The 140,277-nt window shown below is 38.0% G+C and overlaps 4 protein-coding genes across 5 annotated transcripts; 2 read left to right on the plus strand and 2 right to left on the minus strand.

Moving 5' to 3' along the window:
- Positions 1-39,541: 39,541 nt before the first annotated feature.
- Positions 39,542-45,276, minus strand: LOC140946833 (basement membrane-specific heparan sulfate proteoglycan core protein-like). Its single transcript, XM_073395943.1, has 10 exons — positions 45,122-45,276; positions 43,689-44,421; positions 43,207-43,253; positions 42,439-42,517; positions 42,169-42,244; positions 41,819-41,868; positions 41,116-41,199; positions 40,742-40,851; positions 40,194-40,340; positions 39,542-39,618 (listed from the first exon to the last, which is right to left on the minus strand). The coding sequence occupies exons 2-10, from the start codon at positions 44,399-44,401 to the stop codon at positions 39,587-39,589; spliced, it is 1,338 nt and encodes a 445-aa protein (XP_073252044.1). The 5' UTR covers positions 44,402-44,421; positions 45,122-45,276; the 3' UTR covers positions 39,542-39,586.
- An 8,453-nt stretch (positions 45,277-53,729) lies between these two features.
- Positions 53,730-105,402, minus strand: LOC140926598 (uncharacterized). Its single transcript, XM_073376326.1, has 6 exons — positions 105,307-105,402; positions 102,976-103,234; positions 101,408-101,509; positions 55,215-55,345; positions 54,682-54,718; positions 53,730-53,771 (listed from the first exon to the last, which is right to left on the minus strand). The coding sequence occupies exons 1-6, from the start codon at positions 105,400-105,402 to the stop codon at positions 53,740-53,742; spliced, it is 657 nt and encodes a 218-aa protein (XP_073232427.1). The 3' UTR covers positions 53,730-53,739.
- Positions 105,403-106,548: 1,146 nt separating this feature from the next.
- LOC140936418 (uncharacterized) lies at positions 106,549-121,329 on the plus strand. The gene is made up of 6 exons (XM_073385888.1): positions 106,549-106,678; positions 109,702-109,764; positions 112,499-112,578; positions 116,320-116,450; positions 117,993-118,059; positions 121,047-121,329. The coding sequence occupies exons 1-6, from the start codon at positions 106,605-106,607 to the stop codon at positions 121,304-121,306; spliced, it is 675 nt and encodes a 224-aa protein (XP_073241989.1). The 5' UTR covers positions 106,549-106,604; the 3' UTR covers positions 121,307-121,329.
- A 14,306-nt stretch (positions 121,330-135,635) lies between these two features.
- LOC140936426 (uncharacterized) lies at positions 135,636-139,482 on the plus strand. Of its 2 annotated transcripts, XM_073385908.1 has the most exons (4): positions 135,636-136,101; positions 137,079-137,232; positions 138,601-138,677; positions 139,385-139,482. In XM_073385908.1, the coding sequence occupies exons 1-3, from the start codon at positions 135,704-135,706 to the stop codon at positions 138,643-138,645; spliced, it is 597 nt and encodes a 198-aa protein (XP_073242009.1). In that variant the 5' UTR covers positions 135,636-135,703; the 3' UTR covers positions 138,646-138,677; positions 139,385-139,482. The 2 variants fall into 2 exon arrangements, with proteins under 2 accessions (XP_073242009.1, XP_073242002.1); XM_073385901.1 differs by lacking the exon at positions 139,385-139,482 and having other exon boundaries at positions 138,601-138,755.
- Positions 139,483-140,277: the final 795 nt, after the last annotated feature.

Here is a 140,277-nt window from a genome sequence, read left to right on the forward strand (position 1 = left end):
ACATACGTTTTATACGCGAGTTCATCAGACGTCCGCTATTTAAATCTATTTAGCAATTGATAACATTGCCAATTTCCTTTAATTTGAGATAGCGTGACACCGTCACTACCTCTTTTCACCAGTTTTCTCCCTTTCACAACATTACCATATTTCAGAAAGATTTTGGAGAGCAACCAAGAGCGGTAAATTCAAGCCAATTTTCAGGTATAATTACTAGTGTTTTATAAAACTGGTCCAGATTCATCCACTTCATTCCTGCATTGGTTTATTTCTCATATTTCAAGAGATAATAAGCTAAGAGAGCGAATCGCCCATACATGGCCCTGTTCCTATGAAATATGCGTGGCTGTTTTAATGACGCCACCTTATTGGTCGGTTAGAACTGCGTCGTGTAATTCTATGCTTGACGGTTAATTCATTTCACTAACCATCACGTAGTAAGTAACGTAACGAGCGAACTTTTTGATAAAACTTAAATTGTCCATCGTCAATTCAATATATTTTTAGAGTTGAGGCATTTAATCCCAGTAAGTTTTCTGATGTATCACATCTACCTATTATTTTCCTTTGCTAGTGATCTTTTTTGATCCTTTATTCTTTCAGGAGGTTTCTATTCGGACACGAAGGCTTTTGTAAATGACGGCTGCCGAAAATGCACCATTGGAACTTTTGTACCTTACAATAAAGCACCCGGGAAAAGACCATTAGACTGCAAGCTATGTCCAGAAGGTAATTCTCTTAAACTCCCACTCTTACCGCACTATGGAGCATAATATTAGTTATCATTTGATCTAAATTCAGCTTCCTTCTCATTAGCCGAGACCCTATCACGTGACCTGCAATTAACTGCCTACAAATAATTGTCTGCTCATGCGCAACGTCGTCCAACTTTCTTTTCCTGCAAATAATATTCTCCTTATGGATCGCTCTTGCGAGAGTTATAGTTATATGTATGTCCATATTGTATTTAGCTGTAATTAAAACTAGAGGTTACAAATATGTGTGTAATGCTGCACGCAGATACTGGGTGTCTGACAAACGGTGAACTGATATACGCATGCAATTAACATATGTGGAATAAAGGATGATTTTAAGTGTCTACGTGCGCCAAAATGAGTAAAAGGTAGCGCAAATTGAAATAACACAGAATAAATAAATGAATAAATAATGCGAAGATTTGATTTCTATAGTCTCTACAAATTAGCATAATAACAAAGGATCACAAGTTCTTCAAGTGAATACCTTTTGCGCGAATCGAGCTTAAAAATCAAGACCACTTTTCAGCCCGTGTTCATCAGCAGAAAACTCAACGAAGACCTTAAATTTCGAGAAGTCAAGCCAGCCATTGTTAACCAACAATGTGCGATGTAGGATATGTTGGTTATACTCGCGGCCACCTCCACGAACGCGTTGATGGACACAAACAGAAATCGTCGTCAATTTGTAAACATTATCTTAGCGAACATAACTCGGACGTACCACCTTTTCTTTCAGAACAATTTCACCTGCTCACTAAAGGTTCCAACAAATTTGATTGCCTAATTAAGATGTTCTTTATAAGAAAACTCAAACCATCCCTAAACGTGCAGGCGGACTCGATTCGCGCAAAGGTATTCAATTGAGGAACTTGTGATCCTTTGTTATTATGCTAATTTGTAGAGACTATAGAAATCAAATCTTCGCATTATTTATTCATTTTGCCTTGAGAATGGTGTCATGATGATACCGAAACGTCGGCTTTTAACGTTAATATTCGCTTGCAGATGTATTTAAAGTTCAAATAAAACAGCATTTTTGCGGGTCTTTTTGGAAAAACTAAGTTTTAGATATCTGACATTGTAAATTTAGCTGAAAAGCCTTTTTGATGAGATTAATAAAGTTATTATTGCCCCCGCAAAGATTCGCCCAGAGGGCGAAATCCCGAGAAGGCACTCTTGTAACTCGCGCGTATATTAAGGAGAGTACTTACAGTTGAAATATACAGTCATAAAGTCAATATGGAAAAAATCTCGATTTGCTTGAACAGGGGCCGCGAGGAATCGGTAGGTAATGATGACGTTTTCATTGTTTGCGTCCGCAAGTACGAAATGACGTAAAGAAAGAACTTCCCCAAGGGACCGCTTAGGTAGATTTTGTGACATTTATTGTGCAGTCATACTTCGACACTCTTTTGCGTTACGCGGTTATCAGTGACATTCTGTGGAGCAGTTGTTTCAGTGAAAATAATGGACCAAAATTTTAACGACACTCGTTAAGCGCAGAAGAAGTTATAAGGTGCGTATAAATGTGTATATATAAACACTTGGAGAGTTTGTTAGGCACGATTTCACAAATCTTTCATTGGAAACCTTGCCAGACACTCTTTCTCTCTCTTTTACCGGAATAAGACTCAGCTCCAAACAAGCAAGACGAGTGAGCAACAGCTAGCTTCTCTCTAGCAGAACGATGTACGATTACAGAAATTCGCCAACAATCAAATTCTGTGCTGACTTATTCCCTGCTCACAGATGTCCTTCCGCTATAAAGTTTAAAATGAGACTAGAATGCGCGAGTGTGAATTAATCAAACGTCCTTTTATTAAATTTCTAAGGCTTCCTTTCCGGCAAATAAAATGAACTGAATGTAAAAAGTGAAAGAAAAATAGCGAAAAATTCAACTTCTTATTAAATCTTTTCTTATGGTTTAGAATAAATTATTCTCGAAACTTCCAGTCCAGTCCAGTCACTGGCAATATTTTTAGGTCAGGTGCATGTTCTTTGCATAAGGAACTTTGTCACTTGGGTCTGATTAATACAAACGGGTAAGTGACGTTTACTGAAAATTCGAGGACTTTGAGAAGTGAGATTCTCTGATATCTCAAGTCACCGGAGTATTCGGATCTGTATCGTACGCCAGTGTTTGTTTACAATTGGTGATAACAGAGATTACGAGTAAATGAACTTTCCAAAGTTTGGCTCAGAAAGTTTAGTCAAACTTATTTTCTTGTCAAGAGCTGCTGCAGTCTAAATTCGAATAATATGTCGCAATAGAAACCAAACACTGAGTTTTCCTGGTTGAAAAAGTGTCAATCAACCAAGTAAGACAACAGCGAGCAAAAGGAGGTAAAATGGAGAAACCCCTCAAATCACACGTATACGTTTTCGTCTAGCGCGCTCGCTTTTGGTGGGCCAAAAAGGCTTTTAGGGACTGGTCAAAAAGTATAGCGGGGGGGGGAGGGGTGGGCCGGAGCAAATGGAAATGTGGTTGATAAAAAACGCATAACCCACCCCCTCCCTTTGGCACAAAAATGACTGACCCACCCCTGAAGCAAGGTTAGAAATTGCATGACCCACCCCCTAGCTAAAACATGGATGTTTGGTTTCCTCTTAATAATCCAATAAAACCTTGTTCTGTGCTTGACAAAATTTGTTGATACACTGCTACAACCAATATCAAAATCACAGAAATCATACCTTTCAATGAAAAGACAAATGTGAAAAACCGAACGTTTCTTGTTTCGATGGACGTTATGAGTCTTGACACAAATATACAGCAAAACGAGGGTGTATTGAAATTGTCTGTCCCAAAGCATATGAAAATTTCTACACAGAAAACCCATTCCTACACATTACTTGCCGGAAATGCTTAGATTAATCCTCAAAGAAAATTTCTTCCACTTCAATGGAAAGCACTACCTACAAAACCATGGAACTGCAATGGGCACAAAGACAGCAGTTTAGATTCCTTTGCCAATATTTTTCATCACATATATTGAAACAACAACTCTAAGCAAAACTGTCTTTGGGAAGACAGTTTGGAAATGCTGCAAACACGATATCTTTTCCCTATGGGAAATGAGTAAACCTGACATCAAAGCCTTCATTGAACAAGCAAACTTACATCACCCAACTGTTGAACTCACGGCCGAAACATTTGACACTAAGACTGCGTTTTTAGACACGGTTGTATACAAAGGCACAAGATTCAAGGAAAGATCTATCCTTGATGCAAAGACACATTATAAACAAACGGAAACCTTCTTGCACACACATTTCACCTCGTGTCACCCTCCAAATGTTAAAAAAGGATTTGTCAAAGGAGAAGCCTTGAGAATCCTACGAATAAACTCCTCAGAAACAACCTTTGACGAAAATAATTCAAATTTAAAAAAAGAAAAACGCTTGATGGACGGAGGCTATCCACAATCTTTGATAGAAAACCTACTATCAGAACTCATAAACTCATCTAAACTAAACTATCTAAACTATCTAAACTCATAAAACAAAACAACAAGGAGGAAAAAGAAATATTGCCTTTCCTGACACAATACCAGCCCTCAGTGTCTACTATAAAGGAAGCTTGAATGAAAAAATGGAATCTTATACAAAACCAACTGTAACTTCAATAAATTTTTAAAGAACCACCAATCATTTCCTTACAAAAAAGGAAAATCATTTAATAAAGGACATGCTCGTTAGAACCAAAAAAAAAAAGGTTAACAGAGGGTTCCACGCCCGTATAGATGTGCGGCCTGTCACCCTGTGTATTTTCTCGCACAACAGGTTTGTGAGTATTTTAGCAATAATTCCAGCTGGCTATGTTTTATATAACAAGTGTAGTCAACTGTCTCGTTAGTAATTAGTGCCTATCTATGTAATAAAATAGGGTGACCCACCCCCTAAGGGTAGCTGAAAATTGCCCGAACCACCCCTTGCACAAGGCCCAAAACCTCATGACCCACCCACTCTCTGCTCCGGCCCACCCTCCCTATACTTTTTGACCAGTCCCTTAGTATGACATACAGGAAGAATGGTTTCTTCAAAAGGACCCTTTCACACCGGCTAAATATATATACCCTTGATGCTATAACATTCTGAAATATGGTAAAATTCACTGTATCAACAAAGCACGAAAAACATTACTTTCTTTGCGCGGGTGTTAAAAATAGAAAGAAAGCCTAGATCAAGAAAAAGTATAGCTTGAAAGTAACTTTAAGAAATGTGCAACAAACTTTGTAAAGATGAACTATAGATTAGCTTTCGTTTTCTCGTACGAGGGTTTTGAAAATGCCGTAATTTGCATAATTTCCTTCGGGCCTTCGACCAGGTTTAGGCCGATTTTAAACATTCCTGTTTTAAAAAAAACGGAGCTTCGCTGGATCTTTTGAATACTGTTTTTGAAAATAGTTTACCAAAAGGGTTTTTTTGGTGAAATTAAAAAAATCGAATTTTTTGATCTGGCGCCGGATTCTCGATATTTACTGAGAACGATTCTTAAATTTCTGCGTTCGCGTGTTATTGAAAAGTGCTAACTGTTTCCGAGAAACTTAACCTTATTAATTTATGCAAATATATCTCACAGATCACGACAATTCGTTTGAACAATTTTGTTTCATTTCTTTTGTTTGACAGGAACTGACATAACTGCATTTGCAGGATTTCGCGCCTGCAAATGTTTGAAAGATCATTACCGTACGAATCTGTTTGGGGCTTGTAAGCCATGCGAGCTAGGATTAGAATGTCAAGATGATTGCGCAAATCTTAAAGATGGCTTTTGGTGGAAATGGAAGAATAAGACACACCGTGAGCTGTACAGAAACTTCACCAAAACCGCAAAGGACTCCTCATTTACTCCTGAATTACACAACGCGAATGATTCCCGTATCGTATACCCGTACACCATTCCTCATCCGTACAGATGCCCCATGACAGAAGCTTGTAAGGGAGGTTTGAATTCTTCATGTAATTCTGGTTATGAAGGACCATTATGTGCAGTTTGCAGTGATGGATATTATAAACAACTGAAGAAATGCAAACTGTGCCCAACTAAAGGAGAGATGATCAGACAGCTTGCAATTATGGGAGCAATAGTTATGTTACTGGTTATTATCGTGGTGTGGAGAAGCAAGAAAAAGAGCAAAAAGAATGCTGGACGATCTTTTCTTGACAAGGCCCTTGGAAGTATTAAAGTTACAATTGGCTTTTATCAAGTGACTTTTGGTATCATGGAAGCGTTTTCATACATTAAGTGGCCTGAAAGTCTCTCAGTTATTGGAGGATATTCCGAGATTGTTCAGGTTAACATTGTTCAGATAGCCCCCCTCCACTGCATCATTCCCAGCTTGAAATTTGACGCATTCGCAAGTCTTTTTGCAGTTATGGGATTGAATTTTGTAGCGGTGATTGTGGCCCTTGCAAGCTTCGCCTTTGCCACTTGGAAATCAACACGACATATTTTGAATGAAGAAGAAAAAATAAGGAAAAAGGAACAAATTAAAACGGTCGTAAAGAGAAATCTGTTTTTCTTTCTTTACGTGACCTACCTGAACACTTGCCTAAAAACAGCTCAAGTTTTGCCCCTTACCTGCCACAGGATCTGCGTTGACCAGGAGAAAGATGAAGGATGCGAGCAATATTTGAAAGCCGACTACAGCATTAACTGTAAAGGGGAGAGATACAACCGATTAGTCTTCGTGGGATACTGTTCCACTGTGTATGTGATTGTTCTGCCTGTTGCTGCTTTTATAGCAATTTGGAAACAGCAAAGAGCAGAAAGGAAAGCTAAGGAGGAAGCAACAAACGACACAAATGTTCTTGAAGACCAAAGCACGGTGCAAACGGCATTACGGTTCTTACACGAGAACTACCACTCTCGTTGTTGGTATTGGGAAGCGGTGGAGACAGCTCGAAAGGTTATTTTGACCTCTGGATTGATCATTCTTGGTGGCGAGAGCAGAGCGTACATTGGATTGGCTTTGGTTTCGTCTGGACTGTTTAGTATGTATTTCGGGCTAAAAAATCCAATAAGTGATCCATTCGAAAACAAGCTTATGTTGTCTTCACTTGCCGTTACCTTCGTAAACCTTGCAATAGGAGCCGTCAGCTCAATCCCAGATGAAAGTTTTCCGTCATCAGTCGACCCAATCATGGATACCCTACTGTTCAATGGCTTGATTTATGTTGTCAACTCCTTGCTGATTGGACTCCTTCTTGGTAAGTCAAAAGCAAAAATTGTTTGTCTGTCGCAGTACTGCTCATACCTTAACTGATACCTTATTCATGTGATGTTTCTTATCCGGCTTGACGTATTTATCTTCTTTTTATAACTATTAGCACCGGCGTTTCTTATTTGTTTAAAAGGGAAATTGTTTTCTGTGGATGGCTTATAGAACGAGAAACATTCGGAGGAACTGGAGGTGAATGAGCGAATAGCACTGGATATTCACTGATTGAGTAGTCAATCAGAATGCGTGAAAAACGCTATCCACTGTTTTAGTATATACTAAAAAGTATAAAAGGCTGGTTTACACGTCACCAGATTTGTCGGCAAGATTTTGTAAAGTAAACTTGTCGAACACAAATAATTCCAGCCTGATTTTGTTTTTATTTTGGCCTGCCTTTTGACAAAGAAATGCAACCTAGAAACTGCAACATGTAAATTGACTGTCACCGAGGACTATGGTGTCCTATAATCGGCCCTATCGCGTAAAATTATATTTCGGGCTGTCCAATTAACCTTACAAAATACCAAGGTGGTGTATAGGTGGGCAACTGAGTTTTTTTGTTTAGGAATAATTTGCTTTTTAGGCCTAATCTACTGTGATCGAAGATGATTGCTATTTTTTGGGTGCACGTTTAGACTATTAACTCGATGTAAAATTTGTTTAACCCTTCATTGTACTGTTTGCAAACTCTTTTTTCACTAAAATCACTTAGCTTTCCCTTAAAATTCACATGAATGTGACCTAAAGTTAACCGATCTGTGGATTACAAGTTTATTGTTTGATTTAAATTATCAATTTATTAAAGGGAGCTTTGCTTTTAGCCTGCGAACTGGAAAGGTATTTTCTGTGGTCGCTTCTCTCCCTCCGAAAAATAACGTCTGCGATCTCGAGCTGCAACACGATTTCCATGAGGTCAGTGTTTATTAACCAATCATCATTCGGCTCTTATATTTGTGGAGCTAACACGCGAGAAAAGATAGGCTCGGAGTTCACTAGAAGACGCGTTTGCTAAAGTATGCGATATTTTCGGGTTTGAGAAGCTTAAACAAGCACCAAGAAGAAGCAATTCGACAAGTAGTTGAATTAAAAAGTGATGTTTATGAACGTTGATGCGGATTGCCGACTGGTTATGAATAGTCTGTCGCGTTCCAAGATTTGTTTCAATAGATAAATGTGAGAATAACATGTAATTGTTATTTTCCCGCTATTCAGTCTTATGGAAGTTCAAGCTAAGTGAGGCGTTTATCTTTGCTTGCAGTACAACGCGATATCGCTTAGTGATATCAGCTCGGCGGCGGACATAAAAAGATAAAAAGCTGGATAAAATTCTATCCTTTACGGATCACCAGGATCTTGGCTTGGTAACGTACGAAGGCGAAGAATGGCAAGCGAATCGTACAAATAGTTGATGAAGCTATATTTTAGGCTGCAATTCATTCTTCTAAATTTAAATCTGTTCATCGCTATCCGTGAGAATTAAACATCCTGAAACAAGACGAAAAGAGCTGGGCCCAGCGTGATTCAACATTGCAGGAAAACATCACACTCACGGACTAAAGAAAATCGCTCAGTTATTCAGATCCAGAAGGCACTCTGGAGAAAATTAAAGAACCTAAAACCCTTATTTAGCCGCAATAAAGAGCTTTTCCCCTCAAAAGCGGTCACAGAAAATGATCTTGCATCATAGGACAAATCATCTTCCCGACCAGAAACAAAAACCACATAAAATCAATAAGCGGGTCATGACCTCTCAGTGTGAAACAAAGGGCTAAAATAACATTTGCTCAGTCGAAACGTAAAACCCTCCAGAATAATCTGCCCGTCAGAGGAAAAAACCCATTGGAACAAGCAGCTTTTGGCATGAGGTAAAAGTCGTCCCTCAGGGGCGATGAGCAAGGAGAAACATCTGCCGTTTGCAGGCTATTGCAACCGACGTAAACAGAAAAATGGACACTGAAATCGACTCCAACTGAGGCCGATAAATTAACGCACAAATCTCCGATTCACTCTCGCTAATGATCTTCACTTTCTCCTTCAGACTGGAAATTTTACACTTAATCGAAAAAAGAAAAAAACAATATCCTTTGACCGAGGAAACTTTTTTCGGCGTTTCCCCTCTTATAGCTACATCAACAGTTGGCGGTCCTCGCGAATTTCGCGCGTGCAATCAACGGCATCTTTCTATCACTCAATTTAATTGGTCGACGACAAAAGAATAGAAACGACGTCCCGGAAAGAGTGCGTTCGATATGCATATGTTTGTTAGGCGTATAGGTAACAGTTCAGGCGGAAGGGTAGATGGTTCTTGCGATAAATAACTATGATTATACCAGGAGTAGTCAATCGATAAAAATCAGTATCGATAAAAATCGATAGCAATCAAGTGGTTTTTATCGACTGACAACGAAAATCGGTGAAAATCGATAAATCAAATTGCTGTGTCAAATCGGTATTATCGATTTTTCATGATTTCAACGATTTATAACGGTAACTCCGACATTGTTGTTTTTTGGCATAAGTTAAATAGTACAGCTGAGAAAACACGTGACGAGCAACAACTGATCAACAAATAGGAAATAAGAAATGTGGAAACTATTACAGACAAAAAATTATCTCTAAAACCGTGATCCTTTGGTACATAATAACAGAAACGGTTCGGTTCAATTACATTCGCAGTTCTCGCAGTCAAGTACGACGAGAAATACAACCTTAGATAAAAGATTTCCCAACCTGAATTTCAGACATCCTCTAGAGTCAAAGGAATGCCCGAAATTCAGACTAAAAGATTTCTCTGGATAGCTTTTCACCATTTTCCGTTATCAATCGAAAAAATCACTTGATCGCTAACGACTTTATCGATTTCGATTTTTATCTATTGGCTACTCCGGGAAGTTACTACACGCGGAACTTTTTGAAAGGGCGGCAGATCTAAATCTTGAAAAACTAAGAAAAATATAAAACCTGGCCAACCTAGCAAACCTGACCAATATCGGTCATCCGAAGAAGACTTTATTTAGTTTAAAGCGGGTTTTAAAGAAAAGATAATATTTGTTTTAACTTTTTTCAAAAAAAAGTGATAGTAAATTGTTTGACCCCTTGACTCTCAATTGCGGCTCAGTTGTCAAAAAATTCACTGTTTTCATGAAATCAGTTTTCATTTTTGGATGAACAGAAGAACAGATGTATCTTCCGATAAAAATCGGTGGAATCGGTAAAATCTAGATAAATCGATAAACGAAACGAGTGTGTCATCGATTTCTACCGATTGGTCGATACAATCGACGTCAATTAAATCAGATTTCCCGATTTCTATGGATTTATCGATTGATAAATCGATACCGATTTTTATCGATTGACTACTCCGGGGATTATTATAGCGTATTTTGAACTTAAGGGTTGCGTACAGCGAAGTTTCTATTTAAACTGTGTATCATTATGAAAAGGTTTTGAAGGCTAGTGATCAAAGTGATATCGTATGGTTCGTCTCAAGTGGTTGTAATTTGAGGAGAAACTGGCAAGAGTGCGTCGGGCGTGTAGAAAGAACGTGTTGTTTTGATTGGTGTAATAGATGTTCTGCAGGGCGCAGTTGTTCGAAGGCCGATTAGCGCCTAACCCGGGTTTCTTTTTCTTTTGTTCAAAAACTCTCTGCTATTTTCAAGAGCATCAAATCATCAACTTTTTGACAAAATGAAGCTTTCACATCGGAGTTCAAATTTCGATGTAGTCATTAATTCTATTTACTGGGAATCCCACTTGCAGACAATACTGAAATTTACTATGAAATGAAACCGTTACTAGCTGGCAAGTCTTCTTAACTTGTGATGATTTTAACGATCGACCCAAGGCGGACCACATTTTTTTCTAGTGTATTGACTTCAGTGACTTGAGTGGCGCTACTGTGGGCTGGTCATGTTTTTCCGAATTAATAACATAGAGCTAAAATGTTCGTTTGTCCGGTGCCGAAAATATCACAAGTCATGATGAAATGGCGCCCCCGAACTTCACATCTCGGTTGATTTACTTTGTGGAACAACGGCCGCCAAGCTACACAACTTGGTAGATTTACTTTGCGGAACTACGGCCGCCAAGCTACACAACTCAGTACATTTACTTTGTGGCACAACGGCCGCCAAGCTAAACAGCCTGGTTTAACCAGGAGTCGCACGCATTTTCCAAAGAAAAATATGAAGGCTTAATCCAAAGTAAAATTTTACTCAGGGTGTAAACTTTCAGCAAACTTTTAAAAGATGAACGCTTTGGAAGGTTCATTAAACATAGATCGATAGTAGACCTTCAGCAAACTCTTAAATATGTACGCTTTACGAAGATTCAGCAAACTTTTAAAAGATGAACGCTTTATTCAGGGAGCATATGTCGCTGAAAAAATTTCAGTGGGATTTTTGTGATGATTTCAAGCGACTAGTGTAAAAGTGTTGAGGGGGACCTAAGGAACATGTTGAATGTTGTCGGCACTTCTGTAATTAGTGCAGGATGTTTTTAAGGGGCACTGAAAAATTCCCTATTGAGATTTACATGAAAACGAGGCTAAGGTATAGAAATGCTTAAACCACTGTTGCATGTTCAATCACACTCTTTTCTGTAAATCTCCTAAAGTAATATTTCATAAGATATGTAGGAATGTTATATGACCTCGACATTGGTGAAAATCAAAAGTCAAAATCCAAATTTTTAGTAATGAAAGAATTTTGCCTTGGAATATCAATGGTGGAAAACAACTAATTTGTCCTGCAACAAATGTACATATTTACTCTTTTTCCCCAGCACTTAAAAAGTGAAGTTTAAACTAGATTCCCTTTATAATAAAATAAGAAATTCTATTTTATTATAGTTATATAGGCTATTTTTTCTTCATTGCACGCGCTAATACATATTCCAGTTTTCTGGTTTCGAGTTGTGTGTTGACGCAAGAACATCTGGGATACATATTGCCGTTTTACGTCACTTATCCGGTATAAATGTCGAGTTCTAATACAGACTGGAGAGACCAAAGACCTCAATTTAAGTTTTTGCATTGTTTGTGGCCAAATGAAAGACTTGTGGGGGAACCCAACTTCTCATGAGAGAGTTTTGAGATGCATACAAGAATGGGCGTCTTACGGCCATTTAGAATATGTCTAAAGTTGGTGAAAAAAAATAAACGTTTACAGCTCAAAAGCTTAGGGATAAAGAGGTATCGTAGCACAGACGGTCCTCAAATGGTATAAGGACGCTATCCATACAAACATATCTCGCAATCGCTCACACATTGTCGAGCAAGAAAAGCTAGGGAGACTGTTTGCAGTCTATACGGGAATGTTCATGCAAGCAATAGAACGGTACGAGAAAGAGTTGGTTGGACCTGTAGTGAAACAAGACGAAATATTTCAAAAGTGGCACCAGAGGAGATACCACTGCGGCTTACAAGGTCTAATACATTACCTTTTAATTAGCAGAGATAAGTGTTTCTTTTGTGACGTCAGTGAGTCTCGCAGGAAAGTCCTTCTACTGTTTTCAGTCCATTACCCAGTCCTTACGTACGGCAAATGAAATTCTGGAAACGACCGTCTCCGAGCAAAACTGGGTACATTTAACAATTATTCCTTCAGCCCGAATGGGCTCTGAGTCAATAGCCCATGAGGCTGAATGCCGAATGGGATAGTGACTCAGAGCCCATTCGGGCTCGAGGAATAATTGTTTTATTAAAATCCAACTAGCTGGTCAAACATATCGAGACAAAACAACTTTAACTAGTTAAAGCTCGACTTTAATCCTTTTTTGCCGCCGAAAAGCCGGCGCTTTTCGCTACTAGTGGGCTATAACATATATAGCCTAGTAGTAGCTCAACCAATCAGAACGCAGCATTGATAATAGATCACTAGTTGGATTTACTAATATTAATTAGACATCAGTGATAAACAAGATTTCTTGAATTAGGTATCATAAGGTCTGTTGGGTGAATAATGTCACAAATTTACTACTCCGAACAATTATGCAACGACGCTCCAACAGAGATTTTAGCAATGACAGAGATTAACTTAAGAGAAGGCAAGATATAGACTATGTCCGATTTACAAGCAGCATATTCATGCGAGTATTTTTGAAGCAAAAAATGTCCATGAAACGGTGTGCAAATGAAAAACACTTCAACAGGTAATTCAAATTATGATACCTGAAGTGGAAGTTCATCGAACAACAAATGCTAACGAATCAGACCGATTAAGCATTAAGAAGACAGGGGATGCCGCGAGTCAATTATTAGAAAAGAGAAGTACTGACGATCCAAAACAAATAAAAGTACTAAAGCTGCACTCAACTTGTTACGGAAGGCAATCAATAGCTCCACGAAATGAGTGTTTTCAATGATTGGCCAGTACGAGTTTTTTGTCAGTTCCGAGATCGTTGTTTGCACCCAATGGTAAAACAGGGTAAAACGCTTCTTCTGCAAAGAACGCTTTGATTAAAATTCTTGGAAAGTTTAGCTCTTCGTGGCAAATCAGAGCAAAGAACGACCACTCGTCCACAGATTAGTGAGATTGAAATAGTAAATATGGAGCCCTACTCTCATCCGCCTCAACTGCGAGTTGCTGTTGTTGACGCCAAAAGTTGGAAGAACGTTAATCTCTTGGCAAGCCGGAAACTATCAAAGACTGTTCGCAATTAGCTGAGCGCTTTACTGTCAGCATCAACAATATATAAGTACAAGTCCAATTATGAGGTCCGTCTGGTTTTCGATAGATATGACTTGCCGATGTCTCTAAAAACAGCTACTTGAGTAAACAGGCAGGTTGATCAAGATCCCGTATATTAACGTATTAGTAATGCCACGCACATCGACCAGGAATTCGACCAGGTACCAGTAAGAAGACTCCTTTCTCATAGTAAGACCAAGAACGAGCTATCTAGCTACCTAGATTATGCTATGGAGACAATTCTACGAGCTGTTGTGGCCTGGGGATGCCAGTGTCGTGCAACACATCAAAATGTGAACCATCTTCAAAGTGAGCAAGAAGAAGCACACACCAACATGTTGCTACATGCTCTGGACGCAACTGCCAATGGTGCAACGTAGCTTTATATCCATTCTCCAGACACAGCCACTTTACTTCTGCTTCTAAGGTGCTATCTGGAGTTGTGTGTGAATATATCGTTTGTCGCTTGTACGGGGGATAACCATCGTGCGATTGGCCTTGGTCAAAAGGCTAGCGACCAATAACATCGCGACGTAATTGACCAATCAGATCAATAACCAAGAGTATAATACCATCAACTGACGTGATACAACTCACTTTGACGCTGAAGATGACTACCGTACAGGTTGTCGAAACGCCAGTCACTGTCAACAACAACAGTCCTATTCAGGATTAAGTTCTCCCGGACGATCAAACTCAGCCTAGGCCTACTTTTAAAATGAATCCTGGGTTAAAACCTTTCACAGTATAACTATTAGAGCAACGTGCTGTGAGTTCATTTTCTGCAGTATATAATTCATTACTTTTAAAAAGGGCAGTTTCTGTGTTGTGCTGTTTTCTGTACGCAGACTGAAAATAGCCAATAGACAACGATAAATTGATGGTCTTGGTGATAATAGGCAGAAGTGAGTCAATGCAGTTGACAACTAACGGTGTTGGCATCGGATCAAGTTAGCAGGGCTTTTTCGAGGAGCTTTCGATCAAATTGCTCACATCATTTTCAGACGGCTGTGAAAACTGTCCATTATGCTGCATGGGCGTAAGCAGCTGTTGTTGGATGGTGGAAGAGAAGACAATCCAGAAGCCATGTTGTCAAGTTTAGCTTGAATGTTGACGGTCTTCTCTTTAAAGTAGCTACCCATCTCATCTGTAAATGTTAGCTTGTCTTTAAATGGCGGATAAGGTGCTTCATGGGTGCGACAGATTTCAAGTGATTTTAAACTCGTCCGATGAACAGCGATGAGATTCTTAGCATTTGACCCACGATTGCAGCGTTTGTTTACATTGTGATAATATGGTAATTTCTGATCAGAATAATAAAATTGGGTCGTTCTCTCTCTTTCTCTGCCAAATAAAACTGGTATACGACGCAGTCGCTGTTTTGGTATTACCTCAGCGCGCACAAGTCGAGTCCTAAGAATGTAAAGGTCCTTCAAGGACAGAAAAAAATATCTTAAAACAGGAGTCCGTGCACGAAGTTCCAATAGTTGTTATCTTGAGAATCTATAATCAGTGTGCTTGGCGGGGGAATTTAAATTCGCAGTCGATCTTATGGTTGCCTGTATCGGTTGACTTTTGCTGTAGACTTTGACTTAATCCAGTACATTTAGGAATCTGACTGCATGGACCAGGTTGAATCTGAATATCCAAAGCGATTGTGGTGTCTTGGTGGGAGAACGAAAGAAATAAACAGATCTCGCCATGTTTTTGCCAGACACAGATCGGGCGAGCTGGAAGGGGCAAGCAATGTAATATAACTTTCCTCTGTTGGCGATTACCAGAGTTCCACGCATTCAGACGGGCTGGACGTCACCGGGTGTTTTCCTGGTAAAGGGAAACGAACTTCCATGCTGGAAAACGTTCATGTGGACGCTTTGGGAAACCTTGGAACCACAGTGCACCCCCCAGACGACGTATTGGCTTTTGTGGAGAAGTTTATATGCGAGCATTATCAGCCTGGAACCGGCGGTCACTCACATGTCAAGGAACTAAGATGGTATATGTGCGGAAAAAATCAGTGGAAATCGGATAGGCTTCCACCAATACAAGAGACAATTCTCTTAGCCCCTTATCAAATGAGGGTCTGGAACAATGATAAAGTGTGCTGTCCTAGCTGGCCACAGCCATATGGATTTGGGTGGGAGAATCCGGGAAGAAAAATGGATCCACGTTTCGACTAAAGAAGCACCACAGGGTGCCCACACAATCTGTTTGTGTAGCCGATTGTTATTTTATAGTAAATGTACTGGATTTACCGTTTGCTTCACCTATAGCGATATATCGCTAACTATGTATATAAATCAATGATAAATAAACGTTGAATTACCTTACCTGTGGTGTATGGTCGTCCTTTTGTCTCAAAAGCCGTTTTTTGAGCGATTTTGAATGAATTTGAGTTCGCCGTTGACTGTTCCATATAACAGAAGGACAAGGGAGGAATCCTTGTTTCGAAAGGGTTCCAGCGCCGGAGCGATTTTTCCCCCCAAAATCGCATCGCTCCGCTTTCAAACTTCGCAGCATAAAGGTCAAAAGATTCACGATTCTTCTCGTACCTTCCAATCGAAAATCCATCCAAGCGGCCCGGAGCTAGCCCTCGAAGAAAATCAAAATCCCACAGTATTCGAGCGACTGGAATGCGTAGCAAGATTCGTACGTGCCAGACAGAAACCGTCCCGCTATTGTCTTTTTTTTTTATTGGATGTCGTTAAACAAATGGTTAAATAATAACTGATGAAGAACACTTGGTAAGCGTTTGTTGTTTAACGACATCCAATCAAAGAGAGGCAATCAGCGGGACGGTTTCTGTCTGGCACGTACGAATCTTGCTACGCATTCCAGTCGCTCGAATACTGTGGGATTTTGATTTTCTTCGAGGGCAAGCTCCGGGCCGCTTGGATGGATTTTCGATTGGAAGGTACGAGAAGAATCGTGAATCTTTTGACCTTTATGCTGCGAAGATTGAAAGCGGAGCGATGCGATTTTGGGGGGAAAAATCGCTCCGGCGCTGGAACCCTTTCAAAACAAGGATTCCTCCCTTGTCCTTCTGTTATATGGAACAGTCAACGGCGAACTCAAATTCATTCAAAATCGCCCAAAAAACCGCTTTTGAGGCAAAAGGACGACCATACACCACAGGCAAGGTAATTCAACGTTTATTTATCATTGATTTATATACATAGTTAGCGATATATCGCTATAGGTGAAGCAAACGGTAAATCCAGTACATTTACTATAAAATAACAATCGGCTACACAAACAGATTGTGTGGGCCCCCTGTGGAAGCACTTGCTCCTAAAGCAATCGTTCAATTGGTCAAGTGCGGCTGTCATAAGAACCGATGCTCAAACAAAAGATGCCTGCTTGAAATCAGGGTTGAACCTGCACTTAACCCTGTTCTTGCTGTGACAGTGATGATCCCCGAAAAATTCATGTGAAGATACTAATACACTAAAAGTTGAGTACGAGGACACTTACAGCGAGGAATAATATATAGATTTAGCCATGGCTAAAAGCGAGGCTCCCATTAATAAATTTATAATTTAAATCAAACAATAAACTTGTATTCCACAATTAAGTTTACTTTAAACCGTGCGCAAACGGATGCAACAGTGTTGGTCAACAACTCCAACATTGTTGGGAGTTGTTGCGTCCGTTTGTGCGTAGCTAAGAGTTTGACAGGTTTCAAAAGTTGCGCAACAACATGCAACAGGGTGCACAAACAGACGCAACATGTAACATCCAGCAAAGTTGGGAGTTGTTGGCCAACGATGTTGCGTCCGTTTGCATGGGGCTTTAGAGCACATTCATGTGACTTTTGAAGGAAAGGCTAAGTGATTTTAGAGAAAAATAATTTGCAAACAGCCCGAGAGTGAACCAAATCTAACACCGAGTTGATGGCCTCATATGTACACCTAAAAACTGGCAATCATGTTCGATCACATTTAAAAGCCATAATGGCTCTTGATCACCATAGATTAATTAGGTCTGGAAAAAAATCAGGCCGAATTTTTTGTATTCTACAGGTTTACTTTACAAAATCTTGCTAACAAATCTAGGTGCGTGTAAACCAACCCTTTATACCATTTATACATCACATCTGAGGTGAATCAGTACTACGAGGCACTGTTTTTAATATATAGATTTAGCCAGGGCTAAAAGCGAAGCTCCCGTTAATAAATTCATAATTTAAATCAAACAATAAACTTGTAATCCACAGATAGGGCACATTCATGTGACTTTTGAGGCAAATTAAGGCTAAGTGATTTTAGAGAAAAATAATTTGACAGTCCAAGAGTGAAACAAATTTTACATCCAGTTAATAGTCTTATTTGTACACCCAAAAATAGCAATCATGTTCGATCACACAGTAGATTAGGCCTGGAAAACAAGTAGACCTATTCGTGTATTGTATTTGCATCAGCTGTTGCATCATAATGTGGCATTCACCAGTCTCTCCAACAATGCTCTGTTAGAGAGACTATGGATAATTGGACAACCCCGAAATATAATTTTAAGAAACACATGAGCCACGATAGTCCTTGGTGGCAGCCAATTGACACGTTGCACTCCTCTGTCTAAAAGGGAGGCCAAAATAAAAAATCAGGCCGGATTTTTTGTGTTCAACAAGTTTAGTTTACAAGTAAATCTTGGCGACGAATCTGGTGGCGTGTAAACCAGCCTTTTAAACATACTTTTTCTCAACACGTCTCAGGTAAACAGTACTATGAGGCCCTTTTTTTATCATACAGACCTCGGACAGAATTTTTCTTTTTTTTGCCCTATAATTCTGCAGTTTTTCACAATTTTGCAAGACAAGTTGCACTCATTCAATATCCACGACGTCAAAGCACGCGCTTCCTTTGCACAACAAATTATAGCATTGAATTATAAAACGTTTTCATGAAAAGAATTCCATAATGCGGGACTTTTCCGTTAGAAAAATATGGTCCTATGTGATATGCAGGGCAATAATTATGGGCTTTTAGTGAAAACGATAAAAAAAATTCCCAAAATCACCTTTTCGGCCAGCCAGCCGGATAGCCTGCGAGCAAGCTCTCCTATTTGGGCAAGCGAAGCAAGCCTCGCGAGAACGCGCGAGCGAGGGGCCGAGGAAAGGAGTCCTCTGCCCCTCGCGGCTTCGCCGCTAGCTCACGCGTTCTCGCGAGACTCGTTTAACTCGCCCAAATAGGAGAGCTTCACTTCGCAGGCTACCAGCCGGACGGGTTCTCACTTTTGACAGGCAAATTTGCAGTGCGATTAATAGAGTTACCATTTACGCCTCAACATGATAGAGAAATTGTTATGTTTAGGTTTTATTTCCCTTTATTTGTTAAACTGTGTATGGTTTTGTTATGTGTAATCTTTAAAAGCGAGTGATATTTACGCGCGGCGTTTTGAGTATTCCTGCATGCAACGTTTATGTTCGACTGGAACAACCAGTGCAGCGATAAAAACTGCGTGAGGGACTACTAACAATCAATAAAATAAATATAATTCGGTGAAACATGTACAGAGACAATAATTTTCATTCACGAAGAGAAGTATTGAGAGTAAAGTGTCTCTGAAAACCATGATTCAGGTAAGCATAAACTTGTTTATGTTTTAAGCCGGCTTCCCGGTGTTTGCTCTTTTTCAAGATGAACTCGAGGCAAGAAAATCGCTCAGAGCTTTCTGTTTATAGCCAAAATCATAACTAAACAATCTTCGGAACCTTTTCTTTGAATTTGCGGTCAGAAACTGTCTAAAGGCTTTTTAACCTGATATGTAGGTCAGATCATTGCTCGTGTATAAACTTAAGCCGCATAAACCATACGCTCGACTTCAGGAAACCGAACAAAAAACACATCAAAGACAATAATTGCTCAGGCTTACCAGTCGAGATGCTGCTTCTGAAGGTCATCAAGTGTTTCAGAATCGCTGGAGACTTTTCAACCCTCTTACGCCTCGAGCAAGGGCGAGTGAGTAAGCTCATTTTTTTCATTTGTCGTCAAAAAGCGCAATAAACAAACCAGCCATGAATTATAGAACAATCTTGATAGCAGCTGTATTTCATTTTGTACACCAAGAAGAAAAACAAAGTTTAAAACATGACAAGATGACACAAAACTCTGTCCGCTCCAGCCATCAGTAAGCAAGTTTCCGGACGCCGCACAAATTTTCCGCATGAACTCACCTGTCAAATTTTGACCAATCACAATATAAAAATTGTACGTAGAGCGTGATCAACGCGTGACAGTGAGAAAAGTCAAAAGCGGTCAGGAGATACTGGTCAGCAGAAACACTATTTTGACAACTGTCAGTTAATCAAAACATGGATGTGCAATATCAGGTTGCGGGCTCCCAAACTAGCTGGAAAGTGTGAGATTAAACATTAGTATGCCCTGTGGTGCGGACGGACGGAAGGTCGGGTGGTTGGTGTACGGTCACGTGATTGCCGAATTTTCTGGGATGGATAGATTTTCTAAGCTATGGGGCTTCGAATTGAGCCAGTGATCAAATAAAATATCAGCGCAAAACTTTAAACACTACGTGACCTCAATGGATAGAAAAATAAGCACGTGATACACTCAAGTGATGATGGTCAGCGTATACTCTAGTTTGACAGCTGTCAATTAACCTTCATTAGAGTGGCGAATATCGCATTAACAGACTACGAGTGGGAGTAAGACATATCCGTCCGGCATGTAGTGGAAAATGTCAGTTCGTATACCTGAGCGAACCTGAGCCCACGTTATTAGTTTTCTGATAGTGGTCTGCACACGTCCCATTTTGACAGCTGTCAATTGACCTTAATTGGGCTTGCCAATATAACTTTAAACGACTGCCAGGCGTAGTGTCGTTTTTTTGTTGATTTGTAAGTGTGACATATTATATCAGCTTATATGTAGGGGCAAAGCAACTGGTCTTTCATCTGAGCCCGCGAGATGGTCATGTGATAATTGTCAGAGGATGTCTGATTTTGACAGCTGTCAATCTAATTGTACTCATACGGAAGGCTTACATAACTGAAAGGCTAGTCAAGTTGTGCAAGATCTATTTGACATTTGACATCGGCTTGCATGAAGTGTGTGTACGGGTGGGCGGGCGTACGCTACGTCATAACCAAATTTTCTCGGATGGATAGTTTACCAAATTTTCTTACCCATAGTGCTCCGCTGCACGCGCGCGAGAGCTCCGCTATCATACAGACCTCGGAAAGAATGAACTATTTCACAATTTTGCAATACAAATTGCACTCATTCAATATTCAGGACGATCGACGCATGCGTGGGCTTTTAGCTAAACCGTTCAAAAAGTTTCCAAAATCACCTATACGGCCAGCCGGTTATCACTTTTGCAGTGCGAGATGTGGTCGAGTGTTTGAATGAATATTAATAGAGTTACGCTCCAACATAACAAGAATTTATTACGTTTTTTTAATTTAAAAATATATATTCGATTGTGATTGGCTAAGAGAAATGCGGTTTTTAGGTAACACGGTGCAGAAAAAAATGTAATCTAGTGCAAGAAAAGGGTAACAAACGAGACATTCTGATTGGTTAATAAACAAAAGAACCCGCTGAGAGCCAATCAAATGCGCCATTTAAATGGCGCAATATTTGGATCCGCTCTGGACCAGTTTGGAGCAAAAACCGCAATGGTTTGCGTTTGTAGAACATTTGCTTTTGCAACCGAAACAACCATAGAGTAGCTGAAAAACTGCTCTAATACGAAAACATTGCGAAAAGCACTGGTTTCTGGCTCTCTCTTTGGAAGAATTGGTGCGTAGAGGAGAAAATTACTGATGAAATAGAATATTAGTTGGCTAGCCACAATTCTATACAAAAAAAGACTATAAAGTGAGCAAAAAACTGCTAATATAGAAGAAAGGCAAAGAAAAAAAGAGAGCAATAGAGAAAGATCAAAACAGATTCGCAAATAAAGTCAAAATTTTGGCTTGTGCGCATGCATGAAAAGCAAAAAAGCTGTTTAATTACGCGATTAGTCGGAAAATATGCCTTTGTTTGATGAAAAATTAATTTTTAGCCATTCTTTTAGCCATGCTAATTGGTCGAAAACCAGTCCAAGAAGAGAAATTGGTGAAAAATGCGGTTATTTCTCTACTCGCCGGCCGTAACCAAAGGGTTGAAGAAAGTTACCAATTTGTTTCAAATTGGCCTTTTTCCTCATAAAAATTTGCCCATTTCAGCACAAAACAGGTTTGTAATGTGCAAAAGAAGAACTTCCAACGTTTAATTAATGTTAATAGCAATTTTCTTATTTAGATGATTGAGATATTACCGTAAAGTTCCGATAGTAACGACCCCCCCCGAAAGTAACGATCCCCCGAAAAAAGCGACCCCCAAAGGCTGCTAATTCCGAAAGTAACGAGGGTCGCTACTATCGGAACTCTACGGTAGTTGAATAGGCTAATTTCAAAAGCAAAATGGCGGTCACTGTGACGTCATACATGACGTCATCATATCTTGACTAACCTTAACAATGCTAAAATAATATCTCAGATACCTAGTAGTTCAAATCTTCTTTTAAAAAATCGTGTGTTTAAATTAAGAGGGAATCAAAGGTTTGTTTGTAAATCCAAGGTGGCTACCAAAATAAAAGTTTAAGTGACAAATTTAAAATTCGATTTACAAAGTGAAAGCTACCGTTCTATCCTTGCTATCATGCATTTTTGTGACGCTTTTTACTCGAAGATTTAGATTATACAAGTTTTGTTTGTTCCCCTTAAGTGAGCCATACAACCCCCCTAGCTGATGGACTATTAGCATCTACAGTTGACTCCCGATACCTTGAACCTTCAAGGGAAATCGAAAAAGGTTCGAGTTATCGGGAGGTCGAAAAAAATAGCCGGGAGTGAGGGAAAAAACAGTTTTTACTGTATAGTGAACATTTTAGTGGCAATGAATCGTAGAAATGTCAAGGGAAAATTAAAAGATACCTCTAGATTATAAATCAGAACGTAACATAACAAAACCTTGCTTAAATAGAGCATGCGTTTTACTGTTTTGAGAAGTAAAGCTGTTTCACGTTAGATTTGTGACAAACAACATCAGCCTCCAATAGTAAATTATAAGCCTACAACACGTCAATGAGAAATTCAAAATTCAATGTTTGGGACGCCAGTAGACTGTTTTTCCCCACTTTTAAGGGCTCAAAACATGGTTCGAGTTATTGAAGGTAACATTATATAGAAATGATCTGAGGGGAAACAAAAACTACTTTGGGTTAGTGGGAGGTTCGAGTTACCGAGGGTAAAATTACAGTAAATGTATGACGGAAATCCAGGGGAAATAGATTTTGGTTCGAGTCAGCGCGAGGTTCGAGTTATCGGGAGTCAACTGTATTGTGATTTAACCCCATACTCATCCTACTCTCCCGCTATCTTTGCTTCTTTTTTTTTGTGAAGAATCAGTTTATCATTACGGACAATCCGTTAACTTACAAGAATTTACGGCGGCCATCCTGGTTACAAATGTACGCAGTCTTTAAACCTCAGGATGCCTCGCAGTTTCTTATGGGCCTGGGAAAATTGAAACTAAATTTTAAACTAATTGCCGCACGCAACAGTAGCCTCAGGTTCCGTAATGAAAACTATGTGGTCTTTTCACTCAAACAAGCATATTCTCGACCAGCTACCGATTGTGGCTTAATGGAAGGAAAGCTTTCTACAGGCGATACCATTCGTTTGATTTAATGACTTTACCAATCGTAAGAATTCAAGTTTCTATTCTAAGAAATGCCACCTTTAATGTAAATCAAAGAAGCTCTCTAAGGATCTTCCGCCAAGTACCATATGATAACTTTTCATTATAGAGACGTTCTAGAACAGTAGTCAAGTTTATCCTTTCTGATTGCAGCGTAACTGCACATTCAACAAACCAAAATTAGTATTACTGATCATTTTCACTCGTTTTAAGCTGCGAAAGTTTTTAATCTTGCAAACATAGATGCTGAGGACTTAATCACAACTTTAAAAGCTTTGAAAGTAAGGAAAGTTGTTCAATTTTTACGACAATAATTGTGATGATGATGATGATGAAAATGATCATGATGATGATGATAATGAGAATGGAAACAATCAGTGACGTTATTAACAAAAACAGGATAAAATAAAAAAAGGTAATATGATAATGTATTTAGAGTTGGACAAAGTCAAGGACAAAAAAATATCCTTCACTGAACTAGAAGTGGTTTATCAATAATGTTACAAATACTTATTCTTTCAATGCCATCTAAAAATTGGCATGTGGCCTCTTCCTGTCTTCAGGAATTTCTACCATACCCCCTTTTTCGCTTCAAAAAATTCAACCTCCCAAAAAAATCTTCTCCCCTCTCCGTGGTATAATAACTAATGCAGCCTTACATCTCTAAAATATACTCTTAGGGAAGTAGAAAACGAAATAAACAGCTTTTTTTATAAAAATTATTGATTTACGAGTAGTGTAGTGATCTATTCTTGCACTCCTCTTATACATGTACATGTGTTAAAATCCCCAATGAAAAACATCGCGACTGAGTACAAGACTGACTGCTTGTTGTTGGAACAAATCATTCGAATCTGAAAAGATAATACGGCAAAAATACCGAAATCCATAGTTTACGCTCCTTTGGCCTGTCCCTTACTGCGAACAGTAGTTACCACCTCGACGTATATAAGGCGCAAAGATTACTATAGATGTAAATTTGAATATATGAAGGTCAAGAAGTTTTAATTTGAATGAGTTTGTTACTTTTTTCAGTGCAATATCTGTCGTATATTTACCACTACGTAAAAGAATGGCGAAAGAATCCAGAGTGGTCATTATCCTGCTGCCTGGCGTTGCTACTACCACTTAGAAATTTACAAGGAGAGATAGGTGGACTAGCTGGGAGGGACATACCGAGGCAGCAACTGCAAACTGACCGAATAGACATCCCACCGACTGCTTATACGGAAAGGGACAATGCGGCAGTTATTATTATGCTTCAAGATTATTACGATGCGGAACGCAAGGAAGAAGAAGAAGAAGAAGAAGAAGAAGAAGAAGAAGAAGAAGAAGAACAACAACAACAACAACAACAACAACAAGAAAGAGAAGATAAAGAAAAAGAAGAAAAAGAAGAAGAAGAAGAAGAAGAAGAAGAAGAAGAAGAAGAAGAAGAAGAAGAAGAAGAAGAAGAAGAAGAAGAAAGAGAGGAAAAAGAAAAAGAAGAAAAAGAAGAAGGAGACGAAGAAGACGAAGACGAAGACGAGGACACTGCAAACCAGATAACCGTTGAACAAGGTGTTGTTACCCTGGTAGAAGTCATTATCCATCCCCCGCCAAGTGGGATACAAGACACTAAACTCTAGGTAAATAAATGGTTTTCATTTTAAGTTTAAGAACCGTTTAGGCGATGTGGGGTGTACTACTACTAGCGTGTTCGTTAAAATGAAAAATGACAGTTTTTAATTTTCACTTCATGTGTCTTTTTTTTTTTGCTCCGGTTAAGGATGATAAGAAATTAACTGATATTATGTTGAGTAAAGTAGGGTGCAGTGATTATGTATCTATGTTAAATAAAAGAGGTATTGGTAATTGCTCATATTAGCTCAGATTTGGCGTCATGCTTAGGGAATCAAGTGGTCATCATCCACAGGAAAGCACTCTAAACACCTGAAAGACTTTCTAATTTCATGTTTGAAATTTTTAAGTACTGCTTAGGCTTGCACAGTGCCGCAGTGACAACGGTTGTCCGCATCACACCAGTTTGTGGCATTTTATCATCATGCAGCGGAATTTAAAGTTCAAGTTCAAGTTAGTTTCTGTTAATTCTCTCTTAACTTAACCTCACCAAGGTCAAACGTCCGAAGCGTTTCTCGTCTTTCTTGTGAAAACATGGGCAAAGATCCAAAGGTAAAAAATATATATATAGTCAATACAACCATTTTTTTGTCGAAATCATGATTTTTCTTTTGATCAAAATGCTTTGCGTTCGCACAAAGTCATGTTGCATAGCGACATTCTGCAGTCGAGTTTTCTCTGAAAGAGACCCTTTCAAATAGTTAGAAGGTTAACAGCGAACAGAAGAGAAAACGACAACCTGATACCTTTGAAGTACTTCTCCTGTTTGACCTCGGGAATGGCTTAACAAGAATGTTAGACTTAGCTTTGGAACAGTAAATATTGAGCCCGTTTTGTATTTATAATATAACTAGATCATCGGACTTTATTTACAATATTTCAATTAATTTAATACGCGCATTACATTTTAATACTACTGGCTAGCATGAAATCTAATGTGAGTCCTGTAGCACATACCACAGGATATAACAGGGATGTATTACATTATTTGCAATAATTAACGTTTTTACAACAGAGTCAGCGGTCTCAAATGCATAAGTTAATTCAATTATAACTCTTGCTTAAAGATATTTAATCGGGGCCTTTTGTTCAGGAGTTCTCAAACCAAATATAATTATTGTATCCAACGTTCTTTGGAACATCAATGTACTCCTGATGACTTCCGTCCATTTGCCATTTTTCTTTTCACTAGTAAGGACTGACATCATTTAAACTGGTATTTAACCCAAAGAATTTTCCTGATCTCAGAGGAAAACGAGAAAGCTTTTCATGACGTATCCACTGGAACGTGATTGGGACTAGCGAAAGTGTGATACAGTACGTATCACACTTTTTTTTTTCACTTTTTTTTTTGTTACAAACGTCTTGGGAACATTTCGGACAAAAAGGAAAGAGAATAGAAAACCCTCTCGGAGGAGGAGAAAGGTTACAAGACTGAACTAATGATGTACGTTAAAAGACGTATTTATGACCTAAAACTATGAATTGTGTATACATGTTAATCCCAAACACCCGTAATAGCGTTGTAGCCTTGAGTGCTTTAATTAAGTTTATGGTTCTCGAAGTTTTTAATGACGAAGGACCCCCAGATAATCGAGTTTGCAAGGAAACGCAGTTAAGTTAAAAAAACGGGTAAACCAAATGTTACTTATTCTTTTTCACGCCAGGACGGATTTAATAATTACTTAATCTGCAATATTATACATTTCATTGCATCATTAATTCAAGTGCTTAGTTGGATTAGGATACGGTTATGATTTATAGAAACATTTAACTGGCTTTGCATGGGTCTGGGAAAAAACTGAAAATACTGTGGTACTGTTTCGAGGCATTTTACTACCAGCAGTTCTTCTTAAACTATATATTGCTGCCTGTTGGGATCCTCAGGCCTCAGAAGAAAACATGGCCTTTAAGTTCATGGAAATATAATTCAAACCTGATTCACACTGGTGAATAACTCAGGGCCTGAGTGGTGTCACAGTAAAGTCGGTTTAACCTGAGCCATTTTGCTCTTATATTTTACCTTTGCATATTTTCAGTTTTGGACTGGAAAAAAAAACAAACAAAAAAGTTTTAAAAATATATAAAATGCTTTGGTCAAGAAACGTCATTTACATTAGAACAATATTGATTGCATAATTATTTTGTAGAGTTGTACCCTTGAGATAAACAATTTAATTTCATTGTAGTTTAAATGACGTTCAAATCTCAGGTAATCATGTTTGACAAGGAAGCTCAGTTCGGATTATAGAGAGAAAAATGCTTACAGGTTTGTCATTTGGGTTTAAACAAGTACTTTCGTTTGCTTTGACTACCTCAAGCCCAGACCAAAAGATTTCGGTTAGTCTCTTTTAAAAAGCAAGCAGGGTCATAAGACTTTGCCGAGGCCCATTTCGGATGATCAAAAGGACAGCCACCTGCACATGATTTATCACAAGTATTTTTTTTTGGTATTGGGTGAAACTGGGTTAAAAAAAGTGAACGAAATCGGTTAATAACCATCTTTTCCGTTATTTGGTCCATCCACAACAAGAAATCGCAAAGTTGCTTTATGTTCCCTTGCCACAGGAACACCAACATAAAAGCTTCCTATCTGCCACAATCATGGTTACCAGAGAAGGCTTTTTCACAGGCAAAAAAGCTTTTGGTTTTTAGCCGTTATAAAGATGGAACTATGCAACCAAAGGCTAGGTACGGACAGCAGTGTTATATGTGAGCTGGTTTCTATTTGCTGTGAATATAAAATCAATAAAGCCTGCACTTGACCTTCACTTGATGTCTTCTAGTTGTACAGTATGCATGGATTCAACGAACAAGACAATCGTTATTATTATTATTATTATTATTATTATTATGATGATTATTATTATTATTATTATTATTACCATCATAATCGCTGTTATTAGCGAGAGGGACTAGTGGGAACGAGTTTGACTACGGAGGAACAGCGTACGAACATGAGATCAAAGGAATGTGTTTTGTTTAGACATTGAGAGCGTACATTATAGTCACAAATTTTGGGTCGCAATTTCTTTGTATGCTAATATATTGTGTACTACCTTATATTGAAAAATTATCCGTTTTAATGTCTTTTTAATTTGATAATATAGTAATTCGTACACTTTATGAACGGCGAGAGAAACATATCTTAAGATCTTATTATTATCTGCGGGTGGTACAAAGGCTTGCTTCAACAAAATATTATACGCAATTTCTGTGCAGATACGTTCTCCTGACTCACAGAGCATCGCGAAGGTGGCCGATTTTTTTTTGCAAGCCTTTAGTAGGATGGGCCTCTAAAGAAGGTTATCACTGCTCGTTACCCTGGGGGATTATCACCCCCTATAGAGATGATTATCACCTTCCACTACCCTGGGGCTACCTTGGGAGGATTATCACCTTTCATTACCCTGGAGGATTATCACCCCCTATAGAGAGGATAAACACTTCTGACTACCCCGGGGGATCATCACCCTCTTAATAGGATTATTATCTCTCATTAACCTAAAGGATTATTATCCCCGAAAAAGGGTTATCACTTCTCATTACCCAGATGGAGTAGCTCCCCAGGGAGGATTATCACCACTCCCCTTGCGAATTTTGGATTATTTCACCCATACACGATCATGTATGTAGCAAAAATGACTTGCTCTCCATATTTTCAGTGCTTTATCGCTTACTCCCTTTTCCTAGAGTAATCCCGGTTTATTTCTTTGCTTTGAGTCTATCTTTATGTCGAGGGTCGAGGGTTCCATGTCGAGGGTCGAGGGTACCATATCGAGGGTCGAGGGTTATAATTTTTTTAATGTTTTTTTTGAAACATGGAAAACAAATAAGAAGAATTTAAAAAACAAATGGCGCGTGGACATCTCCATTCTTATTAGTTCTACTTGTTGGGTGGGGAGGAGGGGGGGGGGGGGGGGGGGGGACAGAACACGTTACTTGATAACAGGTTTCTCAACATGAGTGACTGCCTAAGAACGTCTTCTGCTCTGTTGACGAGCCACCATATAGTAAGAAATGTCGTTAAAAAAAGTTTTAAAAACTGATTTAACTGATATATTACTGTCAAAATGAGCTTGGCTGCCTGTGGAAGCAGGAATTTACAAAATAACAAATAAAGGATATGCAGCTAAATTAGCTATAAAGGCTAGGAGCTAACCTAACCCTTCCAACTTTTCCCAGTTTTTGGCTAGGCGGACCGACCCATCTTCATGAGAGGGAGGCGATGAAAAGCGAAACATATTATTTTATTGAAAGTTAGCATAATCGTCTGCTTCGATCTGATCGCTGTTCGTGAATAAAAGCTCCCCTTTTCGTGCAAAATAGGAAATAATCGCTGAAGCCGTTGTGAAGAAAGTTTTTTTGCGTAGAAACCTCTGATTTCTGTTTGAAATGCACACTAGGGATAAAGATGTGTACAAAATTCGTTTCGGCACATGACTTCCGATTATCCCACTGCCGCCATCAACTGCGCCGATAAGTGTTGGTTTTGCGTTCCTTTTGTGTTTCAGGGTGATTCAAATTTCTGCAGTGATGTACTTTTTAAGCTGCACAACATTGACGTTGGTAAATGAAGGAGTTTATTATTGCGGCGCGACTCGGGATATAGCATCAACCATCTAAATTATCACTCTAGCTACGTAGGTTACGATTTCCGGTGTCGGTGATTATCGATGACTTGTATTTTAAAATTTCATGGCGCTTTTCTACTTCATTGAAAGCACGACAATTCCGTCGCATACACAGGGATAGCTTAAAAAACAAGAATCGGTGAAATATCCATATTCAAAATACCCCACTGAACAGCCAAGCAAGGCAGAAAAAAGGCAGACGTGACTGAAATATAAGCCTAAGCAGAGGCACCCAACGACGGTTTCCTCCTAAATGCTTTGAAAACACTTTTTCGCTTATCCAGAGTACTTTCAAATCTCTATAAATGCATTCTAAGCTGCGCTATACATAAAACTTGTATCTGTTCGGTCATCCTAGGGCAACTTGAATCTTTTCGAAATTACTCAAGGCCTCAGTATTATTTTCCCGAAAATTTTAGATGCAATTTTAGGTTCTACGAAAGTGAGAATTTTTCTGATTCCCCTCTCCATCGCATTTTCGAATCCGAAAATTTTAGGTTTCCTTTTTCTACGAAAAACAGGCTAACTTGGGGACTGAAATGAGAAAAAGTAAACTTTAAAAATTCGTAGGGAATTTATAAGATAAGCTACGAAAACTGTACTTGAATAGAGCGGCCATCTAGAAACTTTTAGCCTTCCTCAAGTAATAGAAAATTGTAGGCAATTTTTGCTTCTCCGAACAGATATTTTTCAGAAAACAGTCGTTGGGTGCCCCTGCCTAAGCTATATGATATTTTTTTTAGGCACAACCTGTCTACCTTCACAGGAAGGGAGAAGGTTCTTTGCTTTTAAGCGAATTCGAATGTCCACGTACTATTTTAATTAAACAACAACACCAAAACGTTTTTTTAATTAAAAAAAATTGAAAAAATATTACCCTCGACCCTCGACATGGAACCCTCGACCCTCGACCCTCGACCCTCGACAAAAAGATAGACCCCTTTGCTTTTAGAGTAAAGGATATGGGTCAGGGGAGTATCCGGCAACCAAATCTCGTCCTTTACTGATCTGCAGTTTATGCCGCCGCGCCCTCAGAGGAGGATATGCGACCATCTGTTTATTCATTGTCATACCTATGTCCTCTTTACCAAGAAAAAATTAATTTCTACAAACATTTCCGCTTTTAAAAGTCCTTATTTGGTATGTTCAGTTGCTGAAAAGTAGAATAAATGATACACATTTCTTGTAAGAAAAATGACGAGAAGTTTTTAGCGGTTTCTTCTTTATTTAAATGTGATGATTATATGTATTTCAATGCTCAAAATAATTCCACGTCTTAATTCCATAGCCTTAAAGGTTATCCACTCATTGAGAATTTCCTTAAGCTGTTGGCCCTAAAAATGTTAAATTAAACAAATTATGATAACAAAAGAAAAACAAATTAAAATTGACCTTAAGGCATTTTTTTACAAAAGCACCAACCAAAGGCGTAGGTCGCATGACATGAAAGTGTTCTCGTGAGTGGAATCCTGAGGAAGAGCTCCCATAAATTTCGAATAATGGTGTGTGCCGCCCAGGGTCTTAAACCCCGATCCTGATTAAGGATGAAACCAACGAAAATCACCCATTTTAGTGTATAGGGAGCAAGCACGCATTCCCTACTGTTGGTGGAAGGTGAGAGGCCTTTTGGGGGCTAACTTGCCTTTATTAGAGAACGGTACCCAACGCGTATTCTTGTATTCTTGGAGAGGAAATTCTGTCCCCTTGCGAACGTTTACGAGATTTTGCTTGCGAACCCACTTTTAAGTTGAAGAAAGTTCCTGGCATGTGGCATTGGAATATCTGTTTCTAATTATAAGCTTGAAAAGACGCGTGAGAATACACAACGACAATGAAATTTGTCTAGCAATCCAAGATGGTAAGAGAATAACAGGTAAACGAGAGCGTCTACTAATTGAATTTTTAAACTAGCGGAACTGAAGGACTGACGTCATAAGAATGATGTCACCTTGGTGTTGGTATCGGGACGTTGTTTTTGGATAGAACAAAAAAAGAAGTCGATGGTAGGGCTCCAACCACTGAAGGGTCAGATTCATAGCGCAGGTGACTTAACCCCTTTCTTGTGTCTCACCTTGAAGCAACATTTTCCTTTAAGAGCAATTTACTTCGTAGCAAATTCCTTCCCAATCGTATTCATCATCAGGCCCAGGGTAGTCTTCCATACATTGCTTGTAACCATCTGGAAATGTACATCCTTCGGGAATGTCTAAGGATCTCTAGTTTTGAATTCTCTATAAGCGACGTCATCTATTTTGATGAAAGGACCAAAAGGAAGTTTGTCAAAGTACTCAAAACCGTACATTGATTTTGTGTTAACAAATGTAAAGAGGAAATTGTCGCAGTGAATTTCAAAATTAGAGAAAAAAACGTCCACAAATCTTTTACACCTGGAAAATTTTCCCTGGCCATGATTTGAGTTTTTTATTTGCCTGCTGCCATCGTTATAATTTATTCTATAGCGGAACTTGACAGCTTCTTCGCTCATTTTGGTAGGTTTGTTTCCTCTGGCAGCGGACCATTTATACCCACACTGCCGCGACATTCGTTTTCATTTATAGTCATTATGTTTTCATAATAATAATGCCAATCATTGATTTTCTTTTAAAGAGACAAGCATTAGAGCCAGAAAGCCATCAAGGGTTATAGGGTTGTTGTAATGACCTAAAAACAACCATGTGAAATGTATTGAACGCAAAGTTCTGTATCGATAGACTTTGCCTGTTTAGATATTAGAGAGTCCGTTTACTGGTTGATGCTGTTCCAAGTTCACATTTCTGTTGTTATAGAGACTAACTTTGAAATGACAAGACTCCCCAGATAAAAATGGTTGCCGAAATACAGGTGCCCTGCCCTCATTTCATCACCGAGAAGATTCTCTCCTTATTTTTGTCTCGGCCTGCAACCCATCGCCAAAAAACGAACAGTCGATAATCTTCCTTAACCTCTAAATGAAGCATTGTTATTACACACCGCAAAGCACTTTTAGTCATAAAGTCAACCAAATTCTTACACTTACCTTTTATGACAGAACACAAATTTCCTGGCAACAGCAAAATTAAGGCCACCAAAAAGCAAACAGAAGTCCTCATAATTCAAACAATGTGCAGGCAAAAAACGTCTTTGTAAAACAAACAATCAACAACAACAAATAAACGTCAGGGCAAACGAATTATTTCATAAATCCTAATTAACCTTGTTTTTTTTCCTACGTGCTGTACATTACGTTTACCGTGATTTATTTTCCGCTCGTAGGATTAGGTGGAAGAAATTAAGTGGAGGTAGTTAGCGGAACAAGATCTTCGTGGGGAATTTTCCTGTCAGCGTTACATGTTTTTTTTTTTTGCCCTCCTTTTCGGCCTCCTTGACTGAATGGTGTTCATTCGTCACCCTGCACACGTTAGATGACAAGGTTTTCCCTGGCCGCAGGGTAAGAGGCAGCCAATAGTAAAAGTCAAACCTGCTGAGTTATTTTTAAACGCAAAACCCCTAAATTTTGCTTCCTGTACATGTCCGAACTACTGAAGCGGATATTTTGCACTGGAACAGCAAGGCCTCGAAGTGTCCAACCGACGGAAAAATGGGTCGATAAGCTTCAAAAAGCCTTTTTGCAATAAAGTCCCCAGAGGCAAATGGGCTAACTTTCTTTGTTATATGTGAAGCTTATTGACATTGTTTTAAAAAATGTTTGCCAGTGAAGAGGAAACTAGAAAGCGTAACCGTAAGTGGCGGTAGTGGCTCCTAAAAAAAGGTTGATTAAACTCAAACCTCCCATACTTGCAGTCTATCTATTTTTCTTTCAGTCCTTTTGTCACTAACTTAAAAGTTTAAACGGCTAATCTGTTTGTGGAGTTTAGCCTGAATTTTGTTAATGGTTTCCTGAAAATCGCGCTTACATTCAGTCAACTTCAATGCAAAAAAATGCCTGTTCTTTTTTTTTTTTTTGGCAATTTCTTTTGTGTATATATTTCCAATGTTCCGTCCCTGGATTTATCATTTTGGAGTGAATGAAGTCGTGTGAATGAGTTTTATCAACGCTGGTGGGCCAAATGAGGCCTTTTGATCTCTTATTCGGAGCTTGTTCAAAGCGTGTGTCAAAGCGTAATGTGTTTAAATTTTCTGCTTCGGCGGTTATGAGGACTATTTGTCATAAAATGATGTCCAAATCATTCTGCAAGGTGTAACTCAAGCCCTAAATATCTTAAACTCCCTAAAATTGAACCTTTTTCTAACGGGGGTCAACTGTATCTATCGTTAAGAAAAGTGACACTAAAAAGATAAGCTATATTGAAAAAAAAATTTTGTACGAACTTACCACTCTGCGGCTGGCCACCTTAGTTAGAGTTAGTCTTCTAGCTCTTCAAAGGCAACTTTGGCTTGTAAGGCCTTAATTATCTCACATATCAGGCAATCTATTTTGGCCGGAAATTTATCCTTAAAGTTATGTTATAATGCAAGTCTAATGAAAAGAAAAAGCTAGGTAATATCAATTACTTGAATGCTAACACAGTGCAGTAAAATATGAATTTTACAATGAAAGTTTTAATTGATATATCAGCATCAGTTTCTTGACTTGAAAGGTTGCGTTATTGCTATGCCTGGCATATTATTACATATATATCCAGGTAATCAATTTTTGTTGTTGGGCGTGAAGAAAACGTCTTTCTTTAATTCAGAACTTTTTCTGTAAGTTTGGTTCGGTAAGATTCACATGCACGTTAATCAATATACGGTTCAGGAATGTTGGAAATATTCAAGTGGAATAGTAACTCTCAGTTGGGCCTAAGATTACATACTTTCAGCGCAATAATACTAAAAACATATTGAGGAAATGAAAAGTCCCTTTTAAGTTACAGTAATAACTGCATGCTTACCGAGGAGACTCTTTTAAGAACTGTAATAACTTTCAAGAGGTACGTTTCCTACTTCATTTGTTTTCTTGTCTTTCTTGGACTTACAGTAGCGATCATGTGACATTAAATCTTATTTTTTTCTAAATGTCTAAACGGTCTCGATTCCGCAATCTGATTGGTTACAGGCGCGGTCTTTCAAACACTTTAGCAAATGACCTTCAGCTTTAATGCAACCTTAACATAGCTACGACCCAGAGGACCCACGATCCTAGAAAACCATCTCTCAATCATGTAACGTTTCACGAAATGTGTCTGTCCATCTTCGTTGCTGTTTTTAATCGTCACATCTACAATCCTGGACAAAAGTCCTTGGGACAGTACTGCAATTTTCAATTTTTTTCTGTCATTTCTCGGTTTCCTCTTAAAACAGTGCATCCTTCTCGAAATTTTCTTGCAGTTCTCCCTTCCCCCACACTATACAAAGTTGAAACTCAGAAAAAAAAAACTCTGGATACACGCGTCCAACATTGTTTGTGGGGTGAGGGGAGGGGTTGGACTTGTGTGAATTGGAAAACGCCCCAGAAACGCAAAAGTGTCCCAAGACTTTTGTCCATGATTGTAGCTTTACTGGTTTCTTTTTTTTAATTTTTTAAGCTCCGGGACCACTGTAATTGGATTACCGCTGTCGTGGTATCCCTGCCTAATTAAGCATTTATTTTACTTTGTTTCAGTACAAATTTAATATCCTTTAATCTTTTCCCTTTTTCTCTGTATCATGTAATAGGCGAAGCTAATGAATAAAATAAAATAGAAGAAGCAGTCAATGACAACACGGTCTAAGACAATACCAGATCACGTGCTCTAATCAAGTGAAATGAAAACAATTATTCACGTTTATAGAAAAAAAACATGCTTTTTTATTATTTCAACCCCCCTTTCAGTGTTCAATAAGTGACATCGTAACCAGAAACTGTACACAATTTGTGGAGAGCCAATAATCTGGAACTGTCACTTATCTTCAATGTTTAATACATGTAAGTAAAAGTCGCTATGATCTGACAATTTAATGAGTCGAACCCACTACAAAAGTACTATAAATTCTAAAAATTTTTTGTTCACTCTGACTGCCAAATTTAACCCCTGGGCCACACTTCCAAATACCGAATCTGACCGCCTCCAGCTTTTAGTCGTTGCTAGTTCAAAAAATAGATAAATTGCCAGTTTGCTTTTCAATTCATGACAGCTCAAACGGGCAGATCCTTGAGCGATGTCAATAGTTATTTCCATTATTCTGGCCCACTTCGCTTACACCCGTTGTAAAAAAAAAAAAAAAAAAAATGAGGGCTTTTTTTTTTTACCTTACCTTAATACTCCTTTCCTGAGGAGACAACAGTTAAACCTAATAATCCTATCGAGGTGGGAAAAGGATAAGGCTTACAAAGCATGCTGGGAATTATCTCTCAACTCAACCACTACGATTAACGAAGCCTACGTAGTTGGCGGAATTGTTTTTGCACGAATGAGAGTTTTGGTGGAAAGCCGCCATTCTGGAAGAGACCGCCGATTTGGGTTTTTAAAGCGTCACCTGCCCATTCTCCGCACGGATTGACAGCTTCTCTGCTAAAACTCTCCCGCGTGAGATTGGATTGTGAAAATTGCATTGGTAAGGAAACAATATGTGTTCAAGACAGTGCCATAGTTGCCTTTTTATTCAATATATTGCCGTGAGTTATTTCACAGCTGAAATGCACAGCCAGGACATAATGGAATTAACCCCTGTTTATTCTTTCGAGCAATCTCGAGGCGATAGCTTCTGAAAAGCCAAAAAAAAGTTATAAATGCCACTGAATGTTCAATATCACAAAAATCCTACTCTACATTTTGCAATGGAAAGGACCTGGTTTATGTTACAGGTTTCGGAATCACGAACTCCTCCAAGAAATTTACTTCTCTCACTCTCAACGAACAGCAGTGCGGATCAAAGTCCCACGAAAAAAAACCGAAAAGTGAACGAGCTGTGAAGAGGGGATGACGGTTTTGGTTCCTTTTTAGGGAAGACATGATCATTTGCAGATGTCAGAACAACAGCCGCACCTTCTTCTCAGCTATTTTAAGAGTGTTAATAATGCGGCCAGGATTTGAACCCGTGACTTTCCGCAGATGGCCCCTTTTAAAATTTAACTGATATATTTAACCGGGTGGCGCCTGTGCTCTGAAGAAGGGCTAGCAATGGAATCGTCATTTTAATTATACAGTTTTAGGGTTGGAATTTGACAAAATTCACTCGTTTGTTGAAAGTAGAGACATGTATTTCACAATTTCCTTTGAAGCTAAGCTCTCCGTCCTTAAACAGTGGTCTAAATGTATTCAGCAGGTACATTGTAAATTGAAATTCATACCTCAGGCACCGGTCTCTATGTACAGGCAAGTTCGTGACAGATGCCTTCAAGATCATAAAAATCAGTTGATCTTTTTTTCTTCTCCTCCATCATACATTCAATATAATGAGAAGGCCAATGACATCCCTCTGGCACTTGTATATCTGCATTTCTTCTGACTTCAGCCGGCTTGGTTCTCTATCGACCAAACATACAGAAACGAAAGAACACAGTATTCGATATTCTTTGTGGACACAAAATTTGTTCTTTGTAGGATAAACACGGCCCTTAAAAGATTACTAAAAAAAAGTTATGTAGGTACATGATCAAGTATGATTTCTCATAGAAAACATAAACAGAAACCCCCTACGGCCTCTCATTTGAAAATGATGTCGCCTCGCTTATAACTAAAAGTTGCAGATTTTTTTTGGAGGAAACGGAGGGTCGAACGCCTATATTTTTGCCAGTGAAGGTCTTTCTTGGGGTTGTGTTACGAAATAAGGAGGCATTATTGGAAACGAACATGATGACAAAGCCATTTTGTGTGTTCTCAGTGTGTTTTTGTCATAGTCACCAAAATTAAAATACTGACATGCTTTTTACTTATCGATTTGTTTGGTTTAAATATTGAAGATACCTTAAAAATTTCTCTTTTAATGGAAATAGGGAAGTTCTCTTTTAGTTTTTGTTCCACTTCATTTGACATGTTAGCATCTAGAAACATCCTGCTTCAATAACTCAGAAAAAGGGCTACTGATTGCAATGGATGGAATTAACAACTTTAGATGGAACCCGTATTTACATAGGTAATCTTGAACTCATGTTCAGCTTAATTAAAGTGTGGGACTGTACCAGTTTGCGATTTACCTTTTTTTTTTTAATATCAACCCTTATTAATCCAATTTTTTGAGTAGGTCACTTCAAAATTTTACCTTAAAGCTCAGTAATTTGTTTTTTAATCTGCTTTAACTATTAGGTATAGCTCTGTCATTGAAAAAATCTCTTGAGCTATCATAAGAAAATCTTCCGTCTCCAACTCATATTCAGATTAATTGGTTTCAAAAGTTCAGTTTTTAAGGTAAAATATTCTTCTTCAAATATAGCCACCCTCCTTCTCCAGAAAAAAAAGCCTTTTCTTTATACGATAATGTTCCTGTGTCGCCAAATAGAATCATGTTAAAATTCAACCTATGAGAAAAAGTTAGGAACAACAACGCTGACAGGGTATACCAAAGAATTGAATAAAGTTCATTTTCCAGGTAACCGTAGAACTGAACAAGAGCAAATTTGTCTCAAAGTTTGACCGTGCCAATCAATTTCTGCTGATGGAAATTTGGTGCCTGAGAACTAGTGCCTGAGTAGTGAAAAAAAAATGGTGTTTTGTTCACACCTCGGGTATGTAAAATGTGTACATTATTTACTCCTTTTTGCCCTGTGAGACGCCATTTTGAAACGCGAGGTTAGCAGCGAGTAGATAGCAGTAGATTAACCCAGAAAAACCAAAAACCGTGTACAACCAGCAGGTGACCAAATCCCTTTTTAGTGCCAATGTATAAGGTCTCGACCTTGTCCTCGGGCACCGACCACACGAATTAATTCGGGCGTGGATACTTGATAAAAGCGTGTGTTCATATTAGTGTCCAACGAGTACCGCACTTGGCGTTGTACACATGCACAAAGTGTGAACACTGCCTTAGTCTCGCCAAATGTTTCAAACCTCACCAGTCCGTCTATGTGTACGTCAACAGTTAGTACGCGCATGCGTTAGTATTCAGGATTTTTCAAGGTATATTCAAACCTTGTTTTATGAACACCCACTTAATTGGGACACCCCGTTAATAAGGACACTTTCTAAGGCCCCCTCCGTGTCCTTATTTTCGGGGTTTGAATTTCCTATCAATTCAGTTTGCAGTGCTTATTTCAAAGAAATAAAGACATTCAGCACGCTATCTCCTGGTGATTTGAGCGAATAAAGCTGTAAATATGAGCAATTTTCGTGTATTCCGTGGGATTGTTTTAACTCCTTAAGATGGCTGGCATTTCGCTACCGGTACACTAAAGAAACGGTTACGAAGGTGTAGGGACTATACGACTACGGTTTAGCAATTTTTTTCAAATCAACCATTACAATTTTGTAGGCATTACAACACCCATAAAATCTCAGCTTTTTGTGCCAGTCACCTCACCCAGAAACAATTGCGGGTTCTGTTTTGATCCTAGTTCCATTCGCATTTCTAAAGTAGCGAGTGGAAGTGATAACATTGTTGTGACACGTCTCGTTGGTAAACGTAGCATAATTATAACATTGGAGGAAAGTAACACTATGCAACGCAACTAGTTTTGCCAGTTTTATTTTTATTTTTTTCGATATATTAACTTACTAGCTAATTAACTTAAGTTATCTTCAACAAGTTCTTGAAAGGCGACGTTTCTTTTTTTGTCAAACTTACACATATATGCCAAGAAAAAAAAGACGAAAAAAAATATATGTACAAAAGGTGTAAATATAATAAACAATTGAGGTAAAATAAATTTTTGACAACAAAGAGCCAATATAAATATCAAAAGCGAAAATCCCTATGTGGATCATTATACGTTTCTGGTAAACTGCCCACCTACCCCTCCCCTAAGCCAGTGATAACCATATTTTATCTCTGTACAGTCTAAAACAGAGCTCTAGAATGGCAGGTAATATTTTTTCGGCCTCGGTGTTTGGAGACAGACGTTATCTACCCTTCAATCATGAATTCACCAGACGTCCCTATAGATGAAATCAGTGAAAATTGTTAATAAATGCTACATGTACATGAGGGTGTGCTGAAGCAGAAACAGTTTCTATTTTTGTCCATAGACTCGATGAACTCTAAAAATGGAAGGTTTAAGCGCAGGTCCAGTATAACAAGATGTATTTTAGGACAACAGTATTTGATATCAAGAAACGCTTTTTAAACAGTCGAGGCCTAGAGGAAAACAATAGTAGCTGATTTCAACAGATCAGATGCAAAGCCAGACTGGTTATCTAATTGATTTCTTTTGGTAAAAAAGGACAATAACTGTCCAGGATATTCTTTACTTTTGTGGGCAGGAATAACTCCTTTTTTAACTGACTCTTCTTCGTACAGTTCCATATTTCTCTTCTCTTTCTTTCCGTCAACAGTTGCTTAACTTTAATTTAAAGTGTAACCACGCAACAAAAATGCGCTAGTTATTAAGTATTCCAATGTGAAAGTACGATAAACGATTGTTTGCTTAAGAGCTGTGTGGTGTCTGGAGCTTAATTCTCATTTCTCACGGCAACTAGCCTATCTTGAATGTCTTTTCATGGCTCTTCCTCACCGCTGTCGCACGGTAGGACATTCCAGCCGCGAATAGCGTCACCCTGGAGGTCAATGCCTCTGTCCTTGAAAAATATATTCTTTATACAACCACTAAAACCAGTAATAAACTTCCCATGCGTCATTTTTGCGATATTTTCACCGCCTCCTGTTGGAAATAAAAGGAAAAAACATAAAGATAATACAGGCTATAAATCGAATCTAGCTCATTCTCTCCTGTTCGAATGGAAAATAAAAACTTCTACATTATTAAACATCCTGAACACTGACAAGGGAGGTAGACTTTTAGATAATTTTCTAAAGGACTATCCACAACCCAGTTTGCTTGCTAAGTATGAGCACTGGTACGAGCACTACACCACTATCGCAGGGGTCAGGGGTCGAATACGGGAATTCAGGCTTTCTTTTTGCAACTGAGTTGTGTATTGATGATCTTGTCTGCATTTGTTTCCTCGTCCCGCAGTTCAAATATATGAAATCCAGATATTTCGGACTACCCATTCTGATCGCAGGGATGACTGATAAGATAAGGATATACAATGCACTTACCCATAAATATGTTATAACCTTGGTTAATATTCAGCCCTTTGCTTCCCTCAGCCGAGGTGCCATTTACGTGATCATAATTATCAACTTTAAGGGAACCCTCACTGAAACTCCTACAAAATTAAAACGACAAAAGTCACTAATCTAATAATTAAAATAACTTATAAATGACGTCACGCAGTCAGTGCTGCCTTATATTATATAGAAGCCGAAATCAATAATTGATTAAAATTTTATTCATGGTTGACGGTCGGGGGGTTATTCTCGGGCCCTTCCTTGTTCCTCAATGTAACGCATCTAGAATACGGAGATCTAGGAACTATTATTTCAAGATGGTAGTTGAAAAAGTTTGTTACATAGTTGAAAAAGTTTGTTACCTGTAAACCTTGATGGAGTGCCATTGGCTATCGTTGACTGGAGAGAGGGATTGTAGTACAGCGGGCCCAGAACCGAGTTCAAATCTACGAAAGACATAACTGATTTGTTAACATGATTGTAAAGTATCCTTGGGGTAGGGGCCGATATATTTAGCTCCTGATTATTTGCAGTGGCGGATCCGGGGAGGGGCCCGCGGGCCCGTCCCCTTATTTTTTTTATGTAGATCAGTGATCAAGGATTAATGTGTAATAAATTTAACAGAGGAAGCGCTTCATTCAATTTCGTAGTTAACTACTTTTAAGCAGTGTTTTTGCCCAAATTCTCAGCAAAATCATCAATATGAGAAAAAAGACGCGAAGACGCAAAGCAATACAATTTTTTTAGCCTCGGTTGACGTGCGTCACTCAAAAACGCTTTTGCTTAATCTCCCTATTATTTTATCGCCCCCGGATGTTAAGTGGGTTATGTGATCCATCAGTATTGTCTACGCTTTTTTTAGTGCATTACATATTTCAGAGTCAATTCTAGTGACATTCAGACGCGTCAGAGTCTTATATGCGACAAGCTCCCATTAGCAACCCTTAACTTTTGGCATTTTTGGTGGTCACGCACATGTATGGGTGTTTTTACTCTGAAAGCAAAGAATACCAAATTTTAGAAAGAGACCAGTTGATGGGCCGTCAAGAGTTCTAAAATAATTACCTGAACTCCAGAAATCCGTCTCTTAATCCGATTGCAAAGTGGTCTCTTCTCTGGAAGGAACAAGAAGAAAAATTTTTTATACGGACACCTAATTGATCCAGGTGAGAACATGGGGTATCTTTTTATGTTGCTTGATCCCTTACAGGTCAAGGGAACTGTTCGTAGTGCAAGGGGCCTGTGAGTGTGAAATAGGCAAAGAGATACGGAAGTGTTTTGGAAAAAGGTAACTAAGAAAAAGCTCAGAACTGAATGTGGCAAAGTAGATGGATGTCTTTTCTGGTCATCTGATTATCAGGCATGAGTTATAAACAATCTCCGCTGGCTGAACTCATTACAACACTCTAATTTACCTCTCCTTGCCATAGGATTACACCATTTTGAGCTTCAGTTTTCATCTGAAGTGACATATAGTCAGGTGTTGTCGATCTGTAAAAAAAATGGACGCATGCATGCTCAAAGCCGTAAACATTGCACTGTGGATTATAAGGTATCTCGGCTATTAAATACAAGGATTGAAATAAATTGGGCGCTCATTTTCTATTATAGCAGTCGTAAAACTCTCCTGATGGTGAGAAATGTTCTCTCAGAAGGTTCACTGAACACGAAAGAAAAAAGCTCACCTCGGTCCTCGCATGGTCGATGATGGGAATTCCAAGAAACCGTCACCACTGAACAAGGCATTTTTTCCAAACTGGACAGCTACAACGAAACAGCCAATCAGCAAGAGTCACTGGAGTGGACTCAACTGTACGTTGCCTCATGCAAGCTATTTTAAACACCTTTGCACCGAGAAAGTTAAAGTAAACCCAACTAAACTAAGGTTCCTTTAGTATTTAAAATCTATTGCCAGTGTGTGTGTGTGTGTTTTTTTTTTGCAGGGGTTGTCGTGAAAGAATTCTTCTGCAACTATGAAAACTTGCACTTATGTAGTTTAGAGAGTGTGACACCCGATAGAATTCACTGTTCTATACGTGTGGCCTCTTAAACGTCCCCAATTAATTAGAGACAACTTTTCAGCCCGAAGTAGACTCGAGAAGAGAACCAACAACAAAGTCAATCCACTGTATGGCGCTAGAATCGAACCCAGCCTATATCAGTGGAAGGCGTTTAATTTTACCATTTGCACCACCGGTAGTTCCCCTTCCGGTTTTAAAAGGCCACCAAGACTTCCCAAGTGTGGCCTCCGGGGTATAGTAAGAAACACTCTACCCATGCTGATGGCTCCAGCATGGGGAGGTCACCTGTATCCGCACACAAAGACTATGTGCCTTAAGATCTCTTACATTGAAAAGTTTATACTGCGACAACATCAGTTACTGACAAATTTGAAAATATATCCGACGCATTAGGAAGCTATTTCATAAGGCAAAACTTCTGAAAGTACTTACTTCTATTACACCTTCTGCCTCCATATCCGAGCGGGCAGTTGCATAACCTGTAACACAGTAAATCACGTTTTAGGCTCAGGATTTCTGAAGCTCTCTTTAGGTTTGCGAACTGCTTTTATCACGTCATAAAATTAAGTATTGTTTGTATTCTAAGTATTCAAAGACTTTCTGTCCATTATAGTAAATATAGTCAACTCCTTTTATTTCGGACACCCTCCAACGAATTACTGTCCTTAATCGCGAGAGATCGTCATTTGAGGTCCGAGAAGAAATTTCTTTACAAATATATCACTATTTATATTTAGATGACTATAGTTCTGTAACGCAGAAAATATTGGACAGACTGGCCGAACTTATCAATAGCAGCGACACCGGAGGGAATTAATAGCTACACCTCATTAAAACAAGCTGCGGGTTGACTGTAGTGGAGTGTATTGTTCTTATGTTTGGAAAAATAAAAAATAAATAAATAAATACGTAACCTGTCAGATGACGATAATTCAACTCCGCCATTTACACATGTGTTACTCTTCAAAGGATCGGCTAGTGTAAACTCACACTTTTGTCCAGTATATCCAGGAGCACAGGAACAGAAAAAGCCCGTTTTTCCAACCGGGATGCAAGTGGCATTATTGACACATGGTTTTAATTCACAAGGCAAAAGGCATTCTGTGCATTGTTTGATACCGCGCATGTCAAGATTGGACTTGAGCAGGTTTATTTCCCTACCATCTACTGATAGTTCGGATATACAACCAAAGAGACCGGAGCTAACGCCAACTTTACTAGTGTGGAATGTCGTGAAGTTTTTCACTCCGCCTATGAACAAGTCTAACAAAAGATTTAATCCACGTGAACAACACGGGGAGGAGCCTTTCACTGGGGGATCGTGATCCAGAACCAGCAAGCTGTCTCTCAGTTGTCTTTCTATTATTACAGTGTGCCAGAAACCTACGGAAATGTTTCTGGCGCTGCGTAAAATACCAGTACCACTTCCCATATTGAACCTGAACTCAACTCGCCCTCCGTTAATGGCAAGGGAAATGAAGTCACCGCGACCAGGGAATATCGCCTGACCATTGTACAGTAGAAGCATATTGCCTGATTTAAGTGCGAGGAATCTGATGGAGAACCTTAGTTGCAGAACTGCGCCTTCGATTCCTGGTAACGACATGTATGAGTTGCCCTCGAACATGGGAGTGTCTATTGGCCTTCCTACAGAGATGAATACTGTCATCAGTTTCCTTTTTAGAACACCAAATGACATAAAAAACCAAAAAAAAAACCACCAGAAAAGTCCAAGAGACGTTTCTTTAACTAAGTACTCTTCACTTGATTTCTATCATACACCTCACCCTGGGGCTGCTCAAGTGACAGAGGCGTTTTATAGCAACATTCTTCGGTCTGGTATTTCAAGTAGCAGCGACTATAACCAGACTTTCAGGTAATTGGGGGCGCTGCTTATTCAAACACTTCAAATAGGGAGGGGGGCACTATCTAAAATGACCTTAAAATGAGGCGCAGGCAAGCTATTATCCCCGAGCTCCCTCCTCCGTCGATCCAGCACTTTTGACATATAAATCACTGGGGAAAAAAATGAATTTGCACCAACATGATCCTTGCAAATATATAGCAAATTTGTAAAAACTGGAGGCCAAAATATGGGGCAAGGATGGTAAATGTCATTTGCATACCAAAAAACAGGGGAGTGGGCGGGGGGGGGGGTGAAAATCCATTTTCTCGTCCAGTGAATCAAACAATAAATTACGGTCTTTCGCCCATACCAACTGATGCAAACCAGTTAAAAAGTATTTGATGCATCCTATTCAAACAGGAAAAAAAAAGGAATTATACCAAAGCTCATGTTTTGACATCAGATCGTAAAGGACTCAGGGGCCTTTGGTCAACAACAAACCTTCCTCACACCTCTCCCCAGAGTAACCAGCAGGACAGATGCATCTAAAACCATCATTGCCGATATTTTCACAACGCCCCTCATTGCAAACGCCAGGTGAACACTTGTTACCAGCGTCATCACAGGTCCTTCCCGAGTAACCAGGCCTGCAAGTACAAATAAATCCCCAGTCTCCAGCGACCTCTGTGCACGTGCCGCCGTTCTTGAAAGGCCTTGTTTGACAGACTTCACAATCATACAAACCCACGCTTTTAATAGGGTCACCGGAAATTTTTTTCAAGAGGTATTCAAAGGGTTATGTCACGCTATTTTCTATTTTTTAAAAACCTATGAAGTGTCTGCGTATCAATTGAATTCCAAAAATAGTTTTCCCTTTTTTTTCACAAATCATGTAACAAATCATCATGGTTATCGTTCCCTGGTGGAATTTCTTTGAAACCTTCTTCATTATTTTACAGAAGCATTTTGTGTATAGGTCAAGACCCTAAGTAATGACTTCAGCACAGAGTTGACATAAAACAATAATATCCTTGTGACAAAATCCATTTAAGTATTGTGTTTTGGCAAGAGAAGGAAGAAGATAAAATCTAATTATAAAATTAGGTAATTAAGCTACACCGAAAGGCTACAAAAATAGATTCCTCGTGAAACAGGCCATTTTCTTATTCAAGTTAGTCAATACTGCCCTTGACAAGCGCATACACGTTCAATAAGAGCTGGCTCCTTTAGAAGTCGAAGAAACAGAAAGAAACATGCTCATGTTCTCTAGACATGACTCAATCTACTACTGTCAATTAGACCATGGTGAATTATTTCCACTTTTGGAACGCGTTTGTAAATGTTATGCATAAAAAAGTTAGCGTATAGACAGTTCAAAGAGTTCAAATAAAAGGGTTAGTTTCCAGAACTTTAGTGTTGCGTCGGTAACAGAAAGAAATGGTGGTTTTGGTCCAATCAGTTGCTAAAGACAATTTACCTCCAGAACAGAAACGAAAAGCAGACTTTCAAGATGTGTTCATCAACTCAGCTGGTAAAACCGAATTGAAGAATTTGTATGAATTGTTTTCCCCTTGTCAAGAAAGCACCCTTACTCTCCCCCTCGGACACTGTTCGTTTCTTCGACTCCTGTACAAAATTCAAATCAGGGGCATCTGTTCCCCAAAAAATTTGTTCCTCAAGCCAAGTTTGCTGGCTCGGAAATTTGGAAAAATTAATATGTCCTTGGAAGGAAAGTGTTGCTGGGCAATACACAATTCAGGGTGTCAGAGGGGATTTGGTGTATACAATAGCTTGTATATTCTATTTGTTTATCTCTCCTTCCCTCATTGAAGGGGTGAATGTCTCCCATAGGCCACTCCCAATTGCCTATGGACGTCAGGTTGCAGGTTTTAGGTGCACCTTGCTGGCTGGGAACTCTTCCATCAGTCTTACTGGGAGTGAGGAACAGATAAATTTTTCCAAGCGATCTCCCAAAATGCTTAAAATGGCTTCAGAAAGCTTTATTTATGCTTTGTTGTTGTTTTTACGTCTTTTTCTCAAATTCCCCGTTGGGTGCCTCTGTCAAATCTCCTCGAAAATTAGTTTCCCGAAATTTGAACTTTGAAAACCTTTATCCAACTACCATTCGTTTTGTCCCTACGAGAATTTCTCAAAATAAAAAAAAGGAGACAATACATGTACCTGTTTTTCTGTTTTTCAGGTCCCTATTTTAGATACCAACCATTTTTGTAATGGAATGTAAAAGAAACAATTATATTCTTACCAAAATTTACAACTTTTCCGTCGATAGCCAAGTAGCTTAAACAGCCAATAAATCCTGACTTGAATCCCGCCAAAGAGCTTATTGATGAGAAGTCAAGGACTCCTCCCACGTGCAAATCCTGATTCAAATTCAGACCTGTACTACTCCCCTTAGAAATTCCTGTTACAGGTGGCTCCCCATCTACGGTGAGATTTCCTTCTTTCCTGTTTCGTGATAAGACGACTCTGTGCCACTCATACAGGCTCAATGGTTGCCGGCTTCGAATGATTGCAGGCTCAAAGCCAAGGTTGAATCTAAATACGGATAAGTTCTCTTCAGTTTTTACCTTGGTTCATATTTAATTTAGTTTGTTTTAGACTCTTTTCTTACGTTACCATAAGGATAAAACTGGATTATAACATGTGCATCACAGTTAGGTTAAGATCAAGACGACATGCACAGCCACTACAACGTGGATATGGGCCATTTCGAAAAAAAAAAAGCATCGTAATACTCTCTAATCTGCCGGCTCAGCTTCACCAAGGAGGAGATATTCAAGTGTACTTTGTTAGACTGGGACAATGGAGCCCAGAGTATATGTGGAAAGCTTGCGCTGAAGCGGAGTCTTTTTTCTTCAATCTGTGCTCACGGAAAATGGCTACACGTTTATATTACACTTGTAAAAATTGACCATGAGATTGTAAGTCCAACCAACATACAATCTACATGTAAACTACAGCATCTTATAGTGGTGTGTTCCTGCTAAGTATAAGAAGAGATATACAGAAGGTAGAGATACAAATGGTTGGTGACCATTACTAAGTTTATGGTTAGACAAAATATCATAACAAAGGTGTCTTCTTGTCATTGACGCGAAGTGTGCTTAGCAGAAACTCCCCAATCTAACCCTCATCATGACCGCAAGAACATTCGTAGCTTTTCGCGTTGGAATTGCATCAGGAAAAATGTATAGGAGGGAAGGCACTGTAAAATGTTTGCACCAAAACTCGTCAAAATAAAGACATGAAACAAGGAGGGAGGTTAAAGTAGAATTACTTCCAAAGAGCCGACCCTTTGATACCTTACCTTTAATTTCAAAAAATTCCACTTCTCTTAGCCGATCCTTCAGCATTTTTGGCTTCACAATTGTAACTCCCAGCATCCTTTTGGGTCACATTGGCAATCCTCAGAACTCCTCTTTGCACTGTACTGCTGACTGGAAGCGATCCGTTAACTTTCCGCCATGTTAGGTCTGGTGACGGAGAGCCACTAGCGATGCAAGTGAATTGCACGGTCTCACCGGTTTTCACACGTGACTTCTGTGGAGTAATCATGACCTTGGGGGTCTCTAAGAGTCAATAGAGTACAGTCTTGCCACTCGAGTTAATAACACAATGTTTAATAGTAACATCGTCATAAAACTGCATGATCTTTGCAGATGGATATTAGTCGTAACCGTAGGGTTGGGGTGGTTGGGTGGTAGTACCAAAAAATCCAATCGGATAAGGTCATTTTGGTTTATGGCAGTAAGATTTAAAGCAGGCTCATGTTTCCACGCCTTCCTCACTTGCTCTGACATGAGGACATGCTATCTCCAGCTTTCGCTATTTTATCTTGTCTTATTATCGTGGCTTATCAACTCGGTTGACAAACCAGTAAACCATTCCTATTCCCCACAAATGTGGATGTCTTTGCAAATGACGGTCAAATATTTCAAACGTTTTTTAGCTTTACTTGCATTAACTTTAATTTCTTTTGCAGACCAGTAAACGTGAAAGATAACGGCAGAAAAGGACAAACAGAAAACACTAACCTTGCACAAAGATGGCTACTTCAGATTGCGCAGAGCCAACACTGTTAGTGACTTTGCACCTATATACACCACCATAGGCAAGCCACGCGCGCGGAAAAATCAGCTGTCCTCCTTTTGAAATGAGTCCCTCGGGAAACAGACCATCGACGCGGGTCCATTGTATTTCTGGTTGTGGGGTTCCATTCGCGATGCATTCTAGAGTCAAATTCTTTCCTACTGAAACTGTTTTGACGGAGGTTCCACCTGTTATAACCACACTGGATAGATCTGAAAAGGATATGATTACATGACTACTCATACGAATGATTTAATGATAGTGACTACGAGTAACCGGAGCTTAGGAGAGTGCGTTCGATACGTTTGCTAGGCGTACAGGTAGCACTTGAGGGGAAAGGGTGGATGGTTCTTGCGATAGATAATTATGATTATGGCATGTTTTGAACGTAAGGGTTGCGTACAGCGAAACCTCGATTTAAACTGTGTATCATAATGAAAAGGTTTTGAAGGCTAGTGATCAGTGTGATATCGTATGGTTCGTCTCAAGTGCTTGTTATTTGAGGAGACACTGGCCAGAGTGCTTCGGGCGTGTAAAAAGAACTTTTTGTTTCACTGGAGCAATAGATGTTTTACTGGGCGCAGTTGTTCGAAGGCCGATCAGCGCTTAACCCGGGTTTCTTTTTCTTTTGTTAAAAAAACATTTCTTTGGATAATTTTCTCAGTTATTTTTAAGAGCGTCCAGTCATCAACTTGTTGGCAAAATGAAGCCGGGTCGCGAGTTCGATTCTCGCCCGGGGCATGAAAATTTCCTTTGTTCCAAGTTCCAAGTGTATGTGTGCTGCTCACTAGTGTATCATTAAAATGAATAAAAATAAAAATATAATTAATTTACGCAACACGAGTTCGTGAGAAAAAAACAAAATGGCGGGTGAAAGGTAAGTGACGCCGACTGAGTTTATTTTTCTTTTTACGATCCGAGTTGAGACACTCGTGAAAGACACTGACGAGTGAGAGCGGCACCCCATTACATTTAAATCTAAATGGTACTTCTATATCTGAACCATCCGACTTGTCGAATGCTTTCAATGATCATTTCTCATCAATAGGACCTAAACTTGCTAATGACATCCCATTATCTAATAACAATGACCACTGCCATCGGAAATATGTCAAAGCCATTAACAATAGATTCGAGTTCCGCCCTACTGATAGTGGACAGGTTTTAAAACTACTGAATAAACTAAATAAGTCTAAAGGGGCTGGTCTCGATAAACTATCAAGTCGGCTTATTCTTGAATGTGCTGACCTTATTTCACCATGTATCTCGATTATTTTTAATTGCTGTTTAACTACCGGCACATTTCCTGATGACTGGAAATTAGCCAAAGTAACGCCTATATTCAAGCAGGGCGATAGAGGTGATATGAACAATTATCGCCCAATTTCTGTGATCTCAGCAATAGCAAAAGTCTTCGAGAGAATAGTTTATAATCAGCTTTCTTCCTATTTATCCGAAAATAATATTTTGTCAAAATATCAGTCTGGTTTTCGATCCTTTCACTCAACTGTAACCGCTTTGCTCGAAGCCACTGATAACTGGGCCTTTAACATAGATCGTGGCTATGTTAACGCTGTTGTCTTTTTAGATTTAAAAAAGGCATTTGACACAGTCGATCACTCTATTTTATTATCCAAACTATGTTTATATGGAGTCAAAGGAATTGCCTACAAATTGCTTTCTTCTTACTTAGAAAATCGTACGCAAAAATGTTCTGTCAATGGTGTCCTTTCTAAAAGCTGCACTTTAACTTGTGGGATTCCCCAGGGGACAATACTGGGACCTTTGCTGTTTCTCTTATACATTAATGACTTACCTAATTGTTTATCTAACTCGCAACCAAGAATGTACGCGGATGATACTCACCTAACATATGCTGACAATGACATCTGCTTCCTTGAGGCTTCTTTAAATCAGGACTTGTTAAATATAAACAATTGGCTCATTGCCAATAAATTGACTCTCAATATGACTAAAACTGAATTTATGTTAATCGGATCAAGACAAAAATTGAATAGTCTATCCGTTCTCCCAGACTTAGAAATTAATGGCACACAATTAAACAGAGTCGATTTTACTAAGTCTCTTGGTGTATTAATTGATGAAAATCTAACATGGAGTAATCATATCAACGCTATATCTAAAAAAATCTCTTCTGGTATTGGATCTATTAAACGAATAAGTCGCTGTGTTCCTCCTGCAACTCTACATAATATCTATCATGGGTTAGTTTAATCACACTTCGACTATTGTAGTGTTGTTTGGGGTAACTGTGCCAAAACATTGTCTGACAAATTACAGAGACTTCAAAATCGTGCTGTCCGCGTCCTTACCCATTCTAGTTATGATGCTGACGCTAACCAACTGCTTAAAGAATTAGGCTGGGACAATTTAGAAACTCGACGTCAAAAACTAAAGGCTGAGATGGTCTACAAGTCCTTAAACGGCCTCGCACCGAATTATTTGTCCTCGAAATTCATTCAACGGAGTGATGTGATTACTTCTTACAATTTGCGCGATTCTGATAATAAGCTTGCAATACCATTGCCGCGTACTAACCATTACAAAAATAGCTTTGCCTATAGTGGTGCAGTCCTCTGGAACAGTCTACCCTCAGCTGCTAGGCAAGCAACATCTCTGACTAATTTCCGACGATTCTTAATTAATTCCGACACGGCATTCATGTAAAACAGGCTTTAATTTAGTTTACTTTTCCTTAATAGTTAGCAATATTTTAAATTATAGAATATTAATCTGTATACATAGTTTCGTATTTAAGTTGTAGCTTTATATTAAATTGTTAATGCCTGATGTATTTACCGTGTTTTTAAATAAAGATGATGATGATGATGATGATTACCTCAGGGTCTGGATGACCCCCCCCCCCCCTCCCCCCTTATCTGAAGGTCTGGATCCGCCACTGCGCTGCTTCTTACGATAACAGCTGTTTAATATTTGTTGTTCTTGCTTGCACCAGTTGTTTTTAGATTGGTTCACCCTGTGAGTAGAGCCTCTTTTTGCCTTATTGAGTGAGGAGGAGAAGAAAGGCTCTACCTGAATCGCGTAAAGCCTTTGAAGTCGCCGAAACCTGAATTTCTGGACGAGTAAATGTTGAGTTTTCGTCAAACCGGTTTTTTGAGTGCGAACATCCGGGTGGTCATGACTGAGCCCGCTGTACCAAGTGCACGGATATTAGGCCTGGGTGTCGGCCTGGGTTTGAAGCTGTATCCTAGCATCAAGCAGCGCATGCTCAACAAAGATCTTACTCTATTCATGCAGCAGGGTTCGTACTCTTTTAAGCTCCTCAAATTCCAGGACTTTCCATGACTTTTTCCATGACCTTAGCTTTAGCTGTCACTTATTTTGAAAGCTTTTGTGTTTTAGGGTATTTCTGACCTTAAACAGTTCAACAGACACAAACTCTGGTGTCCACCAAAATGCGTGCCGTTTGCGCTGTTCATCGGCAGTAACGAATCTACCAAACAAAATTTCAATTTTCAAGGACTTTCAAAGGCCGACAATTAAATTCCATGACTTTCCAGGCCTGGAAAATGCAATTCTTAGATTCCATGACTCCGTTCCAGGTTTTCCAATGACATGTACGAACCCCTGATGCAGTCTTTCTCAAGTACGGCAAAATCGAGCAAGTGAAAGAAAGGCTCTTCTAGCAAGGTGAGACTAGTTAGGCCCTACTGACTAAAAAAATACAAACGCTATCTGTTTTTCAGCTTCCCTTAGATTTCTTAATGCTCTATCCTGATAGATTTGATTGGAACAGTATTTGACGTAAACCTCAAAGCACTGGGTAGCCTGTTATGGGATACAAATTCAGGATGAGAGACAGTTGGCTAAGAACAGCACATGAGTTTTTACAACTGATTTTGAGTGATGAGAGCGAAAAGCTGGGCACCCTTTGTTGCGTTAAAGCAGGTATAATGTGTAAGAAAAACAGATCTGATTGCAGAGCTGAGGAAAGTAAATAAAGTAAAAACCCGCGACATGAACTCTTTCACTCAAAGATTATCGCCACTATTGTTAAAATAAATTTACTTAACATTTCCTTTCAATTTTAAGAGAAAATTATTATATCTATATGATTATCAACAAACCTCTGGTAATTCACACCAGAGCACTCTCATGTTTCTCAGTGTTCCTTGTTCTAGCTGTTCCAAGAAGGCTTCATCATCCGTTAGTGACTTATCACTGCTGTCATTGCCCATGCGCTGTCGACTAATGCTTCGCTAACGCTGCAGTGTACACCGGGTATAGACCTGGTACAAGGGTTCTGTTAAAACAAGTGAAAGAAAAAGTAAAGGTTTTGCAACAGCTACATGCACAAAAAAAGAGACTGTAAGGAACATGTTAACTCAAACTGCGCTACTCATTTACTTCATAGATATATTCGCTATTCTGAAACTTGAAATATTGTATAATTTTTGGATCACTACAAGATTCTAGAAAACTCGCCACTTATCCCCATGCCTTGCGTATAACCAACCAGTCACGGATGTAAAACTCTAGGCCAGTTTATATTTTCACTTAAAATTTGTTATATTCATTCAAGGTACATCATCCAAAGCTTTTTTCACTCGTTTTTACTTCCTTTTAAAGAACTGAAATGAAACCTTAACGTTGAGTCAGAGTAGATAGTAAAATGGAGAAACAAGGCACTCTTTGCTGTATATGTTACCGGTCAAATTTGATTTCAGGTTAAATTTTTTTAACCTAGGTTGATTCTCAATTTCCTTTGTCTTCTAGCCCTAATTATTCATGAATTAGAGCTAGAAAAGAAAGGAAATTGAGAATTGACCTAGGTTAAATCAAAATTAACCTGAAATCAAATTTGACCTGTAACATATCCATGGATTGCATTTCCTCCATCATACAAATGATTCAGTCACATTTTTTGGCCTTGTTTTTTTTTCCCAACATAACATGGAGACCGAAAGAGCTCTGGATGATGTCCCCTAAGTCAATTAAATGTTGCAAAGACTAATTTGCCAAGAATACTAACCTTCTGCAAAAGTGTCTCTTTCTTCATCTACAAACAAACATAAACACCTAACGGTTAAAGTGTCCTTGAAACGATAACTGTAGCCTGCAGAAGAGGAGCTTTCTTATTAATTTTTTCAGGTGAGCAAAGGTAAGCTCAAAGTAGGCACAGAGAGAGAGAGAGAGACACGCCCAGTGGGCCAATCACCTGTGTGTTGCGCTCCTTGCTTTCTTTCCGCTTGGCTTTGCTCGCCCGAAAAAAATGCAAACAAATCGCACCTATAGTGTAAGGTACGAAAACCGTTTTTGTGTACATTGTAGCTATAAACTTTATCATTCAATGTGCAGATCCAAAATATGAGATCTTTTGATGTAAAAGAAATGGTTTTACAAGCCCTTAAATTTGGCCCATGTTGCCGCAAAGCCAGTACATACAGTACTAGTCGTTATCATGTTCTAATAATGAATACGTTTTAACACTTTAATCAAACATTATAATGTTCAAAACTCACTCAAATTTTTTTTAAGGTTTTGGGTCATACAGTCTAGTGTGTTATCAACCTTGTGAGTAAACAAACCAGACTCTCTGACACTACATGGTCATCAATAAGTCATTTAATAAGAAGGCAGCGTGGCCGAGTGGTCAGCGTGTCGGACTGGCAATCCGGCGGTCCCAGGTTCGAGTCCTGCTCTGGCGAATTGCTGGAGTTGCTCTCAGTTGTCTTGAGTTCAAATCTTCGCCCACTCTTGTACATGTAAATAGCCAAGTGGCTGCCTCCTGCCAGTTGGGGTTTTTGATCCTGTTATGCTGTATTTGAATTATTATTTGCTTCTAAGTATTTGAGTGCAGTGCCTGTAAACCAGCTGGATAAGCTAAGTGCATTTTCCACAATAAACAAGCCTTTAAGCCATTTTTTTAAAAACCTTTTACATAACCATTGTGAACAAAATGTCTTTACCTGAAGAAAATCCCTCTTCATCTGACTTATGGATAGGCTATGGAATATGAAAGAGTAAAAAATTAAATACCCTGTTATAATAACCATTTTACGGTGGTAAAGAAGGTGAAATTATACTTGAATTCCAAAAATGTTCAATGTAAAACTTAAGGGTAGTCACATCATGACAGGGACTACAGCAAGGGGTAACATTACAGATGTGTTATTGAGCTGTATGTGTAACGTCAAGACAAGTTTTTTTATGTTTGGACCAAGATGAAGTTAAAGTACTCGCCTCAGTTGTTCAAAGGGTGGATAGCGCTATCAACTGGATAGATCTCTATCCACTGGAAAGTGCAATTAGTTTCCAGTGTAATTACACTGTAATTCCACTTTGTCAGAACAGCTTAAAAATCAGCTTTAGATGCACATCCACGTGAATTTAGCAAGAATTTGAAACATTTTGTCTTACTGTAAATTCCCAAAAAACTCTACCTACCCATGTAACTGGAACCCAATACACTTACAAGAAAATAATTTTCCACACAGCTCACCTCTGCATAAAGATCATCCACCTCATCATAAACATCCCCATAATTGTTTGGGGGTTCAGGAGGAGAGATGCTCTCTGGAGGAACACAGTAATCATGAGAGGAATCCGACGAGAAGGAATGTTCTGATGATGCTGAAAAATAACATAAAAAATAAATGTCTTAATAACGCACACAAACAGCATCACCAGGCTGAAAAGGCTTATCAGTGCTCATCTGGAGTAAAGGTCAGTTTCGATAATACTGAACAGTATATAGTCAACTTTCTTCTAAGACCACAGGTAACCCAGGCACACTATTTGTGTCACGTACAGGTGTCATCAGAAACTCATAAGGGGTTGAAACGTGTAACTCTCATATGTTTGCTTTGTCCGATGCTCGTGATTATTCATTTTAGAAAGTACCATATTTGGAACGAGAAGAAGAGAGAACTGACCAATCAAACTTCGTAAACAACGTGACGTAATTTTCCTTCAGGTTCCCGCGCCCGCTTAAAAAAATGGCCGACAAACGGGAGAAAAACTCCCGAAAGCCGAGAAAGCTTTCAAAGGTTAAAACCAGGAATATTACTGAAACACTGAGCAGGATATTATTGCCTTACCACCCGGGCCAAACGTAACATTATGAAACCTATTGACGGCCTCGCAACTTCTTGAAGTTGTCACTTCAAAATACGATGCCTCGTTGACCCTCTGCACAGTAAACTTATACTGCAAATAGGCTTTTAAAATTCTTATGTTAAAAGTCAAGAATAAACAGTGCAAAATATTTTCGAATAAAATTCATTAGCTGCTTATCGAAAAGTGTCCAAAACCTGAACCTGAAATCTTCGCAAAAAGTGATGCTTGTAATGAATGTGAGAAGCATTTTAAAAGCTTAAACAAGAAAACGCTATGGTAGCGTACACTTCGGCGTCGTGGTGGTGGAATGAATTGTGAATGCAGAGGAATAGCAATAAATGATGTATGGTGAGAGGAAGGTGTTAATATTATTATGGGGAGTGAAAGAAAGTAGTTGTGAGAGAATGTGGGTGTGGTCAGTGAAGTAAGGATAAGGGGGAGTAAAAGGGGAGCGCTGTGTTGTTTGGTTGCAATGGGTTGTTGTTGTGAGGTTAATTTGTTTGTGTAGGGGATTTGGCCATTGTATATAAATGTGATTGTTGTTTTTAGTCGGAGCAGTGTTGTAGGGGTTTAGTGCATTTCAAGTGTGCATGTGTATTTGGGTGGTAATGTGAAGAAGTTGTGATGTGCAATGTTACTTTAATATGATGGATGTCTTAATTAATATATAAGAGAGTATAAGGTGTGATGAAATTGAGAAAATTGTTCTGAAGTATGTTTTGGCTGAGTTGTTTTTATGTGTAAGTTTGAGAAAGGGATTGTGTGAATTATCTGGAATTAGAGAGAAATGAATGGAGTTGTGAAATAAAATTATGAAATGTCAAATGGATAACATGTGTAAGGAAACAAGTTGTAAAGAAAAAGTTGGAATGGTACTTGTTTATTAGCTTGAAATTCTAAAAATTGTAATATAGGTTTTACTAAGAATTGATGATTGTTTGTAAGTTTTGTTGGTTAGAGCTTGTTGTATTTTGTGCTTGAGATTGTATTTATGTTCATTGTATGTTAAAGGGAAAGTGAGTGGTTGTTGAGAGGAGGTGACAATAAAAGAAGTGTTGTGGGAATATTGATAAGTGTATTGTTGGTGTGTATAGATGAGGGTGTGTTGTTAGATGGTTAACTGTTATGGAAGGGTTAAATTGCTCAAGCAATTATGAACAGTTAAGCGAGGGTTAGTTTTGATTCGTTGAAGAGTGGTTAGTGTGAACTCTAGTTTAAATGTGTTGTAACCATGCGTGTAATTAAATGTATCTTGCTAGGATAGTTAATAATTAAGGGTTGGTTAAATTATGATGTGTGTTGTCAAATCAATGAAACAATTTGGCAGTTGATTTGCTTTTTCACTTCATGTTTTAAGTGGTTTTGTAAGTAAATGTTCATGTAAGTAGTTGTTGGTTTTGTAGTTGAAAGTTGTGAGTTATTGTTATTGCAATTTCTTGCGCTGAAAAATGTGGTTTTCCTTTCCTGCAGGGGATGTTGTTGACAGGAGGGATTTGAACAGGTTCAAGGTGAAGCGAAGTGCAGAATTCCTGGCATGCATTTAACTGCTAAAAGTTGACAGAAGATAGTAAAAGGGAATTTTAGTATTGAAAATGGTGATGGTTGAGAAAGTGTTACTTTGAAAAGGATTGAATTAATGCTTTTTTAAATGTTGTTGTGTTTATTGCTAGTTGCTGAAAATGTGAAATGTGGGTGAATTTCTTTTGAGTTGATTTTGTGTGTTGTTGAGAAAAAAATGAAGTAAGGGATTTTCATGTTGTAGTTGTGCAGTAATGGCAAGGAAATGAGTGTGATGCATGCCAAAAAGTTGTTGTTTGGCAATTGAAACATTGTTTTTGTTATGTTTTTGTGACAGTTGCTGTTGTTCTTGCTAAAGGTCTGTTAAAACTTTTGCAGGGAAATTTGTTAAACCTGTTTGGAGATTGTTAAAGTGTGGGATATTTTATAACATTTGCAATATGTAGGGATTGGCATAACTGTAACTCATGTTTTGAACACAGGAATTTAAGGAATGGTTAGTGAATGCATAGTTTGTATTTTTAACTGACCATTAAGAAGTAACACATGAAGTATTTTTTGAGGAAGTGGGGCTTGGGTGCAAGAATTGATAAATAATATGAGGATTAGGTAGATATTAATACATCCTCGCCAAATTTAATCTTCATGTCGACAACTCATATCAATCTTCCCTCAATTCTTGAAAACGTCGATAGCGCTATAGACGGGATAAATCACTACCAACTGGATACTGCTCTTTGTTTCTCTAATTGTTGTCCGCTACATGCTGATTCTTAGCCTCCGAAGACAGCCCTTTCCCACGTTCCTTAACGCTGGGGAGGTTTCGGGAGATCTCCGCGCAAAACGTCCCCAGCAGCGAAGGGCAAGGAGAAACGTCTCTTTTCTATTTTTTTCTATTTTTTCTCCACAGCACCAAACTAAAACAAACACGACAAGAAAAACAAGAAGGACATCACCTACGTTGCGTTTTACAATAATTATTAAATAAAATTAATGAAAACATGTTTAAAATATAATTAATTGTAATATTAAATGAAATTAGCCATATATCTAATATCAATAAATTTTAAACTATTTCTTTAAGCTTCTATTTCTTTTATAAGGTAAACTGGTTTTTTTTCGTCATTGAACAAAGCTATTCACTGCAAAAGATATGGACACTCAAGAAACGAATTATAATTACTTTAAGAAAACAATTTAAAGGTCTGTTAAAACTTTTGCAGGGAAATTTGTTAAACCTGTTTGGAGATTGTTAAAGTGTGGGATATTTTATAACATTTGCAATATGTAGGGATTGGCATAACTGTAACTCATGTTTTGAACACAGGAATTTAAGGAATGGTTAGTGAATGCATAGTTTGTATTTTTAACTGACCATTAAGAAGTAACACATGAAGTATTTTTTGAGGAAGTGGGGCTTGGGTGCAAGAATTGATAAATAATATGAGGATTAGGTAGATATTAATACATGAAGGTGTTGTGGTTTGTACAGATGGAATAAAATAATAAAAAAAGTAGAAGTATTTTGTATTGCTTTGTGATAGTAAAGTGTATTAGAATGATTGTAAAAAGAATTGAAAGAGACATTGCAAGGGAGGGGATAATATTATTGAGTTTGGGGGTATATGGGGTGATTTCAACAGGAAAAAATATGTTGCAGACTGATTTTGAGGGGAAATAATGTTGCAAGGAAATACCTGAAGAGAATTGTTGTGTCTACTCAAAGGAAGTAATTAAGGTTATGTTTTAAAGGTGATATTAGTAGGAAGAAATGTTATATTGTTGCATGTATGTGAGGGAAAGAAATTGTGTTGACAGGGTTCTTGGAAAAAATTCTTACGTTTTAAAAAGGAAATTAGTGTGTGTATATGCTGCAGCAAATTTGTTATAATGTAAGGTGAAAACTATTCGGGCAAAAAAGCTTTGAAGATCGTGATTGAGGGGATTTTGCAAGTGACATAAGAACAAATGAAAATAAATAAATGAGCTTTAACATTATGAAAAATAAGAGTATGTAAATGATTAAGGTCAGTTTACTCCTTAATTAGATTCTAGTCTTCAGCCGTTTCGGAAGAATGAATATAATGTCGAGATGCAAAGTGTTTCCTTTTCGAATAGTTTTCGGCGAAGAGCAAGAAGAGCTGATTTTCGTGGAGCATAAAGTTAGTTTCAATGTCAAAAGTAGTTTGTATTTTGAGAGGCGGCGGAAGCTGGAAATATAAGGATGGGCGAACATCGGGAATGATGCGTAACATGCGAAATAGAAGGAAATCTTTGTGTGGGAAAAAAACTTATTGTTTCCGTATACTAAACCAACAAAAATGAAAGGATTCAGTCAAGAAAAAACAGCTTACCTTACAGAAAATGTCTGTTACGTCTCATCTGTGTGGTGCATGGGCCTATGTATTGCCGTGTTATAGGTTGTAGTGTAAAGAGTTTACGGAAATGATAAGTTTTTTTTCCATTCAAATCTTACATTTGGAAAGTTACGGAACAATGCCGATGCTCACAGATGCTTATATTTCGAGGATGGGACACCTGTGGTATTTTCGCATACATGTCTTTCGTATAGGTCACCATATCTCGTGGATAAAATCATTTCTTGAGCTTTTCTGTGCCTTAGTTTGAGATTCAGGTCATTTTTAGGTCAATTCTTGAAGTTTTCTTATTTGCAGGACCGTTTCTGGGTCATTTTTGCATGTATTTAGTGATTGTGAGAGATTATTTACGGTACAAAAACGGTGATTGCGAATTTTGATAGTATGTGCTTCGTGTAAGGGTCCATATAAGTCCTAGGTCATTCCCATTGGGGGCTGGGGTCCGTTGAAATTCCGGCGGGATAGTGAAAAGAAAGAGAGTGTGTAGATTTTAGATCTGTAGAGGTTGGCATCTCTGATTTTGGAAGAGGTGACTGTGTTACAGGCGACAGCTGAAAATAAGAGCAGGACTTTGTATAAGAAGTATAATAGTGAGATCTGCGAATGCTAAGTGAATTATTTTTCGTTAAATGAAATCAATAAAAAATAGTTATCTGCGATTGGACTGTGTTTTTCTGTGTGCCTGTAGTTTTATTTGTTTTTTTGGCTTGGATAACCACTGTTACTCCATTAATAAAAGGAAGTTTAAAGGGTGAACTTCGTCTTAATATTGAGGGAGTAAAACAAAACTACAAGTAGAGAGCTACAGTAAAAGAGAGTGGAAGACATGGGAACGTTATCCTCGGTACATAAGAAGATGTCATATTTGACGTACTTACTGCCAAATAGCCAGGCTACCAAGTATAATCAAAATGGTGGTCGATTTTGAAGATTTCTTAATGTTTTAACCATTTTGTTGGGTTGTCTTTAGCAGATTTTTCCACAAGTTACTGGAAATATTGAAAACCTGAGAAATGGGTTTTTTGAAATCCGTTTCGCCGTCTGTGGAAGGCTTAGTATGGTTTAAAGTAGTGCTTGAATTCAAAGTCAACGATTTGTGTAAATATTTAGACGTGCGGACTACGTGAAGGGAGAAAAGCGCCACGCTGATGTAGAGTTAAAATCAGCAATCAACGTCGAATTTAAGACGCTTATATGAGCATAGAGGACCGAAGGGATAGCCGAGTACTGCTGAAGTTTGGACGATCGTTTTTATGTGAGTGTTGGTGCAAGTGATCTTTGCAGTATTTTGTTTTGTTTTAAACGTACGGAACTTGATTTTTTGCATGCATGACAATATTATAACTGAATTTAACAATTGTCCCATACAAATCTTTATGTGGCAGCCAGATTTAAAGTCGGCAAAGGGTCTTTGATGAGCATGCTTAGCGGCAATGTTGTCCTCGATTTCTGGCCATGTTTAAACTGCGTGAAAAATTATTTGGTAATTTGTTAGAGAACACCAAAATCTTTACAAAATTGCTAACAACAGTGCTTTGATACACACTAATCAAAGCCTTCTGCTAGTAGTTGTCTGGAGCTGTATCCATGATCTTTTGGACATGTTTTTAAAAAGATGGAAACTACTATAAGGTCAAATGGCATGTCAAGAGGGCTTTGTTTTCTACAGATAATGGCCAGACATAAAGATTGTGCATTTGTTACTGTGTTTCTAATGCCAAAAACTTCATCTGAAAATATCTCCAACACTGTTACAGATTTTGCTTAAAGTTGACGACAATTTTGGAAGAACAATTGCAGTGTCAAGATATACTGTTGCAGGTCAAATAGGTGATACTGTCATTTTGTTGCTGTGACAACCCCAATGTTATTCCAACCATTATCATAACAAATTGTAATCTTTATTGAATGCAACTGTCGTGGCAGTTATTCAAAATATTTGTCCATGGCATTGGATATAGTTTATGTTGAAACTTGTGACCTTAAAGTAAGGGTGAAATGAAGGTACCGTTATTGTACTTCAAGTGGCCGGCTGGACCTTTGCATGGCTTGGAGGACGATGTAAAATGGTGATGCTGTGTCCAGTTGGAGATGTGAAAATACTGTCCCTTATTAGTACTTTCTTGCTTAAGACATTGACACTCATTGAACTAAAACGTATTTTTTTATTGTTAAAGAAACAGGAACTGTGAAACAATGGACCCTTAATTACAATGAAAGTTAACACAAGTTGTGAATCTTATATGGTAGTTTTCACATGTAACAGAGTTCAAATTGTTAAGTACTAGAAACATTTTTTGCTAAAACAGTGAGATCAAATGGAACATTAAGTAGAAGACAACTTGAACACAAAATTTGGAAACTACCCTGCAAGAATTAATATGAATATACAACAAAAACGAAGAAACGTTGTTAAGATAGCTATTGAATGTTGGATTATTCATAAAATATTTGATAATATTTTTGAGCTTAAAGAAAATGCAACGAATTTTTAGTAGTAGCAAATTGTGAAAAACTTTATGATCTTCTATCTGATGCTGTCTAGTATAAATGCCAGAGGCATATAAATGGTAACTTTTATATATAGTTGTTGATGGTTCCTAGATTTCGACACGTTTGACAATATTTTGGCGGTTATAAAAGATGGTGAAATTATCAAGTTGTAGCAATTTTTCAAAGATCATTTCATCGTCCATTGCATTAACATTGGTCCCAATCATTTGGGCAAGAACTTCGTGAAATACTACAAAATGGTCAAAATCGGCATCTGGCTCGTCACTTTTCTTGACGAGAAATTTGACCATCAAATTTTCTTTACAAACTGAATTTCTTAGAACGTGGCCACAGTGGTCACATTTAACAATTGCTGAAGCAGTGACCTGTTGGATCTTTTTCTGGCAATGAAGGCACTGCTTGAAGCGAGACAATTCTTGTATAGAATAAATGTAATCTACTTTCAAAGAGAGTTCCATAGATTCATCGCTTGGAGTAATATTCTCTGATACTAGGTTTGTCAAGTCTGAATCTAGTTTCTTAGTAATTACTGTGTCCGTAGTACTGTTGAGTACGACTGTCTCTTTATCTCTCCGCAGTCTTATTTGGTTAAAGCAGTAGACTTCGCCAACATCTACGTCGTCAATGTTATTCTCCCATAGGATCAGCTTAGAGTTGGCGGTTTCGTCTGCAATGTAGCATGTGCTTTTCTTTAGTTTCATAGAGCCAACAATTTGACTTTCTTTATCTTTGTATACGACTTTGGCTATGACGTCGATCATGTCCATGTCGAGTGCATTCTGAAGGATTGACTGTAATGTCAATGTGTTGCTGTTATAGCTTTCTACGAACTGGAAGTTGTATTCGGATGTTGCTGGGGAAGAGAGCCTAGTCATGTCGTTAATGAAAATCGTGCGGCCGTCTTGTGAAGTATTGTATCTTTCGATTTTCAAGGCCGTTTTAGTTGCCGCTTTCTCATCGAAGAAACTTCTCTTAGAGCGTGAGAAGCAAACAGCAGGCTGGGTTGCAAGAGCTGTCTGAAGTTTTATGTTGAAGTAAGGTGTGGATCCTCTCTTACTACGTTTGATAGGAGACAGGCTTTGGACGTAGGCGATGAGTGGAGAAGTTGGTCGCTTGTTTGAAGAGGATGTAGAAGGTTTCTCCTTATCCTGTATTGCGAGCGTATCTTTCGATGGGAAAGTCGGTAGAAGCTCTGGTTGATTTTGATGATGTGCAGCTGGAAAGGCTTCATTGTTCAGAGGAGTTTCAATGGCCACTGAGTTGGTTATAGCAGGTTCAGTAGTAAGTGATGTGTTGTGGAGGTCGAGAGAGACTGAAGTTTCTGAAGGCTTTAGCTTTGCACTTCCAGCAGCAGTTGAGGGGCTTTGGCGGTTCAACGCATGTGAAGTCAGTTGTGAATGGTCTAGGTTTGCATTTTGAAGAGCAACTGAGGAACTTTGGAGGTTCAAGGAGTGTGAGCTTTGTGAAGACTTGACCTTTTCAGTTGCAACACCAGTGCAGGAGCTTTGAACGTTCAAGGACAGTGAAGTGTTTGAAGGTTTTGTCTTTAGTTTGGGTTTGTTCGGGCGTGACATAATGATCAGAAGCGCAGACAATAAAGCGATGAACATCGATCAATAGGTCAAATATAAGACAAGGGCGGGTGCAAAAATTTGTCCTTTTATAGTAGTTAGTGGGATCGAAATTGGTGTAGTTTGATTGGTTAACGTTCCTCTGAGGAAACAGGTAATTATAGTTGATGTGATGATTGGAGGATGTTAATGTATGGGCATTGTTAGATCACGTGCATTATAAAATGCATGCGCGTGAAGATGTTGAACTTTGTTCTTTTGATGGTTGTTTTTCTAGGATGGAAATTGGTGCAGTATAATTGGTTAACGTTGGTGTGAGGAAACAGTTAATTATAGTTGATGTGATGATTGGAGGATTTCAATGTATGGGCATGGTTAGATCACGTGCATTGTAAATGCGTGCACGTGAAGATGTTGGAGTTTGCCCTTTTGATACTTGTTTTGTATTGTATCGAAAGGGAAAGCTGCGAGCAACGTAAAAGTAGGGATCGAAATCCTCCAATGAGGAGGTTTATTGTAATTGCCTTATTTCTGACAGGAATGTTGGCCAATGAAAGTGGAGCTGTTTTGATTGTAAGAGATACTTTAATATAGGCTCGTTTAACATGGAGCAGCTATTTTTAGTTTAGTGTCATTGACGAAGAAAGATGAATGTACCTTTCCTGTCCTAAATATATATTGTTTTTTTTCTCCGAAATTGAGTATTACTGTGAAAAGCGAATCTGCATGAGATCTTCAGTTACAGAGCTGGTACGTGAGAGTGTTGGACTCTGCTCCCGCTCGAGGTTTGTGCGTGACGGAATTCGAGTTAAGCGTAGTAATCTAGTAAACAAGATTCCACAAATAAGTTATGCACACAATTTGCACGTGAAGATGTTGGACTTTGCCCGCCTTGCTCGTTTGTAGGTGAGGGAATTCGAGTTATAAGACAGTAATCTAGTAAACAGGATTATCAAAATAAGTGACGGCCAGAATTTGCACGTGAACATGTTGGACTTTGCCCTTATTACTATTTGTAGGTGAAAAACGCACATTGTTGACAAGATTGCTTTGCTCAAACGATCTTAAGAAATTACCTCCTTTTGCAATAAAAATGATGGATCATTCAATGTTAAAATTGATATCCTAACATCATTATTTTACTTGGAACAGAGGGGTCAAATTGCGAAAATAGTGATTTCTACTTATGTTATTCCAGGAAATGAAACAATAGGTGATTATTTAATGAAGTGGCTATTTCGAAGTTTATTCGCTAAGGCAAAGGTTGGGAATGTTTACTTAGGGCCTGTTTACGTGGAAGTGCCAGGGAGTGCAGGTAGGTGAGGTAGGCTGCTTAAGTGGGGTAACCCGCCGGTCACATAATGTCTCATTTTAATTTGATGACATTTATATGATAGGTGGGGCCGTGTGCCAGACGGGGTAACTCTTTCAGCGTGGGTGAAATTTTGTCATGTAAACTTTTCAAGGTGGGGTAACCGGTGTAGTCGGCTTCGGATTTGTGAAAGATTATATTGGCGGAAAATTTGCTTTCGCAGTGGCGTTGAATGATTATTTAAGGTAACAATAGCAAGCGACAGGATTGAAAGTTGCAGCAGGAGGAGCAAGTGAGTGTAGAAGAGTTTAAGCGCCAAAAGAGGTGGTTTGCCAGTATTTTTGGTGTACGTGCAGGTGGTTATTGACTTTTGAATAATCTTCAGAAAGTGTACCCCTGGCTGGTGCGGTTGAAAGAGTGTATGTAAAGGAGGGTTACTTTTTTACCCCACCTAAGCGGGTTTCCTCACCTACCTGGTGTGTCCTACCTCCAATTAAACAGGCTGTTAGTGAGTCGGTGAATTTAGGTTACTACTGATTTCTATATGCCAGAGTGAAGTTGATAGATTAATAATTCATACATGAAATAATTTTGTACAAAGCGAGGAACCGGATTGATTAACAGTGTTGATTAGCGTGAAGCCCTGGGAATAGTTATTAGGGTTAAGTACTGATGAATAGAAATTAGGGTTAAGAACTGACTGGAAAAAGTGTTAGCTGGTTAGCTTCTATTTGGGGTTAGTGAGGGTTGTTGGTATATAGTCTGAAATGAAACTGTTGGTCGTGTCGAAGTGCTGGATATAGATAAAAGTGACAAAAAACTGTAAAATGTGATGTGAAGGATTTTGTTATGTAAAATAAAAGTTGATTTGTTAGTCGATTTGTGTTTGTGTATTAATTTGTGAAGGAAAGAAGAGCAGCCCTAAGAAAGTTCAGGTTCTTTTGGCCTTCTTTAAATTTTGAGTGCAAAGACGTCCGTTGTGAGTTTTTAGAGAATTCGTAATTTTTGCGTACATTTTGTGTAAGTTTGATACTGTCGAATTACAGAAAATGTATGGGAAAATGCAGGTTTTGTAAAAACTTAGGACGGATTTTTGCACTCCACATTTAGTATATTGTTTCTTGGAACTTGTAATTTACTCTTGCAAAGGGAAAGCATCAAATATATGAATTCAGGAAGAAAGAGCGGACTCTGAATTGTAGTACAAATGTTCTAATTTCCGCCATCTTGCCCTGATTACCCGTGATGCAACTATGACCATGAATTTCTGTACAGCTGCAAGTAAGAAAGAAGAACTGACTGAACAGAACAAAAGCAGAGGGTGAAACATGGAGTGTCAGAAAAATAAAATGAAGTTTTTAACTGTGTTGAGTGTTTTGTGTCTCTGAAAATTAGGGAATATAGAGCAAGAGCCAAAAAACAATGAAACGGTAGGGGGACGAATTCACGCGGAAACGCTTGTTACGCAGGGAAGTGCTTGGGTGTCCACCTCAAGTGCGTAAATGATCAGGTAATGTGTGGGATGGGAATTGAAGGTTACACTCCAACTTGCGGAGTAGCTCAATAATTGTGTGTTTACCAATGCGGTAATCAAAGATGTTTAAACAACAAGAAGAACAACAACAATAAGAGCAGAACGACTTTTGAAAATTTTTTTTTCCCAGCAAAGTGTCTCTTTGGCGGTTGGCAAATTTTTGCGTAGAAGTTGAACGGAGTTGTTTTATTGCTTTTTCAAGAAAAAAAAAGTCTCAGACTCTGAATACAAGAAAGTTTGTATGTATTTGAAAGATTGAAATCGACATTCTTGTGAATAGTTATATAAAAAGTTAAGAAACGGTAATACTTGGGAAGGTGTTAAAAGCTGATACAATAGAAAGGATGCAACTGAAACGCAATTTTTTTATTAAGTGGAGGACGTAACGCTATTTTCTTTCGTTATCTAAAGTAACAGCGGACAGAGTTTTGGATTCTAGTCTCTAATGAACACTGTCGATTGTAGATTGAAGGCTCTTGCTTATAGTGTTAGAGAAAGCTCGATTCAATATGCCAGAATTTTTGCGCATTACTTGATGTCTTGGGCTAGTAGGGAGTAGCGGAAAGTAAAGAAAGGCTGGGTAAGTAGAAAGGAATCTTTGTCGATGATCCTTGTTGTTTTTTTTTTGGTGATCAGATAAATTAGGATAAGTAGATTGTTTCAGATAAAAAAAATCTAAGAAAGTTCGAGGGAAGAAAGAAATTATCAGGGCAAATTTTTTGTTTTCTCGTTAGGCTGAAAAGTTAAGAAATGTTGAAATAATTGCTAGGAATAATCAAGTATCATTTGGGGAAAAGTAACGTGAGCGTCACTATAAGTGTTAAAACGCCGAGGAAATTGTGTTGGCCAAAACGTGCACTGAAAAGATATGAAAAATCAGGGTAAAACAGGAGATAATAACATAACTTTATTTATTAATTAATTACTAAGTTTAATAGATGAATTAATTATAACAAACAGTGAATAATTTTTTGACAAGTACATGTTACATGTTACGTGTGTGTCATAGGAAAACAACTGGGGAAATAAGGCAGCTATATGAAGACTACGAGTACTCCCTCGTTTTCCCTCAGCAATAGTAGAGCAAGTGAAACACGAGGGCGGGCGAGAATCACTCTAGGCGAGAAACGCGATTTTGGCCGGGCTTGTGTTTCCTCGAACTACGATTGCTGAGGAACTCAATAAGGGAGTCCTCGTAGTCTACCTATGTGCGTATAAAGGAACTGAAAATAAATGCACTTATTATTTAGTCAAAAGTTGTAATGTGCTATTAATGCTTGTAAACTGGTTTTTTTGAACGAGCATGTTATTTTGGTTTTCTTTAAAAAAAAAAAAAAAAAACCAAAAAAAAGAAAAGGAAAGTAAACAGGGCTAAATTGGCGCTTTACGTGAAAAAAAAATTGTTTTCTTAAAGTAATTATAATTCGTTTCTTGAGTGTCCATATCTTTTGCAGTGAATAGCTTTGTTCAATGACGAAAAAAAACCAGTTTACCTTATAAAAGAAATAGAAGCTTAAAGAAATAGTTTAAAATTTATTGATATTAGATATATGGCTAATTTCATTTAATATTACAATTAATTATATTTTAAACATGTTTTCATTAATTTTATTTAATAATTATTGTAAAACGCAACGTAGGTGATGTCCTTCTTGTTTTTCTTGTCGTGTTTGTTTTAGTTTGGTGCTGTGGAGAAAAAATAGAAAAAATGATATGAGTTAGATGTTATAGATAGAAAAGTTGGGTACATTTGAGTACCCGTTGATGGAGCCAGCAAGTAGCTGATAGTGTATGCACAGATTGAGCTTTATTTAACTGTCACGTGTAGTAAGCGGAGGAGGATGGATTTATTGTTTAAGGATTCATACAGACATGGAGTAGCGAGAGAGACAATGTCCGCTGTAACGTGTAATAACGCGTGAAGGCGTAAATTGTTTCTGCCTTTATTGTTGAAAAACTGGATAGCGCTTTCGACTGAATGAATCACTTAGCCTGCGAAAAGAGACGTTTCTCCTTGCCCTTCGCTGCTGGGGACGTTTTGCGCGGAGATCTCCCGAAACCTCCCCAGCGTTAAGGAACGTGGGAAAGGGCTGTCTTCGGAGGCTAAGAATCAGCATGTAGCGGACAACAATTAGAGAAACAAAGAGCAGTATCCAGTTGGTAGTGATTTATCCCGTCTATAGCGCTATCGACGTTTTCAAGAATTGAGGGAAGATTGATATGAGTTGTCGACATGAAGATTAAATTTGGCGAGGATTTTTTAGTTTTTGAGGGGGGATGGGTGCCCTTGAAAAGTGAAATTGTCAGCCCTGTGTTAAATCGAGGCACGTGACGGACTGTCGTCGGTGCTTGTCTAAAAGAGGTTGTGAAAAAAGTTGTTCTGTATGAGAGTTTTGATGGTGTCTCCTATGGTTGTTTTGGAAAAATGAATGTTTGACCATTGAAAGTTCGTGACAATGGTAAGTTGAAAGGTTTTGTTAGAAAATAATGGAGTATTTTCTTTATGCTAAAAGGAAAATGGTGATTTGTTCGTGATTTGAAAATAACGTAACATTGAGTGAACCCTGAGTTAAACGTATTTGCTTGGTGCGGTTTGCTTTTTAATAATTTAGTAATTAAGTTAGTTGGATAGGACAATCAATGTGTTCACAAAATTTGGCCTAGATGAGATCATTGAAGTAGTTGTTGTAATAGACATGTTGTGAAGCTCTATTAATGTTGAAATGCATATTGCAGCAGCACATTGTTCAAGGTGATATGTGTGTGATGCGTCTGTTTATAGTGTACAGGATTGGCTATTGATAGTGTAAGTGAGCAAACGACGTGAATAAGATGAAATTTTACAGAAATTAAAGGTGTGTTTTAGGTTTTGGGTTGTACTCTAGCTGTCCTTTGAGATTTTTTTAGTACTGTGTGCAATCTGCAGAGATCTTTTTATTATTATGGTAAGTTGTGTTACTGTGTGATAGTTTTTGTAGTTTCTTTGCAGCATAATATCAATTCATTGTGGAATAGTTCTAGAAAATTAGATTTGTCCTTGACTGTGTTTTATATGTTGATCAGTCAAGTTTTGGAGATGCATGGGATGATAATTAAGATTGGGGCTAATTTGTGATGAAAAACAAAAATTTTGTGTGAGAGTTATTAGCTGTTTGAAGTTATTTCACTTTACACTTCCTCAAGTAAGGATAATATTTGAAGTTTAAATTTTAACATACCAGAGTGAGAAGTTCAATCAAAGTGAGGTAAAGAAGAGAAGCTTTTTTAATAGCTAATGCACCTTTCAATGTAAAGCCAGCAAAGGGGGGGGAATCAGGGCATGCGGTGGGGATTTGACATGTTTGAAAAATTTGCTATGAAATTCCCTGCCTATGGGCAAATCATTCAAGTGAAATGCAGCCAACTTTCTCCACCTCAGGCTGCACATTGCTCTTAATCCCAATGCAGAACTGAAGAAATTAAAGGTATATCCAAATAAAACTCTATAATCTTTATCTATAAATGTTGCTGCATTAGCAAAGGTACACGTTCTTGTTACGGCTGCAATTATATGTTTTAATTATAATCTGTGTTACACTGCAAAGAATACAGAAACCTTTAGGAGAAAGTCCATATTTTGTAAGTTTAAATGTACTGTTCTTGGTAAACGGTACAAAGGAAGTCAGTGTTATAAGCTTTTGAGTGATTGTAGCGAATGAGCCATACACTGATCAATTATACCTGCAAAATTGACTTGGTTTCTCTTTACCTCAGTTTACTTTGATAGCAGAGTATCTTAAAAGGTTTAGTTGATTAAAAACATGCTAAAACAAACAAAATTTGAAGACAAAACAGCAAAATCCACTCAGCTTTTGCTTGTTCTTGCTGGCCTCCATGATTTCCAGATTGTTGCAAACTGTATCGTGCATGCGTGAAGTGCGGAAGCAGGAAACATATGTTCGGTGTCAGTCCTTTTCATCGGAGTTGGCAGTCAAATATCTCAATCTTGAGCAAAGAAAGATTCAAATATACCTTCCCCTGGGAGAACAAAATCAGTCACATGGCCAGTGTGTTTTTGCAATTTCCAATAATCCCCATAAATTCCAAAGACAGTTTCCTCCAAACTTTCAATGATTGGGAATTCCTAGGAATTCTGAAAAATTCCCAGTGGTATTTTCACCTATTCTTAAGTATTCCCAAATATTCCAAAGTTTTTTATGTTTCCTCATTTGTATGTCTTGGAATAAATTGGAATTCCTAGGAATTCCCAAAACTCTGGGAATTAATTCATTTTGCTTCATGCCCAGCCAACCCCCTCCCCTACCCACCACCACCATTGGCGTTACATTGATAGGTGCATAAGGCTTGCACTGTTCTTGTTTACATAGTGGCAAGGTAGCTCAACTTGTCTTTGAGATAAATTAAATCTAGTAATAAAAGGTCAAAAAAAGGTCTTGCTGTGAACATTGAATTGTTTGTTGATGTTATGAAGTTGTGCAGTGATCATCTTAATGTTGAGAGTATGGCATTGTGGTCGTTTTAATGTTTGCTAGACCACAGTCTTGTTTTCTATTTGGTTGGACTTTGAAAGGAATTCAAAATTGTAGAAATTCTGTATATTTTAACTCTGGATGGAAACTGCAGGACAGTTTTGTTGTGAAACATCATGGAAACTTCCTTGTAGTAATGTAGTAGTAACGTAACAATGCTTTAAATTTCTGAATTTGGGGTGCCAACAAGTTTTAGTAGTGCTGAGTTGAACTTTCCTAATTGTGTGGTGAACTTTTTGTTATGTTTAAATTATGTTCAAATTTACCACATCGGGTAGGGACAGATTGTTACACTCCAGTTCAGTCTATTGTCATGCCTGTCAGGCATAATGTTGATACTTGCATTAGTGAAGAGGTCACTAATATAATGAATTAGTTATAATAAATAATGAAAAAGACATTACTGCAGTGGATGATTAAAATGGTGAAAATCTATTAATAAATGTTATTGTCTAGAATAAGAAAGATATATATTGTGTCCAACAAGAGGAGCATGCATGCTAATCTCCAGGCCCGGGTTGCTCAAAGCATGGTTAGTGCTAACCAGCGTTAAATACCATGGAAACCGATACATTTTGATACTTCTTAATCAACGGTTAGCGCTAACCAGGCTTCGAGCAACCGGCCCCAGGTTGTTATTATGCATGCACCATATCTAGCAATGATTTGTTTGAACTTTCACTAACAGTGAATAGAATGCTGAGAATGCAGTTTGGTAATGCATGTTTGTGTATTCTATTATAGGTCTAAACTCATCATGTGTGTTTTAATCATTAATCATGTGACATGAAACTTATGCAAGTGCAGTGTTTCAGGAAAAACATTTTCGCCTTCAATTGTTGCGACCTGCATTCTTTAACATTTTATTATTGCAGGCAATAGGAGGAGGCTACAATCCTAAATGTCTAGGTTGTTATTACACATGTGCTGTTGTCTATATGTGGCCGATGTTTGTTTGCACTTCCAGGAAAAATGAATGGAGTGTAGAAAATGTAATTAGGTTATGTGCGTTTCAACCTTCTACCTCTTGTAATGTGATCATGCATGTTTTGACCATCTGTGAAGTGAAACTTATGCAAAGCAGACTAATGGAGCAAAAGCATTTGTACTTCTGATTGTTGTCACCTTCAGCCATGCTCTCTAAACCTTTGCTTATTTCTAGTTACTAGTTTATTGTTACCTTTAAATTTTACGTTTGGAGGTGCGTCGATTATCTGTTTAATAATAAAAATAAAAAATATGTCATTATTGTTTTATGAATATTGAAGTGTTTAGTGTAAAATTTGTGGCATCATTTTAGGTGTTCACAATAATATTTTTGCTGATCACATTGATATAAAGACTTTTGAAAAGAATAACAATCAATGTACTTAAAAGTATTGAAATGTTATACTCACCTCGAGCTGCTCCCACTCAGGGGTGTTCTGAATACGTTTGAGTGCTATAAACAGAAAATGCATTTAATGAATAGAAGTAGACATTACTTACAGTTATTAAATATTATGTGTTGTATTTTGTTAGGGAATTGTAAATGCAGTTGTACAATCCATAGTAGCTGGAATGCATTCTGACATTAAATGTAGTGTCATAAATTTTTATCTTGGTTTTAAGTAGGTGAAGGTGGGGAGGGGGGACTTGGGGGGGTCACAATCTTCTGCTTCCTGTACCCTGTTCTCCGACTGCCCATACTTTTTTGTCCCTTTCTCTGCTGACTCGCACCCTTTATTGCGTTTCTCCCATTATGATGTAAATCATGGTATTTTTACTCCATATTGTAATAGGGAGTGCTTTGGCCTTGTCCAAAATAAAAAATTGTGTTGTAAATCAAACCACTCTACACTCTCCAGCATGATTATTGAAGTGGCATTCCTTTGACACAAGTTTACACCACGTGGCAAAATCTTCAGTGTTTTCAATTGTGAACTACAGTCATATGGAGCAAGCTCCCGGGAAGATCTTCCATGGATGGATTTTTCCCCATCATACTGAAAATACTGAGACAGATCAAAGTGGTTTTCGATGACATTTGACCTGACTTGTGTTGTCATTCTTACACAGAATTTTGAGAGCTAGCAAGAGACATGAGAGACTGACATGAGTGACATGGTCAACAGATGTGTGCATGTGTCATGCTATGTCATTAATGTCCTATGATGTAAGTGACTTGGAAAGGTTTTTATTCTCACAGGAAGTAATTCTGTGTTTTTTATCCCTAATACAAATTTTCATCTTTTTATTTAGTTTTCTCACATATGAAATTTTGCTTTAAGCTGTGGAGAATGTTGAATGGAAGTCAAGAAATGTTGTTGTGTTCATTTCATTGACTGGATGTAAGCAGCAACAAATAACAAAAGATTACATTTTTGAATTTCTCTTTCATTTCCTGCTATTGTAGAGATCCCATTTCCTGTCCTTTCTTCTCCCATCTCGTGTCCCTTCCGCCTCGTGTTCTCCTGGGCTCCTGCCCCCACCCCACAATAAGTAGCATGTGCTTAATATACAAGTGAATTGATTCTGAAGGTATTTATTTAGATTCTTTTGTTGCTTCATTTACACTAGCTTTTGTGCTAATAATTATGTTTAATTATCTTGAAATAATGATGCATATTTGCCATTGTAAAGTTATATTAGGAACTCTCATAGTTAATGCACCATGCTAAAAATGTTGCTAAAAGCATTATTTCTGATAGTAAAACTGTGCTGTGTATAAAATGCATGTTATACCACAAGATTGTTAGTTGTACTTATTTCTGGTATATAATTAACTTGTCTATTGATATACTCTCCTTTATTTTGTATAGATTGAATAAGAGAAATTGTGATAAGAATGACTGTGACTTTAAAATGAGAGAATTTTCAAGAGTCGACCCAAGGATTGGTCATCAATCTGCTTGAGCAAGAGAAGCTGTTACTTAGGTTTTGCCCCTGCTACTGTGTTAATTTCCTGATGGATGATCAGCTAAACTGGCTGAATAAAGATTGGCTTGATAAATGGAAAGGCGTTCCTATACTTAGAGAAGCTACCGCAGCAACAACCAGGCAGGGATCAGAAATTCAAGTTCTGGATCATAACATGGCACTGCAGATAGCTATAGTAGACCTGGCTGGAAAAGATAGCACTGTTGCAATTGCATCAATTGATGACCCAATGTATTACTTCTACCCAATGAAAGATATTTCTGATGGTGAGTGAGAACTTTACAGATGATTATCAGTGTCATTACTACTGAGCAAGCAAGATTTTAAAGGGACACTAAACTTATAGGATAGGATACACCATATATGACTTGTATGTTTGAAAGTGTGTACATCATGTATTAAAGACATCATATAATATTCTAAGTCATTCCTATAGGGGCTAGGTCAATTTTCTTTAAGGGGGGGTTCATTCAAATTCTGGGGGGTAGTGAAAAAAAGACAGTCTTCTAATTTTAGGTCTCCAGAGGTTGGCATCTCTGAATTATTATCTTAACTTTTTCCTTAAAAGAGAGATTGTTAATATCAAAAAAATCATACATTTGCTTTAAACTTAGCTAATGCAGCTTACTTCCCTTCTAAATACTCTTCTATGAAGGAAAAAACAACTTGATTTGAATTTTGCCATCCCTCCAGTGCATCATGGGTAATTAAAAAAATGGCTTTGCATACTGAAAAACTATATTTTTTTGTAAGATTTCAGTTGAAATAACCGTAGTAAGGAAAAATAGGAAGAAAGAAACAATAAAAAGAGCTTTCTAGAATTTTTTTACGTATTGTAATGCAAAATGGAGTTATGACTGTGCTAGTCATTGATTTGTTGTGCATATTATTAGTCTTGCTTGTGTAGGCAGCAAGAGTCATAATCTGGAACAGAGTTTTTGTTGTATTCAGGACAGAAAAGGGGGAGTCATTGTGTAACACATTCCTTACAGAGATTGTGGAATCTAGAACTAAGAATTATTATTGCCTGATTGAAGTCATAGATTTTTACAAAAGCTTTAGAAAGGTGAAATTTAGGACTTTTCTGAAAGTTTGGAACAAGTAAAGAATATACTCAGTGGTTCAAAAAAAATACGAATCTTAGTTAGCAAAACTGTGATATAGTTAGGTGTTCTAAATCTTGATTGTATGCAAACGGTGTGGTGATAAGCATGCAGTTGATTTTTGGTGATGATTGAAATGACATGAACAGTAAATCACTTTTTTGATCTGTGGCAATGATGTGATTTCTCTGCAATGCAGGTGCTTGAATTTTTTGGTATTACACACAGATATAACCTGTGATTGCAGACATAATTCTGGTCGTAATTGCTAACACATACTAAATCAATTGAGAAACAAATAAAAAGTATCAGTGTTGATAAAGTAGGAAGTAAAAAACCAATTTAACAAGTAAGTGCTGTTTCATGTAGAATTAATGACCTCCTCATTTGTTGATCTAGTCTTGAAGAAACTGATAATGAATGGTGCTGTAAGAGCATTTGAGTAATCATAATATAATTAAAAGATGTACTAAATTAATTGACATTGTGTACTAAGTATCATGTGATAAATATAACTTGATTCTTACCCAGTGGCACTGTAGCTGATTTTCTTTGCACTAAAATGGATTTAAAAGAAATGATGCTTCAATTTTATAAAGAAAAGACTGAAACAAAGAGATTCCTATCTCACTTTACTGTCAGAGATGCAAGCATGAAGATTTTACTGTTTTAAAAATTGTGTTGTTACAAAAAATATCCTAATTCACATACATCTGAACAAGAACTGAACAAAAATCCTCAAGAGATTGTGGTTACAAGTGAGGATGTTTATATAATCCTTTCATAGTTATATTAAAGTTGTTGAAAGCAATACCATAGAACTAAGAGACCTTGTATTGCTTTTATCAGAAATATAAGGATGGAACTCATTTGCAGTATCTAACATTTTTTAAAATTCTTTGTGTTGTAGGCAACATGAGAAATTTCAATTCTCTTTCTTTAATTTGCTAATTCAATACAAGCAATTGCATTCAGAAAGCAATAATAATATCCTAGTTATTATTATGATCATCAACTGTCTTTCTTCACCCCTGTCTACAAATGCGTACTGTTGAAAAAATGCTGGAGTGTAACCCTGCAATGCACTACCATTCTATCTGCAAGGGAGTTGTTAGGTATGCTTCATGCTATTAAAAGTAGTATAAGGTCTGGCCATGTGGGCCTTTTACTTGTCTGCACCATTACCTAAGTGACTTAAAGGTTGCAAAATAAGTTTACCTTCATTTGTACTGGTTTGTGTTGCACTCTCTAGGGAAAGAAATGTAGTTGTAAAATATTATAGATAGACATTTATCCAGTCAATAGCAGCAGTATCCATCTCTTGAAGAACTGGCATGAGTACCTCACTGGCAGTGCAAAACAAGAGAATACCTTAATGAGGATTGCTAGTGTTGAGTGTAAACTTATCATTGTATCTAAAAAGTTTATACCTCTACTGTCCACCATTTGAACGAAGAATACAATGTTGTTGTCTGAAAAAACAAAATATTAAATTATTATTAAAAATTCAGTTAATGGGACATTGGTTAACAAAATAAGAAACATTTGTCTTTGGTTTTGACATTAATTTCCTAGTTGTATAAATTTTGATGCTGATCTAAAAGAACTGTTTCAGTACTGCAGAATTTTTTTTTGGAAAAGTCAATGTTTTTCTATTGTGCAATATATAGCAAGAGTATTTTATAGAATGTAAATATTTTTAGGAATCTACCTTGGCACTTTTTTTGCGAAAATGATTTTATCTTCAAAAACTTTACCTTGCAGTTGTACTGGATACAGTCTGCATGCTGAACTTGTATAACCTAGTAGTACTGGTTTTGTATCCATTATCTTTATCGCTTCGATGCCTATGATAATGGTAAATATCTTCTCATTATGAAAAATGTTTTTACTTAGAAATATGTTTATGCTTGAGTTACAAATAAATTTCAAATAGAAATGCAAAGATTAGGAATAACGAGTGTATATATTTCTGTTAGTGTGAAAAGTTAACTGTCCTTTTAGTACTAAAAGTGCAGACATCAGTTCAGTGGCAATGAGACAGTCCAGGAGGGCCTAGGCTTCCCCATTATTTCTAGACCAAACTGATCTGCAAAGGGCCAAAAAAATACACTGCACCTCTCTCCTAGTTATGTCAATGTGTAGATGACTGCCCAAGTCTCCTGCACCCTTCTAGATCTGCCACTGAAGTTTATAGTGCAGCTGGGAAAACAGTCAACACTAGAAATATCTGAGCAATGTTTATTGTGTTATAACCAAATTATAAGAGCAAAGATAGCACCAATATGCAATGTAGCCAGAAAAGTACAAACTAATTAATGTTTTCGCTTGTAGTTCAGTTTGTGACACCTCATTTGATCACTTATTTTTTCTAACACAATAATATTCCAGAAATATTCCTGGTATTTAAAGTTTTCTGAGTTTGATTGTAAAATTTACTTTGTATTTGCAAAAAACTGAAACAAAATAGTTTGAAAATGTAACAAAGAACAACCCATAGAGTACAACAACCTTCAAATTGAGATTTCTGTGCAAAAAAAGGGTTGCAGTTAGTGCTATTGTTTAACAGCACAAAACATGTTATGTGCCACAATAAATGTATTAAAAAGTTGATGTTTGTTGCTTATATCTGGAGCTTTTGTAGTTGTCAAGTTAATGTCTTAGGCTGAATTTTGTTGTTCTATAATATAAGATAGGAGATGATAGAGGAATTTTATTTAACATGAAGTTTATTTAAAGTAGCAAGTTCAGTTGTGACTTTAACATGTACAATGTATTGCTCTAGGGTAGGATATTTCACTCAGTTACCATCTTCAAAAGTAGACAATACTAAGTGTCAACTCTTGACAATCAACAGTCATGTTATAAAATGTCAACTACACATTAAAATGAGTTTCTTGCCCAGTTTAAGACAATAAAAAACAGTGTTGATTAGTATAATTCTACACTCTATGCTGGGAATGGAGTCTGGATTGTTTGCCAGTACAACCTTAGATTGCTGCATTCCATTCTTTCTATTACACATTCTGGCCATGCCCAGAGATGCAAACTTCTGGGGATCTAAAATGTGGAGACTCTGTTTTTTATCCCCCGCCCTTACTGCTCTGGAAATTAAGGACATTATATCAAGTCTTGCATCAACTATATACTATCAAAATGCAGTATCATCGTTTTGATGCAAGACATAATCTTTGTCAGTGACCAAATAGGTGCAAAATGCTGTAGAAACCTTACTATGATTAAGAAAAATTCAAAAAAAAAATTTCAAACTAAGACACAGAAAAGCTAGAATGTTGGACAAAATAAATGGAAAACCTAGGACCCCCCTCCCCCCCAAATCAAGGATGAAAAATGGTGCTTTTTTGCCCTTCACGCAGCTTCATCCTTGATTTGGCGGGGTATGCGGGTTTGCTGTTCCATTTTATTTTGTCCAAGATTGCAGCTCAGAAGATGACTTTATCCTGGACATACAGCAACCTGTACCGGAGACTGGGGATTGGTGTCATATCTGGGAGACTCCCAGATATATCTAGCAGGGTTGGCATGCATGCATGCCCTTTGGTTGAGATTTTTTGTTATGGAACTTTTCAATTCAAAATGTGAATGATTAGTGTGATTCAACATAGTACATTTAGCAAGAAATGTATAAGTTTTTACACATAAGCAAACTTTTGCAGCTTCCAGATTGTTTAAATTGCATAATTTCCAATTACAAAAATAAGTGATTTTGTTTCAAAATATTATAAAAAAATGTATTTCCTTACTCACTTTTGATGACATCCAGACAGAAGCTTACAATGCTTTAGCTTTAAATGTTTTTTACTAGATGTGATCTTGCGACAAGTTTTTGATTTGACGAATAGAAATAAGAAAAAAAAAACATACAGATGTATGCTTGAACAGTACTGGAATTCTGTCCTAGATTTCCTAATATTTTAGTGCAAATCTGTTTTGATGTTTGCAATGAATTATTAAGAAAGTAGGTTAATTGTTTAGCTGTAATTAAATCTCCTAACACATTATTATCAATACACGGCTGTCATTAAGATGTGGGGGGCCAGGGATTTCCTCTCGCTACAATGTACTGGCCCCCAGCTGCTTTCATAGGAAAATAGAAGAAAAATAGAACCAAACTAAATACCTAGCTGTTTGATTCTGTGCCTACTTGTTGTATTTACCTTGCGACATGAAATCTAACTGACAACCCTGTCAATAGCTTTTCAATACTGTATGTACTCTAATTGTTCTAGAAATAAAGCTTGTTGTTGACTCATGTGTAAATTAGTGTAAAAAAACATGGCCTAACCTAAATACCAACACTGCAATAAGCTTATTATGGTGTTAGCTACCCTGTGAAACGCACAGCAAAAAGCAGGAGGCAGGGAGTCGATTCAGGAATTTTGGGGTGTAGATGTGCTGCTGGTATTCTGGAACTGTTACCCTATACCAGATCTAGTTCAGCTCAATTTTGGTACCCTATACTGAACAAAACACCCCAAATCTTCGCTATCCTACAATTATAGCTTTTATGCTGAGTTCTGTAAATTGAATTGTAAGTTGTGTAAATTTCATATTTTAAATATATTTCAGTTGCAATTCCCACTCCCTCTAGTCCAAGGTTAAATCTTCAAGTAACTGATCACTTTTCTGAAAAATAATACCCTATTGTAGAGTGAAATTCTCTCATTTATATAGCCTATCCCAGTGTAACTTACTAGAAAACAATATTGTTCAGAGCGGCACATAGCTACCTAGCTTATATGTTGGAGTACTCCATACAGCTTCCACTTCACCTGAAACAGCAACCGTTAACTACTTTCTGATACTAACTGTTTACTCCCTTTGCTTGATAACCATTGCTTTTTTCAAGGATGGTGATTTTTTCTTCTTTTTACTAATGGGAACTCTTATCCGACACTAAGCTCGAGTTTATTATGAGAAACTAACATTAGCTTACGAAAAATAGTTCAAAGTATTTGACAAAGAGAAGTTAATAATGGTTCAAAGGGCGATTGTCCATTATCTCTCCAGTAGGGGGTGGACTAGGGGCTAGTGTGGATTTCAAGTAAGTGAAGTAATTGAATCGAAGGATTTGTTTGCCTGTGAAATTTCCGATTAGGGGATTTTTTTTAGGTAGGAAAATTAAGGTAGATTTTTTTGGTGTGCTTTGACTTAAGTAGAAACTTTTTAAGAGAATGAAAACAACATGGGCATTTAATGGTAGCGAGGGGGTCATTAAAGACTACGACGAAAGTTCCGGTTAAAGAGAGGAATTTTAATTCGATATGGAATTTGCCGATTTTATGGAATTCGACGACAGTTCTTCAATTGCTTTTTTCCGTTTTCATGTTTGACGACGATGTTACATCCAACAACTGAATAAACGATCTGTTTCAGGTTCTTATATAAATTTTAGTCGAATCTACCGGATATTTGAAAGAAACTTGAAGGAAATAATTGCCGTAGTCTTCAATGGAACTGCAAGTACCAGAAACTTTGTATTGATCTAAATGTATTTTGTTTTGCAAAGGAAAACTCAAAATACAAAGAACATTGCAAATGATTTTGATGTTGTTACCTAGTGCGCAACGAATACACGTGGCGATCGGATTACATAGATGTTCATTTCAAGTCAACTCACCGCAAGCGAAACAATTACTCGTAATCAGCGACACAGTGAACCGGTAAGCGAAATCTTCTTCTTGTGACTGTTTGGGCGTAATTTGGGAACGAAAATATCATTACAACCTTTAATCGAATATGGATTTAAATGTTACTACGGAAGCAAAGAGCTATTGAAAGTTGCGAGTTTACATCGCGACTTTCATGTAATAGAATAGTCGGATTTTGTTCTGTAACCTCCAATGCATACACCTGTTGTTAAATGAAATCATACTTTGTGCCTGCCCGGAAAACTAGTTTTGTTCTTGATAGTGCGAATACTATGAATGCAGACAACAGCCAGAATGGGACAGAGGCGGAAACGCCAAGTTTAGTCCTTGATATATGTGAATTTCAAGAAAGTTATTTTTGGACCAGTTCGGAGAAATCATCGCTTATGGTATGCTTGCGAGTAGGAACGCTAACGAGGCCCATCTAAAATATTGATGCCGAAATTTGCTTAGAAATTTGCCTGCAAAAAATATTAAATGTTGAATATTCTCAATACTTTCTGTTTCGATATTTTGGATCAGTGTTTGCTTTGAGGCAGTCCCGCGTCGAGTTGATCACTACGGAAAACAGTAAATTAAAATAAGCGAACGTCCGAGGAATTAGACCTCTCTATCCGGTGACCGTAATATACAGCATGCAGAGCAGTTTAATATAAAGAGGTGTGACTGAAACTTACCAAAAAAATTACTATAGTAAAAAAGGATCTTTCGCAGTGTATAAAGCTCAAAAAATGTATACACCCTTGTCTCCAAGAAAACAATTTCTGTTAACAGAGGACCATAGACACTCGACAAAAGAATTTTTTACGGCTGGTTTTTAGTATAGCTAGCGACGGAGTGGGACTCGCAATCGTAACTACAGTCGTATTTAGCGCTATCAGTTTACTAAGAATCAAACATTGGAGTCGTAACCGCAATTATAAGCGTGACAGAACCGAACAAAAAATAAACGGCCTGTTTACAGGGACGTACGGGACCCAAGGTAGGCCAGCTAACCGTTTAGGCCGTGAGTTGGCCCAGCCGTGCATATAATGAATGTCTGATATGGTCAGCTTACCAATGATGTGAACGTAATCAGATGAATAGAGATGAAATAGAGAGACGCATTACCCTATTTAAGCAGGTTTAATACCTTACCAACCTGCCGTCCCCCACCTATATGTAAACAGCCCTTACAAATATTTTCATTTCCTCCGACTCCGCCGGTTGTTATAAAATTCTCTGAATCGAAACCAGAAGCGGGGGGAGAAGCCAATCACAATGCAGGTTCCCACGCTTTGTGGTTGCTCTACTTGTTCCTCTTCTGCTCCTTACTCTTACAATATGCGCGGAACGTTAGCGACAGAGTCGTAAAAGGAATCAGAATGCTTTTTCCAGTGCATAGTCATGAGCTTTATGGTTTTGATTATCACTCCCACTAGCAATTCCGCTAGTGAAAACGAGCGTTTATCCAAATCAAATCACCCGTATCTCCCCCCAAAGGTGACATTGTTGACCCGTTACATGAAATGAAAATCTCTATTCAGTCAATCAGCTGTCCACTCAGACGACAACACTATCAATCATTGGATTCTGTACAAGAATGCTCGAGCATGGAAGTTGAGCTTGAAACGAATCTGCGATAGCTTGGAAATGAAAGCTTATTTCATAATATTGTTTATGCAAAAATGGAAGTTCAGTGCTTAAAGAACCTATGTGTTACATCAATTTCCTCCGCTCCCGCTATTTATTATGATGCGAAATCTGGCGTGGACAAAGAAAGGACAACTCCAAGTGCTTTTACTGTTTTAGAGAATGATTGACAGTAATGTCCGTAATCTCATTCTTCAGCCTGACTTTAATATTTCGGCCTTTAGAGCTGGAAGTGAAGATGCATATTTTTCATTGAAAGGTGAAGTACTGTAGAGGGACGTTGCAAACTTTAAAACTTCGTCAATTATTTGCATGGATTGTGCCTATAAAGATTATCAGGGAATCTTCATTTATGACTATGACGCGGAACGGCGTGCAAGGACAAGATTCAGAGCTTAAATATTTTGCAGGTTAGAATCTTTTGTGTTTAGAAGTAGCACGATAAAATAAAACTCAAGCTTAAGTAAATTTATTATATTTCAACGAATTGAAATATTATTTTAACTCCACCTCGGCAAGCTCCATTACTGTATGAATTTATAACGAAACAGTAGCAGTTTTGGTTGATCGATCAATGCAGCTTCAATTATGGCTACTTATATATAGTTTTCTTGACATAAATTTGGCTTATTAGACATTTGATAAGCTCTTTTTCAGCCATCGGTTTGTTTCTGATTTGTGCAATCAACACCAGGCGGCAAAGTTTGAGAACGACTTGAAAGTTAATTGTTGGATCTCGAATATCAAATCATAAAATCATAACGATAAAACTGAGCTAATCAACTTTCAATAGTTTTAGTAAAACTAAAAGAGGGTTTATTCATGTCACTCGGTTCTCAAACTGCATTTAATGACTAGATCGTAAAGGAGCTGTATCGGTGATCGCTTAGCGCTTTTTCGGGTTACTCACCGAAAGCTACAGGTTTATTTTCTCGAACTTAAAAGCCAAAGTCATTAAAGTTTTTCCAGAACGACCACGTAAAATTTGTTATCGTTTTACTTTTGTCAGTCTTCTGATTAATTTTTTTCTATCAAAAGAGGTTTAATATTTTTGCACGATTATAATTCTATTAGAAAGAGCCTGATGTTTGAATACACTATGTGAACTGAACGCTCGTTTTCTTCGGTATTTTGTACTATAAAATTATTTCTGGGATTGATTTTCTAGAATAGGGTTTGCACGATTATAATTCTATTAGAAAGAGCCTGATGTTTGAATTCACTATGTGAACTGAACGCTCGTTTTCTTCGGTATTTTGCACTGAAAAATTATTTCTGGGATTGATTTTCTACAATAGGCTTTGAAATAAGTAAATTAAAGACTTCATTGAAAATATGAAAAAACATAGAATTTAATCTCATCCACTTTATATTTTCGTATTATTTTGCGACAAACATTGGCGGAACAATTACCTTTTTTTCAAGACACTTTTCATACAAGCTTAGATTCAAATGCTCCGTACTGAAGTTGAATTTACTTTGACTTTATTATAGTTCGATTTTATAGTATACTCGATATCTGAATTTGCAAGACTTCATAACAGGTTATGAATCTCGTCCTAGCCAGTTCCTACCAGTATATTACAACAACAGGGTAACACTAGTTTTGTTTACTACCATTTTTATAGAGCATTTTTTTCGTGTGGTTTCCTATCACATCAAAATTGGAAGGAAAACATATTGACATATATCTTTAATGGCAAAAAGAGAGTCGTTTTCTTCAACTTGCATAGTATAAAAGGGGTTTTTATTTAGTCTCAAATTATCAGGTGAACTGCATGTTTCCTCATACATAACCTTGAGTGAAATTTCATAAGAGATAAAACACATTGCACGTAGGAAGTAAAAGTACCACTTTATTCACTCTCGTTTACTAGATGTTTTTAGAACACATTACTCCCATTAATTTTACTCTATAAATTAAGATTAAAGTTGAGCTTTACGACTCAACTCGTCTTCCTGTTTAGCCTCTGCGTACTTCAACAAAAAGTCTTTCACGAAGGTAAACAGGAGTTCGTCGGTTGACCCAGTCGAGACTATATCCCGACCTATGCGATCTTTTAACTAGTTGCACAGGGCTTAACAGTGAATACTACCCGAAAAAACATCCCGCCTTATGATATTACTTAACAGACACACTTCTTCATAACAAATGATTCTACAATAGATCAATAGCTTACTAGTCAAAGATCTTGAATTTTAACGTCGCATAAGGACACTCTATAAAAGGTTGCACGAAAATTTATAGCAGTCCAAGTAGCAAACAGGCAGGCCTCAACAAAAAAGAACTTTTAACTTGTTTTTGGAATCGATAAGTTTCATTACACAAAATTAAGCAATTTTTATTGAACTAAATAGATTGTCACTACTTACTTATTCCTTGCTTTGGCTGAGCCGCGTTTTAATACTGTGATCCTGGAAAGCAATAGAATCAGTGAATTGATACAGAACTTATTCAATCCTTCCCTGCAATTTCTCACCAGCTTTATTACTATCAGTCACATAAAACTAAATAGCCCAAACAAGTTGAAGGAACTTCCTTAAAAAGGTTAGCTGTAATAACTATAAAGGGAACGTCTTCAAATTGAATTCTGAACGTTCACAACTTATGACGCAGCTAGCATACAACGCGCGTGCTAAATAATCTCCGAAGTGTACGCTTTTACTGGTAATAGTGAAGTTAGGATCTCAAAGATGTTCCTTACTAACATTAAAAAGAAGTAAACCTATCGGAATTAACTTTCCTTTTACCTTCAAGAAGAAGCCACTACGACATACGCAATCACGAGACAATCCGCAAAGAAGACTAGAAGCTAGTTCTGAACCCCTTCGTATGATGGATGGGTGTTGGCTCGGCGCACCGACTCATCTTATTGGTCGTACACCGCGGCGATGTTGATTTGTGGGTAATGAAACGAATACGCATAACAATTCAGTGTCCGCGCACCAGTTTTTTAACTTTGTGTCAATAAGTGCCTGAAAGAGACGTCAATTTTGTTGTCGTAGCCCTTTTCTGCTGTAATTTCATTATAGTCTGTAAATTCATTTCATTTTTCTCGCAAGAAATATCTTTTTTGTCTTTCGACACGCTCAAAATTTCTAAAGATCCGTCCTTTATTTTTAATAAGTTGTTATGAACTTATCAAACAAAATTGAAATCTCTGCTAGTCGCATACACAAAGATTTCTTTATCTCGTCACGCAGTCTATTCTCCTCCACGTCAGGCTAGAGAAGGAAACTATTCTCCACGTAGATAGAAGGTTATTCAGCTATTCATTTGCACATATCTACGTTGGCGGACCTTTGCGCTTGTAGATTGCGTTCCTTAAGACAAATGTTTCCTTAAATCGAGATTCTATTCAATACATTTTACTGTAATTTTGACCTGTCTAAAGAAAATCGTTCGTTATACAAAACACTTTGTTATATAGACCTTCGTTGAACCGAGATTCTACTGTATTTTCTCGTTGCTTGCATTGTTTTAACAAAAAGCCCTAAAACAAATCAAAATCCCTCATTTACACGATAGTGATATACTACCATTAAACGGCGACCAAAATCATTTTTCACGCATTCCGGGAAAAGTAATGTCACTCAGTGAGGGTTATGGGCTTCTGTGTCACTTCAATACACGATTACGAACTGTCAATAAGAAACCCCCCATTCTCCGATTTTTCGGAGGAGGGATCTCTACACGTGCAAAGATTTTGGCGTGTAAAGATTTCATGCGCCTCCAATCCTAGCCTCTCACCCAAGAAGGTCAAACTCGTTCCCAGGGTTCTCTCTCGTGCTTTGAGTTGCCGGTTTTCACGTGCAAACGTGTGTCAATAAATTGCGTAGCGCGAGTCGGTCCTCTACTAGATTTTGACAATTTCACGATGAAATATTCTCGTCCCCAGAAGCCCTTCGTTTCTTCGTCACGTGGTCTCGAAGCTCTGCGCATTCAATTCCATTCAGCCAATGAAAAAATTCGTATTTTCCGTTGCGTCCAGAGCCACTGGTTCGTTACAAATTAAGCCGAGTCGCTCCGGCGACGAGAATGTATGTAAGGTAGGGAGAAAATACTTGCTTCAAAATGGCGCTTGAATTTCTAAGTCTCATGCAAACTCTGTTGCTTTTGCCTTGTACAGTATCATAACATTATTTTCACCGCAAAACACGTTATTTGTTTACGGAGTTTGTATGACAAAAGTTACTTGGTCGAGGTGCGAGAGGAGTTTGTTGGCTCTCGTACTACGCAGGTATTTCAAAATGTGAACGACAGCCGAAAAAATAGTATTGGACAATGTTAGAGAGAGAACGCTAGAAAGAAGGTGCGCCATTCATTTTGTAAGTTGTGCGGCCAGCTGATAAATTAACCAAACCGGAAAATAAATTTAAAACTGCCGTCTGACTAATGCTTCCTGGAGACTGACTTTCTAATATCTTTTTGTTTTCACGAACTTAGCCTGTTCCAGGCGTTCAGATAGTGGGGGGGGGGGGGGGGGGGGGGGTGCGAAGTAAAAAGGAGCGCGAAAAAATAAAAGCGAGGGAGGTGAGAGGGGCAACGCCTGTAAGCACCTCTCTCCCCAGTCCCCCCTACTTTTGATCGCTTTCTTTACTTCGCACCGCTCTCCACTATCTGGACGTTTGGGACAGGCTACTATAGCGCTTGCAACAGGCTATCACGAACTGGATGTCCGAGGTATGCAAATTTACAAAACGCTGATGATGCGCGTACAAATCGAACAAGACTTTCCGTACTAGTATCCTCATGAAGCGACAATTTTTTTCTCATCTTCCCCTCCTTTATTTTATTGGAGACACGTAATCAGCTGGAACGAGGATTGTTTCTCGAAGCAAGAGAGCGGGTATTCAAAACTAAAGCGAGGCGGAGAATTCCAGTTTCCTGTAAAAGGCAACGATTTCCCAAGCGAACACTGTCGACGTAACTGGACGTAAAAAATTCTTGTGAATTCAACCTAAACGTTTCTTAGAATATTCGAACCGATTGCTGGAACTGTACGCAGCTGTACGAGAAATATATTCCGTGTTTTGGCCAAATTTTTATGCACCAAGGCTTTCTTGTGTTTATTTAAGCTTAACTCATAAATTTCTTTAGTTATTTAAGAGCTTCTCTGAAATGTGTAGCCATATTTGTTCTCACATGTGTACTTTAAGCGTTTTCTGCACTGCCAAAGCAAAGATTGAAAGTAATTTTATACGCTATCGAACGATATTAGAATTAACGAGTTTAATATTCAACTTGATTCCATGTCACCTTGTTCTTATCGCCTACAAACTATTTCAAAGGTCATGGTTTACTTGCAGCACTTTACATTGCATTGGAATTACTACTTTAATAATGATTTATTTGTTTCTTGTAACTGTACGCAGGTTATCAATCTAGCCACACTTCACGTGCTAACCGCCTATAAAATGCAACTCGTACTGCAAACCCTGCCGCAGATCTGACATTGTTTTGCCTAATATGTCGTTTCACGGTTACTTGCTGTCGGCTTACCCCTTAAGTCGTTTTGCTTATGTCGTTTTGCGAACACTTTCAGTAACTGTAATTTTATTTTTAAACTATTTTAAAAGTTGCAAGCGTTCTAATCCATACCCAGTGTAATCAACATGTGTTGTTTGTTACATGCATACACATGCCGTGACTTCCTTCAATTTTCACATTGTTTGAACCAAGATTCTTACTCAGTGTAGTCAGAACTTTTGACTGTTCTTTAAGCTATAAGTTGCAGTGAGCGACTTTAAACAAGCAGTGCAATAGCCTTGATCTAACAGATGTTGACCTTTTTAATTACCAAAAGGAAACCGATATACACTAACATTTTTTTTATTTCTGTAAGCCAATGTTGAAAACCAGAACTATTTATCCCTTTTATGGCTGTTCTCTCAATCACTCTTCCAGAATGCGCTAAATGTCATTTACTTTCATAACACTTCTTTAGTTCTTATATATTTCTCTCAAGAAGCACCTCGTGAATATTGCAATTCAACAGTTCCAGTTTCTTTTTAGTATAAGGGGACCCTTGCCTTGATCATCATAATTGCTACAATGAATGACATCATCAGCTATCACATAATCTTTATCCACCAGTGTAACCACTGTAAAGGCAACTATCACATCAAGTATTGCCAGATCATGTCGTCAACTACTTCCCCAACTAATTGATAAATACATGATAAATGACAATTGAAAAGGAGAATTTATGTCATTGTTGGATATCAAGCAAAGTTAGCTTATCTTCTAATTAATAAGAGCTGTTTCATATAATCCATTCAGCATATCTTCAATTGTAGAGCAAAGACTAATACATCATTTTCACAAAGATGAATCCATATACAGTGTACCAATTTTTGTCAGTTGGTCCAGTTGACTCCTCAGAAACGACTTACAAAATATCTTTTTTCTTCTGCTTTGTTGTTCACAATCTGTAAAAAGCAATTTTACTGTCACACCAGTAAAATGCAGTTAATGGAACATGATGTGAGTTATCAGTAACCATTTCAATAAAGCAGTTGTGTAGTCAACTTGCCAAGGTCATCAGGCTCTAAGAATTACTTTGTTTTCTAGTGTAGAACTTTACGGCCTTGTTGTTTTAACAAGGCTATAGTACGATCCACAGCATTGGCCAATTTCTTCAAATTACTATTCATAGCTAACACTTCACACATTCAACACTCAGCTGCCTTGTAGTACAGCCTTTTCTACTGGCTATGCCAGCAGACATCCATTTATAGCCTAGAACAACTGTTCAGAGTTCACTTGAGTCCACTTGGGTTCTATTGTTCAGCAAGGTTAGTGCTCAGTATATTCTTGTAAAATTTTTATAATGGCTTGTCCTCATTGTACTATTTCGCAACCAAACCGTGCATCTGAGGTGACGTCAATAACACCTCTCAACATTATCAAGTGAAGTGCTCAAACTCCATCTTCAAGCCCAGAATCAAGTCCCCATTACAGGATCCAAAGGGGAGCTGCTGAATCATGTGAAGCAGACCTTGCCAGGAAAAGTCGCTATATGAACTATCTTTTTTCCTCTTCTTTGTTTTTCACAATCTGCAAAGTACATTAAAACAAGAACTTAATGACAAAAATAAATATTTACAGTACGTATTAATCAATAACAATTTACTCACTTACCTTAGCTGATTTCAGAACTTGTGGAAAAAAAAAATGATCCCACCATATAGTGGGATCTTCATTTATTCTAAAAAACTGCGTTGCTGAATGGTGCACTCTCCAAAACTAATTATATGCTACGTAGCTTACCAACTACTCATCCATCCATTCTTTCTTATATTGTAACTACTAACATTTACTCACTGAACAGAAAAGTAATATTTAACAACTTGTATATACTCTTCATAAAAATTTGGAAGTGAATGTAGATTATAGGAAAACTAATCTTCACTTCTACCCTAACTTTTATTCTTTGCAATAACTAACTGCTTATGACTGTATACAAATAATTGTATCTCACAACTTGATGACTGTGCATTTCATAGTTTGTTAACACATTGATAAATATTCTAGAATTTATTGATGCAAATTTATTACTTCTCTATAACCTCTCCCATAATAATTTACACATTAATATTATGTTATCAGCATCATATTATTACTCGTCATTAGATCTTTTACAATATACTTCAAATCACCTTAAATTTATTTTCACTTTCACAGCTTCATGATCAGAATAGTAAACACTCACAACTGAATTTTCAATCATCGGTAATACCGTTGATTTCACATAGACATGATCTAAAAGACTTCCAGAAGAAATAAAAGTAGCACTCTCAACAACTTGTGTATACTCAAGAGAATCCATCAATGTTTTAAGTCCTTTAACATCATCATCATTCAAGTAGTTAATATTAAAATCACCAAGAACGATATCAATAATGTTACTGAGAAGAATATATCTAATACCTTCAAGAAAGTGTACTATATTAGAGCTCTGCTTTCTGTATAACAGAACAATTCTTTGTTTAAATTGTGTTGTTCTGTCAAAAACAACAAATTTAACAATGTTTAGAGCTGCAAGATACTCATATTCTTCAATTTCAATATTTTCTTTTCTACAAATAGCTAAACTACAAAATTTGTCAGAATCATGATCTTGCCTGTGTAATGTATATGTTGACAAACTGTTTTTTATTTCCTCATCATCTGTGTGACAAAGAAGCTGGGTTTCAGTGAGCAATATTAGATCACTGTCATTTATATTTTGATCAAACTTTAAATCTATGCTGTGTTTTACAAGAGATCTGATATTTAAAAGGCTTATTACAAAACTCTCCTTCTTGTCCTTTCTCACTATTGCTGGCATTTTAAGACAATTACTTTTTCTCAATCTTTCATACTCTTCATGTACCTTTGAATTAACCCTAACATTACTCCTTTCAATTTTTCCAAGGATATGCAAACCCTCTAAGGATTTACATCGACTTAGCGCAACATATATCTGACCATAGTTAAAATATTTTTGGCCTTCAAGACTAAAACTGACAACAATTTTATCTAATGTCAAGCCTTGAACTTTATGTACAGTACATGCCCACGCTAGTGTTATAGGGAATTGTACTCTCTGAACTTCTTGTGATGATGGTTTTTCTGGTTTCACTTTAAATCTTGCTAATATTCGCTCAATTGGAACAAATCCATGTTTTTTAGCATACTGATTATTCGATTTCTGAAGTAGATTTTTGCCAGCTTTGTCATCATCAAACTTAACATAAATCACATTTGGCTTCTGGGTATTGCAATCCACATTTATCCTCATAACTGTACCAAGCTGACCATTTATTAATCTGTCTGCAATATCAATATTATTTGTTAACATTATTCTTGCCATTTCTTTGATCTTAATTTCAAAATCAAGGCCACCTGTCTCAGATCTTGGTCTTGCAAGTACATTACTAACTTCTTGTTCAGAAACATTTGGTGGATATTGATCTGCTGCTCTTAAGTAAAATAAACACTTGTTTATTTCTTCTAACCTTCTATTGTTGTACTTCAAAACTGGATTGTTCTCAGCCCATACATGAAGCACATTAAGTGGATAGTTATAATTATGCAATGAATTTATTGCCCTAGACTGAATAAGCTGAATGTCTTCATCAGTTTCAGACCCAATTCTAAACCTGTTTAAAAGTGCAGTAAATTCCTCATCATCTTTTTGTCTCATAATTTTTGTAAGCTCAATCATTTCAAATACATGCCATGGATGACACACATTTAATGCAGCGTCCTTGTAATCCTCAAACACAGGTTTACTGCGTATTGGCTCAAGCTGAAATAAATCACCAAGTGCAATAATACTTTTTCCACCAAACAAAACTGATGGAGAAGTGGCAAATATTTCTTGTAAACGCTGATGAATATGAAGCAATGTAATATTTGATACCATTGAAATCTCATCTATTATTATTAATTTTAGCTCAGATAACAATAGCCTCATCTGTGTCTTTTTCTGATCTGACATAGCAGATAGTCTATAACCTGAATTCTTGGGAATTGAAAGACCACTATTTATAGTTGTGCCTTCAATGTTTATTGCAGCTACTCCAGTAGGAGCTAGAAGTAACACTATTGGTCTTTCTGGATTAATAGGAGCATACCTAAAGGTTTTTATTGCAGTCTGATATATAGTTTTAATCAAATGACTTTTGCCACAACCTCCGCTTCCACTTATAAAAGGATAAATTGGTTTCACTACCTCTGGCCTCAAGCTGTTCAAATTTTTCATGCTATTTCTACACCAACAAAATACCATATCAAACGCTTGCCGTTGCTCATTTGTAAGGGACCTTATTAATTCACGCAATCCATCATCAGAAACTTCGGTTGGTTGATTTTGCATTATTAGTGAAATTCCATTTTTATTAGTATTAATACTTTTACATTCTAGACCAAAATCTGAAGGCGATTGTTTACTGAAAGAATCTTCTACCGACAATTCTTCTTCAGTATCTAGCCGCATATCTTCATTTTCCTGATCATTAATACAATCAAATGACCCAATATTACTGTCATGATTATTTCTTAGCCATTCTAGTGCCTCAATAACTGCTTCTGCATCAGGCTCAAACATTGCTCTATTACGTTCAACTATAGCTTGAACATCTCCTTCATAGAACTTTGAGGCATATGTATCTTGTTCACCACGCAGAGTTCCTTCATCCCGCCATGGATAATATAACATTAACAAATGATGAAAAAACAGCTCAGGTTCCTTTCTTTTATTAGGTGTATGAAATCGAATAACTGCTTTAACTTTTCGACATTTCATACTCTCACCAGTATTCATTAATTTTATTTTATTTGGCAATAATGAATCAGTGTCTGTCTTGCTATGTTGATTTTCAATTGCACTGTCAGTAAGTACTTCTGGTTGAGCATCTCCTGTTTCATCACAACTCTTCTCTTTGTATTCCTTGTAGTAATATGCTGCAAATTCTGCAAGGCAGAGATTATTCACAGCAGAAATTGAAGCGGGTCTAATACTGTAACGTTCAATAATATTTGACTTAAAAATATCTGTACTATCATCATCAAGCTCTTCAAGTTCCTTCTCTGTCTTTGCAAATCTAACTCTTTTATCTGGTACATTTGTATTAACAAATATAGTTTTCGGAAAAATTTTCCTTAACCAAAGTTCAGGCATACATCTATACACACATTCTTGTGAACTTACTTCTCTACTAGACAGAAACGCTGCACCAATTTTTCTAAGCCCCTCTCTGATGCTTAAGTTACCAGCCTTACTTTCTTTTGCTGCAGTCATTATTGCCTGTGAACATTCAGTTTCATCCTTTGTGAAATATGAGCAAACATAAGTTACACACTTGTAATGATCAAACACAGGCTGCAAATCAACATTTGCCCTAAATCCTTTTAAGCCAGCCACAAAATAGTTATTAACAAAACAGCTATTAAGAGGTCTTTTTAAGTGCAACTCATAATTTGCATCTGATGAAATTGATAGAGCTGAGTAGTATTCTTCTTTACTTATACCAATAGAATTAAAAATATCATTTTCACTTAGTGACGAATCATATGTTGATAGACTCGGATTTAAAACCTCATCTACTTTCTGTTTTACTAAAGAAAGAATTTGTCTTCTCTTTTCTAACATTTTGCTCTTAATAGTTTCATCAAGATCCTGAGGAAGGGGTTCAGCAAGAATTGTTTCTTCTGTAAAAAAATGTCCAAAATTGAACCTACATTGCACATTCTTGTACTTTCTACAGCTTTTGGAATGCCTGTGCAGTTGGTACATATTTACTAATTCATTTAATTCATCATCTTCTTCTTTACTGGGGACAAATGCCTGAACATGTCTATCTATATAATCTATATATGCAGATTTGTTGTCACTGTCCAATCTTGGACAATCTGATGTCCAAATTAACGCATGTAAATGAGGTGACCCCCTCATCTGAAATTCGATGCGAAGAGCATAATACACTATTTTACCTATTGGCTTTGCATCAGATAGTAAAATTTCAGTAAAAAACATTTCAACCCGATACTGAAAATGCTTGGCAACAATGACAGGATTCAGATTAAGCATTTCACATCTTTCATGATACGATAAGCCATCAACTTCTTCATTTGTCATAGTTTTTCCTTGCATCCTTCCAATAATTTGAAACAGTTCTGGCCATCTCAGGTCAGCGCATGATAGTGTCATAAACCATGTTGGAATCCCAAGTTGTTTTACCATTCCAAGTACTTCATACATAAATTTTTGCCAGTATGGTGGACTTCCTCGAATTTGTTGTAAAAACAGATATGCTTGTTCCTGACAAATAAGATTTCGTAACATGTCTGGGTTTGATTTTAATTGTGATGCAGTTACAGGTTGACCACGAACTTTTTTTAGAGCAATATTAATACTATCTGATATTTTCCTTTGTTCTATTATAAATTGTGCAAAAAAAAGATACTCAGGATTACTTGCAAACCTACCACTGTAATGTAGCAGTCGTGCATTAAAATATTTAATAGGAGATAATTTCACTTCACGTTCACTTGTGTATCCAAATCTTCCTTTAGGAAACAAAACTGGAAATGCTAGTTCTTCACTATGTTTATCACTAAAGAACGAAACTGGTTTTTTATCTTCACCAGGTGCAATACTGTAGACTTCTTTTCCTGCTGACTGTTTATTCCTATCTATAATAACAGGATAGTTGGGAATTCTGGATTGTAAACATGTCTCATTTGCTGAAGATTGATACTCACTTTGTGGATCATCATCTTCTTCATTATCACTTACATCATCGACTTGCTCATACTTTTCAAATTTTCCAGCATTACTGTTAACATCTCCTAAGGAAACAATCTCTTCGGTATTCATATCCTCGCCTTCATCCTCCTTTCTCCAATCCTCCAAACATGTAAACCTACCATCAATATTACTGAGATCAACCTTAATCTTTTGATATAAAGCATTATAAGTCTTTAACCAAATTAAAGCTTCTAAGATTAACTCAGGTCTCACAGCTTGAAAATAGACATGTCCTTTAAATTCTAATTTTCTTTTCAGTTTCAACATTATTATCCCTGACCTTTCAGAAGGACGAGGCAAAACAGCACATGTCTCATCACATTCAACTGGTACATTGCAAACAGCACCTTTAATTTTCCTTTGCTCACCCTTCGGCATAATAACAATTTTTTCAAACACAATTCGCTGAGCTATCAAAATTTGCTCTAATTTTTCCAGTACAGCAAGTTCTCTTGGTACCTCATCCACATACATGTTATTTACTACAGCCTGACATGGAACTTTATCAACCTTCACTTTTGACTGACATGATTTACAAATATATTGTCTCCCATCAAATGAGGTCTGCACAGTAAAAAATTCTTGACACAAATACTTATTTGCACAAAACATAACCACTGATCTTCTGTAAAGTAATCGGTTACACACACAACATATATAGTACGGACCTTCTCTGATTTTCTTTTTAAACTGTTCAATACAAAAACCTATACCCTTATCAGACTGTCTTTTTGGCATGTCATCACTAACTCTTTTTTTCTTTTGAACAGATTCCATTTCACAATTCTCAACTCCACTAAGCCAATGTTTTCTTACAATTTCTTTTCTTTGATCGCTTTCAACACTGGATGAACAGAACATAAACTGTATTTGATATGGCACTTCTTCACAATTCCACTTCATTTCTGCGACTTTGCATATTTCTTCAACAAATGAATCTATTCCCTCAATACCTTTGAAATGTCTTACAGCAGGTGAAAACCTCTCATCATATGCCACCAGAGAAAATATATTTCGTCTCCCTTTTTTTACTGTTCGTTTCTGAACTACACAGCCAATACAGTACATTCCAAGCCACAGCAAAAATCCTGTTACGCTATCACAATACCTTGAAATCAACATTTTTAGAATGTATTTGCTCTCACTCAACTTACAACACAAGACACCACTGCTTCCAAAATGAATTGTACAATTTATGTCGACTTCACTGATAGTCACTTTTGAAGGAAGATCAACTGGCATAATGTGCCTATTAATACCCATATTATTGTACAGTCTACAGCCATTATGAGCAAGAGAAACTAAAGTCCTCGAAGTCCAGTACCCACAAGGATTAATAACAGAGTAACACATGGCATAAAATGCTATAGCAGAGCACTGTTTACAAGAACATACAAAATTATTATTCTTCAATACACTACTATCTTTAAGAAGATTGCTTGAACAAACATTCTCTTCAAAGTTGTAAATGTGGATACCTTTAAGCTCATATATCTCTTGATTTCTATATAGACTCTGAAAATATTGTACTAAGTTATCAATAGATGGTATTTCTAACAATACACATTTCCCTTCTGGATGACTATTACCATACACATCTCTAGCATGAGAATCAAATACTTTGAATTTTCCATCCTCAATGCTATAGATACCAACACCAATTATTCCCACTGTTAAAATAAATAAATTGTAGTCCAGAGACAACAGGGTGTTAAATGCTCTACCCAGTGGCATGCAGTACTCATATCCCTCAATTACAACATCCCCATTAATGTTACCGCTATAACTTTCACTGTACTCCAGCTGAAAAGTTTGCTCACATAGTGTAACCATTGCTGGCAATTCTGTAAACATTAATAACGATTGTCTCGCCAGCATAGACAAACTAGTATATAATTCATTACCAAAATTCAATATTTGAACCATATCATTACCTGAATTAATCGTTCTTACCTTACTACAAATAAGAGCACACAAACTCATTGCAATACACTGCTGTCCAGCATTTTCCCCAAACATCGCAACATTCCCTTGACAATATGGTGCACTAATTGTTTTTGCAGCATCTACATTCACCAAAGAATTCGTAGGTCCTGGATTCTTTTCGATATCATTACAAAGCTTCAATTCGTCGCAATTAACCCTATGATTTAAACTTGTATAGTTACTTATTGGAAAATTACATGTACACAAAGGCAAATACTTCCTTAGAATTTTATTTTCATATTTCATTGCACTTGAAAATCCTCTGCTTTCGTACTTTGACAGCAAATACATCTTTCTTCGTTTACCAACACATGTTTGACTTCTCCCTCGAAAAAACCTCACATTCTTTTTTCTATTCCTCTTTAACCAACACTTAGTACTTTTCACATAACCAAAGATTTTCGACGACAATGGAGTATTTTTCCGGATACCCTTCCATACAAAAACTCTTACATTTGGCTTTTTGTGTAGCAAACTTTGCAACTTCTTCACCGGAAGCCTGCTGGGTGCGTAACAGCGTCGCGAATAACTGTGTAACCGATTTCGATCATAATTTCGGTAATAAATAAATTGCCCACGACGAGATCTCAGTTCAACTTCCTTTATTTTCTCTACAAGAACACTTTCCTTATGTACATTTCTCTCCACAGCTACTTCTGTCACATCACCAAACTTCCTTACAACAAAACTTGCTGATAATGCAACATCTCGACGCGGGGAGTAGTTCATGTACAAAATTGCACAATAAATCATTAAATGAAAAATAATAACACGCAATGCAAAAATAACTATAAAAACACTTACACTTCTAAAGAAAAGTAAAACAAACAAAATAATTATAATCCCTGTAACGGTTACCAAACCACGGTAAATGCCATTTCTTTCCCCTTGTTGACAATCTATCGCTTCGTCTACACAAAACGCAAACGACCGCAAGTCTTTGTTTCTCACAACTTGACTAAAAAAATGACTCTTGCTACTGTCATCTCCAGTTTCACAAATCTCTTGCCCCTTCAACTTGATACACATCTCAAGCTCTGTAGGCAAAACTTTGTAAATGTCACTTCTAGAGTATTGACTTTCTAACAACTCATTTCGCCTATTTGACAGCTCTGACTCTCTCAATAATTTGCTTTCACTAAGTTCGCGGACCAGCCCATTCCGAAAACACTCCATTTCAATTTTTAGTGTGGGCCTACCGCGAACAGTCTGTGAATCTGTATGTGAACTCGCCATATTATACAACATAGGTATTTCGACAAAATACTGACAGGTTTCTCTTCCGTTCCTCTCCTTCTAATTGACGCTGAAACACACTTCCACACTTTGATCCCAACCTCTGCCATTCACCATCGACAAATTTCGGATCGAAAAAATCCAACTCGTCCCTTATTGGTTTATCGATTTTGCCCTACAAAACTGAACCAATCACAACATGAAAACAAAGACGCAGCAAATTGAAATGACCTCTTAGGAAACAGGCAGTTCAACTTCTCTGTCTCGCATTGGTACACTTCGATCCTCTGCCAATCATCTCTGCACAGACAACAGTACTTTCAAATTCACAGCGTTTTTCCCTCTAAATAGCAATTCACGTTTCCAAATATGTATTGCTAAACGTGTTTAAGTATTATAAAAACAATTCCCCTGAAAATTCGCCCAATACAACTGTGCAGGAAAACAACAACTCGATTAACGTTGACATGCGTTGCTCAAAACATCTCTCTTTAAATTCGCCATTTACATGTAAATTACACATGATTAACCGAGTCCACGCTTATAGCGAAATTCGTTGTATCGCGCCCTGCCTTTTGCATATTTTGGGTTTTTCTGTTCCGTGAATCATCTGAGCAGACCTCTTACGAAACAAATCTTTACTAGCACCAGAATAGCCTCCCACGCAAACGTTCTTAGGGACAGGAATGATTGCGTGACGAACCCGTAAGAACGTCTGCGTTGGAGGCTTCAGTTCAAAAGGTCATGGTTTGTGATTCGTGATTGGTGGATTTCGATCCGTTTTGTTTCTTTCTTGTTCGGCAAGGTTCGTTGTTTAACTTTGCTTCGCACATTTTTATAATCTTTCTCATTCTTGTTACTTGAAAAAATTAAACAACCTCTGCCTCCTTTCGACAAAAAATCCACTCACCATTGCAATTTCCTTCGCTATTGTTGGGCAGCTAGAGTCATTTTTAGCTCAGCTGGACGAGCATGTTACATTGTCATTTGCATTAACCCCACCTTCACTAAAATGATTGACCGAACAGAAAAACCCAAAATCCCTTCTAAGTTTGCAAAATTAGACTACGAGCAGCCTCTCTTTTTTCTGTAGTCCGTCGAGCAAAACGCGACATACGCAAATGGCCACGCGCGTGACTGATGGCGCGAGGCGGGAGAGTAGTCTCTTTTTTCTTCTCGTGCTGCCGCCCTCGTTTCGCGTGTTCATTGCTCTCACTAAATCTGAAGAAAAAGAGACACTGCTCGCAGTCTATTGCAAAATACGCAGCGCGATACAACGAATTTGGCTGTAATTTTCAAACCCCTCCTATTCACACTTCGGCAAAAATACCCCTCGTATCACCTTCATTTAAGGCTCCCTTACATTAACAACAAAGAAACTATTTAAAGCCACACATCAACAATCAGAAGCAATCGCGAAGACTACTTTGTCTAATTCTCCCCATCATTACATAAAACAACAACTTGAAAATACAATCAATAACAAGCCCTCACAAAACAACAGCCTTGCAACCACCTCCGCCACTTTTGTTTTAATTACCCCACCACCTTCACCTGCACATTTTTCACACTACAAATTTACCCTACGTCGCACTAGCCCAATCCCCTAACAGCTAATCTCAGGGTGGCGTCAAATCTAACAGACCGCGTTACAGAGCCCACGTTCAAACCCCTGCCAACGAAAAAATAATATTTCCTTCTTCCTCAAATATATTAAACAACTCGAAGTTATCTCGACATATCTCGAACAACTTCCGCCCTGACCTCGTCGAATCGAAAACTCACCCACTTTACATGCCCAAACTCATCCCAAAATGGTCCACTTTCATACATTCGCGAATCCTTAACTTCGCGCTACACCGAAGCAACAAGCCGAAAAGTCACGAACTAGCGCGCCCAATCTTGTCCCGAAACTAGTGCATCATTTCATAACTATTTTTCATATGCCAAAGTACATTGGGTCCCAGTAGCGCAATCGGCTAATCCCTCAACTTAGAGTCTCCTCTGATCTGACGGGTCACACAGGCGAGTCGGTTCAAACCCCGGGAAAGCCAAAATAATAATTCTTTCTTCTTCGTAAAAGGTAAAGAATAAATCAAAGAAATCGAAGTGATCTCGAGATATCTCGAATTAATTCGGCTCTCACTTCGTCAAATAGCCGAATAAAACCGAAAACCTACAGACTTTGCATGCCCAGTCTTGTCAAAAAATTGTAACTTTGATACATTCCTGAGCGTCGCGAAACCTTTACTTCGCGCTCCGCCGAAGTAATTACACTTAGATGTTGTAGTCACGATCGTGTTTGAGCTAATTTTATGAATGAACAAACTCAAAACAATAGACAGAGAAGCCGTTTCTTGAAAGTTTTTATTCAAAGTCCAAAAAGTTAATCCTTTAAAGCAATTCGGAAAACACTATCTGGATCGTGGATCCGTTCACGCAAGTGAAATCGGCTAAGCACATGGCAAAATTCAACTCAAAATCCATCTCAATTAATCGGGGCACATTTTATAATTTTTCTTTAGCGCCGAAGAGAAAAATTTATAAAACGTCTATGAAACATTTAAAAATACATAAATTCCCTTTCAAAAACGTAATTGTCTTGGCCATAGAGTGCAAAATGTACCTGAAAATTCAGCCAAAACTTCGCTGACTTGGTTGCATTTCAAAGCAGACCATGGGCTCCGCCGTAAAGAAAACAAGGTTGAATTCCTCGAAGGACGATTTCTTGATGAAAAGCTTCCCTTTCTCCACAAAAAGAAAGCTGAGCATTCTTTTGAACGTTCTCTTTCCATTTTTTGTCTTTTAACGGTGTATTTTTCACCTTGAAATGCAGAACTCTTGTCTTAAAACATCTGCATGGTGATCGCGCAGTAGCCATTTTGTTGAAAATGGGTATCCGTCACTAAGGTTTCCAAATATGGTCAAAACGAATATTCACGAGCATTGAACGCGAGTTACACGTTTCAACCCCTTATGGGTTTCTGGTGTCATATAACATACTCCTATGACCTACATGTGCAAGAGATAAACACTACTAAGACTGCCTATGTTTGTCTTACAGATAGTTGACTGTGTAACAGAGATACGTGCTGTGTTGTTTATGCACTGTTTAATCCTTAACCCTGTAAGTCCCAATGGTGACCAACATCAATATTCTCCTAACAATATCCATACATTGTTAAGAGATTAGGTTATGAGAATTAATAATATGGTCAATAAAGAGAAAACACCTTGATCTTTTATCAAATTCTCTTAACTCATATCTTAAAGGAAATGTATGGAGACCAGTTGGGAGAATTTGTATTTGGATATTGGGACTTAAAGGGTTAATTGAATGATAATTTCTAGGAAGGATGTTACTGTGAATTACCATCATTGTGGTCATCACCATCCTCTTCATCTTTTTCTTCAGTTGGTGGTTCTATGTAATCATGATCAATGTCAGAAAAGTCAGATTCATCTGTTCTCAGGTCTGTTAATGAATCAACAACAAAACACAAATTAACAGCTACTCAAACCAGTTTGCACTTAACTATTTCAGCCGCGTTTGCTTACCTATTTTTAACAACTATGTTTTGCTTGCTTTTTTTTACTTTCAGTTACATGTACATGTACAGTACATTATCTAGCGCAATAAAAACGAAATAAGTCACTTGGGCACAACACAGTAGGTATCCACTGAAAAAGCATGAAACAAGCAAGAAGGCGGGATAATAGACAAGTTCTTTCTTTCCCGACACTTTTCTGGGGTAAGATGAAGTCCAATTTAAAAATGAACAAGGCAAACATTCATACTTTGCCATATATATTTATTCATTTTCTTTGTGAGAATCAGATCAGATCATACAATAATGTACATGTAACTTCCTTTTTTTCAAATCTCCTTTTTTTTAATATTATGGACACAGCCACATAATAAAAATAATTCTGTCAATTATGCCCCACTAGATGTCTTTTCTGTAGAATGTGCTTAAGCTATGGTTGTTTGGTATTGTATTGGTATTGTGAAGTTCTCTGCAGTGTGCAAAACTGATCATTTTAAAACTTGCAGCTGTAGCTGACTTGTAAGGAATATTTCAATTTCCAAACCTGAGTATCTTTTCAGAAACATAAGAAAGTTACCGTATTTATTCGACTATAAGCCGATCTCGGCTATAAGCCGAGACCCCAAACTTTGAACGTGAAGACTCGGCATAACGGGAACCAAAAATAAATCGAAAACACCCGGCTATAAGCCGAGACCCATTTATTATTACAAGACTGAATTGTTAACTACGGGAAAACCTAACATTTTCGGAAAAAAAATCACATTGATTGTCATAAATGAGGCTTAGACGATAACACACACGCGCGTATACAAGATATGCAATGGTGATTTGTTATGCAAAAAGCTTCCGTCTTAGAAAACACACGCGAATTAATAAATATTACCCGTAACTAACTATTCAATTGAAAAGCAATGAATCACAACTTAGATGAATTAATGTGATCCAAAAATGAATTTGAAACTAACTGTGTTGTTAAGCGGCATCACCAGTACCTAGACATCCGTAGCGTCTATCAAACAATCTCGTGCTCGATATCGATTATTTCAAGTCAAGTTGTCATCATGCCCAAGGCACGTCGCACGTCATACAACCTCGCGCTTGAACTTAAAATAGTCGCCGAAGCAGAAGCTGTTGAAAATAACTCTGAAATCGCCAGAGAATATGGCATCAGTGAGTCCATGGTCCGTCGCTGGAGGAAAGATCAAGCGAACCTTTTTAACGGCGAGATTAAATTGTCAGCGAAACCCGTACGGAAGAGCCTTACTTTTGACACAGATGCTTTCACAGTTCTTTAAACAATAAATAGATAGTGTCTAATATCTGGATCTGTCCCAATAAAACAACCACTAGTACAGCAGTGAACATGTACAGTGTAAGCTATGGTGCTTACCACACTGGAGTCCATTCAAGGTGTGTTTTCTCTTCAAGCTACTCACAAACCCAGCCACTGCCTGTTCATCTGCTGTCTCGTATGCAGCAGCAGCTGCTCTCTTTTCTTGAATGTCTTCCATAAACTCATTGACAACATTTTCATCAGGTGTTTCATAAGTACCACCTGCCTCATCTGTAGGAGCTCGGGCGGGACTGTGGGCTGATGATGCACTCTTGGGTGGACTTGTACCAATACATGCATGAATATTGAGATTGGTCTAGGCAAAAGGAAAGAGCATATGAGAGCATAGTCAAGTGAGCGCTCAGTGATGACCTGTTAATGGGCCATAATTGTTAGTTTCACTATACAATGTACAATGTATTACATGCCCTTCTTTGTTCATTTTTTGCCTTCTGTATTTTTTTCTTCTACATATAGGTTTCTTTTTCACGCCTCTGTATCACTCTACTATAACGTACATGTATGACCTTCTAAATTATACAACCGGTCAGTGTAAAACGCAGACTGCGGACCAGGGGTAAACTGCAGACTGAGTGTAAAATGCAGACTGCAGACTGAGAGTAAAATTTAGGCTAGGGGTAAAATGCAGAATTAAGATCGACTACAGACTCTTTAAACATTTGTGCTCCTTCTTCTCCACATAGGTGAATTATAGCCTTAGAGCAGGCATTTTATTGTATTGAATCATTTTTTGACTCGCCCCAACTCTCGGTCAGTCAAAAGTCCAAATCGATCGCACAGCAAAATACGCCTGCTTTGCAGGCTAGGTGATTAGCCAGCTGGTATCGGTTACACACCTTGTGCACACCTTCCTTGTCGAAGTACATTGCACATTCGCCAGAAGTTTCAATGAACGTCCGAACAGCTTATGTCCGCCTACCTTGATTTGCAATACTTTCAAAGAAGGTCATCCAAATTTCCTGCAGAACATCTCTTTTTTTTTTTTTTATTTTTTATTTTTATTTATTTATTTAATATGTCTGTTTATTTCCTATAAAACTACAATTACACAGTGCATACTTACTATTACACTAAGAATACTAAAATAAACTTACTTACACACTTACGCAGTAACCAAAGCATAACAATTACACAGTGCCTACTTACTAAAGTAAACTTACTTACACACTTACGCAGTAACCATAGCATAACAATTACACAGTGCCTACTTACTAGTACACAGTATCTTAAAAGTAACAATATAATGCAACGACAATTATAATAATACTAAACCTAACTTATAGAAGCACAGAGCCTCCTGCAGAACATCTTTCTTTGTTGTTGGAATGTTTTACTCCCATTTTTATCGCCATAATTCTTTCTGTACAGTATTTTGGGTCAGCAGCTTTTATTTAAGCGTAAACATCGTATTGTACCAATTCACGGTCACGTGTATCGAAAACTGGAGCTTGAGGTCTCTCGGACAATGGATATAGAAAGTAAAGTCTCTCTATTATCCATGCTCGGACTAAAAAAAAAAGGATTAAGATTGAGATTATGTTTTTGGGTCGTCGACGAAGTTCCAGAGAGGAATGACTGGATTTGTGAAGCAGATATATGTCGTCAAGTAAGTGTTTGTTGAAGTGTATTTTGCGGGATTTTATTTGCCCATAAACCCTTCCGCGACTACAGTTTATGCTCAGTCTGCATTTTACCCCAACCTGCATTTTACTCTGAGTCTGCAGTCTGCATTTTACACACAGTCTGCAGTTTACCCCTGGTTCGCAGTCTGCAGTCCGCAGTCTTCATTTTACACTGACCGATTATACAACTGTATATACCTTGTATACTAATGGAGCCGATTCAGCACAAAAAAGCAAGTATATCTACATATACAGCATGATAATAAATAATGTATGCACGCTGTCTCAAAATGTCTGTAGGATCTGTCCACACACAAAATAACAGAAAATTAATGTGATTACAGCTGTTTGTGTAGCCTAACAAGCGAGGTATTTCCAGCGCAATTAAACAGCTGATTTGGATGGGCTATATGGAGTCATTTCAATCATGAAATCTGTTATTGAACCAAGAATGATTCAACAGTGAGAAACTACATGTACTTAACAAATCGATCACAATTTCCCATGGTCTACACTCAGCCTGCGTTTTACTCTTAGTCTGAAGTCTGCATTTTACACTAAGTCTGCATTTTACCCCTGGTCCGCAGTCCGCAGTCTGCAGTCCGCAGTCTGCGTCTTACACTGACCGAATTACAAATAATTATTAAGCTTATAATATATTTGGCAATACTTTGAACTGCATTCTCATTTTCCCTTAATAGCCCACCCACAAACTTATTAGAAGCGGTTACATACGCCAAGATACCTTCCCACGTCGAAGCACGTCTGTAGTGATCACTGCTTCCATTTCTTCAGCACCTTCGGCCAAAATAACCAGTGCACTGCCTTTTAGATCCGCCATGTTGGAAGAGCACAACAATGTAGTACCCAGGGCCCGGTTGCATAAAACCTGCACTTAAGTGCTCACTTAAGTAGGTAACTTACGAATCCGTTATGGGTACACTTAGGGGTGTTGGATGGAGCACACTTAGCACTCTCGTAAATTTCTGTTTTACGTGGTAACTTACGGGCTCACTTAAGGGCACACGTAACTTTGTTATAGTGCTTTTAATTATTAATTTGACTCACTCTATTTTTTTCAATTAAGTTAACCATCGGTGAGTGTAAAGAAAGTTAAAAGTCGTTTCGAACACCGTTTTAAGCCTCTCAAAAAATGCAATTTTGCATGCAAACGTTATTTTTCTTCAATATCTGCTGAAAATGATAGTTCGTCTTCTTTTTTCACAAAAATCTACATCAGAGGTTAACAAAGCGCATTAGAACGAATTACGTAAAGAAAAATACCTTTTTTTCACTTCTCAGTAAAAGATCTCTTTAAATTTAGTAAAAACAGTGACGATACGGGACCCACATAGGTCCCGTAGATTTACGTGCTAGTTTTCCCGTAAAAAACATTTTATGCAACACCCGCAATTTCTGTTGCGTAAACGACACTTAAGTGAACACTTACGAAAATCGTAAGTGCAACCACTTGAGTGAATTCCCTAAGTGGGCCACTTAAGTGATTTCATGCAACTGACTTAAGTTACGAGTGCACGTACGTGTACCCGTAGTTGTTACGGACGTTTTATGCAACCGGGCCCAGACCTCTAATCGAAACGCAGAAGCGATAAAAGAGCATGAGATCCTTGCAAAGTATTTCTAAAGTTTATCAATAAATCCAATTTCAACCTCTCTTTCAGTATAAATGGAGTCTTGAGTTTAAGAAAAAAAAATTTCCTGTTCTGCAGGGACGAAAAGAAACACCAATCAGACGTGAGAAACAAGCTGAACGTAGTGTAAGGAATCATGGGACACATCATAGGTGGCTAAATTCCAGAGTAGCTTAGTTCCCATGAAGACGTAAATATTTTCTTCGCGATCAAGACATTTTGATAAATTCCTATATCAAGCCAATTTTAAGGATTATTTAGGTCTCTTAGGGTGTAAAATTAAGCTTTGATTGGAAAATGTAGAATACAGTGCGTATAGGAGCTTATCCGCGATTGTTTACAAGTTGAGTTTTATCTTGAATGGTGGAAGGGACCGACTTTAGCGTACAGAATGTGGTATTACTTTGTTGCTCACTGCGCTTATCACTTTACCAGATGGTTTCCAAAAGATTCCCGAGGAGCAGCGTAAGTTAACTTGAATTTTGTTAGTTTTGGTGAAATCGAAAGCTTATGCGGACAAAAATGCATGGTCATCTTGGCAAGACACTGTCCATTGAACGACTGTTGAGCCCTGATCCAATAGATGGTTTTCACTGTGACGTCATCAAATTGTAAAGTCAGAATAGCGAGGTTTTACGAATTCTTATTTACACTAGGTTGAAGATAAACAAAAAGTGCTTCGTTTCGAAAATACAGCAATTTGAACTTCCGAGTTTTCACAGTCCGTGACACCAAAATAGGAATGCTGTCTCGTTGAAAAAAAGTCTGTCCTCTTGATTTTCAGCAATATAACCACTTCAAGTATTAGAAGATATGTTTATGCTTACATACGCTAGTTCTCGAGTGAAAAGAAAGAGCTTTTAATTTATAGAAAAAGTAAACTCCCGATGTTTTTGTTGATTTCCGGCGGCCATATTGGTGCACCAAAACGGTGCACCAATATGGCGTCTCCATACTAAGCTCTACAAAGGTGCGTGAAAAGTTTCGCCAAATAACTCAGAAACTATGGGCCACAAAGACCTGAGACTTGGACAAATTGTTTATAAATTAGTCTTCTATAACATTTCCTTTTCTTGGTTTCTTCCACTGGACGGTTTCCAATTTAATTTTTTGTTACATGACAGTGAAAACGATCTATAAAAGATTCCTTCCTTTTTGATTTGAGTCAGGGCTGACACCTATTGAATTTGTTGGGTATATGCAGTAACCATTAGGCGGGGATCAAACAGTTAGGGAAGTACTTTTCGCTGTGCTCTTTTTTGTTCTGCCTGAAAGTACATGTGGCTGGGCAGGAGAGTCACGCTTATAATAGCTGAAAGAAATCCCTGCCCCCTTCCCCCCCCACCCATCCCTCAACAACTTCAGAAAGTATTGTATGCTTATGTCGTATGAGGTACAGATGGATAAGCAAGCTATAGTTGTGTGTATTCACCAGCTTTTATAGATCTCAAACCACAGCAGGATAATAGCTCAGTCAGTAGCTTGCTTGACTGCAGAGCGAGAGGTCGGGAGTTCAATTCCCAGGGCCACACCAGGGCTGAAAATAATAACAGACAGCAGGTCGCCGGTCATGATGACCGGCCAAATATTTTTTAGCCCGGACAAACCCCGATTCTGGCCGGTCAAATGATGAATACTATCATTTTTTTTTTGCCAAAGGAATATCGAATTACGCTGGCAATAGATCGTTTTTAGTGCGTTGACGTTCACATTTCTGACAGCAACTTGGTGAAAAATGCATTCGCACGTTGTAGAGTTCCTTTCCGCAGCTTTTGCGTGTTTGTCTTGAGTATCATCGCACAGCGGTGTCTAAAGTCTTTAAAGGTAAAAAGTGAAGTGTAAATCGTTTTCAAACTCTCAAGGTTCAGGAAGTGGAATACACATACAGTTCAACAAACTTTAGGAATTACGAGAAAAAAATGGGTTATTAAAGAACAAATCTGCCCAATTTGTTTTACCTTGATGTTCCGAAATGAACATCAGTGAAACTTGATCATTTTCCTTGCCTGGCACGCGATCGAAAGTCTCCTCCACAAAGAAGAATCGTGGCTAATATTTTCAGCAAAGAAATTGATTTGCATTGGCGAAAAGTCTGTTCAACAAACAGCGTGTTTATTATCAGAAGTCAATAAAATACAGTAGAGCTTTCATTCGGGTCATCATGCAACACTTTATCGCAAAGGGCTCAAATTTCAACAGAAATTTGCATAAAGTTGTTTACAAGAAGGAGAATTAAGCGCCGAGATAGACGACGTTCCTTCTCGATTAGCTTAAATTTAAGGTACGACTTGCAATGTTGCGTTACTCCATAACTCAGTTTATTGTTTCGCTACGACATGAAATTAATTTATTGCGGCGTTCTTTTTCTTAGAAGGTTTTAGTGCAAAGCGGCAAAAAATGCCAAAGAAAAAGAAATCATTACAGCGCTATAGAGCATTAAGCGACGACTATATATATGGGAAAAAAAATGTTCGTGTCCAAAAATGACTGGTCAAAATGACTGGCAAGATGAGAGTTTGACTGGTCAAGTCTGCGATCAGGCCGGGCATTGTCCGTTGACTGGCCGTTATTTTCTGCCCCGCACACCAACAGTCACGGTCTTAAAGTGACTTAGAAATGAAAGTACTTCCATTGCTTTGCAAAATGGCCAAACCTTCACGCGGCTCGGATGACTACATTGCAAAGTCATGTAAATGGGAGTTCCATCACTGGAAGGAGATATTAAAGTATAGTGTCCTCAATTACAGGCTCTTTGCATGACTTGATCACGTGATCAACTTTCGGTAAAAACGAGAACAGTTCACGTTTGGAAAATTTTGTTAGCAAAAGCAGAAAGAGCATATTGAAATTAGGTAACCTGAGAATTTTCAGTAGCGATTGCAGTATGGCCACTGAAAGTTGGAAGCATTTGCATGAGAAAAACAAGTTTTGCCAACCAGTCACCCTTGCATGGTTTTCAATACAAATCCTTATAATTTCAAAATTTTCAAAACTGTCATGAAATATTTCCTTACAGGGCTCAAATCTCCTTTTAATTCTTAACAGGCAATTTAGCCCTATAAATGCGCATAAGGGAAAGATTTAAGTACAGTCTAAAAATTTTAGAATTTACAAGGATTTGTATGAAAAACCAAGCGAGCGTGACTTGGTGGCAAAAGTTGTTTTTCTCATACAAATGCTTCTAACTTTCGGCAGCCGTTGCAATCGCTGCTTTTGAGATATACGGCTGAAAATGCTCAGGTTACCTAATTTTAATATGCTATTTCAGCTTGTGCTAACAAAAATTTTTCATAAGTGAACTGTTTTCATGTTTACTGAAAGTTGATCACGTGATCACAGTCATGCAAAGAGGCTATTATTAGTACTTTCGTGCTAAATACATTGGCAAAAAAAGACATTTTTTTGCATGAATTGAGAACAATATTCAATTAGTTTTAAATTTCATAAAATTTATTGCATAGATAATTGCAACCTCATTTTTTCAACAGGAGACTTGCTGTTGTACTTTTTGCCCTTATGTTCATTATACCACAAGTATATGTGATTCAGCTGTAAGTATTGACTACTTATTTACAGTAACATAATATGTATTTTAGTTTGAAAAAATAGTTGGAAAGAGCTGTTAACCATTAGAAGTGATTCTCTTCTTTGAGATGGTGTCAAACTTGACTTGACAAAGACATGTAAAACCAGCTGGAAGACACAAGAAGGCCATAAAGAGCAAGCCAGCTTACAGTCAAACCAGGTCAAGCGTAACCCCCAAGAATCCATTAATGAATTTATTCTTCGAAAGTTGACTCCGTCGGTAGTCGTAGATCTCAGATTGATTTCTACATTCTTGCATGCGTAATGAGCCCTGAATTCACACGCGAGGCAGTTATGAAATAATTTCTACCTGCTCCGTTTTCCTGAATTTGATGTAAATGTCTTCTAAGAAACTTAATCCATTCAAAGATTTTCAATCTGACCAAATACAGAGTTCTCATAAAATATTCAGTGCTCATTACGCATGCAGAACTGCTGCATTGAATTAGACACCAGTTACAGGAACGACTAACGGATTCATTTTTCAAATAATCAATTCATTAATAGAATCTTGAGGGGTACGCTTGACCTGCCTTGACTGTAATAGGTTCTACTGGCTACTTAAGAAACAAGAAGAAAAATTGATCAAGTTTACTTTTGCAAAGATTTCTGGGACTGTTACAAGATTTTCAATCTGACCAAATACAGAGTTCTCATAAAATATTCAGTGCTCATTACGCATGCAGAACTGCTGCATTGAATTTGACACCAGTTACAGGAACGACTAACGGATTCATTTTTTCAAATAATCAATTCATTAATAGAATCTTGAGGGGTACGCTTGACCTGCCTTGACTGTAATAGGTTCTACTGGCTACTTAAGAAACAAGAAGAAAAATTGATGAAGTCTACTTTTGCAATGACTTCTGGGACTGTTACAAGAGACAGGAAAACAACTTTGGCCAAATACATTGTAGCTGACCAGCATTTTGTCAGTAGCGATCCCAGAAACAATAAATATTATTGTGGCACGCATTTCAGCTCCAGTTTCCTTCTTGTTCTAAAGTGGCAAATTTTGAGTGATCATAACTGTTTAACTTGTTAAATAAATCTCAATTAATACATGTAGTACACATCCATGAGTGCTCAACATTTGAGCAAATAATCAAAATCGCATGTAAAATGTAAGAAATATTAACCTGCAAATAACAGCTGATCTTACTCAAATATACCTAATGTCAGATTATAATTATCATTCCTGTAGTTTTGTATTCATGTCAAAATAGGAAGAGAAACATTTGCAATCGGAAGGTTTCTAATAGTAATTAGGGTACAGTCATTAACCCTGTTAAGCCTTTGAGTCCCAATAGTGACCAACATCAGTTTTCTCCTAACAACATCCATACATAGTCAAGAGGGAGGGTTATGAGAATTAATAAAATGATCACCAAAGAGATAATGCCTGGATCTTTTATTAAATTCTCTCAACTAATTCTTAAAGGAAATTTATGGAGATCAGTTTGGAGAATATTATTTGTTTCTGGATATTGGGGCTTGAAGGGTTAATGCGGACATTGAATTGGTCATAGAAAGTGTCCAATTATAAAATTTGTTATTAACCGTAGGTTGCTTCTCAATTTCCTTTGTCTTCGAGTCCTACTTCATGAATATTTAGGGCTAGGAGACAAAGGAAATTAAGAATCACCTGGTTAAAAAATTTTTACCTGAATTTAATTTTGACCTGTAAAAGATCTTTTTATAGGTAACCTTGTATTAAACCTTAATTCCTTTTCATGGTATGTTGAGACTGCCTTAGCCTGCATCGCAGACATACATTTAACCTAACCCTGGTCAGTAACGTCCGCAAAGCAGTGTTAATATCCTTATTCTGAGCCCACAACTGACTCAATTAACTACTGAAAATTTGTTTCAATTTTTCCTTCAACCTGATTGGCAAATCGACCATGACATGCAAATCATGACAACCTTGGTACACTTTTGAAGGCCCAGAACGAAGATATTGATGCTGTTTTGCAGGTGGAATTAACCAGAAATTTAGTTCTGTCTGTGACGCAGGCGGCGAACTGCCAGTAACTTAGCAGGTACAAAAACTCTACAGTTTTTGAGGGGTTTATTTTCAACCCATGATTTACCCTTCAAATGCCCATATCTGCCCATGAGGATCCCCATCCCTTTTACTACTTGTGGTGTCATTGGTTTGGATGGTCATAGACTATTTTTGACACCTACAACTCGAGCAGGAAAAAGAGATCTTTTATGAGCATGAATCAGGCAAACAGGCCAGAGAAAAAAATGCAAAATGAACATCTAAGATTGACCAGAAAATTGACTACTTACCCATACATGTACCTTGCACTTTCTATTGAAAAATTATTAATTCACAACCCTTACAATTTTTGTTGAATTTTTTCCCCTGAGTGGAAGCCCCATAGTAATTTATTGCCCAGCCCAATCCCAAAAAAATAAATATGGAAAGAATTGCAAAAGAATTGGAGAGGAGAACTAAGAGAAATGTAAAAGTATCAACATTTTGCCTTCTGGCCGTGCCTGAACTTCAGAAGCTTTAACATGAGGAAGTGCCTGACTTATAAACAGTGCTTTGGGCTGTTTGGTTCTTTTTGGCTAGATAATGACCAGAAAATGGATCGACTACCTGTGGCCAATAAGCTGGAGCCTACGCGTTTTAAAGCAAAATCACTACATTAGTTACTTGTGCTTTTTTTTTATTATTTGCTGTAGGCCTCCAGGCTCTCGGACCTGTGATGAACCTTTGCTCAACATCTCAGTTGCAGGCATTGTTTTTACATTCGCTATGATAGGTATAGTGTATTTTTTCTGTCTGGTGTTCTTTTAACCACGTAATTTTGAAAAACAATCTGCAGGTCCAGATCATATCCATAACTTCCACTGAAGACCCCACACACCTCTGGAAATTCTAATAATTACAGCTAAACTTCATCCATTCATTGGAGAGGGGGGAGCCCAGGGCTGTCAAAAGTTTTTAAGTAGTAGGCTGATAATGTATACTAGAGGGCTTTGGAACTCGCATCAAAGGCACAAGTTCTCGAGGGCTGCGGCATCATTTTGAAATTTAGAGTCTCGGAAATGGTATTTCCCAGGGTTTTCAAGAGGTGTTTTCCATCGCGGACACGATCAATGAGGTCAAGAATAAATGGGTGGGTAGAAAACGAAGACCTAAGACCTAAAACACAAAAACGAAGACCCCCCTCAAAATCACTTTAATATAAATATCTAGAAACGGGTATCTCGACCTTAGATGTGTAAGAAGCAACAATATCTTCAATTATGCAAAATTTCGACCAGGGTCTTCGTTTTCTACACAATCCCCCCGGTGTGTAGAAAACAAAGAGCCCCCTCAAAATCACTTGGAAACGGTTAGAAACTGCTTTTTAACGACTTCTAGACACTAAAGCGGTGTAAGAAATAACACGACTCCTGACGATTTTCAATTATACAAAACTTCAACCAGGGTCTTCGTTTTCTACACAATCACCCCGGCGGGTAGAAAACGAAGACGTAAGACGTAAGACGTAAGACCCAAAAACGAAGATCCCTCTCAAAGTCACTTATAAATATCTAGAAACAGGTATCTCAGCCTTAGATGTGTAAGAAACAACAACATACAATATACAAAATTTTGACCAGGGTCTTCGATTTCTACACAATCCCCCCGGTGTGAAGAAAACGAAGACCCCCCTCAAAATCACTTGGAAACGGCGGCTTGAAACTTTTTTTAAAGACTTCTAGACACTAAAGGAGTGTAAGAAATGACACGACCCTGACGATTTTCAATTATACAAAATTTTGACCAGGGTCTTCGTCTGAGTTTTCTACAGAATCATCCTTTGCTGTAAAGTGTTCAACAAAGTCATGTCCGTGATCGCCATCAAAATGCCCCGTTTCATGATATTAGATAACCATGTCAATTGTCACTAGGAGATGTTAAGATTGTCGGGGGGTTAATGCCCAGCCTTGTTTCTATCAGCGTCAACATTTTTATCTGAAAAATACGAGTTTTAAGTCTCTGCTCTCAGTCACGTCTTTATTACTGACGATAGAAACGTTTCCGAGAGTTTATCACGGCCAGTTTGCGCGCAAACCAGAAAACACATTTTGTGTGAATATTCTTTGTTCTTTGAGCCAAGTATTTTGTACGTGAAATTATATTACAACTTCAGTCAATAAACTTGTATTGAAATAACTTTGTACCAAAAGAAACCGGTAACCCCTGTAAGTACCTGTGGTCTTGCAAACTCTTAATGAAAATCACACACTCCAGCCACTTATTTCAGTGTCCTTCGGAAAAGCCCTGCACAGAAGAGAAACGCTTCCCCAATCGACTCTTCACATCTTTTGAGTTCTACTCTAAACATCACAGACATCACACAGGAGGGATGTGAGAAACTGCAACGAGTGCAAGCACAAGGGAGCGTTGTCCCAAGGAAAAGAAACGTCCTGCATCTTCTCCTTATTGAACCCGCTTACTATGGTCACTTTCTATGGTCTCCTAATTATAAGTGTCTGTATTAACGGGGTTTAATTGTACCACGAGTTTAATGAGTATTATAATGATGAATTCCACAAAGTAAAACTAAAATGAAACAGAAACACTTTCCATAGAAAAGTCAATATGTATTTAATTAGTAAAATATTACATACATTGTAAGATATGGATTTTGGATTTCTTCTGACATTAAATAACTACGTCTCTCGGGAGATCTTAATGTTTTCATGGGTTTAATCATCAGGAGCCGTGTTGTTTCTTACACCCCTTTAGTGTCTAGAAGTCGTTAAAAGCAGTGTCCAGCCTTTTCCGAGTGATTTTGAGGGGGGGTCTTCGTTTTCTACACACCGGGGGGATTACGTAGAAAACGAAGACCCTCGTCGAAGTTTTGTATAATTAAAAGTCGTCAGGGGCCGTGTTGTTTCTTACACTCCTTTAGTGTCTAGAAGTCGTTAAAAGCAGTTTCCAGCCGTTTCCAAGTGATTTTAAAGGGGTCTTCGTTTTCTACACACCGGGGGGATTGTGTAGAAAACGAAGACCCTGGTCGAAATTTTGCATAATTGAAGATATTGTTGTTTCTTACACATCTAAGGTCGAGATACCCATTTCTAGATATTTATAAGTGATTTTGAGGGGTCTTCGTTTTTGGGTCTTAGGTCTTTGTTTTCTACCCACCCAAGAATAAATTGAAGGTCTTCATGCCAAATCGTCCTTGTGATATGCAAAATTTTGACTTGTGACTATGAATTTGTAGTAAGGTTCAATATACCGGTTACATTTTCTTAATGACTTCCTCGTTATTTGGCATAAATAATGCAAAAAATTATAAATGTATGTGCAAAAACACATCTTCTTTCCTGACAGTTTCTTTTGTAGTGCTAATGTCCAACACGGCACTGAGTTTCTTTCACCAAACAAGGAATTTTTTTCAGCTAATAATATGTATCCGGTTATATTTGATTTGTGGCTATTACATGTTGTAGCTCAGGGCTTGACAGTGGTCTAAAAATTTACTTTCCAACTGAAATTTACAGACAACAAATTATTCTAACTGCCTGCAAATTGGCAACAAAATTTCTTGTAGCATGGCTATGACTTTTATTGTGGATTTGCTTAATGTACTTTAACTTTTTGCTTGCTTATTTTGCATGTGCTGCAAAATATCTTATTAAAAGTTAGGTTAGTTGATTATAGCTCACCACTTCATTGCATCCTGTCCTTTGTGCCATATCCTGGAAGCTACCGTGTGGCATGAAATTTTTGCAGGTTCTAATTTTTGTGATTTTTCCAGCGATCTGCAGAAATAAGTTCCCGCAAATAAAAATGACCACAAACATTTTTCCCGCAAAAATTTACTCCAGAGTAAATATTCTCTAACTTAAATTCGCTACAAAAAATACAGTACTAAGAAATCGTGTCTGTTCAATCACAACTTGTCTCTTTCATTCAGAAACAACGAAATAATGGTTTATTGCTTGAAAATATGTATTTCTATCACATGCACTTAATGAAAGGGAAAATACTATCAATGCTATGTACTGGGTACTTTCTAAAAATCGTAAAAACTAATTCCCAGCAAGAAAAATCAATTCTGTCCTATTCCCAAAAATTATTTCCTGCAAAACACAAAAAATCGCCAATCCACAAAAATAAACTCCCGCAAAAATTTTGTGCCGCACAGTAGTTGCAGCACCCCCTCCTCTCCCGTCCCCATCTGGTTTCAATATTGTAGAGTGCATGCAGCTTTCTTAAATTAAGTGCAACCCAACTAAACACCTTGTTTAATCACAACATGCACATGACATGCCATTCTACAAAATACACTATCCATTGTTATTTTCATTTGACCTTACTCAACAAAGAACAACATTGTCTGGGGGACAGGGGTGGGGACTGCTTTTCCCTTGGGGAGGGGGAAGGAGGTAGTCATAGCCTGTGTTTTTGCTTACATTATACATGTACATAAATACTGTAACATGAACTTGTGCAGCAACATGTGGAGTCAACGCAGATCCATTTTTATTTTTACTCTCAGCTTTTACATTTTTATTCGCAATCATGGAACCTGTGCCATGGCAGCTTAAGATTACATTTCATTTCTTTGGCTTTGGATCCCTCATTCTTGGCATGGTACTGTTTGCATCAACATTTGCCTCTGAATTATGTGTGAGTGTTTTCTTCTTGTTGTTTTTTATGGGAACCTTAGAGTTAAAAAGTACAGTTTGACTTCCAACAACTCAAACCTTCTAGGGAGACCAAAAAAAGTTTGAGTGACCTGGAACTCGAGTGCAAGGCAAATAACTGGAAATAGGGAAAGAAGTAAATGGATGGGGAATGGGAAGGGAATGCAAGTATCATGCACTCTCTACTGCAAAGGCAGCATTGGATGACATAAAAATTGTTATTTTGAAAAAGGAATTAAGCAACAAATCTTGATTAATATATATAGGGATGGAAACTGAATTTGAAGTGGAGTGACATAAAAGTAAAGACAAAGAATTGACACAGTTGTTTTGAAATAAAAGAGAGATTAAGCATCGTGTTTACGGCAACCGGCAAACATAAGATTCAAGTTGTAAAATTTTCAAAATGAGAAATGAGCAGATAAAAACAGCTTCAAATAATTTATTGTTATGGAAAGAATTAGTGTGAATCTATGGACTTTCGTGTAGTTATAATGAACTGTAAACGATAAGTAATAATTATGGAAAACTTTGTCACGTGGTACAAATTCACGTTTGCAGTAAACACGATGCTTAATCTCTCTAAATTCAATGTTTCAGACTTCAGTACAATGCTTTTCTTTTTCAACTTGTTATGCACTTAAAACATGGTTTGGGTTATCAAGGGTAAAATTATGTAGAAATGACCTGAAAGGAAACAAAAATTACTTCGAGTTTGCGGGAGGTTCTAGTTATCATGGGTGAAATTACAGTAAATGTGTAAAGGAAATCCAAGAGAAATCAACTTTAGTTCGAGTTAGCACGAGGTTTGAGTTATCAGGAGTCAACTGTATGGCAAGTGCATTTGTTAAGTTATATAAGCATGCAGGAAGTGGGAACATCCTCACAATCATAGGTGTTCTCAATAGTTGCCAATAAACCGGAGTTTATTAAATTTGGTTCTCCCTGCAAAGTTTACATAACAAAATCCCCAGAAAAACCCTGAAGGATCCTGATAGTAGAAGGAAAGTGGCCTAATGGAATTTAATAGTAATACCAAAGCAAATCCTACAAATTTAGGCCCCAACTCCCCAAGAAAGGAAAAAAATTGGATCACAGTCCATTCAAAAACACCCAGGCTCCATTCTCTAACCCAAACACACAGGGTGCAAAGAAAATCATTTTTACAGCTTGTCATTCGGGCAAGCTGAATCTAGCATTTACTAGCCCACAAGTCATTTCAACTAGCCCCACGGCAAAAGCTTTTTGATGAGCAGAATTGATTTCACAGTTCTTCTGATGTTCAGATTCCTCCAAAAACATCACTTGCCCGTTGGGCAAGTTAAAAACAGAATTCACTAGCCAGATAGCAAAATCCACTAGCCCCGGGCTATCGGACACTACTTTCTTTACACGCTGAACACAGCACCTCAGGTAGTACAAACTTTCAGTCACATGGCCTACTACTAACATATCCTGACATTGCAGCGAGGTACACTATTAAAGTCACTGTAAATAATTCTCCTTTGTTCTTTCTCTTGTTTAGCAAGGATATGCTCCTGAGTTGTACTATTTATGTCTGTCATTTGGGATATTTGCTCTTCTTACAACGGGTAGGTTTGACACATGTTTTAAGCTTCTATCTCGTTAGGCAAATAGTCTAAGAAAAAACTGGTACATGGAGATGTTTTACATTGTACCAGTGTATGATTACATTTTAGTGATGAGTTTAACTTGTTGCAGTGCTCGAATTTGTTAAAGATTGTGTAGTTTTTGTTTTGTGAGACGTATAGGAGACACCAAGGCCACTGGTTGAGTTAACCAGCTTACATTGTGTAAACTGTGGTCTGTAATTGTAACAGTGGCGTATTAGGTGGTCTTAGGGAACAAATTACTTTTTTTGAAATCTTGGCGGAGAGATAAAAGAAGCGTGGTGGAGTTAGAGAAAAATACTAGTTTCAAAGCTCTTGATCTCACCCCTCTCCATAGGAAGTTTAATGGCCGCCTCAGGCCCGGTCAGCCATATTGAAACCAGTTTGTTTGAAGAAGAAACATAAAATGCATTACTGACCAAAGTCTAGAGATCAAGATGGCTGAATATTGGCCAAGGTTTTTACTCTCCGTTTTTATGGACCGAAGTTGAGGTCTTATAAAAAATGCAGAAAAAGAGCAAGGCCAACGTCCTGTCATTTTGATGTCATGCTTGGTCAATTAAGCATATTTATTATATGGCTAAATCCCAAGCGGGCAAGATAAAGTGAATCTTGTGTTTTGCTTGGATACCAAGCAGGCAAGGAAGGCTTGTCTTATTTGCGTATCTCCTCGGAATTTCTCGCGTTATTTGCGCAAGAAAAGATCTTTCTGTGTCCTTTTTGGCCGTATAATATAGTCTTTATAGAGAGGAGAAGTCGTTACGTCACGTTCCCATGGTAGCAAAATTTTGGGATGACAACAAACCGAACATTCCCTTAAAAAGTAAATTCGCACTGTTTCAAACTTCATCGATCTTATTCACTTTCATTTAATTTGTCAAATGTTGGCGAAATTTTCTGGGTTAAATCCGAAAGGACCGTATTTAAGTTTAGAAAAAGAAAAAGAAACTTTTTGTCTTGTGCTCACCTACTCCATAAAGCGGGCGCGTGAAATAGGAAGTTTCATTGTGCAGTCGTGCAACAACGGCTAGGAAATGTACAGAAAAGCGTTGATTTTTTGCCACTCTAAACCTATTGTTTTTTTTGCTGTTCGCCGGCACCGTTTCAAAAACTCCCTATTGTTGTCATCCAGAAATTTTGCTACCATGGTAACGTGACGTCACACTTCTCCTCTCTATAGACCAAGCTTGTTCAGTCAAGGTGGATCTATATTGGCCTCTTACTTTTTTTTGCGTATTTATTGGCGTCGATTTTGTGTCTCAGTCAATAAAAACGCAAAAAAGAACTCACCCAATATCAATCTTGACCTCACTCTTAGTCAATAACGCATATATAAACCTAATTGCAATAACGTTCTACTACAATCAGGGATGTCAGACTAAGGAATGAAACAGAAAACATCAGTGGCCATTTAAGCTTTGCTTAACTCAACTGATGTCAGATTAAAGTACTGCAAATGTGTTTACAGGATTATCAAATTATCAAAAGGTCTTTTGCATGGCTACACTGTAATTAATTCCTATTTGTCTATTTTTATTTGTATTTTACTTTTTTTATAACAACGTGTATGTTGTGGTTCAATTTTATCTTTGGTTTTAATTTTATGTTCTTACTTGTTTTTGGGTTACATGATAATGTATGATAATGAATTTGTTTGAAAAAAAGGAAAATGAATTTTAAACCACCGATAAAATTGAACCATAGCACATACAAAGACCCTTCCTGGCCACTTGGAAAGCCAATCAGAACACAGGATTTTCTTTAACGTATAGATGCCAACAGTCCACAAGTGAAAATGTGAGGACATAATAATTTTTCGTCCCTGCCGCGTACACTTCCTCGCATAAACGTTCGGTTGTTTGTCTCCCACCTTGGTTGATAAGTCGTGTAAAGAACGCAACTGAAAAATAAAAATTGTGATTACCGTAAAGTGAAGTTAATCTCTCTCTCTCATAAAAGCACGGCCTTTTTTACTGCGCGCTCTCGTTCGTCACAAAGTCCTAGGGCCTCCTACCCCAAATCGATCGCCTACCGCTTTAACAATCGCGTATCACAAGATTTGAGATTTTAAGGGTTTAAAAAGGTGAACTGAAGCATATGAATAAATAGATGTCGCATTAATGCACACAATTAAGGCTAGCCGGATCCTAGTATCCTAGTCTACGTTGTAGGCGTTCGAAGGGGAATAGCAAAGTAGAAGTTTGGGTACACTTGGAAATAGGAACCCCCCACCCCTCACTTTTCCCTCGCGCACCCGCACTTAGGTATGCGGTTTTACAGTAAGTGTGTTATGCTCTTCATCGCTAGTTTTCTTCGCGGCCGTTATCAGGGTCATCACGCAACCCTCTTCCCCACTTGTGGGGAGGAGCGTTGTGTGACGACCCTAATAACGGCTGCGAAGAAATGTATTCACATTCGGCGGAGCTAAACGTAGTGGCAGTGACAGAGAATGTAAATACTTTCCTATTGGTATGAACGCACGTGAGCCGTTATGGCGTTAATTGACTCTATTGTTGTTAGGTATATAAGGTTTTGACAGTTGTAATGTATTCATCTCAGCTCTCGAACTATCATGATCAACTTCTATTTTTATATCTTACTTTATTCATCTGTCGATTGATTTTTTACCTTTAATCCCCAGAGGATGTGCGACCGCATCGGTTGGGGAATACGTTCCCATTTTTTTCCCATTGGGTTTTTGGGTTTTCGTATCAGGAGGCGCACGTGAATAGTTTAGCCTGAGTGACTTTATTTAGGAATATCTGTATACTATTCTTTAGTTATGATATTGAACTTTGTATGTTATTTGGACGGCTTTAAACACTCAGGCTCCATAGTTCGAGCTGCACACCCATTCCCGTCTCTTAGTCTTGAATATAAATAGGAAGACTACTTCATCGTTGCCTATTATAAACTGTACTTAACACAAAAATTCTGTTGTTTTACAGGATTTCTGGTCATCATGCTCCCGTTTTGGTTGATGAACTATTTGTGGCCAGATTCTGTTCTCAACCGACGTGAACGGCGAGGAATTTGCTATGAACCTGTAAAGTGCTGCACTTGCCTTTGGCATATTTATAACGGTGGATTCTTCTGTTGTCTAGGTTACACATGTTATGCAAGCATAACCTCTACAAATCTCGTTCCCAAGGTCTTTGTTTTCCCCGTCTCCTTTTACTGCAAAGGGCCTGGGGATGAGGTAACATAGGGCGACCCAATAACCTACGAATTATAGGTGTCTTTATTAGGTTTCACTTAGTCCACGCTTGCATCCCATGTGTAAACTTTACTTTAGCTGTTATAGAGTACTTAAGGTGACTCGACCCAGTTTTTTGGGGGGGTACCCTCCTACTTTGAAGCTCTCTGGTATCCCCACCTTTACCTTTATCGTAAGTCTAACACATAGAATGGATAACATATAGATCAATCTACAATATAACATAAAATATTTGGCGATCGGAGTAAATGTCACGTGGTTATAACGCCACGCCCCTTTGAGGTCTGAGTCGAAAATCTGCTGTTGCAGGCATTTTTTCGTGAAAATCTCTCGGCTACACATAGCGCGCATTAGTGCCTTGCGCTGAACAGAGTTTCACCAAAATCGCAAAGACCCAATTCGAGAAATTCAGCGCTTTCCAAATTTAGGTCATAATTTATGCGAAAATGATAAGCAAACTTTACACGGATTATATCTAATAAACTATGAGATTCATCTCTTTATTTTGAGCATCCTTATAACAGATGGATCCTTGCAAGTTAGCAAAACGCTTTAGGGCCTTGTAAATGCGCGCGATTTCGAGCAAAGCAAACATATAGAAATGATAGTTTTCGCTATTTGTTGACGTTTGTCAGCGTTTAAGAGTCTTTCTCACGAAAAAAGCATTTTCTTAAAAATTCGTAGTTTTTTTTCCTTCAAACTTTTTCAGGGCCACAATTGATTAACTAACTACCCGGACTCTGAATTTCATGGTCATTGAAAAACTGTGACATTATCTTCTACAAGCCTAAACTTGAGTAAACATTGAAGATTTTTAGCGTTTTGGCTGAGTTTGTGCTTTGGGAGTTGTCTATTGTTTCTAGTCTGTCATTATACAGCATTCTTGTTCAGCACGCGTGCAATGACCGCGCTTGGCTGACTTCCGAATGCTCACCGAGATATGATCAGTTTGTTACAGTGAGACAGGCCATCGCGTGATACGTACAGGTTTAACTCACAATTTTTAATCAATTCTCGTGCTTCTCGTGCCTTTGCAAAAAAATCAAGAAGTGCTACACACTAAATCTACTTACTATTAAAAAAATATCATTTTTTCATATGTTTAATGCAAGCCAATAATTAAACCAACTCGTGACGGGAATCCCTTCTATTTTCTTATACTAAATTATCATATCTCGGTGAGCATTCGGAAGTCAGCCAAGCGTGGTCATTGCACGCGTGCTGAACAAGAATGCTGTATCATGACAGACTAGAAACAATAGACAACTCCCAAAGCACAAACTCAGCCAAAACGCTAAAAATCTTCAATGTTTACTCAAGTTTGGGCTTATAGAAGATAATGTCACAGTTTTTCAATGACTATGAAATTCAGAGTCCGGGTAGTTAGTTAATCAATTGTGGCCCTGAAAAAATTTGAAGGAAAAAAAACTACGAATTTTTAAGAAAATGCTTTTTTCGTGAGAAAGACTCTTAAACCCTGACAAACGTCAACAAATAGCGAAAACTATCATTTCTGTATGTTTGCTTTGCTCGAAATCGCGCGCATTTACAAGGCCCTAAAGCGTTTTGCTGACTTGCAAGGACCCATCTGTTATAAGGATGCTCAAAATAAAGAGATGAATCTCATAGTTTATTAGATATAATCCGTGTAAAGTTTGCTTATCATTTTCGCATAAATTATGACCTAAATTTGGAAAGCGCTGAATTTCTCGAATTGGGTCTTTGCGATTTTGGTGAAACTCTGTTCAGCGCAGGGCACTAATGCGCGCTATGTGTAGCCGAGAGATTTTCACGAAAAAATGCCTGCAACAGCAGATTTTCGACTCAGACCTCAAAGGGGCGTGGCGTTATAACCACGTGACATTTACTCCGATCGCCAAATATTTTATGTTATATTGTAGATTGATCTATATGTTATCCATTCTATGTGTTAGACTTACGATAAAAGTAAAGGTGGGGATACCAGAGAGCTTCAAAGTAGGAGGGTACCCCCCCAAAAAAACTGGGTCGAGTCACCTTAAGAACACCAATATTTATATAGTTGTTAATGTATTTATGAACGGAGTCAGTTGATTTGATTCCCCGAAAGTAAAAGTTGCTCGTAAAATGTTTCGAAACTGTCCGTTATTTTTTAAAAGATACTTGCCATAAACAGGTCAGCTGTTTCAGCTTGGTTATAAAAAAATGGAACGGTCATTCTTTTAGGGAAATCAAATCAACAGATTCTCCGCTTTATACTGGTGCGTTTGGAGCAGCTCGGGTTTTTCAAAAAACTGTCAATTTTTCCTAGATCCATGCATCTACTTTTAAGCGTATTTAACATACATACGCTCTATACATATTTGACTTATGATCATAAAATATACATATAATCATACATTTTAGTGCGGTAATCACACTTCTTACAAAATAAGCTTTTTTACTTGTGTCAGCCACCAGTCTACACGGGAATTTTAGAGAGTTTTAGCTTCACGTATACAGCAAACGGCAAACGTCAGCCTGACGTTTGAAAAATTTCTCAAAACAGAAAATGAGCAGATAAAAACAGCTCAAAACAATTCTTATGGATAAAATTGCGTGAGACTACTAATTTGTGTGTAGAAATAATGAACAGTAAAAAACGACAAGTAAAGGGGAAACTTGGTCACGTGGTTAAAATTCGCGTTTGCCGTTTGACGTAAACGTGATGCTCAACCTTTCGAATATGTGGTAAGATACGAGTGTACGTAACAGCTGCTTGTAATGTACAGTAGAACCTCCTGTAAGCGACCACCAGAAATGCAAAGGCTGAGTGGCCGCTTACGGGAGGTGGTCGCTTACAAGAATCGAACTATAGGGCACCTCTTCCGAGAAGAAGTCCAAGCACATCTACTTTATGGAAGATAACTTAATGCATGCAATGTCTAAGTTACGCCATGTGTAGTTCCGTGTTGTCACTTAAGTTCTTCGTATATTCTAAGTATCATAGTGCACACAGTGAACAATAGAGATCAGAGAATGCGTCAAGTGGTCGCTTGCAAGAGGTTAAAAACAATGGAAAATCATTAACCGTCAGGCCCAGAAAAAGGTCGCGATCGCTTACAGAAGGTGGTCGTTTACTAGAGGCTCCAACTGTAAGGCTTTGACTGGGAAAATTTTGGTCTTTTGGATTGGCGGTCGCTTATGGGAGGTGGTCGTGTACGAGAGGTGGTCGCACATGGAGGTTCGATTGATGACAATACAGTACCCACCCCAGGGTACATTTTTCTGTTGGGAATTTGTAGTTTATATAATACGTTTCATTGTGATACCTGCATTTCCTCTTATATTAGGTTCGCCTTTAGTTGGACAATTTATGGACGTTTTTTAATTACTGCGTTTATAAATGGCTTTGAAGAGATCAGGTTCAAATTCGATGAAATGACTACCTATATCCTATACGTTTTCAATGTATAATTTTTGTAAATCGCGATTAACCTAATAGTGGAATTACGATTTGCGTCTTTGATTTCTTGAACCTCCCAGTAACCGGTTACAAGTTGTTCGCAGTACTTTTCGTCAGCCAGACACAACGGCGACGACATTTGCGTTATCGTTTTTACCCGAATAAGCGCCGCGGTGCTTATATAATTTTCCACGCCCTAAATACGGCGTCTATTTGAGGGCGGCGCTTATTTGAAAGTTGGACGCGACAAAGAGTTGTTGTAACTAAGATATTCTTATTTTCCGTGTTAAACTAACAGAATTGACGTCTTATTTTGACTATTTCAGGGCCGCGGCGCTTGTTCGGGTAAATACGATATTCGTATTCTCTGTGATGAAACTACACGATCTAATGAGGGGCGACTTTCTTGCATGCATTTATTTCATTTTATAAAATAACTAAGATAGTACGCGCCTTCTGATTGATTAAAAACCTGTGGTTTATTGTGCTGGTAAACTCTTAAGCAATGATATCCTCCAGCGTTAACCTCAACAACAAGCTATCATAGTTTCACGGCCAAGAATATGAATACACTACGTGTGATTACAAATTTCGTCGAGTTGAAAGCACATCTCTGGTTCACTGAGGCCCCTAGGTCGCACAATTGAAATATTTGTTGTAAAGTAGTAATGTACATATCAAGTTTTTCTTGACCTCTCCTATAGTTATCAAAATCGTAGTAATGAGACATTTAAAGTGCTGTTTGTCGTGTCACCCTAAATAATTTTGCCGACAGGATAAGCGCTAAGAAAGTGGCAATCGGGGACAGCGAAAACTTTAGAATGCCTCGACTACGAAGGTTTCTGTTTACAAAGTCTCTGTTCCTGCAAATGAGGCCCGGGGCTACTGAACAAAATGTTATAGGGGAGGCTCCGCCGCCGAGGTCCAGCCCCTTAACCTTTTATTTTCCATTTTTGACAGAAAAGGAACGCCTTTCATTTACCTTCCATTGAAAAATGGTACCCAATAAACCATCTTTCAAAGACAAATAAATATCTAATTAAAACCAGAAAATTTTCTTTTCTTTTCAAGGCCTTGAAATGCGCCTTTTATGCAAAGTCATAGCGGCACTTTTGTTAAGGGCCTGTTTATATGGAGGTGGGGGACCCCAGATAGGTGAGGTAACATGCAGCGGGTCACACCCCACCGATCATGTAAACGTGATCAAATTAAAATGAGAGATTATGTGGACAGGCGGGTTACCCACCAAAGCGGGTTACCTCACCAACCTAAGTTAGATTAAAGGGACATGTTCACGGTTAAGCGCATGCTCATTAATTAAATTACTTTTTACCAATTTATTATTAATTCTATCGGTCAATAATCCCACTCACATGTATCTCGGCGATCTCAGAGTGTATTTCAAAGAAGAAGTGTATTTCAGAGTAACCTGAAGTAGGATGGAGGAGTACTAAAGTCGCAGAAAAAATTAGTGGATTATGCCAACACTACTAAAGTTGTATTTATTGTTGATCCAAGGGTGATTAACTTACAGCTATTTGCAAATATTTAAATTAAGTTGATCAAGTGCAAGTGACTGCCAGGGGAGTGTGCAGACTGGTTTTTTGACAACATAATGACATGATCATGTTGCTTGTATAGACGATACAGGACATGATGTCCCGGCAGAAAAACAACATTTTGATAAATGGGCATGCCCTGAACCGTGAACCTGTCCCTTTTAAAAACAGTGAGTGCTTGACTAAAAATGACTGTTGTTTCGTCATTCGCGGTTACTATGGCAACGTATTCCAAGGGTTATTCAATATTTAAGATTTTTGCACTATTAACTACAAAATTAAGCCGGTAACCCCCCCCCCCCCCCACTCTTTTCGGACGATGCCTATTAGCTTTATGCGAGAAACATGCGCAGTGGTTTTAAAAGTAATTCTACAGTGCAATTTTTTTCATAAAAAGGGTCCAATAAAACTAGTTAGGAAAGGCGGTTTTCGGTTTTCGGTTTTTCGGTTTAACTATGGCGCACTTCAAGTTAAATGACGTTTGGCTGGTACCTGTTACGCGATATGCAATTGTTCTTTTTTTGATTTTGTTTGAAAAAACAACAACAGTTGAGCTACACCGTCATCTGTTTAAAGACAGTTTGGTTTGTCCTGTATAGCTTTTAAACCTTTCGTGCACACAATGACATTATCACCTACTAATCCCGGTTATCTAGCTCAGTATGCGTTAACTAAAAAACTGACTGGCCGTGTAGACCAGCTCTTAAGATGAACGAATATTTTACTGCCTGTTTTTGCCATTCTCTTATTTCAGCTTCTAACATTACTGGGTTTAATTGTTAGAACATTTTTGGTTACCGATTACTCTTTTCGATTTAAATCTTTATGTAATTATTCCCATATTATTCCAGTGATGGTAGTATACCGGAAAGGTCAAAATAGGGGCATCTAATCTTACCTTAACTCTGAAATAATGACCTATTGAAAGGGTCAGTCACCCTTAACTACATCTGCCATTAACAAAGCAGCTGAACATAAGGTTCATCAGGGTAAAAATTTCAAATCATCAATAAGGTCTTTGAATAAACAGAACTGCTTCCTAACATTGAAACATCTACAAGAGAGGCCTAATTAACCTACGGTGATCAAGAGCCACGGTTAAAAAAACAGCCAACAAGAAAGTCAGGGATCAGATTTCGAGGCTTGCTGACATACTGTTAAAAAGGTTGGTACTGAAAGCAAGGTCATTTGTTGTTGCTGTCATTCTTCTTGTTTCTATTTTTTTTATTATTGTCTTTGTGTCTGTCAATCGCACTTTTTTGATACCAATCACTAAAGGTTCATTCACGACCATAGCAGGAAAGAGAAAATAAAAAAAAACTGGATGCTCGCAACTTAACTTTGAAAAGCGTTGAAAATAGAATTATTTTAACTCTATCACTGTCGATTACCGTGTTTCAGTCAGTAAGACAGAGAAGGATTAGCTTTTGTATTTTTACTGGTAAGATTTTTGAGTGACAATAATAACAGGTAACGAAAAAAAATAGCATTTAAGTCGAGTGGAACTTAAAGAAAATCAACTGCTTAACCTAGCTTTCGTCATGATAACGGTTTACCCTCCGGCTTACTGAGTTTATGTTATGTGCGTTAACGTCTTACTTAGCTCTTTAATCAAACAGGTCGACGAAATAACAGAATATGCACAGATCGACACACAGAATATGCAGTTAGGAATGCATATTAAGAATCCCATTAAAACGTAACATTCACCCACAAGCAAATTAAAGTATAACATTCACCCCAGCCTTATCTTAATTTAAGATGAACCAAGTTTTCCAGTCTAAAGTTCGCCGAACGGTAACAGCCATGATCATCATTACATAAACTTGTAAAGGATCTCACTGAGGCCGAATCCCAAATCTTTAAAAATGATTGGCTAATAGCTCGAAGGCCCTATAAAGTAAAGATAGACCAACGACGTTTTGCACTAGTAACATGACACTTTCACAGTTGCGGAGACCATCAACTCGTTAAATGATTAGGATGAATGTATGAAAACCATATCTTAGAACTGTGGTTGTGGAATCAAATTAAAAGACTCACTGTTATTTATAGAAAAGCGTTTCTCTTTGTAATTGTTATTACTGTGATAATCTTCTAACATTACAGTCAACTGTCGCCTCGCGGACACCCCGATAATACGAACAGCAACTAAACCCCAGGCAAACATAAATTTCAGATGTTTGACCGAAATAAACTCCTGTTATTACGGGCGGAACTCAAGGTCCCTAGAGTCTCCGCTATAAACAGAGACGACTGTAATTCTCCATCTCCCAGTTCTGAAATATGACTTTGATTTTGATATGATATGATTTTGATGATGATTATGATGATTATGATGCTGATGATTCATTATTATTTCTGCACGCAGGGAGGCCATTTGGCTCAGTTCAACTACCAGTCCGTGCACTACGTCCTGCAGACAAAAAACTTTTCCCGAAAATGTATTTGCTCAATCCTAGAAAACATGATTTGCAGGTCATTTAAAGCTTCTTTCTCCATAATACAGTCAACTCCCTTTATAGCGGATACTGGAGGGACCTCGAGTCAGTGTCCTCAGTCGAGAAGGTCTGTAATAGCGGAAGATTAATTCAGTCAAACATCTGTAATTTATTTTTGCCTGGGGTTTAGCTGCTGTCCGTATTTGCGGGGTGTTCGCAAGGCGAGAGTTGACCGTAGAAGGAATATGGTTCATAGTAACCTCACTTTAATCTCAACTTTAAAGGGAGTGAAACTTATGCGGACTTCTTTGATTTTTCTGCCATTTTTTCTGGCTTTGGCCGTCGATCGCGAAAGCCAAGGTACGTTAATGCGCATTTATTTAAATGAAGTTTTAAGTTTTGTTTTTTAGGTCTGAATCTTTATTGCACACTTACCTTAAATGATTTACATTTAGAAGATACTCTTAAAAAGAAAAAACATATCGCTTCCTTTGAGGAAGATTTGAAGCACATGGAGTGTGCAGATGAAAAGGTACGTATATAAAAGTGATCAGACGGGAAACTTCACCCATGTATAATACGTTTTAAGCATACTGAGATACGCTCTGACATAAAAGACGTTTCCCTACATGTGAAAATCAATATGATGTGTTGCTCCCCCTGTTACCGTAGGTCTAGCCTGCTTAGCAAGCTTTCCGTTTGGTTTCGGAGCAAGAGAGGCCGTGTAACGGGATTTTCGGTTTTGGCCGCGCGAAAAAAGTAACGAGAGTTAAAAAATGAAAGAGGGGGGAGAGGAAGGAAGGAAACGCGTTTCCTTATTTTCTTTCCCACCCCCTCCCCGTTCTTTTACTCGCGCCAATTTGATTTGACTCTCGTTCCTCGTTCTTGGCTCCGAAACCAAACGGAAAGCTTGCTACGCAGGCTATTGTTACTGCAAACGCTCAATTATCATCTGACATTTATAGTGCCGTTTACTCACCTAGTTCTACAATCCGGCTTTACAGTACTTTTCAAAGGTGGTTCGCATTCTTTCAGTGTAAAGACAGAGGAATTTGAAACAGACGGCAACAATAACACTGATACCGACTCCCTGAATGACTTTAAAAATATAATTTCCATCGAGACAATCGTAACAATAATAACTCCGTAAACTGCTGGTATAAGCTCTCCGGGATCTAAGACCCTCCTAGCTTAAATTTAAATGAAGTTGAGTTATTATGACGATTTAAATAATTTAAGCTTGTAAATTCCAAACGTATTTTGATCCCTCGGATATAAGCCCCTCCGTTTATAACCCCTCCCCACAAACCTTGCGAAGATGAATAAACCGAGGGAAACGAGAGGCCTCAAATGTAATAATTCTCCCTAAATGTAATGAAGGTCTTAAGTGTAATAACCTTTGACCCTAAATGTAATATAAAGGTCCTAAGTAAAATAAATTTCAGCCCTAAATGTAATAAAGGTCCTAACCTAATAAATTTCAGCCCTAAATGTATAAAAGGTCCTAAACGTATAAAAGCTTGGTTAATATGGTAACTAGGCTTGTGTGTGCAAAATAAGCTTCAAATGGAGATTTGTACTTTGAGTACTTCTTTTCAGTTCCTCGTTTAAAATCGTCTGGTATCTAGCCAGTGCTTTCGCCCAATTAAAGACCTTTCTTCCCCATAAAGAATAATACTCCATCTTGGAATGTAGAGCACGAACAAAGAGCGCAAGGACTTCCATTTTTCCTTGAGACTGGGGATGGTATGGGCGGTTGTGTACCAAGTCAAATTTATGAAAAGTCCTTTCACAGCTCCTTAAATTCAGAACCTTGGTCACTTCGCAGTACAGAAGGGGGTCACTTTTCTATGCCTTAAACTCAACCGCAACTGTTTTGTTATTTTCACTTTAAACAGGTCTAACACAAACGAGGCTTAACTGAAAACATTCATAACGGATAATACATATTGATAAACTATTCCTTGATCTGAAATTTAATCTTTCCACGCTTTCCAAGATCCAACGGACCTATTTGAAGTCTGACAAATATCTTCTTTTATAAATATCAGGCTGGGATTTAACAAGGCCAGGTACCGCAGTTGGGTTTGTTTAGAACTCTGATGTGGTTTCAGAGACATTTTACCAATACCATCATTATCATTTAGGAATTTGTGGTTTGCTGCTTTTCTTTAAATCCACCGTATTCACATTGCTCAAATAATAACCTTGTCAACCAAACAAATTTTGTGCCTAGCTAAGCCCTTGTTTTCCGTTTCCCTTGGAAAACCTGTCATGCCCCGGAGAAACTGGAAACAATGGCTATGCAAAATATTGGAGAGTAAACAAGGTTACTATGGACAATGCAGATTTCAATATGGTGAGGGAATATGACATTATCTCATCAGACTGTTGCATTTTTCAGTCACTGTGACTACTTTATCGAGTGTAGAGCCGTAGTTATTCTACTACTGTTGGGACTTTTATTACATTTAGGGCCAAAATTTATTACACTTACGACCTTTATTTCATTTAGGGCCAAAACTTATTACACTTAGGACCCTTATTACATTTAGGGTCATTTATCACATTTGAGGTCTCAACAAAACGGCCCAGGGCCTATACATGTAAGCATTAATTTTAGATTTTTCGACAGCACAACAGTGTTAAATCAATGAATTTCTTCATGGAAAAAACATCGTCTTTAATCACGGAACATTCAGGTATACCTAAGCGGGTAGGACAACAAATAAAAACACTGCATCTCTGTCAAGAAGGACTCGGGCTTGGCGTGGCAAAATACGGTAAATTGTTCGACTGAAATAGCCCAAGTTCGATGTACTAAAATCTTAACATGACTGCGAGGTTTAGGGTAAAAAATTGCAAATTTGTTACGATTCTATTGTCTTGCAGTTCCCAGATAAAATGACTAGAAAGCGTCGGAGTCATGATAGAATTTTCACATATCGAACGTGGGATTTTGACCACCTATGCAATGGGGCTATGGTCTATTTTCCGCTCTTAGATTAACCATAACTTTATCCAGTGATTCTTGCCTCATAGAAAAACGACACTGCAAAGCCAAAAGTAACGTCAAACTTTGAAGGTGTTAATGCTAACGATGAGGGGAAGACAGGAGACGCGGGAAAGACTGGGACCGATATTCTGACTGAAGGCCAACCTGGCTGGATGAAGGAACTTTTAAAAAAGACTTCAAAAGAGGTAAGAGTATATTGAACGGAGGGCGCAACCACCCACACGGCAAATTGGTCAGTCATATTCTGCTGGTGGATATGAATGATGCTTGCTTTTGTCCTATGAATGATGGAATCGATTTCTCAACAGATGCCTCTTAATTTTTTAACATGCCATTAGGACTATCAGAAACTCCACGCCACCACTTTTACCCATCACCAGCACCTTTTTCAGCCCTTCTCTTACACTTGTTCCTCCCTGCAAGTTTCTTCCACTCATTGAAAAATACTACCTGCTTGCTGAGGTCTTGCCGGCTAGTCCAACAGGGATCTAGGCAAGTGGGCCAGCCTGCTTTCTCATATGGGCATAACAAACATTTTATGAGGAACAATAGGCATGAGACAGGCCAGCCGTGTAAAGGGAACCAGGCCGGCTAACCTCATATAATCAGGCCCTTATGTTAAACTGTTTTTTAAATGCCCTTTAGATGAGAGCTTCTATCCCATGCTACGGCGTCATAGCTTGATGAATTCTTTTTTATCAATTTTTTTTCGAATAGTTTCAATTTTATTGAACCTGACATAACTCAGGCGCCTATTCGCAGAATAATGTATAGTAATTATAACAAACGTTTATTACCTGATTGGCTGCCAGTAGCCCTGATTTCGTAGCCTGTTCCAAGCTCCGACACAGTCGGGTCCCTCGTTTTTGAGCAACGCACGTCAACCGAGAAGCGGACTTTTTGCAATATTTGGGGCGTGATTTTGACCAAATTTTCGGGCAAATCGTCTCTATGCGAGAAAAGACACTTGGGGAAACAAATTTGGCAGCGTCATGGCATATTGAAAGAAAAAACTCTCTTCCGGTTGGCGTGTGTCGCTCAAAAACATCTTAAATCGAAAGAAAAGGAACAGGTTTCTGCAAAAGAAGGAAAACAAATTTCAGAAGGCGTCATAGACATTCACTTGGAAGATGCAAGTAAGGGGTTAAGTGTATTTCAGACTAGTTTAACCGACATCATTATTCACTAAATGAAATTTAAATAATAACTGTAAAAAGTCAGTTGGAGCCGTCTAAGTAGGTATAAACCACTATTAACGTTAATAGGATATTAAAAAAGAATTAATAAGTTTTTTGTATTGGAACTGCCAGATGAAGAAATGCATGTATAGAAGATTATCGAAGTGAAGAACGTAAGAGCTGTGAAAAGATTTTAAACACTTTCCTGTTTTTTTTTCTTCGATCCTTCCGTCGAGTGGATCTTTAGAGTCTGTGACAGGATTCACATAGAAATCGTTAAAAGGTTATGCTACCTAGGTACGTCAAGTCAGGAACTCAAGTGGTTTGAAAGCTACCTTACTGGACGTATGCAAGAGAGAATGATCTAATCATGGGGCACAGGGATTCGCTCTCTTAGCTCATTCTCCCTTGCCGCATGCAGCTAACACGGGTCGGCACCTCATTATCGGATCAGCTCACACTAAATTATGGCGTGCCGCAAGGGTCTATCTTGCGCCTTGCAATGTTGTCTATATATGAACGATCTGCCAAATGCAGTCCAGTTTAGCAGCTTGGAATGTTATGTGGATGATACGAAGATTTTTCTGTCCTTCTCGTCTAAGGATGTTGACCTCTCTCTGGAGAGAAACTATGAAGACCTCCGCCATGCTGCCATGTAGTGCTGCTCAAATCAACTGCTGATTAATCCTACCAAAACCAAACTCATTGTGTTTCGAACCAGACAGCGTTTGACGCAAGTCAGGAAAACTTGTGACATGGGTGTACCGTTCTTTGGACAAGCGCTCGTTCCTGTTTCGTCTGTCAAGTATTTAGGAATTGTACTGAACTCTCATTTAACTTCTAATGAACATTTTACCTGCTTAACGTCTTCTCTCTTGTCTATCTTGTGTCAGATAAGTAGGGTTAGGCACCTGTTCTCTAGACCTGTTCTGATCCTAAACTCGCTTGTACTTACTAAGTTATTCTGTTCTGCGTTTCTGGGCTGATACCATCAAGCAAAACCTACAAAAGCTGCAACTGGTGTAAAACTTTGCTGCTCGTCTTGTGACCAACACTAAGAAGCTCGATCATGTTACAGTGGCCCTCAGTCAACAGTCACCTGGAAGTACGGGATGTCTGTGCTTTTGTATTATATTATCAATTGCCTTGCGCCTGCCTGCTAAGCCAGTAACATCGGCAAAAGGTCGGATACACATAGTTACAGCACAAGGCATAAAGATCAGTTACAATTTCCTTTGTAAATTATCTCAGAATAGCCCCCCCTCGCGAGAGATAATAAAGTTATTGTATTGTAAAATCGGCTAACCTCAATTAAGCTGTGTTTTTCTCTTTTATGTGTGATTCCTGAGCCTGTTTGTTCTTTTATATATAGCATATGGAGAACAGACTGGTTTCAACAAAACCCGTACAATGGCCCTGGAAAGAAGAAATTCACAACACCGTGAGGTTACTCGATTTGCATTAAATTTCCTTCATATTCGCGGGCTACAGAAATAATCGTTTCCTTTATACAAATCCTTATATTTTGAAGGTTATGCTGGCAACATTACGGTAAACTTTCGACCTTGGGCCACCTGTGCCATAAAAAGTCAAAACCACATGTTTTGGCAACGCACATACCCATAAAACGTCTAACGAGAAAGTGACCACGAAAACTGAAACGGTCATATGATTGTGTTATTCATCCTTTCGCTGCATGAAATTGCTGTTTTCCAGTTTTTTTCCTTCACTTGTTAGGCCTTGTTTAAACGCTTCGGACAAATATTTGAACGGACAAAAAATGCACGAATTCGACTTTCGTTTACTCGGGACCCGCGGAACCGTACAAGTTATCGAACGGTAAACGAAACTGCAACCCGTAACAGAATTTGCACGGGTAAAAAAATTCGTCCGTTAAAAAGTTTGTCCGAACCTTTGTAAACGGTGTCGTCATTACAACAGCCGCTACCTATGCTTTGATTTTAATTTCAGTCCCATACGACGCTATCAACACACTGCAAACTGCTTTTGGGGAATTGGGAACACAAGCAACGGGCGCTATGAGTGGTCTAACTGAGCTAAAGGGACAGTGGAATGAGATCTCGTTCGGTGATAGAGCGGTTATGACGCAGACTCTACAGGCCGCTGCCTCAAATATTCACAAGTTTTTAAATGCGGGAAGTGATCCAATTGGCGCAGTACAGGGAGCACTCAACATGGTGGCACAGTTTGCAGCTCTTGCCGGTCCCACTGGCCAAATTCCTCCCGTAGCTTTAAGTTTCGTCTCAGGGTATCTGAGTCTTTTTGGAGCGGGAGGACAGGAAAGAAATCTATCGGAGAAATTGTACCTGAAGAAATAGATGAGGCATTGGCACAATTCTATGAGAGCGATCTTAGTAATAAGGCTGAAGGCATTACCAGTACATTCCAAGTTTCCAAGGCATATTTGGATAAGCTGGCCCAGTAAGGCAAAAAGCTTACCGTTTCTCAGGCGGCGTCACTTGAGAGGAATATGCCACTGTATCTTGGCCTCCCCTTCATGGGAAAATTGGCAAGTGAAATTAACGGTCTCCTGAAGGTCAACAAAAGAAGCGATGCCAAAAAGACATTGAAATACATTGAGCTGTATACAAAAATGGCGATTCTTAAAGACATGATCATGCAGGTAGCGGCGACTTTGTTACCAATCGACCTAGAACCCAACCGACAAGACTTGTTAGCTGCTCAGGAATCTTTACGCGATCAGCAAAAGCATCTGATAAGATTCCTTCGCCAAGGTAAAATTGGCAAGATGGCACTAAATTACTTCGACCTTGACGTGAGCCCATTCACAGATTCCTATTTGACAAAGGTGCTGAAAGTACCCGATTATGATCGTTCCATGGCTGGAAGATGGTGTCTGACGCCACACATTTCTGGTCAAAAGCTGAACCCAATCACGTGGATGAGAGACGAGAACAGCTTAATGAAGGACGGTCACCCCTACATTACAACTGCGATTGAAAACTGCCACTGGAAACTTATTCCCCATGGTAACAATCTCTACACAGTACAGAACATCTACAAGTGTCCTAAGTATGGCTACTGTGGACAGTACCTGTCGTTTGATATATTATCTGGCGAGGACAGCCGAGTGACATTAAAGACATACGCAGATCTTTGGGAAATCTGTGGTGTTCGCCAAAAGAGGTAGGAGTTCTTCTCACCACCTAGGCTACAGATACATTAAAGGTTTTTTTTCTGATACAGAGAATACAGCCTGTAAGCATCTTTTTAAATACAGTAGAATCCAATAACTCGAACACCCCGTTAACTGGAACTAAGTACAATTTCCCTTGGATTTCATCCCACTTTTCAGTCGTTTTTACTGGACAAACTCGAACTCGGATAACTGGAATTCCCCGCTAACTCGAACTAAATTTCCTCACCCTTGATCAAAAAGTCATTGAAAATTACCCTGATGACTCGAATTCTAGTTCTTGTAACTATACTCGGTTGCCATTCCATTGGCTCTGGTTGTACAATCAGTAAAAAGACACTATATCTAAGAGTGGTTAAGACTTACAGCACTTTGATTTTTATTGGTGCAACGAACAGGTCACGTTTTATAAAAAAAAAGCCTAATTATGTTACCGTTTTTGATAAAAATAAGTTAAACTTACACTGCAATAGCACTATACACTGCCGGAAGTGTTGAAAAATCAGCAAGTGTCAATTTTTAGCACTGAAAATTGAATTTTGCAATCGACCCCGATAACTCGAACTGTTTTGCGTTTCCCTTCAGAGTTCGAGTCACCGGGGTTCTACTGTACCTCACTGCAGCCTTTTTTCTCCCTCTCTCCTCTCCTCTCCCACCTTCTGAAAAACTGTTTCTTGTGTCAAAGTTTCGAAACGTGCTATGTATGAGGGCTTTACAGGCTCTCCAAGTTTGTTAAGACCCTACGCGCGCAAAAACCACATGATTGACGAACGTGTTGACGTAAACTGTCAAAAGTGACCAACTATAAGGTCTATCCAAAGCCCGTATATCGGAAACAGGTTTGAAACAATTCTTACAGGCTTCACTTCTCCGTCTATCCCCAGGCTCCAGCGATCATTTCCTTATTTTAGGCGTTACCATTTGATTAGTACATTACACATACTACTCCAACAATATCATTCCACAGGATTCGCAGTAAAACGGGCTGCGACTCTAAGAGCAAATGGTGCAACAGACAGCTTACAAGTCGGAAAGAATCTACAGGGGGCTGGAGATCGAAGGAGGTTCGTACATTTTATCTGACAGCGAAGAACGTCGGCTATGTTTGGTCAGTCACAAAGGTACGTCTGAAAAAGATTCTGATATTTTATTCATCCCTTAATTTTGCCAATTTTTGAAGAATAAACCCAACAGTTGAAAGCCAATTTCCGCCGGCCTCCAACTCTTTCGTATCCCTTTAAACCCACGAACAAAAAGTATGTGTCGTGAAATTAGGGAATAATTTCACTTGCGTATTGTCCAAATCCTAATAATTTCCCTCGCCTTTTGGTTTACCTATTAATGTAATGGGTGACGAATTACGTTAGCAATCGAGAAATTTTGATTATCTTGGATCGTATCGATCGAGAACTTCACTCTCTCAAACGTCTAGAACTTAAATTTGGCTTAAGTTGAGTTTTTTCAGAATTGTTCGACAAAATACCTGTTAGAATCCTCCTCGATGTACTCTTTCGTTTGTTTAGGTTGTGTAAACTGTCTTTTAATTCCCTGATATCTTCATTCATAACATTTTAGAACTTCGTCGCCATTTTGGCACTGAGACGTAATGAAGGTTGCCATGGCAATTTTATAACTTCATATGTGAAATTATAAATTAGTGTAGGTAATAGCATGATCTGTAGTCATATTTAGTATAAATACCATGAGCGATATTTCGAAATTGTTTACGTAATTTCAAGAGCCGTTTATGCGAGTGAAATTTGAGACAATTGTGAAATATCACGAGTGGTTTTTATGCAAAATGTCCCGTACAAATCATGCTATTAGTATAGGTAATAGCATGATTTGTAGTGATATTTGGCATAAATACCACTAGTGATATTTCGAAATTGTTATACGTAATTTCACGAGCTGTTATGCGAGTGAAATTTGAGACTATTTTGAAATATCACGAGTGGCATTTATACCAAATATCACGTACAAATCATGCTATTAATTGTTTATACTACTACCCACAAAAGCTTTGAAATTTTCTCATAGGTATTTCAAATTAAGCTGAAATACCACTGCTCTAAGCCAATCAAATTGCGGAAATTTCTCATGTAGTAGTATAAGAGCAGAAAAACGTTCGGTGCATCCGTTAGCGCAGGTTCAAGGAGGAGGCTCACGTCAAAATTACCTCAGACTCAAAAAGCTAGGGGCAAAGGAAAAACGGTTCATGCCGTCTCCGTTCCCGGCAAGAGATTGTCACTTTTACAATGAATACTAGTTTCTTCATCGCAGTTATTGCAACTCGCGGCTCCCATGAGAAATTGTCTTTTCGGTATTATTACAAATAACTAATTATATCTATAGCCTTTGAAAAATGTAAAAAAGAATGCGATATGACTTGAATTATTCTGGTACAAGGTCTTTGTCGACTGAAAACTAAAATAGCTCAATTTTATGATGGTTTCCGTCTTACGATTTTACTTGTTATTTATACCCAGAAACCCATGAAGGGCTACGCAGGCCGAAAGAAGTCAGAGGAGTGATGCTACTTATGGTGTAATGGTGTACCACAAGGGTTTGTGTTAGGGCCCCTGCATTTCTTGTTATATGTAAATGATAAATCTTATCGCTCCGAATAATCTAAATTCTTTGCATTGCGGATGGAACTGAAATCCTTTCACAACCTTGTAAACGTGGAAGCAACGGTAAAATTTGAATAATGCAAGTCAGCTAATTGGATAACAGCAAATATTTTAACGTCAAATGCTGTAACGTCAATTTGCGCCCCTGTCAATCAAAGTTCATAATCCTTCTCGATGTTATATATTTTTAATAATAATAAGGAAGTGTAAATGTTCAGGAGAGAGAGAGATTTAAACGTGAAGTGAAAGTCTTAATAGATGAGAAATTGTCTTAGAGGAACCACATTCACACAGTAGCTACAAATATAAGTCAAACTATTGCGATGCTAACTAACGAAGACATTTTGTACATCTATAATACACTGATAACCCCTTGCTTAACCTCTATGTCTTATTTCTAGGGGAAGAGCCCGTGAAACGAATCCTTACAAAATAACAATCCTTCAGAAACGTGCAATAGGTTTTAATGTATTCTACCGTCACGGTTCAGAGCACGCCAGAGGTGTATGTATCTTGTGAAAGCAAACAGCTTTGGTTTAGAAGCAACAGTCATTGACACGGACGGGCGATATATCTTTGCCGTGCAGTGTTAAATTACCCAACGAGGAGCTTACGATAACTAACATTTATGCTCCAACAGATTATCAGCTTCAAATGCCCTTTCTGAGAAAACTTACTCATCTCTTGATGTTGAAAGCTTGCATATCACACGTCATTTTCGTCGGAGATTGGAACACAACGCTTAATCAAACAGATAACGTGGACGTCCATGGAAGGGACCCGAACCTACAGAAATGGTTTACTATATGTAATGGAAGAGTTAAATCTTGCTGACTTCTATAGACTACTCCACCCAAACACAAAAATGTGTACATGTGAATCAAAAAGTCTTCGTGAACAGTTTCGCTTCTGGCACTGATCCAACTCACAAGATTGAGAAGCCTTTGATGTCAAAGCTAAGCTCAATTCTGTTTGCGAGGGCATTGAGCTTCAGAAATTAAATTTTGAATCGTTGAAACGGTCGACTGATCTTTCCACCAAGTCTGGCCAAATCGAAGCTTTGGAAAAGGAGAATACAGTAGACCACACGGTATTACTGTCTAAATCAAGCGCCTACGGAATTCAAGAAAATGCTTACAATTGGTTTAAATCATACTTAGAAAACCGAACTCAAACATGTTCTGTTAGTGGTTCACTTTTCAAGATCTGCTCTCTCCAATGTGGTATCCCTCAAGGGGCTGTATTAGGTCCTCTATTCTTTGCTATACATAAACGACTTACCAAATTGCTTAACTAACTCTTACGCTAGAATGTATACCGATGATACGAATCTTAATTACGCTGATAAAGACGTGAAATGTGAATATTATTCAGTCCCGTTTGAATACAGATTTGCTAAATATCAGCAAATGGCTGATCGCTAACAAACTAACACTTGATATGACTAAGATTGAGTTTATGCTAATCGGCTCGAGACAAAAGCTAAACACCCTAACTGCCTCTCCCGTTCTGAGCATCAATGGTACTCCCGAC

This window comes from Porites lutea, chromosome 1 (assembly GCF_958299795.1).
Source record: "Porites lutea chromosome 1, jaPorLute2.1, whole genome shotgun sequence".
Classification (NCBI taxonomy): domain Eukaryota; kingdom Metazoa; phylum Cnidaria; class Anthozoa; order Scleractinia; family Poritidae; genus Porites; species Porites lutea.

Excerpts from the sequence above, each read along its gene's own strand:
- LOC140946833 (XM_073395943.1), bottom strand. The coding sequence starts at position 44,401 with ATGTTCGAGGGCAACTCATACATGTCGTTACCAGGAATCGAAGGCGCA. Across the intron at positions 40,341-40,741 it reads AGGTTATAACATATTTATGG|GAGGCGGTGAAAATATCGCA; the intron begins GTAAGTGCATTG and ends TATTTCCAACAG. Across the intron at positions 39,619-40,193 it reads TGTCCTACCGTGCGACAGCG|GGACGTCTGGTGAATTCATG; the intron begins GTGAGGAAGAGC and ends TTTCATCTATAG.
- LOC140926598 (XM_073376326.1), bottom strand. The coding sequence starts at position 105,402 with ATGGCGGATCTAAAAGGCAGTGCACTGGTTATTTTGGCCGAAGGTGCT. Across the intron at positions 101,510-102,975 it reads CTTGAATGGACTCCAGTGTG|ACCTGAGAACAGATGAATCT; the intron begins GTAAGCACCATA and ends ATTCATTAACAG. Across the intron at positions 54,719-55,214 it reads TGGATGATCTTTATGCAGAG|CCTATCCATAAGTCAGATGA; the intron begins GTGAGCTGTGTG and ends CATATTCCATAG.
- LOC140936418 (XM_073385888.1), top strand. The coding sequence starts at position 106,605 with ATGTGGTATTACTTTGTTGCTCACTGCGCTTATCACTTTACCAGATGG. Across the intron at positions 112,579-116,319 it reads TTTTACATTCGCTATGATAG|CTTTTACATTTTTATTCGCA; the intron begins GTATAGTGTATT and ends TTTTACTCTCAG. Across the intron at positions 116,451-117,992 it reads CATTTGCCTCTGAATTATGT|CAAGGATATGCTCCTGAGTT; the intron begins GTGAGTGTTTTC and ends TCTCTTGTTTAG.
- LOC140936426 (XM_073385908.1), top strand. The coding sequence starts at position 135,704 with ATGGCACTAAATTACTTCGACCTTGACGTGAGCCCATTCACAGATTCC. Across the intron at positions 136,102-137,078 it reads TGTGGTGTTCGCCAAAAGAG|GATTCGCAGTAAAACGGGCT; the intron begins GTAGGAGTTCTT and ends ATCATTCCACAG. Across the intron at positions 137,233-138,600 it reads ATGTTTGGTCAGTCACAAAG|AAACCCATGAAGGGCTACGC; the intron begins GTACGTCTGAAA and ends ATTTATACCCAG.